This window comes from Papilio polytes, unplaced genomic scaffold (assembly GCF_000836215.1).
Source record: "Papilio polytes unplaced genomic scaffold, Ppol_1.0 DF824169.1, whole genome shotgun sequence".
Classification (NCBI taxonomy): domain Eukaryota; kingdom Metazoa; phylum Arthropoda; class Insecta; order Lepidoptera; family Papilionidae; genus Papilio; species Papilio polytes.
This window is the reverse complement of record NW_013525035.1, coordinates 2,374,550-2,518,728: the sequence shown is the minus strand read 5'-3', so window position 1 is coordinate 2,518,728 and position 144,179 is coordinate 2,374,550. Positions and strand designations below refer to the sequence as shown.

Genomic DNA, 144,179 nt, shown 5'->3' with positions numbered 1-144,179 from the left:
TGTTTCCTATAAATTAATTTATTATTTCTGTCTCGATTAATCTTGCTGGTTATAAATAAAATTATAATAATTTATTTTTAAAATATAAAGCACCGAAACATCAATCAAATTGAACCCGTTTTAACGAATGATTTTAAATCGTATTTAAATTGAATATTGCACTAAGTACATTTAAAGATAAATATATTTGTGTCTGCGTATATCGAACGAGTTTTCACATAAATCCATTTGTTTTGCAATTTTCTCTCCGGCATCTGAAACGTAAAATAATAAATTTAAAATTAATTGTACATTAACTTTGACTTTACGGCAAATTAAAAAAACAATCTCGTGTTTTTCTAACTGTTTTATTCATAAATGCTCTATTTACTAGCCCGTATCTAAAACATTTTTTATCTGTAACAGATCAATATTTTTAAAAACTTTTAAAGACTTCTTTATCCATTATTAAGAGCGTGCACAACCGAAACCAAACTATCGCCCAACTGTTTAGTTGCGCTTTGATTCCTATGAACTTATATGGAGGTGCCGACACTACTCGATTTTAGTTGTGCAACTAAACAGTTGACTTGACTGCGAAAAAATTGATAATCGCACGTCGGTTGTGCGATAGTTTAGTTAATGCGCTCTTAAGCTACCTAAATTTTTTGACCTACTTCTGATTTCCAAATTTAACAAGTCGCATTATCAATACGGATGTAATGATACTTATTTTGTAACCTTCTTTCCTTAAACAACGACTTTGTCTTAAGAACAAACCGACATTAACACGTAAATGTGTTTATAATGATAGCTTACAATATTATTTACGATAAATTACATCATGCACGTCCTCTGTGAGACATCTCAGATGTTTCCTGATCGCTAAGAGTTAGTACGACTGGTGGAGATTATTTTATTTATTTATCAAACACAGCATACAAGAAAAGCGGACCCCTTTACACACGGGCTAGAAAGATCAAAAGAGGGAGTACAATATACATAATTAAAAAAACGAGACGGATTTATAATCCATTGTTTTTTTTTCTTTATATCATAAGGTGGCAAACGAGCAAGCGGCCACATGAATCCGTAAACTGGCGAAGCCACCGCTGCCCATAGACTTTCGCAATAGCGGATGCGTTGCCTTAATCGACGGAGGAGGAGACGCACATGCAGAAGATGTTCCTCTTGTTATGTGCCTCCTCCACTGTCAAATCCATGTTCCCTTCCCATCCTTTTCTTATAAAAAAAAGGGTGAGAACTTATTAGAAAAAGATTAAGGATTAGATTTTTTTACAGTAACTTAGTGTGTTCTCTCATACCGTCATATACAGAATTTTAAAATAAATAATGCTTCAGTACTAAATGCATATTAAGAAAAATATCAATTGTATAATATTGATAAAAAGAATTGTAGTAGAGGCCTTTTCCACTTCGCTATCCGACGCGCGACTCTAACCGCGATCGTCTACTGTTAGCAGTGACGGTTACGTCAGTGAAATTGCTATTACCCGAATACGGCAGTCGTATACCACACTAGTGGAAAAAAGGTGTAACAAAGAATGAGAAATTGGAAAGAATTAAGGATACATTCTAGTTAAAATCAAGTTATTTAACGTGGAATTACTTAACTATAAAACAAGTTGATGTTATTTTAAACATTTATCATACAAACATCCCTTAGTTCATGTTAAAATAACTTGCAAACTAACTATATCGTTGAATTGCAAATCAAGGTACTAAGGCACCATAACCGGTGGCAATGTACATACCATAGTCATACATATCATACAGCTGGAGTTGAATGACCGGTAGACCACGCCCCAGAGACACGCCCACTGTAAGCTCCGCCTACACGGCATTTCAAAGTAAATTTTGGTATTAGACGACCAATAATTCTAGATACCTACATTTCTATATTGTTTTAGTTTTACAGTACCTGTTTATAGGGCGTTGTTTATTAAACGTATAACAAATACTCGTTAATTCCTTTTCACCGTTTTCTTATTTATTCATATGATTATTTAATAACTATATTTATTTATATCGTGTATTGTTTTCATTGGGTAATGATTTAAATGTATGTCGGAGTGACGAGTTTCTGTTTATTTTAGAATTCACTTTTATAATAAAATAACACTCGCGTATCACAAACACGGACTGTGTTCAATCTTTAGTGAAAACTGCACAACACAATATAACCGGATTGAAAAGATTTACAGAGATTCACCAATTAACTTTATGCAGACAAAACGCATTATTCGAACACCTATGACAACTGTCATGTCTGTGGTCGCCGTCATTCCATCTATGAGCCTGTTCAGGGTTGCCTCAAAAACTCAAATTGAAAATTACAATCCCATAAAATGTGTAATGTTGACAGCACTCAATATTATTATCTGATAGAAATTTTAAATTAACAATCATTTAACAATTTATTGGCTTATATTATAGCTATAGCTTTACGTATTTCGTGTGATTTAATTTTAATTTAATTTTGTACACAAGTAATAGACAAAAGAAAATTGTAGAGTACCCACAACCGTTTTCTTTGAATGACAAACGCAAGATTCCAATGCGTTTGAAAAAAGAACGTGCATGAATCCGCGTCATATTGTGACGTCATATCCAGTCGCAACAAAATGTAAACTGGCCATTCAAATAATGTTCCAAATTCAAAAACAAATGCAAGGATTGATCAATATTTTCGCATCGTCATCGAAAGGAATATTACAGATGGTAACTAACTGATATATCGAATATCTAACGAAGTTAAAATGCTTTCACACATATTCATCATAACTTTCTAATTTAAACGTAAGTATATTTGATTTAAGAGTTTTAAACGAAACAAAACGCTATCGTGCGTTATTTATTCGATCACAAACGTAAATGAATCATAAAAAAGTGAACAAAAGAAACGGTTTTTTTGCACAACCGTTTAGTATCGAATATTCATTAGGGATATCAGTTTGAGCACTCTTACAAACAAACGGTAGTTGTTGCCACATTGAGTGGTTTCTAACTCAATATAAATCATTTAACATTTGTCGTTGATTTACAGTTTCGTTGATAGCTATTAGCTATGTTTTTTTCTTTTCGTTTAGATCGTCTATAAAGAAAAGATATCGCGTGCGGCCACGCACGGTACTGTCATGTCAACTGGATACAATAAAATGGGTTAAAATAAAACTTTAAACACAATGTAACACAATTATTTACGTTAAGTAATTTAATAATGTAACAATGCAACATAAAACGAATGGCGTTGCAGCGCTGCAGCCTAATAGTTCCGACGAAAAACAATAGATGGCGTCATACGTATTTTGAAACTCGATGAAGAGGTACACGCGCCTTTAGATAAGTTGTCATGTACAAAAAAATAGTATGCTGATAAAACTAAGTGAAGAATTTGTTGTATGTCTTTATTTTTATACATTGAACCAATTTCAAACATTATTTTACCATCAGATTCATTAAAGAATATAGGTTAGACTGTGTCTTTTTTTAAGATTCCGCACGGACGAATTCGCGAGCAATGCTTATATGAAATAAAAATGTAAAATTATTTTTCATACTATTACAAATAAATTAACATTCTATTTAACATATTCTCTTAGATGTTTTTCTTATTGATTTGATAAATCTAAACTTGGATAGATTTCTTACTCTAACACCTGGCAGATGTAATTATCTAGCATTATAACTTAAGTTATACAGTTTAAGTAAAAAAACTTCATATTGAGACGTCACATTTGACACAGAAGTTAACTTGAACGTTGGCGATAACTGAATTAGGTAATTGCAATTTGAAAACCAGATTTACTGAATTATTAATGATTAGTTTCTCGCGACTTTGTCCGCGTTGAATTAAAAAATTGTAAGAAATATAGCTTATGTTACTCACAGCTAAATGACCTTTTTAATGGGGAAAGATTTTTTCAAATCGGCTCAATAGTTTTTATGTGAATCAAATACATACAAAAATCCAAATCTTTTATCTTTATAATATTGATATGGTAAGCGTATCTTTTTATATAAATTGTAAAGCCGTAATGAAAATACTTCAAGACATAAAGTACACAAACTCATCACACAAGCAAGTATAGAATTTAATGTTTGTTTTATTTTACAGAGAGTAATGTGCCTCGCCTGACAGATCCTGTCTCTTAAAAGTCAAAGAGAAAGAATACAGTTTAGAATTCGCTTGTAGATAATGGATGAATAAGTTTTTATAGTCAATGCCAATGCTAATCAGGTGTGTATTGACCATGCTAATTATGTTCCGCAGCCATTAATTGCGTCTACCCACCGCGCTCGACTGATCACTGACATTTTGCTACCGTTGCCTTTGCGAAGGGAATACTTCGAGAATTATCTACACTTTTTACGTTCCTTGCAAGACGTTATAAAATATGGTACAAAATTTAAGATTCATTTGAGTAGATGATTTTATTTGAAAGTTCTGAAAAAGCTGCAACATTAAATTGTTTATTAGCCATGACCAACTAGCTGGAAAATACAAAAAGATGAAATTCCAGTCCTATATTTAAAAATCACTAAACACATTAAACTTTCGAAATTTGAACATTTTTACAAGATAATTTTAAGGGACAGTAAAATGTATAAGATACTAGCTTTTGTCCGCGACTCCGTCCGCGTGGAATTAAAAAAAAAACAAAAGTAAGTAGCCCATCTGTTTTTCCAGAATATTCTCTACATCTACACCATAACATCAAAATCCGTTCAGCCGTTTAAGCTTGTTCTTTATAAATATTAGTATGATGTACTCCAAATATAATTTTAATTAAGTTACAACACACCTAATTCGAAGTGTTACTTGTTAATAACGATTATGCAGTTATAACATTTAAAAAGCAATAGAAAATGTAACAACCATCATACCGGGTGCTCTGCAAGGTGGCGCAAAACATGACGCGAAGAAAACAATGGCGGATTACGTTTAGAACGCGGCCATATTTTTTTATAGTATAAGGTGAAAACTGTAAAAGCGGTCAACAATCGCCAAAATAACGAAGCGACCGCTCCCCATAGGTATCCACATTTGCTGATGCGTTACCCACTTTTAATCAATATAGCAAAAATGATATATTTCTCCAACCTACATGTACTTTCCCCTTCCCTTCCCAATAGGGTAAGAGGACTAAAACTAGGCCCCCCACACGCACACTCATCAGACGAAGCGCTTGATTTGGGTATAAATGAAGCGGCATAAGGCTTTAGCGCTTAAAAACCGCATGAATCCTTTTTGCATTCTCCTTCTCTTGGCGGCTCGTGACTTTGCGAAAGAACAGAACAGAATTTTAGATGTTTCGAGGCGGGTTGTTGGGTGAAGGAACTTCATAATATTCAAATAGCCACGGGCCGTTAAGATATTTTTAAACAACTATAATATTTTTTACAATTAAAAAGTATTTATATAGAATCTAAGGCTAATGTTGAACGTTTATGCTTATAAATATGTTGATACAAATAATATTAACTACTAGATATTAATGGGGACTTCGTCCGTGTAAATAATAATAAAAAGTATATCCTATGTTACTCACAGATAAATTACCTTTCTAACAGTAAAATAATTTTAAAAATCGGTCTAAAACTAGTATAGATTAGATTTATTCCTGTAATACAATATTTACGTATGTTTTGACAATTCAATAGTAAATCAATATTAATCAAGTAACGTCTAAGTACAGCAAATAGTTAAAATTAATTGCGCTTCGGTTCAAATTAACCGTGAAAACTCTAGTCGTGTCCGTTAATTGATTAATGCTGTGGAATCTACATTTTGGATAGTTATTTTTTTAATAATTGAATTAATTTTCTACCATAATACAAACTGTTAGGCCTAAGTTCAAACTTTTGGTACGAACGTCGGGTAAATTTACATATGAAAATGGAAAAATCCAAAAAAAAAAATCAATAGACTTTCAAAACGTTATTTTGTATTTACTTTTTCAAGTACCTATTTGTAAGTGTAATAAGTGTATTTTTTTTTGTTTATAACATAAGGTGGCAAACGAGCAAGCGGCCACCTGAAACCGCCAAAATGGCGAAGCGACCGCTGCCCATAGACATCCGCAATTGCAGACGCATTGCCTACCCTTATACGACGGAGGAGGAGACGCACATAAAGAGGATATTTCCCCTTCCTATGCATCTCCTCCACCGTCGAATCCACTTCCTCTTCCCAACCTCTCCTTATAAGAAAATGGTGGTAAAGAGAAAGGGACTTAAATTAGGCCTCCGGCACCACACTTATCAGACGAAACACGGAATTGCTTCCATTTCACGCCTGTCTTTTGTGTGGTCGTGGCATTACACCGGGCGTACCGGCCTTTTCGTGCTAAGATGATAAAGCGGGCACTATGTTATTAAATTCACTTTTTTTTTATTAACTAGTTTTCTATGCAAGAAAAGGTGGCAAACGAACGGCGGGAACACAGAGGTGGTCAATGTTTTAAATTTGACCTATTTTTTTGTATAGAATTACATACTAGATGTACGTAATTTTTAATAGACCATATTCATCCGAAAGGTCACATTATCTTTAGTTCTATCGTTATTAAAAAACAAAAGAAGAAGAAGAAATACAACATTAGTAAAATATATGTACGCTTTGTGACAATTTTAATTGTACAGAAAAATTGTTTAAACTGTGCTTGTAAAGGTAAAGCCTAATTTTAGTACCTTTTCCTTTCCAACCTTTTCTTAAGAAGCAAGGATGGGAATTAAAAATTATTAGACGACGGAGGATATGCATAGGTTCGGAAAATAATTTGTGTCACCTCTTCCGTCGATTAAGGGTAGGCAACGCTTCTGAAACTTCGAATGTCTATGGACAGCAGTCGCTTCGCCATTTCGTCGGATTCAAGTGGCCGCTTGCTCGTTTGCCACCTTATAAGATAAAAAAGCTTGTCTGAACATTTAGTCGAGTAGATAAGCAATATAGATCAGTGTATTTCAGCTACTAAACTACTCGGTACTCGACTAAATAACTAGCATAGTGATAACCTGATAACCGTTTACTTCAACGTAAGTTAAACGATGAACGCAGTTAATTTATCTATATAATTATCTACGGAATTAACAGGGCGATCATTAAAAACATTTTCATATGCCATCACGTACGCCACATTAATTAAAAAAAAATTATAATCACTTTACAACATGCCTCGTAAGTTCGAGAAATTTGCAAAGGATTTTGAATATTTAGTTTTAACCAAAAATACTGCGAATGTTTTTTTTTGTTGTTAACTCGATGTAGCCCGCGACTCTATCGTGGAATTAAACAAAAAGTAAGTAGTCTATGAGTTCTTCCAGACTATCCTATAAATTTATACCAAATTTAATCGATATCCGTTCAGCAGTTTAGGCTACAAGGTTTAAGAAACAACCATTCAAACATTCGCATCTACAATTATAAGACTAAATTAAATTTCAAGTGTTATAAAGTTTAAAAGAGTCTGTAGAGTCGAGGCCTATGTCCAATCAATCGGTATTGATTGATTTACAAACTACAGACAGGTCTTTCAAGACTCAGGACTTACATTGCAAAATCGGACAACACATATTTTCTACATAAGAAAATGGATAAGACAATAAAATCTATCTTTACACTCTTTAATTACTACATAACACAAATAAAAAAACATACAGACGAATTGAGTACCTCCTTCTTTTGGGAAGTCAGTCAAAAATTAAGATGCATAGCTAACGACCCAATAGTGTAAAGACAGTTAATATGCGACGTACCCTTTAGGGTAAGGCCAAGCTTTAACTTCAAATTCCATTAATATTTTGACATGTCAGATTGCAAGTGATACTACGAAGCGAAGTGTCTTCGGCCATAAAACAATAAAAATCACTTTTCTTGTGTTGTGTACCACTTGTGTAGCCTAGAAGGTTTTAAATCCCCAACCGTCGCGTTGGTATCTTTTAGTAACCTCCCTATTCAGGAAAAAGAATGATATTCTCTTTAGATTATAACAACGTAAGATTTACTCGTTATCTATACTATTTATACTATTATAATAAAGCGTAAACACACACTTCTTTGTTGCCTAACATGTCAGCAATTACAGCATATTTTTGAATAATTCTTTCTTTAACAAAAAGCCTTACACTTACGTCACGCTTTATGCTATATATTTTCACGCTATTAAACTTAGGGGGTAAATATTTTAGATAAAAACCCTAATGTGGGAAAGAGACCATAAGTTGCTGCCAACATAAAGGAAGCAAGGTTGGCATGATGTCATGTCATTTTGACATTTGTAATTGATAATTTGACAAATCTAAGCAATAAAATAAAATTTTCATAATTTCATGCGGATGAAGCCGCACGGGAACAGCTATAAATAAAAAAAAAACCTAGTAAATCTATTCATTATTCTAGCCAGTAATTCTCCTAATATAAAAATCCATTAGAAAGATTAGTATTCCATTAAATCATCATAAAATATTTATAAACAGCATTTTCATATTTATTTTCTATTAAAGCTATCAAGACATAAAATAATTGTGTTTGCATTAAATAAAATGAAAGCCGTAATTTGAAGTCACTTTAAACATTAAAAAACATTTGTCTTATTATTTACCTGTAAGAATTCTAGAAATAATACTTTTTTAATAATAATTTCAAAGATTAAGGTTAACAAATAGCACAGAAACAAAGGAGATAGCAAGAAAGTTGTCGTTTATTTTTTTATATTTCAAACTAAGATTGATAATTCAAGGTGAGGCTAGAATTTATTTATTTTAAAATCCTATTTAATCAATTTAAATTCAAATTAATTTTATTCATATAAATTTGCCATTTTTCTTGTTAATATTTTCAGTTAGAAATAAGATATCTGTTCCGAGAATACATTTATCTATACTATTATTATAAAGAAGAAAGATTTTTATTTTTGTATGTATTGAAATAACTCAAAAACTACTGGGCCGATTTAAAAAAAATCCACCATTACAAAAGTAATTTATCTGTAACATAGGGTATATTTTTTTACAATTTATTATTTCATGTGCACGAAGTCGCGAGCAACAGCTAGTGTTTAAATTATTTGTGTTGATTTAATTAAATTGCTTTAGTTGACTGGCCATAAACAATTGTTACGGTCAAAGAGTTTAAACTTTTTAATAGACGCGTAGGAAGGTGAAAAATCCTATTTCTGCTAATTAAATGCAGTTCTGTGGATTAAATGTAGGCAACACATCTAAAAATTTAAATGTCTATGGTTAGCGGATACTTTGCCGACAAATTTAAGTGACCATTTCATACTATGAAAACAAGTCATTAAAATATTTAGATTTATCTTAAATATGAAGCCAATATTTTAAAGACAAGCTTTATTCTGGTTTCCTTTCTCTGTATACTTTATTAATAATTGCACAAACTTGTACATTATCATAAAACGTGTTGTAAATCATTAAAAAAAACTCCCGCGACAAATTGAGTGGAACAGAAAAAGATTATTATGAAAATAAATATAATTTTATACGAGAAACGCAATTTGTTCGATGTTAAATGATTTATCGTGACCGGCATGAAATATTCAATTTGATTATAATTAAGCTATTATATCTAAGAGGCTAACACTAGAGTGTTAAAACTATTAAATGTAATCTCTAGATTATTCTAATAGAATAAGAATCGGCCTGATTTTCATTTGTTTTATCAAAAATTCCGTTAGCTTGAAATTTTAAAACCGCACACAATTGTTTAGTCGCGTTTTTGATTCTTTGAGCTTATAAGGAGGTGCACACTACTCGATTGTTAGTTGTGCAACTAAACAGTTGAATTGGCTGCAAAACAATCGACAATCGCACAACAGTTGTGCGATAGTTTGTCAAAAGGATGCGCTCACTCTAATGGTAACAGGGACAAGAGGTTACTCATTCAAGATCTATATAAATTCTATTCTAATATTATTAAGAGTAATGATTAGATTGTTTATTTTCATTGAATGGGCTCCAAAACTATTGATCTGAAGTCAAAGATTAGATAGCTACATTATCACTGTCATAGACTAAAATATAATAAACAGGACATCAACGGAAAGGGTATGGATATGGCAGAAAAGATATAAGACGTATATTTGCCACCCAAGAGAAGTTACAACGGATCGCTATTATAAGACAAGCGATAATTTCCTTTTCCCATAAGAATCTAAAATAAGGTTTTTAAATAAACGGTTGTGTGAAATTCTTTGCGCGTTTTAATTAAATGTTTATTAATAAATCAATTTCCTTTATAGATAATTGTTAATTACCTTCACAGAACAAAACATATATGGTCACTGCACAAGCACATCACTAAAAGAAAAACTCATAATAAAAGGTTAACGTGCGAGCGAGAGGGGCATATCGATATTGTTACGTGTCATTAGCTTCACTGATAAGGTTATCAAGGACCGTTACCGAAAAAAACCGTCACCGACACTCATAGAAAACGTGAAAAAAATCCGGTACACTTTTTTTGTCGACACTTTTTTGCCGACGCTACGTATCCCGTCGGTGTCGTACCAACCGACGGCCGCGCACGATGTCTTTGCGGCGACTAAAAACTTGGGACTGACGGCTCGTAGGCGTTGTGCATCTGTGCGAGAGAGCCTTATGCTGGGCTGGTAGCTGAAAAGAGATAGTTGAACAATTTGTGGGCGTGTGGGGGTGGGTGTGGCTTAAGTTTAAGTTGGCTTAAGCGCGCCAACTTGGGTATAGCGTAGGCAACCTATACATTGAGTCGGAGTCATGTATTATGTGATCCTGCAGGTTTTTGCTGTGGGTGCATTGTCTCCGATGCGTTTTTTTTTACTTGCACCATGATGTATAGAACGACGTGCAGCTAAATTCGCCTTACTATCTCGTATCTTTGAGTTTGTTTAAGGATTTCTGTGATACAAGTTTTTTTGCATTTCATTACTCGGATGTTGTTATTATTTCTGTGAGCTTTTACTAAGCAATGCGGTCCTTTTATTAAATTAACGTTTGCTGGATTGCGCAATATTTAAATTTTTAACAAAACGTGATATTTGGACAGACTAGACTAGACTCTAAATAATGTCGTAAATGATTTAATATCGTTAATAATTCCTGTTAATAATAATTAATTAAGATTAACTTTTTGTTGGTACTTGAAATAAAGTCCCAAAACCGTCATCAGAAACATAAAGGCAAAATTTTTATGTAATAATTTCGTAGACAACGTAGCTTAGCTCCACTCTAGGGATCGTTTCGTAACATTTTGTGATTAATAATGTGGGTATTTTAATAAAATTATTTAAAAAAATGTAGACACATGCTAAAGGTTTAACAAAACATATAAAAAAATATTCATCGATCGTAAGATGCGTAGATCCAACATATTTAAGTTGCTTATTTTGTATTTTTATTAATTTATAGTTTCAAGTTAAAACACTCCACAGCTAATAAATACCAACACGCGTGGCAATCTAATCCATTTTAAGTAATTATAAACCCCATCATTTAAAAAATTAATTGTACCATAAAGCATGTCTTAAAATTGAATAACAAAAATGCTTTCACGTAATAAAATTTAAGATAACGTCTTATTTGAAAAACTTATTTCAAAGACTATTATATTATCGATCATATTGAAATTGTCGTCGAACGATTATTTTTTTGGCCAACATTCATTTTAACTCAATAATTAAATTAACAAACAATCAAAGCCTTGGATTCCCGAAGGCCATTTTATGCTAAATTTGAAATTTCAAATATCGAACGGCCGGAGTTCCAATTTTCAAATTTGAACTTGGGCTGTCCAGTTCGGATGACGCGCAAAAACTGACCGCGCGATGCCCGTCATCTGCCTCGAACAGATGATACCATAGAGTCGCTTATGATCAACATATTTTTTTTGTTTCTACGATTTTCAAATGCTAAGAAAATATTTTATTTAAGTTACTTTTAAGGTAAAAGTCATGTAATACGCTCTTATTGTTAAATAAAATTTTAAATCTGTTAATTCTAATTTCTAAAATTGCTAACTAACTCTTGAGTTAGACTTGATAATGATTATATGCAATATTTATGGTAAGGTTTAATATTAAAGAGTATAAAAAAGTTTACAGTTTTCAAATATACTACAATTTGATTTTTGCCTTTGTATTTATTTCATTAAACTTGATTAATAAGACATTTTTTCTCATACATTTTTAATGTTTTTAATTATAAAGCAATGTTTTAATTTGCAATATCCAGTTATTCGCCAATTAATTAGCTACTTAAATAGTAATTTACATTACAGCACCTCTATGTATTTCTTCGTTCTACTGAAATATGCCGCCTAGCTGCGCAGACTATCAGCAAAAAGGGCCTCCTCACAAACGCTCATTTTATCACATACGTTCCGAGATAGAGAGAGACAAAACACGATCGACCAACTCAGAAAGATCTACATTATCCAATATACATCTTTAAAGGTTTGAATGCATTGCCTTCTTTAGGGCTCTTTACAAGCTGGTTATTATTGTAAGGAGGATCGAAGAAAGCTTTTTGTCTTTGTTTATTATTGTGATGCGAGAAAAGGATGCACTGATGTCAGAAGGGCTAATGGTAGTCCTCAATATTTATGCACAGAACCTGTGCTGAATAATTTCAGTATGTACGTGATTGTGGGAACATGTTATATTACTAAAGATTCCTGCTTACTATAAATACTTATATAATAAAATTAAAACTAAATATTCCTAAAAATAAAAAAACACTCAATTCTAAAATGGATTTATTAGCAATAGAACAGACATAATATTTTTAACTAGTATTTGCCCGCGTGGTATTGGAAAAAAACAAAAGTGACTAGCCTACGTGTTCTTCCAGACTATCCTCTACATCTGTACCAAATTTCATTGAAATCCGTTCAGCCGTTTAGGCTGCAAACTCTAACAAACATCCATCCATCCATCTAAACTTTCGCATTTATAATATTACTAGCTTTCACCCGCGACTCCGTCCGCGCGGAATTAAAAAAAAAAGTATGTAGCATACATGTTCTTCCAGACTATCCTCTACATCCATACATACCAAGTTTCATCGAAATCCGTTCATCCGTTTAGGCTACAAACTCTAACAAACATCCATCCATCCATCTAAACTTTCGCATTTATAATATTAGTATGAAATTGGAATCCGACTCGGTAATTTCTATTAACAGTTATGGATATTAATAAATGAAAAACTAAAAAACAAAAGAAAAAAACTAATAATTTCCATCGTCTAGTTAGGTTATATAAACGGTACATAAGATCGTTGTCAGAGCGAAAGTTTGCAGTTTTGTGGGAATCGATGCTTTTTCTGATCACCATTGTGTCTACACCGTGTGGGAACGGAGTCGTAACACTCTTCAGAGTTAACACTTGTTAGTTATTGCGATAGTCTGATTGCTTTATGAGGTTAAAATGGTATCAATTAGATCGACGTATTAAATAACAGCTAGGTTAACTAACGAGTTAGGATCTACCTTCTTAACTACTCTCTTCCACTTCCTTCTATCCTCAACGTTATCTGAGACTTGGTAGTTGATGATAAAACACTACGTCTTTCCACATTGTTTACTATTGACTTGCTTTCGCCCGCGAATCCGTCCACGTGGTTGAAAAAAAAATAAGTAGACTTATGTGTTCAGACTATCCTCTACAACTTTGCAAAATTTCATCAAGATACGTTCAGCAGTTTAGGCTACAAACTCTAACAATCATCCTTCCATCTAATCTTTCGCATATAGTCCGAGTACAAAATTAATATTAGTTTCGATAGTTTTCAAGTTGGAAAAATCAACAACGACTATTTTGAATATGATACAAAGTAAAATCTTATGTTTATGCAGAAATAATTTAATAAAATACAAATGGAAATGAACAAAACGTGTCAAAAACGTAAGTATTTATCAATTCTTAATCATTTCTTGTTAGTGATGATTTTCATCGGTTTTTATTAACAAGGATTTAATATTTTTTTTTAATAACGACGTCATAAGATTACATGCCTGAATGGATAAAAGGTTTCCATTACATGTATTAGAATTTATAGGAATATTCATACGATCTTTGTGATTCCGGAAAATACGAAATAAACAATTATTGATCATATTTTTATATCACAAGCATTGAGAATTAACGCTGATGTCACGAAAAGCGTTGCACATAACCAAACGTGAACAGTACAATAACAATTGCTATCTCTATTTATTTAAAACAAATGAGAGGGATGACAATACATTTCATATGTTAGGGAGGGAAAAACAAATGAATCCATTCCTGATATCTGTTTACGTACAAGACGAAGTTTACGAAGAAATAATTGCAGTGGTAAATAACTCACAGAAGACGGCAGTAAAGGGCCTGTCCCACCAAATAGTAAATTTTCTGATAACAATCCAACGTGTAAATTGTGTGATGGAAATATCGAATTTTGTTACCTTATCTGACAGTGCCGTCATTTTGAGCTATCTGTGTCTCTATCAGCAAGTAGGACAAGCCCTTAATTTCTAATTCCAACGCAACGATTACACTCAACGAATTACCAGAAATAAAATAAAAAACTCTAGAAATAACGACTAAAAATTAAATAATTGAATATTTAAAAGCGGGTCTGATAGGTCCGGCCATTGTCTTACAAGCTGTGGACAAAAGACTACTAATGAATTTTTAATTAATTCCATGAGCCTTTAGTTTTTGTCTTCACATAATTCTATCATCCGTCATCTCAGTCATCACTCCCTTCTTGATCATGTCACCTTCCACGCAATCCATCCAACTCTTTCTACGTCTACCTCTACCTGTGTACCACACTCATAGAATCCTGAATTAATGTCGATATATCTTGGGTTCGTATTATTACATTAAAAACAAATGAATGGAAACGTTATTAACAATGAATAACAAGGCTTTAAATCATACATATCGTTTAATTAAACCAACTGACCATGTGAAAGCGATCACACGAAGCGCAACAAACTTGTTAGATGTTCGTAGACGTTACAGAGTATAGTACGGTTCAAACTTTATGGCGGCTCGGTAATTACACTTGAAACTAGACTGATCACAGATTTAGTTATAAGTAGGACATAAAGGAATTCAGCGGAATAAAAGAACGCATCTCTAATCTCCATTTCCTCCAACAGAAAAATCCTTAGAGCAACTTCACATTGTGCAAAACTCGAATAATACATAATGTTTCTTATGGAATACTTTTTCTCGCATAACTATTACATATATTATTTATAGCTCTAGCTATATATATATATAACTCGTAGGTATCCACGAGCTATTGTAAAGTTTGAACATTTTAATACAAGGTGTCGGTCGACCACATCTGACCTTTATATGCTCGTACACCTGTGTTTTTGCTCACGTTCAACGGAATTAAAACTGCATAACTTTTATAACAAATGTCACCGTTTCCGCTTGCAGTTTCGTGATAACGTATCAGAATAGACATTGCATGGAGTTTCACGCTATTTTATTTTTAATAAGATTACTAGGAAACCTTAAGAGCGTGAGTCACCGCTTAAATTAATATTTTCCGCACTTTCTTCGTGTTTAGGAACGTTATGGTTCGAAATTCAAATTTGGAACACAGCGCCGCCACGCGCGAGCGGAGCGTCCGAAGTGTAGTTTGGTCGCCAAAATTCGAAGTAATCATACCATGAGAGTTGATATTCGGTTGTTAAAGTAAAATAACTAAGTGAACTGTTGATCAAAGTGTTAATATTCGAATGTTAGTGAAAGCAACACGCAGCGCATGACAACCCTTCTGCCAAAACGCAAGGTAAGTGCCGCATATCCCTTCCGAGAAATTATTTCGAATTATATCCTATAAACAATTCTTTTCCAAGACGCGGAGTTACTTCCTAGCAAATCTCATAACCATTATTCTACATATTTTTGGTGCCAAACCATGTTTCCATCCTTATCCTTTCAAAGTTACATCAAATCATAGCGCCCTATTCGTACATTACGTAATGTTCCTATGCCGCCATCTTTGACATCTTGATTTAAATTACGTAAACTAATTTCTAAAATTATTTTCACTTTTTCATTGTATACGAGCATTAAACGCATCGGGGAGTATTTTATAATTATCGGAAACGTTTTTGTAATTAGCAAAACCGTTTATCATTGTTTAAATAATTAATTTTGAAAATAATTTAGTTTAAATAACAACGTTTGCGTTTTAATCGACATTATAATCCGTCCTTTGCTGAAGAGTATCTATGCGCACACAACTCTCTCATTGCAAATGACCATCACAATTTTGTCGCGTTATCCGGGTGCGCGGCAGTGCAGCCGCCGAGGCGAGCCCGCCAAATATTTTTCTCTAAGCGGTTCGGGACACTTCTGACACCCCTGTAACTTGTGGATAAAAATAGAAGGTTAAAATTTGAAACATCAATAGATATACTATATGTCGTTATATTGCCAGTATTATTTAATTAAACTTAGTAGTTTACAAATTGTAATTGGTTGAATTCTTTACTTTTTTACACAAATGCGTGTTTTATCATAATTTTAAGTCACTTCAAATGGTGCTACAAACTTGAAATTTAGAATTTAATTAGCGGTCGGTCTATAAATGTAGGAGTAAATAAAAAATCTTGTAATTTGATGGTTTTAAAACTTTGACGTTTTGTATCAAAACCCGTGTACTTCGTGGTAAAAAAAAAAGTTAATGGCCAATGTTTTCTTCCAGATTTTCCTTTACACTCAAATTTTATTAACATCCGTTCACTCTCTTAGGCTACTCTAACAAACATCCATCTATCTTAACTTCGCAATTATAGTATTAGTAAGATATAATTTAATTTCCATAATTATACAAAGTTCTATACTACGACGAATACAAACGATCTTTATGAAACGCTTTACAATGTTATACGTAATTTTGAAATGACTTCACTTCACGGGCTCTAACTACCATTCGTGTTATTAAGATCAAAACATAGAGTTAGTAACGCACAGAGAAAACAAGGAATTATAATGTTTTTTGAATGAATATTTTACATTAAATAAATAAACATAAAATAAACATTAAAGTTACTTAAATAGCATAGAAATATTTAAATAGAATAGAGGTATTTTCAAGTTGAAATGAGCATGTACACGCAACTTCTTACAATAGGGAACAAGAGACCTAAGATTCATATTGTGTATAACTAGCTTTCGCCCGCGACTCCGTCCGCGCGGAATTAAAAAAGAACAAATACAAGTAGCCTATGTGTCCTTCCAGACTATCCTCTACATCTGTGCCAATTTTGTCAAAATCCGTTTAACCGTTTAGGCTACAAGCAATTGAAATTCAAGAATAATTACTAAGAAGTCTCTGTTACTTATGTGATCTATGCGCTTTAACCACGTTAGTGATAAACAATAGACTGAGTACTAGAAACCTAGGCTTGTATGAGAAAATCTGCTTTCTAAGAATTATAATTATGTAATGAACATGCGCCCCCAATAATCGATGCATTGATTCACAGACCTCATAATTTCTCAGTACGTTCGTTTAGTTTTAACTGAAATTTTACGAATTCAGATATTCGAAATTATCTTATCTATGTATTATGTTTTTAATTCCGTGTTCCGTGCGATAAATAAGACGTGTAAGAAATCTAGTCTCTTCAATCCTTTTTTTACTGAAAGAAGGGAAAGGGTTTTGTTCTGGCAGGGTATTTATTATGTAAGTGGGATAGATGGGAAATATACCCTTTTGTAAACCCACACTTCTGTCCATTAAAAGTAAACCAAGAATAACGCGCTAACGTGTAGTTCTCACAAGGTTAATAATTTAGTCGAATACCGAGTAGTAGGTAAAATAACTTTTATAGGATTCCATTGGACTAAATTTTCCTATTCACACGTTTAGTTACTAAATTACTCGCAATTTGAATGAATTGTTAGCGTAGTGAAAACTAAGAGAGGGCGTAAACCTTAGCCTAAAGTATCGTTCCACTGTTGTCCGATTGTCGATTGTTTCACAGCCAATTCCACTGTTTAGTTGCACAACTAACAATCGACTGTGAGCACCTCCAATGTTCCCGTCAAGTTATAACGTGGGTGCGTTTAAGAGCAGGGTGAATCGGTACTTACTAAACTAGCGCGAACCATCCTTCGACCCCTTCACCTTGGTCTAGGTGGGATAGTGGTGAAGCGCTGGTTTTTGCTATTTAAAAAAAAATAAACTTATAGGAATCAAAGCGAGACTAAACAGTTATAACGATAGTTTAATCAAAAGTGTGCGCGTGCTCTAAAAAAACATGCTTTATTATCCAGATAAATCTAGTTCAAGATTAATTTGACTAATAGTGACAAATACGGACTTATAAATTTATTATCTCGTTAAACACAGAGCAATTTGTTAACTAAAGATATTTATGCAAGAGTAAGTGGTTATTAAAATGCTCGACCAGTAATTACAAGTGATAATTACTAGTAGTCGGTTCCCCTGTTATTAGAAAAAAGACTTTGCCATAAATTTAAATGTATAAAGCTTAGCATTAAGATTTTTTATTATATCACTTAGTTGAGACGGTTAAGGACATTAACCTGATACCTTCGTACATCTGTACTTCTATACTAATATAATGAAGCGTAAACACACACTTCTTAATTATGTAGGATGTCATCACAGTATATTTTTGAATAATACTTATATTTACGAATAGCCGTACACTTACGACACTCTTTAGTCTGTACTAACTGTTCCCGTGCCGACTTCATCCATTTGTCAAATCATCAATTGCAAATGTCAAAATGAGATACATGATGACAAACCGTGGCAATCTTGCTTCCTTAATGTTGGTTGCTTGTAGTTTATGGTCCCTTTTCCACATTGTTTTTTTTTTTTCAATTTATGTTTCCCCAAGTTTAATAGCTTAAAAATATATAGCCCAAAGCGTGTCGTAAGTGTAGGGCTTTTTATTAAAGAAAGAGTTATTCAAAAATATGCTTTGATTGCTGACATTTTACGCCACAAAGTATTGTGTTTACGCTTTATTATATTAGTATAGATAGTTTCACGTCACTAAACTTATGGGGTAAATGAATTGAAAAAACCTTCATGTGGGAAAGGGAACATAAACTACAAGCTGCCAACATTATAGAAGCAAGGTTATTATAGTAACGGTAATTGCTATCAAATGTCAAAGGCCTTCGTTGTTATTTGCGCGTTTGAATTTTGACATTTGCAATTGAGAATTTGACAAATGTAAACAATAAAATAAAGTTTTATAATTTCACGCGGATGAAGTCGCACGGAAACAGTATATAGCATTTTAATAACCAAATTCTTAAAAATATCCCGGGCGCTAAGTTAAGGTATAAAAGGGTTGACAAATTTAAAAGCTAAAGATGTATTTGAAACGTTAAGTTTTAGTCTTATAGACTTCTGTACTACACACAGACACACAGTTAAGACACACATTTACATTGGTAGTGCCCGCTTTAACATCTTAGCACGAATGGGCCGCCACGCCCGGTGAAATACCACGACCACACATAAGGCAATCGTGAAATGGAAGCAATTCCGTGTTTCGTCTGATGAGTGTGGTGCCGGAGGCCTAATTTAAGTCCCTTTCTCTTTACCACCCTCTTCTCTTAAGGAGAGGATGGGAGGGGGAAGTGGATTTGACGGAGGAGGAGATGCATAGGAAGGGCAAACATCCTCTTTATGTGCGTCTCCTGCTCTGTAGAATAAGGGTGGGCAACGCATCTGTAATTGCGGATGTCTATGGGCAGCGGTTGTTTTGCCATTTTGGCGGATTCAAGTGGCCGCTTGCTCGTTTGCCACTTTATGTTAAAAAAAAAACTATACTTAAACAATTTTTGAAACGATATGTAATTTTTAAAAATAACTGTATTCAAATGATAACTGGTCGCCTTCCTAACAATTCAAAATGTAGTTATTAAAAAGATTCCAATTGATAAAGAACCGTCCGCTTTGGTGAGAGAGATTAAAATGCAAATTTACGATTACAGAGGCTGGAATTGCGTGTGTTTGGTACAAAATATACGCTAAACAAAAGGACATCAATAGTCGTTTTATATTTGTACTATTTCCTTTTTAAGGTTTCTGTAAAAAAGGGCCGTAAGAAAAATTCTTGATTGAACATTATGCCTAGAATGTAACTTCAAGTTCAAAAAGGATAGGTTCTTACGAAATTTACGTAAACTTTGACATTTTTTATTTGCTTTTTTCAACGAAATGACAATTTGAAACTTACTTATTGCTTACTACCTGTTAAATTATAAGAACTTTATTTTTTTTTACATTTGTCAAATGACAACAAAAACCTTTTACATAATGACATAACCTTGTTTCCTTAATGTTGGCAACTTGTAGTTTATGGTCCCTTTCCCACATGTAGGTTTTCTCCAATTTATTTACCTTTACATTATCACGCTCTTTAATTTTTAATTTAGAGAATTTTAATTTTTTTAATTCAAAGAGCGTGATAATGTAAAGTCTAAAGCGTGTCGTAAGAGAAGTGTCTTTTTATTATAGAAAGAACTATTTACAAATATGCTGCGGACATCTTACGCCACAATGTAGTGTGAGTTTACGCTTTAGTATATCCTCGATAATAATAACTTACCAAAATTGCATATTAATATATTAATTTAGTTAATGGTTAGTTTAAAGTTTAAAAAGCTCATATCGAAAACAAACGGAGCATGGAAGTGACCTTTTGATTTTTTCCCTTAGTTCGCGGAGCATGAGCCGATACGGTTGGTCGAGGCACAATGTAGTTTCTTATATTAATAAATTATTGTTTATTGCCAGATGTATTAGATTCTTGCATACAAATTATCGTTACTATTGTCTTCTATGAACAGTTATTTTCTTTTTATTTCATACTTGTATTGTAATGTTGAGTTCATTCAATCTATTTACATTTTATTCAAATCCCATACATATCTTCTTAACACCGTAACAGTATGTCTTCATTGTTTAAAAATACATCCACGTTTGTCTTTATATTTGAAAAACAAAGAAAAGAATAATTGATAATTCATGTGTTACGAAAGTTAAAATTCACGGTTACCTCGTTAGTAATCCTTAAGTAAAGCTTTGCGTGTTTTTTTTAGTTTGCACCTGCATTGGTCGTATATATTATAAAAACTTAGTACTGTTGAGGGCGTGAGTACAGTTAGGTGCAATAATAAAAATGCATATTACGTTACACATTGCGATAGATAATTTAATGTGTATGTGACCATCAGATTGTACACTTCGTCAATTTTTAATCTAACTACTTACATACAGACAAATTGTGATTTTAATGTGATTTTACAGTTTATTTTATGTTAAAGGTAACATACAAGTTTATACAATTTTTTTTATTCTTAATAACTTTTTAGTTAAATCAACATACTTTCTGTACTGCAATAATAGCTACTTAAATTTGCACAGTTAACAGAATGTAATATTAGTCATATTGTAAATCGACAAAGTTCGCAATCGGTCGGTGACATGCATTGTTGCAATTTGATAACAATTTTGTATTTATTACTTACACGGCTTGTGGGTTCCTATCTGCAGACTACTTAATAAGTGTCAAGCAAATTATACAATAACAGACAAATAGTCTTCTATTATATAATTATAATTTATTAAGTTATTACGGTCGAATCTTTTCTCGGAAATTTTCGTCAAAAACACAAACTTTTTTTTTACATATATCATAAGGTGGCAAACGAGCCAAGAGAGTCACCTGAATCCGCCAAAATGGCGAAGCTACCGCTGCCCATAGACATTTACAATAGCGGATGCGTTGCTTACCCTTAATCGACGGAGGAAACGCAAATAAAGAGGAGATCCACATTCCCTTCTCATATAAGAAAAAGGGTGGGATGAAAAAGGGACTACAGTTGGGCCTCCGGCACCACACTCAAACGAAACGCGGAATTACCCCCACTTCACGCCTGTCTTCTGAGTGGTCGTGGTATTACACGGGCGAGCCGACCCATTCGTGCGAAGATGTTAAAGCGGGCTCTACCACTGTGAAAAACTCAACATTTAAATGACGATATTTTGACTTACAGGGAAAGTATTTTTAGGTTACGTTTTAGGGTACGAATATAGAAATATTCCTTTTCTATCTACATTTAAAAATACACATATGTATCAGAAATCAAAACTCAAGGACTATTTAAGCAATAACTAACAACTCTGAGTGAGAGAATAACAGCATAAGTATAACAAGTTTTTAAATATTGTAATTGATCCATTTACACAAAGTAACCAACGTGATGTTAATATTATAAAGATATCTGATAAACGCACGCGAACTCTTTAAGACTGTTTTACATTTTAATTAAAAAATACGTTATTTTTTTAATAACTTACACTGATAAAATGCTAATAGCAGTGCTTAACGATAAAAAAACATCTTTAGTAATATCACGAGATCTTTTGTTAATTTAACAATTATCAATATTTCGAATTGCAAACTTTTTCTTGCACCGTTTATTAGCTTATCTATCATATTATAAAAGTAAGCTTGAAATTTGACTCGTTTAATAAATTTCCAGCAAATTGCAAACTGAAGCACTTGCGTTTTAAGTTCTAACAGTGGTAGAGCCCGCTTTAACATCTTCGCACGAATAGGTCGGCTCGCCCGGTGTAATACCACGACCACACAGAAGACAGGCGTAAAGTGGAAGCAACTCCGCGTTTCGTCTGATGAGTGTGGTACCGGAGGCCAAACCTTAATCCCTTTTCCTTCCTACCCTTTTTCTTATAAAAAAGCATGGCAAGGTAACGTGGATTTGACGGAGACTCATGGGAAGGGGATATGTATGAGCAGTGGTCGCTTCACCAGTTTGGCGGATTCAGGCAGCCGCTTTTTCGTTTGCCACCTTATGGTATAAAAAAGTTAACAACAGTAACATTAAAGAATTTAGATATAAAAATCAATTAATAATTGAATATTAATATAAACAAAACACTGTATTATTTTTCACATTATTATCTACTAGCTTTCGCCCGCGACTCCGTTCGCGTGGAATTAAAAAAAAGGAAAAGTGAGTAGCCTATGTGTTCTTCCAGAACATCATCTACATTTATACGAAATTTCATCGAGATCCGTTGAGCCGTTTAGGCTACAAACTTTAACAAACATCCATCCATCCATCCATCCATCTATCTAAACTTTCGCATTTATAATATTAGTGTTAAGTGATTAGTAAGATTGACTTTCTTTAATTTTGAAACGATTGTATAAAGTGAATCGTTCGATTGTTTATTCTGACATCTGACGCGTTGCGTGTCTGTCAATCTGTCAGATTGTCAAACTGTAGCGTTATATTTACCTCTATCGATTGTTTTATCCACAAACATGTGAATTAGTAATCAAAAATTTCTTTATTGGCACGTAAAGTGCAAAATAGAAACTCTCTCTTTACCAGTTAGTTGGGAATTTTATTTTTCCAATCGAAACGTGAGTTACTATTTGCGACACATGTTATCTGTATTAAACAAACACAGATCAAAAGTGTCTAAGGATCAAGTATTATAACTATGAAAATTACCAATTGAATGGTGTAAATATTGGTATTTAGAGTGGTTTCTTACTTCGTATTGTTAAAATTTTGAAAAATGCTTCAATTCTACAGTGCACAAAATCAATATAAGTTTGTCTTAAATTAAGTGGCAAGAAAGAAAAATGTTAAGGACTAAAATTTCATCGTAAATATAAAAAGTTATACTCTGTCAAATTGTGACTGTTTTATGCTTATAATCAGTTAAGTAATACATTTTAATTTATACAAATTTAATATTTAAACATTATTTTCTTAAGATAAAGCGGTAAAATAAAATCTTTATACATAAGAAAATAAAGTCAGCGCCCTTTTAAGACTTCCCGCCAATTACACATTAACCAAAGCACCGTTATTCTTGTTAATAGATTTTTAACCTTACTATGTATGAAATAAAGTAGATTATCGTATGTCGATCGTCAATGGGGTTGGGTTTTTTCTAGCGTTAATTAGCGTGGAGATTTTAATAGTCGATGGCAATACGCTTATTTGTTAGAAAACCATCGAGCGTGTATGTCTGGGCGTGGAAAAAACCCAGACATCGTCAAGCTTGGTTTATTAAAAAAAATAATTTTTAATTTCAAATTTTTACTCAAAAAATGAGGGTTAAAATAAAATTAAGGAAGATTAAAATTTATCTTAGGGTCCTCCTCCACCATCCTTTACATTATTTATGTTTTGTGCAAACTTTTAGTCATGGAAAAATAATACTGTCCACAAAAAAATATTTTCAATGAATTTATTTTGCGGTATTTGTCGTCTATTAAAAATATCTAAAACGTAATCAATCTCTTAACGTCATTTAACCGTGACTTTGTAAATAGCAAAATAAATCTTAACTCAAAAACAGTCGCGAGCTACAGAAAAAATATAAACACATCAACACACAAACAGCAAAAACCGCACGCATATTCGCTAAATTCGATTCAGTGCAAAATTGATTCGAATTTCAAAAAAACACCAAGAAAATAATAAAACAAAAAAACGACAATGTGTAGCGCCCCTGGTTGTGAAAAAGCGGTAACGTGGAATGAAAATTACATGCGGCCTATGTGAAAAAGCGCGGGAAAAAATTGTAGTTAACGTATTCTTAGTGATAAGAGCTACACGCGAACGTCGCATCTTACCCGGCAAGTGTAGAGACGGCTTTTAAAAAATGTGTTTTATTTTTCATTACGAAAATGCATGATAAAGCAAACTAGGTAATGTTGCTTTGATACTCATCACTATTAATTTAATAGTATTCTGAACTTAAGAAAAAATAATTAGCAAACTAGAAGTTTGTTTCAATTTAAGTGAAGGAATCCTTCGCATGTCCTCGCTCGTGGAGGCAAGAGCGGATTATATGCATAAAACTCGAACCGATTACATTAAAATTTACTCTCGAAGTTAAAGTTAGTAAAACTTACAGAGTTAAACTTCGGCTCCGTTATAAGTATTAAGGTCATTCCTATAATATGTATAGATGCGTTTCAACCCATATTCGTCACTTCCTGTAGTATAGTTGCACGGAAGATAGAATGAAACGCCCAATCACTGTAACAGCTGGTTTATTACTGGCATACAAAATCATTTTACCATTGGGCCTGTTAGATTCTTTCGGTTGTAAGCAGATCAGTCCAACGACATAGACCTAAGATTGATTGTAAATTTCCAATTAAAGAAAAAATTAAACGAAACTGAAATTATTTTTTGAATTTTAAATGTAATTGTTATATAAATAATGTAATTGTTATACAATTGTTATGGATTTATGACTCAGTTAGTTTAATATAAGTAAATAGTATGTTTTAAAATTGATGTACAATCCTATTCCATGTTTAATTAGCCCACGACGGCATCGGGCTTCTAAGCGCAACGCACGTATCGGCGTTTTAATTTTTTTATTTTATTCGCCAAGCTATTTATTTTAAATCATATTAATTATCGCGCTTAGCGTACGCTCCGCAACGAGTGTGCCGGCCTCTAATTGTTAAGTCTTTACCTTATAAAGCACGGGTATTGAACGGAAAACTATTTTGACCGCTCTATACATACCTACTTAGTTGATAACCTCTTGTAATTTTAGTTGTGTTACCACTAACATATTTTTAGATTAATTTTATAGACACTTTATTAATTATTTAACAATAGTAGTGCCCGCTTTAACATCATCGCTTGAATGGGCCAGCTCGCCCGGTGTAATACCACGACCACGCAGAAGACAGGCGTCAAGTGGAAGCAATTCCGCGTTTTGTCTGATGAGTGTGGTGCCGGAGGCCTTATTTCCTTTCTACACTTTTCTTTTAAGGAAATAATGGATAGGATAGAAAGTGGATTTAACGGTGGAGACGCACAGCAAGGGAAAATATCCTCTATTTGTGGGTCTCCACCTCCGTCAATTAAGGGTAGGCAACGCGTCTGCAATTGCGGATGCCTATGATGGGCATATCGCTTCTGACAGATTTAGGTGGCCGCTTGCTTGTTTGCCAACTTCTGGTATATAAAAAAAGTAAGTGAACTTTTATTTATATTCATATTTACTATTTTATTAATTAACAGAATAATTATTATTCCAGAAATGCGTTTTTAATTACTGTATTTTCTAGTGCACGGGCTAGGTACATAACTCTTGAGCGCCATCTATGATTTAGCTTTATAATCGCATGGCTCGTAAGTGTTTTTGTCACATCGTGGTAATCCATGAAATCTATTCTCGTCTGACTACATGATAACTGTCACTATAAAAATATGATAATCGGATAAATCAACACTTTTTTTTATACGGTTTCTTCTTTTTACAAAACATTGCCTTGGTTGTCAAAGCGCCATCTATTATTAGTATCCACGAATACAGATTTCCTCGTATTAGGTTAGTGTATAGTTTTATTACTAGATGGCTCTTTTTCTATCGAGTCCAACAAATAAGTGTGTTAAAATAAAATATGTTTAGATGGCGCTTTTTCTATATTACTCCATTATGTTTTACTTTTTTGTTGTACTTGGTGTTTCTGTAGCCTTTTTATAAAATCTGTAGCCTTTTTGTAGAATTTTTAAGCATATGAACATTACTTTATGCCCTGTAAAATATTTCAAAATAAATAAAATTTACTTCAAAGCAAGTTTTGTTAATATTGATTTCTGGTCATCATGTCTGGAAAAGTAATATTTTTATAGGATATTGTTAAAATTAATTATTCATAAATCTAAAATATATAAATTAATTTATGTGCATTTGTCATTCTATTCGCCGCTAGATGGCAGTAACAGAGGATTATTTGTTAAAAGAAAAAATTAAAACTTTTATTGCGTCTTCCGGCCAATTTTGTGTAGTGATTTTTAATAATGGGTTACGTTTTTTTCTTAAGTTTTTAGCCGAGCAGCACTTTATCAACACGTACACATAAATTTTTATTTATCAAATAAGTTGTGTTATAAATTTTGATACACTTTTACAATTTAAACTCCGGGTGGTAAAAAAACACGGTTTTTAAATCATCCTTTTTTATTTTTTAAAATAATTATAGCTAACCGTTTCGGCAATAATAGTTACTATTCTCATTTTAATGACACAATAAGCATTTCCCGTTGTTAAAAATAAAACCATAGTTTATAAAAAAAACTAAATGTTGTTAATCTTTTGTTCGATAAACAGTAGATATTAAAAAATATTGCTTAAAATAATTCAACGCTAAAACTTAACTATTAATTACATAGCATTTCATACGATTTGACTACGCATCGAGTACAAAAAAAAATAACTTTTATATAAAAAATATAATATTCAATAAACACAGTACAGCATAACACTGAAATAATTAGTAAAAATAAAACATGGCATCAATTTATTTCTAATTATTAATTAAATCAATTAAACTTATAATTGGGTAAATAACTCTATACAAAAATACATTCTAAAAAAACAAGAACATTGAACTGTCGTGTTTCTGTTATATCTAGTTATTTAATTCCAAAACATATTTACGTTCACCTTATAGCGAGGGCTGCCGGAATGTACGTTAGGATTTTCATAGTAATTTCTATGAATACAAGTGCAATTCAGAGATTTCTTTTGATTTTACTTGAATTTATTTTATTCTTTTTGTTTAGTTTGTACGAAGTTTCTTCAACAAACCCTGTCCAATTTTTTTGTAACTGAGAAATATAAATTTGATATTTTTAGTGTTTTTTACTAAACATATCGTAGCTTCCGAAAACCCTCGCACTTACATTGATTAGGTAGTAACAGATCACAGCTCAAGCTGTCCTCAACCTTATTGCATCGCCATAAAAGCTATTTTAGAACAAATATGACAGCTTGAGCCATCTCCCTGTGTATTATTAATATCACGTCACATCCCTAAAATTATTTACATTTTTTCTTTTATTTATTTTTTACATAATATTTGCCAAACATCAATTTTGACTTCTACCTAATCATATTTTATTCTAGTGTCTAAAACGAATTTTACAATTTCTTTACGCCGAAATATATTACTTAATTTTGAATTTATTTTACACTAAATCGTTTCCAATTTAATTTACATTTTCAAGTGTTCGTTATTACAAATTTTGGTTTTTTATTCAGAAAATAATTCACGACACTATCACAAGAATAAGAAAATTTACAAAAGTAAATAAAGACTAGAATACAATGATTCGAAAAGTTGAATTACATTGTGTACAAAATTGCGAAAATAATTACACAAAATTGATTATCTAAACAGTGTAAATTTGTGTAAAATCCAAAAAATGTACACAAGATTGAAGAAATTGATTTGGATAATGATTTTGAAAATAAATGAACATAATTTTTTGTTACAACGACAATTGCTCTATGTGACATTATAGAGGCTAGGCATACAATAACATAGACGAAAAATAAATGCACCGCTGGCCAATTTTAAAGTAACAATGTTACATTTTTTATTAATTTCTTCGCCGAGACAGTTTCATATGTCAATTTTGTTATTCAAAAAGTTTGTGGTTAGCATTTTCGAAATTACAAAAAAAGTGTTTTCATCTAAAAATGGTTGTGACACATCATCGGGACAGAAGTATCCCTACACAAAAACACCGATATAAACCCCACTATCTATGACATTTAAGTAAGTACACGGATTTTTTTTTGTATTTATGTTTTTTTATTTCGTTGTTCACTACTTACGTAACATAGACTAAGCAATCGTTCAGAGCATTATCTATACTTAGTCTATGTTATACGGACCTATTTATAAAAACAAACATTCAAAGTTTTTTGTTTGTTTTATAAAAGAGTCCCCGTATTACATTACATTAATTATGCTAACTTACAATATAAGATACATGTAATAACTACTATGTGAGATAAATTGAAAACCTGGCTATCCTGACTACCTTATAATTACGAATAAACTTGTATATTTGACTAATATTTAATAAAACAAGCCCAATATAAACAACAAAAACGACAAAGCTTTAAAAAGAAAACATTAACAGTCAATTAGGATGCTTAATTTAAATCAACAGCAAGTTATTTGATTAAAAACTTAACAATTTTACTGTAAAATTTTTACACAAAATTGTAAAATGTCAAATATGTGTAAAACATTGTTTACCCGTTGGTGTAATAATGTAATGTGTAAAAATTTTGCAGTAATTAATGAAATAAAGAATGTAATGTAATCGCAAATGTATTGCGAAAGTATTTATCTGAGAAACTTATAACTTTTTGAGGATAATGTATTTAAAGTGTAGTTATTTGATCTTTATTACACAAGTTATAAATTTCTCATTTGATTTTTTTCCCACTTTTTTGTTAGTAGGAGTAACAATACAAAACAATTTGTCGAAAAACACCATCTGTCAATTTCAAGTAAAGAAAAAATAGACAAAAAACTTTTAAAACTTCAATAATTTAGACAAGATATAACTTTGGGTTAACAAAAAATATTTTTTATTTTTTTTTAAATTTCAATGTCTAGTTAGTTCCTGTTTTTAGTATTACTAACTAAATGTTTGAGTCGTGAATTGTTTGAAAATGTTTTGGTTTTTTTGTTCAGTAATGATTGACATAGTTTGAATGTCATTTAAACAAATGTTTTCTTTGCGATAGGTGTTTTTCGATAACGTAACTAGTTAAAACAATGATCAATTATCAAATTTAAATTGTAAATTGCCAATCAAAGAATAATATTACAGTATGTGTCACAACCATTCGACAATGGAAACAAGCCAACAGCGCATTGTGGTGAAATGGGCGGAGTCGGTAACATCCGCCTGGGAAATTTTGTTCTCAACAAAATCCAGTACTATTGATACTAAAATGTGAACTCAAGGAAAACTTTTACTATTAAAAAACAGTAAAAAGTCTCCCCAAATTCACACATAAGCGATGCTGTTATCGCCCAATTATTATTAGTTAGGCTTTATCGTATTAAATGTACACAGCTTATCTAAGAAATTTTTGTTATCATAAAATAAATGTAGAAAAAATTTTTCGATTTTTCTTTAACGTTAAAAAATTTAACTGTCGAAAACTTAAACATAACCTCTGACAACTTTCAGACACGATCTGTTATTTTTTATTAACTATTCCTTTTCGATGATCACAGAAAAACAATTACGTCCACATATCCGCGCGACGGGCCTGTACATTCGGTTTCCTAAATAATTTTGTTTAAATTCAAAAAATCTTATAGCAAAATTTCCGTCCTGTCGAAAATAGTATTTAATTTTTTTTAATTTTTTTTACAAATATTTTTAAAACTAGATTTTTACGCCGCGAAAATATGTAGAAGTGATGTCATGAACACTTTCTTGGAAACGTAACTTTTGCTCTAAATATCTAATGTTAGGATTCATGATCCGTGCTTTTTTTTACTTTTGTACAACTCGAAATCAGACGAGTCTAGTTCCCTAACACGATGTTATATTAATTATAACTTTAAAAATACCAAACGTCCATAAAATTTTCCTTCTACTATGACCTAAAGTTAAAACAATACCATTTATACAATATTCATAGGAACTTCTTTTGTTGTTATATTAAATTTATTTATATATTAAATTTATCAGGAGATTTTTACATAAATAGCAATCATTTGTGTTTTATTGCGGGCGATAACAAAACATTATCTGTTTACTCGCCATTTCAATTTTTGTCAGTCGAATTTTTATTGGTTTTGCGTATAATAAATCTGATATATATATTCACGTTTCCTAGAAAAATGAATCTTCATCGGGTAATCCTTCGCGTCAACAACTGGCCGTTTCATTCCAAATCATAAGAAAAATTCGCCGAAAAGTTTTGTATTTCAAAAATAAATTACGATAACTTGAAAAAAAAATCATCAATTAAAACTCCCTTCCATAACCGAAAGACGTAAATAATAAAGATCTTTTTGGGCTATTGCATTGTGATTTTTTTCCTACTTACATTGATATCCCTTAACAAAGCTGCTCGATACCGGGAATGGGTTTCGATACATTACTGTGACAAGGATACCAATATTAATTCAAGAATGAAATAATTATATACGTTAAATCAGCTTACTTATTACCTTACCTATTTTACGATTATACGTATTACAAATAACGTGTATAAAATTGTATAAAAACGATATTATACACGCTAATTGTCACTTATTTATAATACATGATGATAATATTAAAAGAATTAATATTCGGCAACACTTGACATTCTTACTGGGAAAAATTGCAAAATTGTATACCGTTTTGCTAAATCGTACACCATTTTGCAAAATTGTACACCATTTTGGAAAATAGTACACCATTTTGGAAAATTGTACACCGCATTGCAATTTCGTTGTACACATTTTGCAATTCTTGTGAACTACGGAACTATTGTAAAGGCAACATTTAAAGTTTGCTTTAAATGTTTAAAAGCGAAATGCTTTAAATGATCATTTTATTGATCAATCGGGCTATTGTAGATTTTACTTTGATTTGTAAAGTGAAAAATAAATATTTGGGCTATTGTAACTTTCTGGTGATGGAAAGAATGTCCCGTGTTAACTGTACTCCATTCAAATGTTTGTCGAATTACCAAATTATTTTCGACTGACGTCATTGATTACGTCACGATTGTTGAATCGATAATCGATTCAAAAATCAATCATCATTGTTGTAGGTTTTTTTATCAATTAATAGTAAAGTTTTACACACAAATGTAACGGCAGTCTTCTGATAAAATAAAAACTTTAATATATTCATTTTACAACTGTAAATAATTGATTTCTTGAAAATATTGTTAAATTAATATATGTTAATAACAAAAGCTTTAATAATATGCCTAAGTTATGTACACATTTAGTACTAATATGGCATTTATTTTAAAATAATATAAATTAAAATGTAAAGGCGTATCCCGAAAAGTAGATAAAAATAATTTTGAATTTAATAAAAATAGAATATTTGTGCGTTCTAAATTTGACTAGCATAAGACGTGTTATTGCATGAAAAAATAATAGTAAAAACAATTTTAAATATAATAAAAATATCTATGGAAACTAAGTATTGCAAAGAATTCTCGAAATGCGAGAGAAATGTGCTAAATAAACAGTTTGGCACATCCAAAAGTTTGTACTAAGCTAAGAAATACATAGCTCTATTGTAAAGCTATTTAAAATAAATATATTTCAATAATAAACACTCAATAATAACCAAAACGAGTAAATCGAAGATTGCACTGAATTTGTTTGTCTCAGGTCTCTCTCTAATTCTAATTACTTGTTCGGGCGAGTTTCTTGTTCCGATATTGTTCATTCGACTATAATTTTAAACATTTTTTTTATATACATGTACACAATAATGTCCCTGACTATACGTTTCTCTATTTACAACAGTTATTCCTATCTAAAATACTAATAGACAAACATTGTATAATTTCCGAACGACTCATAAAACGAAATGCTGTACCTTTTGAATTTCCGTAACTGAACTGTTGTAAAAAAAACGTTAAGCGATTACCAATCTGAGGCGATTTCGCTTCGCACCGAAAAAAATTAAATTTGTCATCCGAAAATATAGCTTATTTACTTTTGGTTTGTATACTAAACTGGTTTATTTTAGTTTAACGCTGAAACGAAATTGCGTCGGATTAGTAATAGCTGAATTTTCATGGCTGAGGGTTTTGCTGGAGGTGGACCGCTTGTTGCGCGGCTTGCTGCGCCGCCTGCGCCTGCGCCATTTGCAGCGAGGAATGCTGCATGTGTTGGGCGGCTTGCACTTGTGCTTGTGCTTGTGCTTGCGCTTGCGCTTGCGCTTGTGCTTGTGCCTGCGCTTGGGCTTGTGCAGCATGTTGAGCGGCCACAGCTTGCTGAGCAGCTTGTTGTGCCGCTTGCTGGGCAGCCTGCTGAGCGACTTGCTGCGGGGATGGTATGTTAAACCCAAGCATTCTCGGATCGTGCAATCGCAGTGCTTGTTCCAATCTTTGTTCTTGAGCCATTCTAAACGCTTCCACCAGCTCTGGCGATAGCTGACCACTGGCGTCGTTAGTCGGCGTTGGAAAACCTCCGTTGTGTCTGAGTGGACTTGGGGGCTCGGTGTTGTGAGCTGCGGCGGCTTGGGACACTGCTAATCTGAGAGCTTCCGCTTGACTTCTGAGCAACGCTTCAGCCTGTTGCATGCGAAGTGTCGCCTCGCTGGGTGCCGGTGTCTCTGGTGGCGGTTCTCTTGCTAATTGCTGTCTCATCGCCGATACTAAGTTAGCAGCGGCCACTTGAACCGCATTCGCTCCTTCTCCAGGCTGCGCCATCATGTTGGCGGCGGCGGCCGCTATGGCCGCTACTCTTTCGTCACCGTACGCTTGCCCGTTGTTCGATCTGAGCAAGTCTGAGAGTTTGTTTACTGTGGCTCCGGCTTCTGAGCCGGCGGAGGAAGAAAGTCGTCCGTTAGACGAGGAGTCGGAGTGTGTGGGAGAGGGCGGGGCAAGGTTGAGCAGGCCGGAGCCGCCGGCGGAGGCGGACACGGCGGCCAGGATGTCCCGCTCCCTGCGCTCGGCCGCCGCTCGCGACAACACGTATTGGGCGGCGAATTGATGTTTAGGTTCCATTCTCATGTGTTCCATATGGGAAAGTAGTCCTGCAAAATATTGGAAATAATTTAATATCAAATTAAAATGGAAAGGCTTTGTAAATGCAATAGTGTCAACAAAACTAACATTTATAGTTGCTAAAAAATCGAAATGTCTTTCGTTCTTTATAGTGTATGTGCTGCTAAAACAAATCTTTATATTTACCATTTTCATGTGTAAAGACGGCCTGGCAGACAGAACACGGCCACATTCGTAGGCTGCTTGTGAGCTGGGTCTCGGGGTGACAGGCGAGGTGCTTTCTCAGGGAACCTTCGTTCACGTAATGCTTTCCGCAGACGGGGCATGGATGGTTCGCAGTCCGCCGCTTCGCTATATAAGGATCAATTGGTTTAGCTTGCGCTGGGTATGGTGAAGTGGCGGGTGGACCTACCATTTTCACCAGGAATGGGTAGGTTAGTGGGTTAAAGGGGGGAGGGAAAGAAAAAAAACCTCAGGTTAGTCATGTTAGCGAATGATCTAACGACTTAAGACTAACTAAAACTAACAAGTAAATTATTACTTTTATTGGAGGAGGACAATAAAATATAATGGGCGATATTTTAGCTGCTATCGAAACGATGACTAGTTCCGTAGGAAAATTTCTGTCAGCAAAAACTTGTTTTGATTGCTAATGGGGAAATCATAACGAAAACAAATCGATCGTAACAATTACGCCGACGATGCCATATAGTTCTAGAAACGTCGAAAACATTAACTTAAATATAAACAAAACATGTTATGATAATAAAGTTTGAACGCCATCCGAGGAATCTGTCGTTGGTTGCGAGAAATGTTTGCAAAACACTCTACCCCACTAATGCTGGAACAATACGACGCTCCCTCGAATGGTTTCTTAGCTTATTAGATAAACTTAAAACTATAAGGTTTGTGGAAACGATACTTTTGTTTTTACAGTTGATTTTGTAAAAACCAACACCCCTGATGGCTTTGCGCCAGCTGGAAGCTTTTATCTTTTACAATGTAAAATAATTCTTTGGAAGTACAACAAATGTTTCTGTCGCTACAACATTTTAAGTGCTAAAACTTCCAGTGACGCGGCTTACGGACTAATAAATCTCTCTTGTTTAGAATGCGATATAAAACGGACAATTCTATTTTATTTAAGTACTTTTTCATTTTAATTTGACGCCTTAAACAAAAGAGATTACCTTATAAATAATATTAAATCTAAGAAACATCAACGACCAAGACACGAAAAGAAACGTGATCTATTCGAAATAGATGAAGTTCCTGTTTGCAATTCGTTCCTTGCAATTGCCAACTATCCCAACGGGATTGTATAAATGTATCCGAACGTCTGGACACTTACTCGCAACGCCGGACGCGTTGGGGTCCTTGTGAGTGTTCTTCATATGTTCAACGAGTGCTTCGCCCCCGAATACGACTTTGTGACAAATCGGACAAGGGGTGGCGGTGGCGCCCCCTATCATCAGCGCCGCGTGTTGCTGCAAAACACCAAGGTGCAGCTGAAGCTCCTGTTCAGCACCCGGTGGCGATGCGGATAGGCGAAAGATTAGCATACATTCATAATAAACACAAAATATAGAAATAAACAACAATAAGATAATTTTGAAAACAAAATTTGCCAAAGGGGAAGAAAACATAATTGACGTTCGTGATTGGAAACTGATGTTAAATTTGGCTGTAGCGAAAAATCGTTATTTTGAAAAATTAATTTATGTAATCGATGTGTATATTTAAGCTTAAAAAATCAAAATTTAGATCAGTTAATATTAAATATAACATACATTAGATATAGCCGCCGTGGTTCCGGCTAGCATTGTCTTCGATTTTCGTATTTCGCTCAGCTCCTAATCATAGCATAATGAATTACAAACATTTAAAGAAATAATAATAATAATCGAATGCCAAACACGGAAATAATCAAAACTGATTCAATTAACGAGATCGAAATAAAAATTTTAATAAAATTTCATAATGCTATGGTAATTTTATGTTAATTTGTTTACACTAATGCAATACGAGTAGTTTCGTGTCACTTTCTCAAAGAAACTTGTCGCAATTTAGACCAGTCTTCGGACTTTTTATAAAATGTCAATATCAAAATATTATAAATATCTAAAGTGTTAGGTAGTTTTTATGTATCCAAACGAATTTCAAAGACACCTTATTGCTATGCCTCTTTATTTAAAAATATTGTCATATCTAATTGCTTTAAACATAACATATAATTTAAGATCTAGCGAAGTATGAAGAAACACATCATAGTTTTAATATTGTTATAATGTACAAAAATTTTCAAATGGATTCAAGATTCAACTGCACAATATTTTGATGAAATTTGATATTCAGCTTTTCTTGCTATATTTGTTCTCCAATGGTATGAATGTTGATGATTTTTTTCAATATATTTTGATACTAACCTTGGCTGTATGGGTGCGTAGACTGCTTTCTGTGGCAAATCCCTTGCCGCAAATATTACAATGGAAGGGTCGATTTTTCGCACGTTCTACTTGGGCGTCATGATTTCGTAAGTGCTGTTGTAGATTTGATAGTTGTATGAACGCACGCCCACAGTCCGGTAGATGGCATTTGTATGGTCGTTCTCCTGGAAATATTAATTGAGATGGTAAGGTCATTAGCATACATCGTTTTGGGTCTAGATTTTTGAGTTATATTTAACAGACAACTTGACTCAGTTTTCGTTTAACTTGTATTGGATTACATCCTTTTTAAAGTCACAAAGTATATAAAGTCATAGATTAAAGAGATTCTCAAATGACATGTTATAAATGCGAAAGTTTAGATGGATGGATGCTTGTTAGAGTATATAGTCTAAACGGTTGAACTGATTTGGATAAAATTTGGGACAGATGTAGAGCATTGTCTGGAAGAACACATAGGCTACTTGCTTATGTTTTTTTTTTTTTAATTCCGCGGAGTTGCGAGCGAAACCTAGTTTATAGTAATATTATAAAGAGGAAAGATTTGTATTTTTGTATGTATTGAAATATGGTCCGATTTCAAAATTTCTTTCACCATTAAAAAGCTACAATATCGTTGAGTAACATAGGCCACATTTTTAAATTTCACGTGGACGAATTCGCGAGCAACAACTAGTATAATACATAATTTCATCATATACGTGTATAACGTATAACGCGAGAAGTGTATTTAAGATGCCAAATTTTTAAACACACGCATATTCTTTAGTTGAAAGAACGTTCCAGAAACCTCATAACCGATATATGAGTGCCAAACCGAATTCCCGACCTATCACAACACGAAAGAAAGCGATGACCGGACTATAACATTTTAAAAATAAAACCATAATAAAGTGAACGCATACTTTTAGCCTGTACTGCAAGCAAATGCATAGGTCAATGCACCTACGCACACAAACGACACAAACCAACGTATAACAGATATGTGTATATCTGTTCTGCATAGTTTGCGCGTGTCTGTGTGTGTTTGTTTGTGTGAGAAGAATGCGTATATACGCGTGCGTTTGTAAGGAAAGATATTGTTGAATTATTTCCTAGATTAGGGTTACCATTTAGGAAGTATTTTCAAATGGATATCCTAATGTAACTTTGTAAATGTATTCAATATTCTACGGAAAAGTTTGTTTATTTAAAAGACATAATAATATATTTAGATTGTTTATTATAATTGTTAAAGTGTGATTTCGTTTTTTATCATTATTCATGATTTTAAATTTAGGTGTTCCGAGTAAATATTCATTTATTTGAATATAGTGAATAGTGATTGAATTAAATTAAAAATGCATGACCTGCTTGTTTATGGATTTTTGTTTTTAAATATTAAAAATAACTTTTATATAATTCGGGATCGTTTGCAATTTTAATGATTTTGCAAGACTATATGGTTCGTTTTGGCAACTTTTTTGCAATGATTTGCTTTTGTTTTTAAATTTTCGAATAACAATTTTACCAACTATTCTTAAACATTTACAATTAAATCCAATTATTAAGACATAAAACATGACTTTACTAAGAATCGTTAATTGGTGACTAAGCGTATCCTTTAGAGCTTAAATATAAGAAAGCGACACTTAGGGACTGTTTAAAGAGCTTTCAAATGTTTTACTATCATTACAACGATATTTCTTACTAATTTTAAATGCGAATTTTTAAATGGATGGATGTTTATTGAAAAGTATCTCCATAACAGTCCAATAGAACTTCGATGAAATTTCCTTTATACAGAAAATAACCTGAAATAACACAGACATTTATATATACTTTCTTAAATAAACGTGGGCGATAATTCTTAAGCAAATTTTCACATTTTTAATTGTAAATTTAAATGTTGAATTTAGTTTTAATTCAACAATTATAAATAATAAACTTATTAAAAAAAAACAATTTAATCGGAAGGTTTGAGACGGTTAACATTATTCAAATATTCAAGTAACCATCTAAAGAATGAAATGCAAATGGCGACCCTATCTGAATACGGGGATAGATATATTACGATCGCCATTGACATGGCGAATCGCATAGAAATATTGCCATCCACGTCGGGTATAGCTAATCGGCCACTAACGGTACACTCATATTTATTGATACTAAATATCGTATGGCTTTTATTGGGCCAGTTGGCTAAAAGTACGGGTGTACTATTTATTATGTGTACTATTATTAATAAACTGTTGGGGTTTTTATCGAAAAATTAAAAAGAATTGGTTTAACTGAAACACTTTCTCTTATTTGACAGTGTTTTTTTTTTCAAAATCGTATGAGATTTAAAAAAATGCGTAAGAAAAATTCTAATTGGAAAAGTTTTGACCAAGAAAAATAATATTTAAATTAAATAAATAAATAAACAGTTAGATCTATATTTTAAGTTAATTATTCTTGTTTTTCTTACTTTTGTTTTATTAGTTTATTTAATAATGTTTAAGTTAATAAAAAAAACTTACAAGATTATCATAGTTTTAATGTTCGATTAAATTATTAAAATTCTTAATTAAAATGTAATAAGTTTTTATAGGTTTAAAAAAATCGATAAGCACATTATCTGTAAGATCCAACTGGACACCAGATTAAATCTTACCCATAGAAAATATTTCTTCCGGGTTCACCGTTCCTTATACTATTGTGGCCAGACAACCATTTTTCAACCTATACAACCTACGCGCTAAGTCGACCATTATAAAACGAGCCGTTGCTTTTAGCGCAATACCTCTCTTGGCTCGAGAATTGAGTAACAAGAGGGGGACGGGGCGGCCCAAAGTGAATTGGACGCTGTTGTATGGCTATTTTTGTTATTTCTCTATGAATAAATGTAAGGAAGGGAAAGGCGTTTGCCTTAGCACAGTTCGAACGATGTTCAACGGCTAAAGGATGCTATCTGAGCGGATTCTGAGAACATTTATCGTGTGTTAATTTGCATGTTATTTTGTACTGAAATTATACATTTTAATTTGTAATTATTTTTTACTACACTAAATATTAATTATTATCCTACTATTGCTTGCTAGGAATCACATAAACAGCAATACAAAAAGCTATACACGGAATTTTATGAAAGTATAGATTTTAAAAAAATAATCGAACCTAGAAGTAGGTTTAGTTTAAAAAAATATATAAACTATTATTTTAATGTTGAAAAGTCAGTATCAATTTTTATATCTGTATCAAATCTGGGAAATAAAAAAATATTGACACTGGCACATTTCTCCCAACATTTAAAAACAAACAAGCTGTATCTATCGAAAACTAGGTTCAGTTACAAAAGCCCCGTGCTCGTTGCTTGGCCTACGCATTTGATTTACATACAAAAGTACTTCCCAGCTATCCCGGCTTTTGACTGCGCGTAGGTCTTGTGCATTCTTGAATCGTTCAAACCCGATTTCGCTTACAGATTAAAAAAATAATACACATTTTGCGAATTTTACGGCACTAGCATTTTTTTTTAATAAATAAGAAATAAAGACAATGATGACAATTTCTGGAATGTTTCTTAAACTTAATTTTCAATACATTTACAACACTAGAGTTACGTAAATTTATTAAATACGGAATATTTTTGTTTAATATAAAAACTGGCCAGTTACAAAGGAAACTCTAATAGAAAATAAAAAGTCGAAAGAAAGATAACGAAAGTACAGTTCAATTTAAACAAGTGCACAAAAAAAAGCGATAAAAAAATAAAAACGTATATCGAATATAAAAATGCAATATCTACGACGCAGTATTGCGATGTCGAATTTAAAACAACGATCCGACGGAGCGCGCATGTTGCGAATTTATTTTTGAATTTAGAACGCAGACTTACGCCATTTTGACTTGTTATACGGATATTTACCGCATGTTTTCTCAGTTAATGACGCGTTTGATTCATTTTAACTAACGAATTTAATAAAGTTAAAAAAGATAACATCATGTTACAATAAATACAATAGATATATTCTACGTTGTTAAAAGTTTAAAAATAAAATTATTTTACACTTGCATTGTCTGATACAATATTTTTAGTTTCTTTGCACAATGAATAAAGAGGTTTTAGTTTATTTTAAAAGTGTACTCGAAAAATGCAAAGATCTTTTTACTGGAATATTCTAAATCTAGTTTCGCGTGAATAGTGTTTTAAATGTTTTAAAAGAAGTCTGAGTAAAAGTAAATTAAGATTGTTGTTATTTTAGTCATTGTTGGATAGTCTGTATTCTCACGTATGCCAGCATAACCTTAAAATTGCAAACACATAACTTGTATAACATAATTATATGTATGCTTGTAGAAATGTTTTCACCGTAATGGTCGATTTATATTGAGGTTCACAAATACATAACATTAATTTTGAATTAATCATACCAATCGGAAATTTAAATTATTGGACATGAATTTGCGTGCACACATGGTAAGTGCATCTCCCCTCGCCCACCCATCCCCTGCTTCCCCACCGACCTCGCCGGGGGTGATGGGGTGGCATACAGGGGTGGGGTTGAGGTCACGCATTCCCTCCCAACTATTCCCCCTCGCCCCCAACTATTTTGGGGTGGTCAGTGGGCATGAAAAAAATATAATAGTATTCCACCTGCATCGGGGCGGGTGAAATTTGTCGGTATTGACGTTTTCGTAAATGTACGCATATTCTGGCGGCCATTTTGTTAAATTTAATAAATCGCCCGTTTAAAATGGCGTCCCGCGAAGTATTAAATTTCCAATGCATTTTGTATTTTCCTATCTGAGTTAAATAAAACAAAAAGTTGTAGGATCCAGTTAAAAGAGTAAAGAAATCTTCGTAAGAAATGTTACTTTAAATCTGCCCCCGCGTCCCGAACAAACTTTTACCCGGTGTTCTTTATTTCTTTCTCAAGTGCTTTTTTTTAATTTCCATTGCGGCGCTATCTCAGGAATGCTTCAGTGGTCAAATAAAAACTTAAGAGTTTTCAACGACTATGGAAGAAATGGAGTATTTCAGTTGTTATTGTTTGTATAAAAATTATAAAAAAATGTTGAATACCTAACCACACCTTATCTACGTTTATTTAAACAGTTACAATACGTACCGTAACATGAAAAAATCGATAGTTGATTGTTGTACTGTTTAAAAATCATAAAGATAGTGAGATAACATTAATGATACTTAGGGCCTGTCCCACCACTGGCTGATAGAGGCTCATATAGCATAAAATGACGTCACTGTCAGATAAGGGAACGAAATCACATATCTCCATCGTATATTTTATCGTTAGGACCGGCCCTTAATTGACCATTCTAAATTATAAGTATTTATAAGCGCATAAAACTCATTTGTTTTTTAAGTCCAAAATGTGTACAAGGTTTGTTTAGGTCAATAGACCAAAGTCAGAACTAAGGTATCAGTTAATTTAGATTTCATTAGATTTTACTAGTAAATAATAAAAAAATAGATGTTCCCTATTCACTATAGATGTCTTTATGTAAATTAATATAGGAAAGTACTTCGTTTCAACTCTTAACGTTATATAAAATCTGTGTTTATTAAAAGTTAAAATACAAGTCTACTCTATTGTATCTTTTGTTCTAAGAATTATAAAAGAAAGATAGGTAGACAACTCCTGAAAAGGGTACAAGATTTCGAGTGGAGAAGTAAAAATATTCAACGAGCGGGCGTAATGGTAGCAAGGAAAAGTAAAAAAAAAAACACTCGTTCTCTGCTCGAGAAAAATGCAAGAAGAACAAAACTATAGTTGGCAAGTTTTCCCGAAGTTCGTGGCAAGCGTCTGGGTGGTAGGGTTGCCGCTAACGACTTACCGCTTAGTTCTGCACTCTTATCTCAGTTGTTAAAGATTTTTTTTACAACGTCTCGTGTTTACGTAAAACGAGAAGCATTTTATTACAATACTAATTTCTTTTTAATAGATGCATTCGCTATAGTTTAAATAATTACAAACATGGAAATGTTAGCTTGCTTCATGTTGCAACGGTACATGTATTCTTACTTTACAGCTAAAACGTAATGATGCTTTCGAAATTTATTTGTAATTCCTTACTCTACCTATCCCGTTTAGATTAGGTGATTTAGTGTCAGTGAAATGCCTTCTACGTATTATTCTCCGAGATGCTGTGAATGAAAATAGGAAATCCATTTGTAATATATTAAGGTTTAAAGACTCAAAGTTTTTCCAATTGACAACCCTAAGTAGACTAAGATCGTGTGAACAGTAGGAGGTTGGCGAAGGCATCAGTCCCGGCCCGACGATTATTTTTATTCATTCCAACTTCGCTGCAGTTTTAAATTCGACAAAAAGAATAATCTCGAATCTATTTTAATGAAACATTCATAAACGCTTCGTTTTAAACTTTTCGTTTTCAGCATGATTTTTGATAGGATTTTAACATTTTAAAGATTCAAACGACCAGAATATTCGATTTCATTTTATGTTAACGATGAATTTTTATATAGTTAGTTCAATTAGATTGGAGTGAAGGCTAACTCAGCTCTAAGTGTAATACCGATCCTAAAGTAAATGTACATTTGAAAATTATGTAACGAAAACTTTCGCTAACTGAGTTAGCCTAAGTCTGTTTAGATATTTGAAACCGACATAGGAGTTACATCACAAAATATAATTTAGACTTGGGAAGAAATCATGAAGTTGTTTCTAAAAATACTAGGATAATTACCTTTTTTCCAACATTTTTTTATTAACTTTTTAAATGAAATAAAATACACTTATAATCTTCGTTATAATAATAGTGGACTAAAATATTAATTGTCACAATAGACCCTCCGTGTTATAAAAAAAACAACAGGTAATCAAAGGGTAGAAGCTTATGTCATTTTTAATACTTTATGAAAAGGCAAGAACAGAGGGGTCGATTTAAAATAGTACAAGTATAAATAAGTTTTAAATCGTTCTAGCTAAATGCATCAGACACGCACGGAAAAGTTTCTAATGATGAAACGGGTAAAAACAATATTCGAAGTTAACTCGATTGAATTAATTATACAAAATCATGACACCTCAGTGTGATGACGTCATTATACTTCTTCCAAAGATTTAAAAATATCCTAAGCGCTACAACAGTGAGGACAGTTGCAATTCAATCTCTCCGTTAAAGAGTTTATAGACGCGTTGAAAGATAGAATACAAATAAAATTCTACTTATCTAATAATACTGATATTTTATTAATAATAATTGTCGCTGTTAATAATAATTAAAAATGCTACAACGCAACATGATAGGGTTGTGACCTATGACGGTTTAAACAAAGCGATGCATTCCGTTGGACAATGACCCCCGAAAAAAAATGGCCTGCAGCTGCCCTTAGTCCATAATGGGCATTTGTTAGCCAATACGCAGAAAATAATAGTACCCATGTATTATTATGCTAATGACAACCCTACGGTTTTATTGTTTCGCAGGTATAAGGTGGGATATCTTCCGGGATTCTTTTTATGCCAACCCTATGTTTGTGAAGTCATTTTGACGTTACGGTTTTTATTTTTGACCGATGCATGTGATTAATGCTGATAGATGGAGCAACAATTTTTATTTTTATATTATTTGATTTGAACCCTGATCATGACCGAAGTTTCAACCACTAAGCTTGGACTCCTTATATAAATCTCAGATGTAATTATCGTCTAAAAATTCCGTCCAATTAAAATGCACCACCTTCTCATCCCGGCTAACGCGTCGATTGTTCGAAAATTGAATTTTAATCACCAATTCTTTACTCACAATGGCCGCTGCCTTATGGTGAATGCCAAAAAATTGGGGGGCTGAAAATGTAGAAAATTACTTTCGTTCGGAAATGGGTTCGATTCTTGAGATCTCGGAGTGAAAGGAGCGAACGCGGAGAGCAATTATCTCGAGTATCCTTTGAGTTTAAATTAAGTGAAAAAACTTTGGCGGGATTTTTTTTTTTGATATCCGATTTTTAAAAGAGCAAAGGTTAATTGACAATCGGTAATTACCATAGACAATCGACCGTTCATCAACAAATAAAAGTGTAAAAAAATTACCTAAGTTTTAAAATTTATTTTATCTGTAATATGAATAGCGTGCTCAAGGTAATAATCTCACGTAACCGAACCCAAACGCATAGATACATAATAATATATATATATTTTTACTGAAACAACCAGTTTGTGCGGTACGGTACGGGACCGTTAGTCTGCATCTGGCACCCACTGATGCAACTTCTGATGTCTATAATAGTATAATAGAGCTAGTTATCTATGCATCTAGCGAGAAATCGCTTAACGCCGCATTGCGTTTTTTTTGTATGTTATATAGCAGAACGATGAATAGAATATGAATATTTACTTTATTGAATAATAAGTATATTATATTTAAAGTTTAGTTTGACAATAAATAAGCTAAGAATAGGATTGTTGTAGCCAATTTGCAGTTAAGTAGTTCAAAACTAACTGACCAATTACGTCAATAAATTATGTTTATAAATTATCTTTGTAAGTTATTTGAACTCTATCAAAATAATTGTGAAACTACAAAAAAAAAACAACGAAAAAAAGCTTTTGAAATGAGACAATGAAAAACACTTTTATGGACGTTTTTTATGAAACAAAAGAATTCCAAATCTTTCAAACAATTGATAATGGCTGAACACATTATGTCCTTTGTCTTTAAAAGAAAGACGTAATTAAATTAAAAAAAAAGTAAAAGCAACACGCAACGACGTTTTTGTTGCTAATAAAAGAAATGTCTTAGAATAAAGGAGAGCGGCTGATTAAGTAGCAAGTTGGAATTTGAATAAATTAAAGAAAGGGAGACAAAAACGTCATATTGGTAGCGGTTTCGTTTTTAAAGTTAATAACTAAGTGACATAGGGACAACAAAATCGACCAAATTAAGAAGTTCATTTTATTTTTACAGAATAAATGATTACAAAATTATGTCTGTGTTACTTTTTGTTTAGGATATAATAAAAATAAAAGGAATTTTTATATCACAGTCAAATATGGAATTGGTTTTGAATGCGAGATAATATTCAAGAAAAAAAAGATGATAGCTACAACACACAATGTAATAACTTTCTACGTTTTTAATTTCGATAAAGTTTGTTATTTTTTAAATGAAGAATAATGATTTATAAGTCGAACAAGAAGCATATTTCCGATTTAATGTTCAATAAAGATCTTACGCTCCACACCTGTTGCGTTCAGATGTTACCAAAAAACCGGTAAAAAATCACAACAACAATATTGATGGATCCGTTCCGGCTTTTCGGTGATTGCGTAAAAAAAAAGACATTTTTATTGAGCTCGACCCAAAAACACATCTGTTGTCGGTACTTAAGCAACTAAAAATTACGATAAAACAATTAAAGAGATCTTAGAAATACTGGTCATATAAAAATGTGACAAACGAAAAGAAAATTTGCCGTTCGAACATTAAGACGTAAAACAATAAAACATCTACATTTAAATGGCGCTACTTATTTCTTATTTAAAACAAACTCTTTGTAAGCAGGAAACTTGTTTTTCTCCTACCTTATTGTTTCGTTCGTGTCTTCTCGTCATACGATGCTAATTGTCATGTAAAAACTTCTTTGTCTTACAAATATCGCCCTCGATACGTTATGATGTACCCTACTGAATGGACATAGATTAAAAACGTATTAGACGTTGGCAACACTAGTCTTTTCATCTATGAACATTTAATTTTTAATCTGTATTATTTTTTTGACCGACGAAGAAGAACCATCGTCCGTTTTTTTCTATAATCTTTTGTTTATTTAATTGAAAATTGTATTTAAAAAAATTGTTGTTGATAAAGCAATAATTTATTACTCTACATTATTTTATTAAATAATGGAATATCTGTGAACGTTACGATACGTTTCTTTAAATTAAATTCTTTGTAAGATAAAAATAATCTCACTCAACCCTAAAATTAAGCATATGGTAGAACAATAGTTGCAAGGGGACGGTAGGCCTAAAAGAATAAAAACAAAGTGCCATATAATTAATATCACCAATTAATTATTTTCTTTGTAATATCGTAATAAAAGTGAATTCGAGACGCGGACTGCTTTCGTTTATTTCATTTCGTTTCTTTTCGACGCATCGCGAGCCCTTTTGTTTTGTTTTTTTGCTTTTCTTTGATTACATTGTTTCATTTTTTGTTCTCTCTCGCGGTTCGTTTAAGATTTTGTTTTTTGATCGAATTAACTTTTACGATTTTTGAATATTGTTAATGAATCTTAATTTTTGTAATTGTAATATTCGTTACGTTTGTTCCAAAGAATCGTTGAAATATTTTCTATTGTTTTAACATGTTTTGGTTGTCACGAAAAAAATGACTTACGGTAATTACTGAGGCCACTATGAATGAGAACTTATAGGACCTAATTTTCAGGTAGGAAGGGATAATAGTGTTTTTGAAAATTTTAAAGGCATCTTGCTCACTATACAGGAGACATTTTTCAAGATGCAATTAAAAAGATCGAAACTTATCATGGACGATTTAAAAATGACAAAAGTTTTGACACCTCGCGTAAATTGAAATTGTTGAAGAAGGAAAAAACCAGAGACAATTAAAGTGAGGGAGATGGTAAGTCCGATTTAATAACCGATCGCGCCCCAACGCGGACGCCTACAGAAAAAACGTACGAACGAAGAAATTTTGGTCCCCAATATAATTTCCTAATCGCCGAGCCGAACGTCCGGTTCCGGGGCAAAAAAGTAAGATGCAAACGAAGAATATCGTCTTGTTAGATTTTGATTTGTATGGATAAGACACCGATAGAACAACCGATACTACTGTTGTAAGTCTGTGAACATATGTTTGATTTAATTACTTAAATGATTAAAGTTTGTATTTAGAAATATTTTTCTCATTTTTAATACGGAGCTTCCATTAAGGTTTGCAAACCCTTCTGTGCTGCCCTATATGATAAGAATAAGGTTAAGAAGGTGATAAATAACGAACCTGGGAATTTTATATTTTGAAACAAACATTTCTAAAAATATACATAAGCACTTTTTAGAACAAATAAGTGGTATTTTAAAAAATGTGTCCATGGGTATATCCACATTTTGGTAACGAGACTTGTCAATATTTACTCGGGGAAAAGAAGGCGGCAAAAAATAAATTAGGCAAAAGCTCATTTTGTCTCAAAAATCGTCGCCGCGACATCTGTGGCCCGGGGGGCTGGCAGGAGGGTCGTGATTCCTTTTCCATTACTATTGGAGAAGTTGAGTGGTTCCCAACTGTAGGGTGCTTACATAAGCTATACATATATCTTAATTGACGATGAATTTGATGTGAACTTTATAACGATTCTTGACAAAAATATTTTTAAAGGTTGTTTAAAAATTTAAATGCAATTTACTTACATATTTATATAACTTAACATTGAAATAATTATGAAACCATTATAGTTACTTTTTTAGTAAATTATTGAATCTCGAACTTGAAAAAATTCGGGTCTTCTATGCAAGTAAAAGGAATTAACACATATATGTGGATAAATACTATGTGCGTTTGTAGGCATGGTTTTAAATACTTTTTGAATATTTAAAATTAAATTAAAAACATCAAGAAGGGCCACCCCTTAACGCTAATTGAAAGATAACTTAAAGCTTGGTGAAATCGTTTCTGAAAAAGCAAGGGTTAATGCAGTATCGTTTACGTTAACTTTATTGAAAAACAATCCAAGTAATTAACTTAAAAAAAATTGTAAGGTAAAAAAATAGAATTTCTTTTAAGACTGTACACAAAGTCATGTAAAGGTCACTTAGAAAGTTTAAAGTATTGATAGAGTGTGAGAAAGCAACATTAATGGACCTCTTAATTGAAGTGTTATGCTGAAAAAAATGTTCCTAAAACTAGAGAAGTACGTAATTTAAAACTCATCATATTGAAATTGAAGTAAATATTGTTCAGCGGCAATTTGCTTACTACCTAACCTTGTTGAGGAGGTAGCCACGCGGACTAATTTAGACGCAAACACGGCGCAAATCAAATAAAAACCGATCGCGCGAAACATCCTTTTTTCCATCTCGACTTCTGTAAACAGGCTTCTTTGTAACACGACTGAAATGTCTTGATGATTATTATTTATTAATTTTTGTTTGCTAACATCAATGTTTGCTTTTTTCAAGTGAATGTAAGAAATTAGTTTCAGAAAATTGTAAAGAAACCGTAAAATTCCACTACCTTTTCCATTACAATTTTTTTTTAATTAATGGTGTCTATATTTTTAAAGAGTTTAACTTTTAATTTAACTTATATTCAAATGAAATTTCTGATTTTTTAAAGTAACACTTTATTACTAAGTAATATAAAATTCTCGGCATTTAATTTGCTTTAAATCTATCTAAATGATCAAGAACGTCCAGTCGAGTTATACTTTGCCCTCTTTTCTGGAGGGCGGCACAAAGACGCAATGGAAAATGAAAAAAGGTCAGAAAAAGATAACTGAAAGGGACTGCGAGTTGAACCAATCATGGAAATTACGTCTGTTTTCATTGGACATCGCTTTTATTTGTTTTTCCGATAGAAATTCGTCTGTTTGCTAACTAAATATTAATGCTTTTTTTTACTTAAAATAAATGATTAGATTGGCAGTCGATAAGTGCTTATTGAAAATTTATATGGTGTTTTAATACGGTGAAATTACTTCTAAAATTATAACAATTAAACGAGCAACATTATAATTCAGGTAATTCTTGGTAGTAACGTTTATAGAGGTTACTTATTTATAAAAATATTTAACTTTTTGGAAGTGGATGTTAAATATCATAAGGAATAAAAAAGTGTAAAGATAATATTACCAAAGAAGACATTCCTCGACTTTTTGACTTCACCATTTAGCGATAGGTCAAGATAAAAAAGCGCAGGTGGACTTCGAACTTTTCTCGGATCTCTTCCACTCGAAGGCGTCTGAACTCAATATTAAACTGAGCAAAGTCGCTTGAAGGTGCAAAAATTCTGAACGAAATCTACGAACAAAGGCCACCCTGTCTAAAGGAAATATTTCACTAATTTACCTTCGCCTCGCCCTTTTGTAAAACTGTTGCCGAAGTTTGTTTTTTAATAAGAATCTTTTAACTGTCCCGTTATTGAAATATCTAAACTTTGTACATAATTGTTTTTTTTAAATGACTAAAATTTGTCACAATCTTATCTTTAGGGAATCTGATATAGAGTTTTAAAAAGGTTAACTATATGGTTATTCTAGCCTTTTTACTTTGTCAACAATATTATTCTAGAAATTTCCATTTACCGCAAACTAATAAAAACAGTAGAATGTTTGTGAAGGAAATTCGACAGTTAAGGTCGGGATGGCTCCTAGCTATAATTTAGTCGTGGCAGACAGATTTTATTATGCCTACTGTAGTTCTAACACTACTTCGGTATTTTCGTTCGTGATGAGTCTAGAGAAATACTGGCCAGTTTAAAATCTTTTTAAGAAAAAAATGCACAAACATTTTACGACATTTTACGATAAAAACATATTTATCGTAGACTTTGTGAAGGTTTATACCTACGTTCCTTTTTAATATTCCCAGCCAGCATTATAAAACGATTCGAATTACGTCATCGTTATGTATGTAGTGCGTTTGGTCGGCGAAGCACGTTTATCAAATAGTTGTGCACCGTTTCCCGCCATTTGGGGGCTGATACGCGGCAAGTATTTACAGTATCGCGCACTTATGTGGGTATATAGGGGGTTGGGGTCCATCTCGTGGGCACGTGGGATGAGGCCGGGTGGAGAGGAGGTACCCCCCTAGTGAAAATCAATAGAATCATTGCGACGCCGCGATGCAAGGCCGATGATGCTGACGGGTCGCGGGTAGGTTCATTTGCATGTTCAAGCCGGCTTGCGCTGGCGTAGGTAGAGAGGTGGAAGTTTAAATGAAGTTTATGCTGCTAATGGGAGTGAGTCAGCGGTTAATGTGGAATGACTTACGCGTCGCTGCTGTACCATTTCGTATGTCGTTACTGTCAGTTGCTATGTGCACTTTTAAATGTGTGCATGATGTTGCAATCATTTTTAATTTACCTATTCTTAACAATAGTAAAAGAAACACGCAAAGACTTGGTTAAACACACATGAGGAAGGACCTGCATATGGAGGTCAATGAACTTTTTGATAGTATAATAATAATTTGGATGATACTTTACTTTGAGAGAAAAATTAAACATCATCATTATGTCATCATATCATCATTGTTTTAAATCATTAATCACGGTTGTACGTCAAATGTTTTATTTAACATATTAAAAGGTTAGGTAAGATTAGTTACGTTCGGATATGCTCTGCGTATGTAACCGCAACGCGCCGCTAAAATGCATTTCCTTCAAATTAAACTAATGCAATATCCGAACGGATTAGTGATACTCGCCGAACGACGCCATGTTTGATTTTATATTTGCCAATAATTCTTAATCAAAGGTCGGTTTAAAAATGAATACATCTATTTCATTTAAGGTTATATTTTGTGGAAAATTAATTAAATACCTAAAACCTCATTATTGTATCATTTTGAATTTCAATATAGAGAATATAACTAAAGTAGTAGTAGTAGTAATATTACATTTCAATGTTTCCAATGGCAAGAAATATAAAAACAATACGCTTATTTTCTTCGCAAAAACAGAGAGAACGATATTATACACAGTTGTATAGTCTGGGGAAGTTAAAGACAATCGTAGTTATCCCTAATAATAACCTCAAAAATGAAAGGGGGACAATAAACCTCCTCTGGGAACATGTAATACGAGTACGTAATCCATCTTATCATTTTCGAAAAATTTTTAATGGAAAATTCTGTCTGAGCGAAAGAAATCCTAAATCCCTTTGGGAGACTGCGGTGGGGTGATTTACATATAAAATTTTTACATAACGATGGCTCCTGTGTAAACTGCCAGTGAAAAATCACACTTTACAAGAGAGCAGTTTTAAGGACTGCTTTTAATATCTTATCTGGTACGCTATTTTCTTATTCTTTACGAAAATTTGCTCATTCGACTTTTTACTTAGTTGTTTTTTTATGACGAAGTAATTATTTGAAAAAATTAATAAACTAATTTAAAGTTCATCATCATCCTCTATTTACTCTTAGGTATATAAAAATTATAAATATTTTTTAAGAATTAAAAAAAATATAATTATAAATAATTCATTAATATTATTTTTCGAATATAAAAGATGGCGGCCGCGGTGTTACTACAAATATTAGCATTTCCCCAAGCAATGTAAATAAAATAACGAAACAATGAAAGAAACATTTCGCTAGAAACACCGGCAGTGTAGAAAACGATTGCTCGCCTTTATCGCATTTCCTATTCTACCGTTAAACAAGTCGTGAACGGGCCGAGAAAAGGCCTTTACAATCGTAAGGTTTTTTGTCCCATTGTCATGCAAACTCGTCGAAAATAATTGGCGGGAAAAACAAAAACACCAATCGAAGTTTTTCTATTCGGCCAGTACGAAGTTGCGTGAATTGAAACGGAATAAGTTGCTTCTATATTCAAATTGGGTTTTTCGAACAGCACTCTCTTTTATTCCTTAATTAATAGAAAGTGACAACTTGTGTTTTTCTTAAGTCAATTAATTGTTTCTTATTTGTTTTAAACTTTAATCAACGCTGTGACAGATACTTAAAAGAGAAGGAAGGATGTTTTTATTTTTAAATGTCACAATAACACAACATTTTAATAAATTGTTTAATTAATTTCCTTGCCGTAACCAAAAATAATAGAGGAAAAATAATACTGGAATTCAAAATAGAAATTTATTCGTTTAACATAAATAATGCAGGTCTTCACTGTTTTATGATAGCATAGAAAGCCTGTGTTTGTAATTACAGTGCATGTGTGTAATTATTAGTTTACCTCCTCAAGTACATATGTACAATGTACTATTTAATGCATTTTCTCTAAAGAAAAGTATAATTATTAACTACTTAGTTTAGTATCTACATACATTTTTAACTTTTTTTTATTTATCTTCGCAGGACTTTTTTTTAAAAAAATGTACATTTAATTTTAACTAAATAAGTGTATTTTATTTCCTACATGTATAGTTTTAATATAGATTTATTAAAAACCATTTTAAGTCTGTCAAAATAAAAGTAGTCTTTGTTTAAAAAAGCTTATGTTTTCTTATTCGAATTCGTCTTCCAAATTCAAATATATTTTTATACTTTTTAAAATAAAAGAACAAATAGTAACAGTATAGCACTATTGATTAAAAAAATTCCGGCCTACCGCCTGACATGTTTAGTGTGGACACTGGCAGGTAACAATTACAATAATTAAAAAATTCATTATTCCGACAGCCGGTATTTAGCGAGCATAGATTATAAATATTTAATTAGTACTGGCAACACTTCGTTGGTTAACGTCGTGTTATTATGTATTTTGTTTGCAAAAAGTAATACTGTTTGTTTTTCACTTAGAGTAACTGATAATATAACATTGTTTTGTTTGAAATTAATGTAAATATGAAGTAAGATTTGTATCTAACCCTTATGAATTGTTACGACTTTCGGATTTTTTAATTAAATTCTTATAAGAAGCCTGTTCGGAACAGCTATGGGTTTGTCATATTCGATGGTGAATTATAGATTTAAATTTCGCAGTAATGTTATGCAGGGTTAAAGTAGGTAGCTGGATATTTTTATTCTTTACAAAACGATTTTTATTCTTTACACGAGAGGCATTTCGAACTACCCTCTAGTTCGAAATGCCTCTCGTGTTTAGTCGAGCGCGAGCCTGGAGTCTTGTGCGAGTATGGCAGTACGTTGGTTGCCAAAATCCTTGATCGAAATTCATCGGAACTATGGTTATCGCGAAAGACATGCGTGTCAGCTTGTTAGTTTGTTTTAACTTTGGTTTTGTGTTCCGACAGAGTGACCTGCAGACGGTGAACGGGGCGTCGAGTTGGTAAGTGCCATATCATTTTTACAATATTGTGCTCCAATGCATGCTTAGTTTCAGCATAGGTTGTGTCGCGGGACCTGAACCGGTGTGTGATTCTTTTTAAAACAACATTGTTTGTTGTGGAAAGATTGAAAATCATATTACTAAGTATAATTGTAATAATTTAGATATGTTTTGTAATGTTTTTAAAACTTCTTAATGTTATTCATTCTAAAATGAACGTGTAGTCAAATGCTAGAAGTATAAAGTCTCAAGTGACGGAAAAAAACAATCATCCATAATCAAGTAGGCGTGAATGATAGTTAAATAAGATAATCAGATAAATCTACAAGTACCTTTGAATAAAACATAAACTAGATTAAACATAAAACCTCGTTTAACGACCGGGAAGTACATAAAATATGTTGTGTTGTATTTAAAAAAATACTAGAAATCCGATAGAATTACGATGCGCATACGAATCAGGCGTTAGCGCCGCCCATTGGCTAGATAGAACGTGGAAAAAACACGTGAATTTTTTTTTCTAAGCCACGTATATTTACGTTCTCTGGTAAAGCGGGCGGGGCGATCGGTCGCTCGCAGCGCTCCAAGCGACCATTGGACGATTTTTTTTTCCCGCTTTTCACGTATACGGCATCGCGAGTTTTTTCCCGTGGAAACTCGCACCAATGGTGTTACGTAGTTTTTAATTATAAAAGTTGTTCCAGAGCGTTGCGCCGCTACTAATTCCAAACTATTTCTCGGCGCGAACACGTTTTAAAACGCTCCGACGATTTTAAATTTGGAATTCTGATGTCGCGATTCGCGCGCTTTTATTATGCACTTATTTGTTTTATAGTATAAAAATATAAATATTTGTATCGGTCTTATACGTTTACCTTATGTCATGTTTTATGTTTACTTATTCACTATGGAGTATATATTTAATTTAAAAATAAAACAGGAAAATAATTAAAATATTAAATTCATGTAAATTAAAACTTGTCATTAATTCATTTATTGGGACAATAACACGGGGTTTTATATATGGGTTATGTGAATCCAAAAAAAAAAATCTGGCCAGTTACATTATATGAATTAAAAAGAGAAAAACCAACCTGTATGCAGTCTGGTATGTTGCTGTACGTGGCTTAGCTGTTTGAAGCGTCTGTCACAATATGAGCATTTGTATGGTTTCTCTCCCGTATGGACTCTTATGTGCTGGACGAGCTGGTGGTTTGAGCTGAAGGATTTGAGGCATTGCTGGCACTGGTGGGGCTTCACCTCGCCCCCCAGCCCACGCTGCAGCTCTCGCGCGTGCATCTGCATTGCGTTCTTGTGCATGAAGATCTGTAACAACGGAATAGTTGATTGCCAGTTGGTTGAACGATGTGACGTCGTAAATGAACTACGATTTTTAAGATTTAGTCAACTTGATGTTTTTGTCGCATGTGCTTATTTTTTTGAATTTGCTTTGCATTCGAGTCCTAATTAATTACACTCTAGGTATAAAAGTTGCAACTGCAGTATAGTTATAGATTTCTTTAATCAATGTTTCTAAAATACTAATGCGTTGTTTGTTCCGTTCTTCTACTTTCAATTATTATTTAGAACACTTTTGGCCGATTACTGAAACGACATTGAAATATGTAACAGCGTTTGTATCCACGCTTGAACTTCAAATTCAGTAAAATTTTGACCTCTGTCTTGTAAACGGTGCATACAAAACGTAGTTTCAGTATTCGGCTGATAATAAGGTGAGAACACATTATAAAATATTATCAATAACAACAATTGTAAGATTCAAAGCATACGTTAGTTACGATCTCGAATAATAGTTTATTTATTTCGAAAAACAATAAATAACGTCTAATTTTTGTTGAATAAATTAGACTCGAATTATACTGATATAGCGTATGTGACAAGTAAATAAGGCGGTTGCACACCGTCGAGGCGCGATATCTCCGGTCGCTCGGTACGTGTGTAGCCCACATTATATGTGTTTGGTGTTAAGTTTCGCACTAGCCGTACTATAATTTCGCCATGGCAAAGAAATTGCTTTCGACCCGTAAGTCAGATAAGGCGGAATTATAGGAACTTAATATTATTTACAGCTCTACTTAGCTCACACGTTATGTTTTTTATAGACTATTAGCTGTTATGAATGCGATTTTAGTTATGTTTCATAAGTAGGAATTTGTCTTAAAAATATTAAAGTACATTATGGGGTAATTTTTTATAGATATTTATAAATACTGCTTTAATGTAAAAGACGTAGAAATGGGGAAGCTGTATTTGGTAATTTTCCTTGACACCTTTTAATACTCTATGTTAATTATAATAACTACTTATTTTTTATTGTGTACCATTGGTTCCTGACTAATGGATTTCAATTCGACCAAGAGAAGTTTTTTCTTTACAAAGAAAACGACACCATAGTTAATATAGGGTTGTCAAAACTTTTTAGGTATTTTTATCGATAGTTCCTCGATTATCGAAGCGACAACACTATTGGAACGCATTACTATCGGTAATTATCATATATTTGATTACACATATAGTTTTATAGCGCTTGTCATTTATGTAAAATGTAATCTTAGCACAATCTTGACTCCGCACAGTTTATACGCGCTGGTATATTTTATTGAAAACCCTTCGTTCTGTGCGATTGCAAAGAAACTGCTTTAGACACGCAATAGTATAATGATGGCCATAAAATATAACCACACTTTATTTTTAATAAAAATAAATTTTCAATCCATTAACTCCTGAGATGTATGATTATATTTAGCATTTAATGCTTAATTCTTTGTGATGAATAAATTTAGTACAAAAATATGGTTTTTGTAAATTTCATGACACAATTTAAAATGAATATAACCAAAATTGCAACTAATCAATAAATTCATGAAGGTAGTTGAAGAAAAATTCAACAAAATTTTGTCTACGAAAAATTTGTTATAAGATTGGTAACAAGATAAGGTTAAGTGCATAATAAGTTTACTTTAGTCACATTATTTTTTTTTATTTTAATTAAAAAGTTACCTCCGGCACAAATCTTGTATTTGGCATCAAGTTATATCCCCACATGTTGACCAACATTTTGTATAACTACCACTGTTAACTAAAAATGAAAATACGTCCTCACACATTTAAGTCCTCGGACATAATGATTGGTTTCGGGAAGGAAAATAGGGACAAAAACATCCGTTTACAATTAATGAAAAATATATATTTTTATCGCATATATGTTTAGAAATAATTAAATTTATTTTTCAGCAAGACAACAGGAAAATATACCGAGATTTATTTATACAAATGCACGTCTACAGTCGAATTTATGGTTTTAATTGCTATAAACAATTAATTTATCCTTCTGTGCCTTATATCGCTTCCTGTTGTTAAAATTACAATTAAATCTTGTTATTTTCTTAGTTTAATTTTACTTAGAAATCTGAACGAAAATATTACACAATGTAAGGTGCATTAAAACTGTTAAAATCGTGATAAATAAGAGAATAGGATCGTCCCAATTTTTCGTAGTCAAGATTTTTCTTATTAAGAATATTTCACACTCGTAAAATAAGTAAAAACAGCAAACAAAGCCCCAGTATATTCAACACTGTCTTGTATCTATTTATTAAAATATAGTTTTTATGTTTAAAAATTAAATGAAAACTATTTATAAAATAAACTGGGTAGTTAATATTGGCCAGAAGTGTAACCCTTTCACGCGTGTTAGAAAGTGGAACTAGACATTTCGATCACGCAACGAAGAAATTGCAAAGAATTTATGCTTTTGATACGGTAAGCCGGGGTCTAAGGTTCCGTACCCGGAAAGCATAAGTTATAACTATCGATGATTAAATATGGTCTTAGCTCTGCAATTTGTATTTAGAGAGGCTTGTACGCATAACATTACGTTTTGGAAGTAAAATGGTAATTTCTGCAGTATTGCTTTACATTGTAATAATTTTTACACAATACAAATATGTGTCTAGATTTATTAAAAAAATCTATTCAGAAAAAATTAATAGTTTGATACACAGTTAATGTAATGATTTATGTTTCTTATGTTAAAGGTAAATTAGAGTTAATTTACCTTTAACATCCGTACTCAGAGACATATAGACATTACTTAAAAACTTAATGAAGACTTCCAAATTTAAATTTACACATGGAGAAACTGCCCAATACACGATTCTAAGTGTGTTACTAAGGTTCAAATTAAGTGTCCCAGTTATTTCGAATTTGAATAAAAATAGCAAACTGGCACGTACAACCCACCCCTCTAGCGGTAATTAGCGACATAAAAAATGAAGCGCTTTACCGACTAAAAAAAGCAAATGAAATATGCAAAGTCCATAATTTTGGCCTAAATTATTCCAGCACCGGCCATTATCGCTCTATTAGGAAATATTACGTCAACCCCTTATAGACGATTTAGAAAACGCTTTGATTTTTTTCGTTAATATTTTTTTTTATGTTACACGAAATCTAAAAAGGTTGTTTATTCTGGGATTTTGAAATGATGAAAACGTGCTAGACAGTACACAGAAGTAAGGGTTTAATTTGATTTGGTCGTATTCGTTTTTAGGACTGGTAATTTTTAGATGCAATGCAGTCAAATAGTTTCTGTGAAAATTACCTCATGTTTACTAGAACATTACCGATATTATCTATGTATGGTTTAAATATATAATATATAAAAAGTAATGTGATGTGGATGCCTCTACAGATGCCCACTGACCCATGGGCGCACAGGAATATCTAACGCAATAATGTTTTAGGTTCAACTTTGTGAGACTTTTCTAGCGTAGGCTTTAGCGAATGACGTTGCACCAGGCAACGAGTTTTCCAGTTAACTAGTTTCGAAATAAATCATCCGTGGGAAATATAATAATGTTATAATAATAAAATGTTATATTTTAAGTCTTTAGTTATTTTGAAACTATAAAAAATGCGTTATGCGTTTTTTAAATTGAGAAGGAAAAGGTTAGCGTGGTATGGACATGTTATACAACGAGACGATTGAGACATGAACCAGAAAGTGTTGAGATTGAATGTGGATGGCTACAAAGGAAAAGGAAGACCGAAGAAAGTATGGATGGATTGTGTGAAAGGGGATATGCTTAAGAAAGGAGTGGATTCAGATATGACAGCTGATAGAGATGTATGGAAGTGCAGCACATACTGTGCCGACCCCCCATAAGGGATAAGGGCAAGTTGATGATGAGTTATTTTTAAACTCCCATAAGAAAAGTTGTTAATAAACTGAGAATATAAAGTTGGCATCTTTGTTATTTTATTTGTAGTGAAATTTCAGAACAAAGTAACTTCTGATACACAAATGATGTTTGAGATATTCAATAAATTTTAAACAATAACAGAAGCTTTTTTAAAAATTCAAAATAAATTAACGTCGCAAAAAAAGAGAGCAAGTTCACGTCCCACATTTTATCCGCGCGAGAATAAACATCCATAAAAAGGGCGGTAAAAAAATTCGAGCGCTGCCACAGGCTATAAATAAACTTGGCCCGAAAAAGAATTGAGTCAAGTTCGCGATACTTTCGCGTTCCTGTCCTCTAGAGAATATGCATTTAGAAACAAGAATTTTATTTCTTGTAATTGAATTCTTAGTTTATAAAACTAGACCAGACGTTCAACCAACAGGCGACATCTAAGAAAAAAATATTTGACTCAAAATGTTTAGTACAATTAAATTTTTAGCTTCTTTATTTCATTGTGATTTTAATATTTACATTAGCATAAAATTAATACCTTGTTATTCTTTTTTTAAATATAGCCATATTCTTAGTGGCCAGAACGGAATCTTTGGCAACTTGTCAACCAGAGAGGCTGAAAACTTTAAACATCAACTCAAATTACTAGCCATTGCAGTTCAATATTACTCCATAATTGAATACAAATACTATCAATTATTCGACACGTAGTTTATCATTAATCGGTGCAATTATTAAATTAAAAGTATGCAAATTGTCTATGATAAAAGTCAACATTGCAATGTTTCTCACGCGATCGCAAACGCCATCTATCGTGTATTGTTTTATTTAATAAACGTAACAGGTGTCAAAGTGACAATTAACAAGTTATCACTTCCTTTTTACACACTCATTTAGCGACGGAGTGTGTTATTAAAAAACGGGGTATACAATGTTAGCCGATTTTTAAAAAACTGGTGGCAATATAAGTCACTATTAAGCTGTTATTACGTTTTTAATATTGTACAATGTGTAGGTTTAATCGTATTTGATAAGGGATTTTACTAACTCGCTGACTGAGTCATTAGAATTGTAAAAAAACATTAAAACATTGACGTATTCTGAGCATTTTTACACAAAGCATTTATCGATTCAAGGCGAGCGTTACTCATCGCAAACCGTATCGCTTTCCTTTATTTAAAAGTCAACCTTGCTCTTTACAACTGTAAACAATAACACGCGCGCGACGATTGCATCTCGTACACTCTTTCACTCTTAATTATAAATTGGAGGATGATTACTACATATCGGTTATACATCGCCAGGGGACAGGCAGAGTACCTCCATCGTAGAGAATAGCAAAATGTAAAATAGACATAAAACTAGCTCCATATAACACAATCAGCTGTTGCTCGCAATTTCATCAAGGTGATATAGAAACATATAGCCCATGTAACTCATTGATAATATAGCTTTTTAATGGTGAAAGAATTTTTAAAATCGGCCCAGTAGTTTTTGAGTTATTTCAATACATAAAAGAATACGAATATTTCTTCTTTATAACATTGAAGAGGATAACAAGCCTTGTTCATCTGCTGGCGATGCTCCTAGGTGGTTAAGTCTTAATTTTTTTTATTTCTAAATTTTAGTCCCGGATTAAAAGACGTTGCATACCCGGATGTGCATGTCAAGGGGAATATTTGTGACGAAAATAAAGTAAGTTAAAATGTTAATATAAGAAGTCTAGAAGTTTGGCCAGTGACAATTGAGAAGCAAAACGCCTTCCTGTACAATTATAGAGGAAGACAGAAAGTCAAATGGAGTGTATAATAGGATATACGTAAGGAGTGAATTCAGATAAGAAGGCTGATGGAGACTTTGAACAGAAGAAGGAACAAACTATCCTCCGACTGCTGAGGTAAAAGCAGGAGGATGTATTAGCTATTACAAGAACATATCAAGAATTATACACGAATTGAAATACTACTGTCTAACATACTACAATCTATTCCATAATAGACTGTTATATCAACAAACAAATGTTTACGTGGTATTCTTATCTGGGGCCTTGCGTTAGCCTTGAAAAAAGAACAAGTTGATTCAAGCATTTATCACGACGTTATTTGATTTAAAGATTACTTGCAATAAAAGATGGCTGAATGAAAATGGCGAGAACTGACGTGATAACAAAATAGAAAAAAAATATTCTCTTTATAACTGTGTTATTAGTAATTGGGAATTCGTAGTTAAATATCAATAGAGACTAAGGGCCTGTTCCATCAATGGCTGTTAGAGGCTCAGATAGCTTAAATTACCTCACTGTTAGATAAGGTAATAACATCCGATATTACCATCACATATTTTACACTTTGGATTCTTATTAGACAATTTACAATGTGATGTAAAGACCTAAGTCTCCGTTTTGGCATGAAATTTATAAGCACTAATTTAACTTTCTATATCTCCTTTAATTTGTACACCAATTATTTAGGCAACATGAACATGTAATATTCTTTCTCGAAAACTTTCGACTTTGGGCAGATTTATTATTTAAGCGTGGTTTTATACCGGCCGTGGAACTAAATTTCTCCAAGAAGCTAGGCCTCTGTCCTCAATTTCAAGTCTTCTTAAGAATATATGTCGATCAGAAAATAGTAAGTTGATTGGATGGTAAAATCGAACAGATTCAGTTTCTACCAGACAATAAGGTTGCAGTTATTAACAAGACGGTTAATACAATAGCAAGTCGGTGTCTATGGGCAAAATAGACGCAATTTAAGTACGCTAGGAATGTAGGCTAGATTGAGCATAATACGGAATGTGTGAGCGAGACAGCATGATCTAGTTCAGATATCGCTATCTTGATCTGCCGCCTACGGGGAGCCATGCTTAAGACTTCCTACTTTGAAAAAAGCCGTCGGTAAATGTTCAAAGTATTTTTATAACTTATGAAATGATACTAACACAATTTAAATTTTCGGTTTAAAACTATGGGATAGTAAACAATTAAAGACTTAAAAATGAAAGTAAATGTCTAGACCAAAGTTAGAAAACTAGTATGGTATCCGAGTTTCGGTTGTGAGTGGGTTACTACTCTTTTCAGGTATATCATTTACTCAAGATATAAAGACAAATATCTTAACAACGTAGAACAAACATTTTTGTCACAAAGACCTGAATTATATTGCTTCAAAAAGTCAAAAAAATATATCTATTAGTTGATTTTTGACCAAGGTAAATGAGCCAAAAAAAAATATTTAATTCGTAGTAAAAAATGATTAAGATTAAATTAATAACATCAAATCATTTGTATGATTTTTGGTAAACTTATAAAGTACATAGTTTGTAATATGTATTAAAAATAATGATTTATCGCTTCCACTCTGTATTGTAATACAAGGAAAATATTACATTTTTTTTTTCGCATTCTCTAGACTAATAGGAAAGGAATTCCTTTGCATATAATCTTGAATAAAACGTCCAGAGAGAGCTCGGGAGAGAATAAAAAGTGTAATAAACGCGGGCAAAGCGTTCCGACACTGACCTATGTCAACAAACTACACACACATGTTTGCGTGTGTGTGTTGTAGAGTTGCGACATGATGCACAGATAGACAGAAAAATAGAATAGAAAAACTGCCTGTTTCATTTAAAAAATATTGCGTATACCTAATACAAAAGTAATAATAAATATAAAATTTATGCCAAGAAGGTGATATTTTTAAATTAGGAAGTCACTTTTAAATTTTGGTATTTATTTTACTTCTTAAGTCTTTTCGCTTTGTAATGTTTAATTTAATAGTAAGAATACAGCGTAGAATGTTATAATACTAATTATCAATTAACGTAAAGTCACTTTTAAGTGCTATTTTAGTATATGTAAGAAATAGCAAAGCAGATACTCATAAAACAGTATTTTGTAATATGACACCCACATACGTTATTATAGGTCAGTAAGTTAATATTGCAATCTTTCTTACTTGAAAACTACAACCATAGACTACATACAGTAATTAAAAATTATAAATTCTGATTTACAAAACGGGAAGTCTAAAACATTCGAAGCTCCTAGTCAAATCGAGCTTGTAACAGCTATGACAACGCATTCAGATAACCTCATTTCTTTCCGCGATATCACACACACAAGCATACTTGAATACAAGACGACATAACTACGTACATGCTTTAAAAATATTACAAGAGACATTATGATGACTCAGGGATGTACTAAATACAGAGAGAACACTAGAATTATAAGAAAAGTGGAAACACAAAAATTTAAAATGGCGGATTATTTTACCGCCAAATACATGAGCCGTTTTTGACGTTTGCATTTTTTTTAATTGTGTTTAATTAAGGAATTGTAATAATTCGTGCCTCATTATGTTAATAAACAATTGAAATTAATATTATTATTTCAACATAAAAATTTACAAGTGTGTAGTCGACAACTTAGTTGTATTAACGACAGAACAATCAACATTAATACCACACTTAAGCCTAGTTACTAAAGTTGAAAATCGTGTAAATATATATCATGTTGACAAATTTATTTTGTTTGTTGTACGAATCAAAGATGATGCAATATCAGACAATGTTTTATCTGAGAAATGACGACGTGGCCTGCATTTTTATTGAATTATGCAATTGGTTTCTGGCTAAGCGTATTTTTGGATTAACAATTGTGCGATGAATGGATGAGTTTTACTATAAATATATTCCTGTAATTAGACTTTTATTGTCCTTTCATACTAATATTAAAAATGTGAAAGTTTGAATGAATCGCTGGATAATTGTTACGATGTAATTCCGAGATGGATTAAGAGATCTCAAAGTTAGCACAAATGTAGAAAAGCTTGGTAGAACGCATAGGCTATTTACTAAGTTTTATTAGATTCCGCGCAGACAATGTCGGTGCCAAAAGCTAGTATCATTTGAAAATAAATACTTTCTTACTACGTCTTCAATTTAATCCATACTACGCACCAGTAATTGTATAAAATATGATATTTTAATATGTTTACTGTAATAAATTTCTCTGATAATTCTCGTTCGACAGACAATTTTCAAAACAATCAAGACCTTGACCTCAAAAGTAATAAAATATGTCGTTAAATCATTGTAAACATGTTAGTCCTTAAAAATAAAGGGCGAACGCACCTTCAGGGCTACTTGATAAGAAAAACAAAGACGCAGTGATAGCGGATGGTAGGTATTGCGTCGACGCACAGGACAATGCCCTCACATCTGATACCGTATTTATTTTTACTCCAGTATACTTTCTTATAGATTTGTAACTTCGACAACTATGAACACAGAAAATTATTTCTTGGCGTTGAACAGGAACACTCAAAAAGTATTTCTTTTCTGAGTGTTAAACCGGAACACACAAAATATATTTATTCTGAGTATTCCGTTCTTGTTTGAGAACCGCGGATCTTACCTATCATAGTGCATAGCCGATCTCTATTTTTTCCTTCACGCGTCTCAGCGCATTGTAATTTAAAAACAAAGTTACGTTCATACAGTATTCATGCGCGGGCAGGTCACGATCACAAGCCGACGAACTTGCATTTTTACATCGATTGCGTTATGCCACAACGCAATACGCAATATCACAAAGGAACGAAAACGGACGAAAGAAAGCAAACTTGATTACATGCTCTACAATGTTATAATAAGACACATGTGACTTTGTTGAGTATATCCCAACAACAATATTGTATTTAAAATCTTATATATATAAATTATAAATACAAAAGTTTAGATGGATTGATGTTTGTTTGTAGCCTAAACTACTGATCGGATCTCGATGACATTTAACATAGATGTAGAGGATAGTCTGAAAGAACACATAGGCAACTTCTGATTTTTTTTTAATTCCACGCGGACGTTGTCGCGGGTAAATGCTTGTGTTTAATATATTTTTGTTATGTCTACTAAGGTTTGTATTCTATTGGTTTAAGGTAGCAATATCGAGATATTTTGCAATATAGAGTTTTACAGGGGTTATGTTGTTTTGACGTTCCGATTCACGGTAATTTTAGATTTTCTGTGTTATTTTTATTAAATGTTACTGTTCTGAATATTAATGCTGACTATTAGTCTACATATAGACAAACCGTCAACAAAGCGTTGACATATTTTACACTTTCATAGGTGTCATGTTACATTAATCATTTTAAATTGCATATTTTAGCAACTGTTTACAACTCTGATTTTAAAATGTATAACCTTTTTACATTGTGTGTTAATTAAATATATGCATTTTAGAATCAAAGGAAAAAGTTCATTTTAATCTTGATTGGAAAAGACATTCAAGTTGTGTTAAAAGTCACGGTATAATTACAGACGAAACTTTCAAATACAATTAGTTAAGTCACAAAAACGTATAAAAAAAGTTATAATTGCTGTCAAAATAGAAATATCTGTTATCTTCTCATGTCTCAAGTAACATGTCTAGATTCCTTTAATTCTCAAAAATTAGACTCAAGGCCCTAAAAGATATTTGCAATAGTACATGTTATTTGTTATCTATCTCTGTGTAAACCGGTTAGAACATTGAAATGTAATATTATAGAATATGAAATTTAAATGCTTATAATTAAAGTATTTCTATGTTAAAATATCCCATAAATTGATTTAAAGAGGAAGATAATACAAATGCTATCTGTCGATGGTCCACGTGTTTGGTTATAATAAAAATAAAATGGAGTCTGCGCGAAACGAGAGAGGTCGCTCACCTCCCTAACCTAAGTCAAGAGTTTGTCCGTACGCATCACGCACACACGCGCGTTAGTAGGTCGCTATGTATGGACACGCGAACGCACACACGCAAGCCAAACGCCTACACGCAACAGCGACGCGTGCGCAACGAGTTTAGACAAACGGAAGAAATATTATTGCTCTTTTTAGGTTGAGCTTTCGCGAATTCTATTCTAAGAACATTCTAACCAGAAACAAAAAGCCTGATATTTAAATACGTGTTTTCAATTATCAACATTAAAGTATCATAAGTAAGAATATTGGCTTAATTAGAAAGAGAAAGGAAAACAGTTTGTAGGTACTGTATATCGAAAAATTCGCTATATTCACGAAAACCGATACCGTAAGCGTGCGTTGCTCTCTTGTTTTAAAACTGTGCATGTGTGCGTGCGGAGTCTTGACCTACGACAACAGTGCGGTTGTGTGCGTGACTCCTTACATAATTCACTTTTTATGCCGCATTCGATATTTTATCACATTCATTGAATTACGTTTGGTTGTCATAGTTAATATGACGTATATGTAGGGTCTGGACGCTCATAGGATATTTAAAACATTTTAAGAATCAAAGATTTTACAGTTTTTAAAAAGAAACTAAAGTCAACAACTTCTATAGACTGAAAAGTTTAGAAAGTTCTCGATGACCTTTTGATATCAATAGAAAGGGACAGATTATATGAACCGCAAGCCAATGTCCTGTGTTGCTAATAAAGATTCAGGTCTTTTAACATGTACTTTTAATGACGTAAAAGAAAGGTTGTATTTAATATATATTTTTGTAATACAACAACCACAGAATTTTTTTAATCATATCTAAGTTAAATGACTATCTAAATGCAGATTATATTCGTTATAGTGACTAGTGACCACAAATTCTAGCATATACCGGAGTGATTTTCCGAAATGTTTAATAATAAAATATGGTTTTGCCAACTAGCAATTAACTCATAGTTTATCAAGAAGTATATGAACGGAATACTTCTTTTCTCGAAGTAATTTTATAATGCTGGTCCTTGAAACGCACAGACAAAAGAAGTTTATTTTTAAAATCCGAACAAAGCAACTTCAAGCGTCCACAGCAAAATATAAATAAAACCTTACTTTCCATTGTTAAAAATTATAATCTTGTTCTATTGGAATCATTCAACTTTTAAAATTATAAAAACCCATAGAATTTTATTGGCCGATAAAACATTGCAATTTTAAAAATAAAGCAATTAATTTTTGCGTTCCAAATTTAAATTTTAATGTGTTCATAATTAGATTTATCTATTCTTTTCTCGCATGCATTTGTTTTTATAAAAATGTTAAAATATTCCATTCATAGATTGTTTTTATTTCTTTAATTTGCATATTTAATTTTTTAATCTATTTATACTTCGATATTTTTAGTGCATCTATTAGAAAATGTTGTTCAAACATTGTGACATATCGTCGTGTCATGTTTTAGTGAAAATATTCAAATATGAAATAAAAATAGAAACACTTCCACTTATAAAAATAAATTGTTTGTCTATATTAAAATAATATATTCAATCTTATAAATGCAGGTCGTGCTTCCGACATCGTATAACATACATTTATTTTTAAAGTCATAAGACAGGGAAAGGCGTTTAAAATTGGAAATTAAAATGATTTATATTATTATCAATTTATACATATTAATTATTTGAGATTTGCATGATTTTTAAAAAACTTCGACTAGTAGGAAAAATGTAGTAAAACATGGACATTAAAAAAAATTAAAAACAAATCTTAAATAAAAATAATAATAAAAAAAACATGATCGTTGTACACCGTGTATAGTAATTCACAAAATGTAGTAAAACCAAATATAAATGGCTACAAAGGTATGACATAGACTTATTTTTAAGCTAGATTTTATAACACGAGTTTTAAACCCATCAGATACAAAAAAATTCATTCCTGTCCACCTAACAAAGTATAATTTACTTAAGGATAAAAAAACAGTATGTTTGAAGATATAATAATAACAAAACCCTTGGTAATTTTAATTTATCACGAGGAAAAAAACAGCGTTTTGTTTTTTGCATATTGTATTATCCAAATGTATCAATACATTTTTTAAATAAAACTCTGTTTAACATCAATAAAAAATGAAACCTAGTTTATTAAACGAGCGTTTAACATAATCCATTTATATAACATCTCTATTGCTAGATATAAAAGTAAGAAATTAACAATCATTAGACTAGATAGAGATAGCATTTTTTACATACAAATGTTATAAGCAACATAAAACGTTAAAATTACTTTGTTAAAACTAACTAGATCGTTATTTGTTTAAATAATATGTTCGCTATGATGACTATCTGGATCAGGATACCTAATACATAAAATCATTATAATTTTTTAATCATTACTGCTAGTAAAGATAATTTTTAACTTTGGTTAAAAACTTTAAAAATATCGTATTGTAATGTAATTAAAGAGGTATTTATTTCGAACCTAAGCACTTTATTTGTTAGAAGGGAAATGTTTAAAAGATATGATAGACTTGACACATTAAAAGTATCCCCCCCCCCTTGCTCTTCTTAAAAAGAGAAAGTACCTAGATCACCATAGCAACAGAGGGTCTATCATAAATAATTTCGATATTAATTGATTTATAAATAAAAATTTAAAATCTAACTAAACTTAAATCAAAAATGTAAGAATCTCTCTTAATAAAGAATGCTGATTATTTATTTTATTAGTAATAAGTAAATGTCTCTCTTAATGTGTAAAACATTATCAATTGATTGCACAAATATGCAAATGTACTCCTGTTTAGAGAAATGTGATTTAGCGATCACTTTCTCTACTACACTCTACATCTACAATTAATACAATAATTTCAAATACTTATATCGAAGATAAGATTATGATTACTTGCAGTAATTATTAAAAAAAATATCTTTTCATGTCAAATGCGTTAATTTTTGTCTGGATTTAAAACGCAATTAAAAACAAATAAGAATTTATAACCAGCCAGTAATGAGATAAAAATATAAAAAAAACTAATGTAATCCAACCTGCATCGATATCCCAATGTAATGATTTCCGAACGAACTTGATTAGTGTCACGCATCGCACTCGATGTTAGAAACTCCGAGGCACTTCACTTTAAAACTTCGCTCAAAAACGGTATCAAAATCCTTCGCACACGTTCAGAAACTTTCCCGTTACGTCACTAGAGTCGAAACTTTACACAACACGCGAAATTAGTACCAAGGACGTTTTTTAATCTGTACAAAAGTTCCCGCCAACGAGAAATGTGTCCGTTTTCGTCAAAATGTATTTTTCAAATGTCAGTGTGGTGCAAAAAATCGCTGTGCAGTCGGGCCGTGGCTCGTAGGCGTTGTGTTTATAAGTACTATAGTTGTAGAGACGTAAGTACCATCGTAATGCACTTATGTGTAGGTACTCGCTAACTTTTTTATTATAGCCGGCCGTATCCGCGAGGTTCCTTGCTTTGAGGCGCGTATTTTACGACAATTCTTGATATTTTCTTACGTAATCTTTTTAATTTATCATACTAATATTATAAATGCGAAAGTTTAGATGCAAGGATGGATGGATAGATGCGTGTTAGAGTTTATAGCCTAAACCGTTGAACGGATTTTAATGAAATTTGGTATAAACGTAGATGATAGCCTGGAAGAACACATGGGCTACTCTCTTTTTTTTTTAGTTCCACGCGGAAGGAGATGCGAGCTAAAACTAGTAGAATTATAAACCTAAATTTATTCATCTTAGTAAGCCTGCGTGTTTCGAATGTTTTGTTTTTATTAGAATAATTGTAATTATTCTTGTAAATGAAAGTATTTAAGATACTTGGTTTAAGGAATGTTTTATTAAAATATCCACTATTAAAATGAGGTCACTGGAAACAAAGTTGCATAGAAAAATTTAAAATAAAAAATGAAAATGGAGTTTTGGAACTCTGGTAAAATTGTAATATAATAAAACTTTTATAAAACTTCTAAAAAAAAATTAAGTATCAAGACGTATCACGCCAAAAAAGATGGCCAGCGTGCGAGCGGGACGGGAGATATAGAAGTTTTTCATCAGTGCTCTCGCTAACGTTTTTTTGAGTTCTTATGACTTGCCGTATTTGTCGAGGTTTTCTTATAGGAACAATTTTATTTCATTGCTGTTAGAACCACGGTGGTCTCTGTTTTACAATAATTCTGTACCAAGTTATGTTTTGTTCTTATTTGCGATGTTAGTATGTAAATTTTTAAAACATTTCTTTTTCCCTACATTATTATATTTACAAACAAATGAATTTTGTTTGACTAACCATTGAAGCTAATTCATGTCAAAATGTCTTGACACAATAACTATAATGTGCATTTCGATATCGAACACTGCACTCAGAGTCCTATATTTGTTACTTAAGTGTTCCCTTCGTGACCACATTGGATCGATAAGAATAAAGAGGATGCTTCGAATTAATAATTATTATCGTCTTAGTTTATCAAATCTCTAGATGAAATACATATGTTAGCTTTTTAACTACTTTGACGTATTCTGTATTTTTGAAGGTTATTAGTCTGTGCTATAAATCAATACCATTTGTCATAATTTGAAATAACGATATAAGCTTTGTAATTGTGATCCAAAACATTATTTAAAATATTTATGTCATGGTTTTAAAATGTCGTAATTGTGCTTGTTATGTTAATAATCGGATAGTAGTCGGATGTCAAAATAAGGGTGTTGCATTAGCTCGACGACACGACGGCCATATTGGTAAGGTATTCTGTGCAAATTGGAAGAAAACATAAGAGGTAATGAAGACTACATTTTATTAAAGCATAACATGGCTGTGACGCCCATACATATAACTTATATGACGACGCATAATCAACACAGCATGAAATTCTAATAACAGTAGCATTAAACTGTTATTATAAATAATCATGGCGTTCCGTTTTTTCTGCTCAGGTCTTAAATTCAGTATTTAGGAATCAACCGAGCGTCAAATGCACTAAATGAAGGGTTACTTTAACGATGAGTTGTTAAAGTTATTGCAAATGACACGACGGATGTTAACTGCTATTATAATAAAAGGAAGTTTGTTTAAAGGTATGTAACAGGAACCTTTGGGAGACCGGTTTTTGTGGTTTTAAATATTTTGCACCAACATAATTAACAAAAATCATGGGATACGAAAAGTTATTATTTGTTATTTTTTATAAAAAGATCCGATTATGATTAAAAAATAAATTAAAATGCTCATTTTAAAAATCTCCTGTAGAGCTGTTAAATGGATTAAAAAACGTTATTTTGTTTATAAATGCAAACGTTTTGTAAAAAATTAATGTAAAAGTAAAGATTTAAATTATTAATAAATGTGTTTGTAGAATGAATATTTCCTAAGAGCAAGAAAATAAGCGATGAATTACTTGGCCGGCAAGGAAAGGAGGTAAGGAACAGAATGGGCCTTCGTTAGACTGTTTTAATTTCAGCTAATTTTTATCTTCTACCGTCGACGACGCCTTTTTTACTGTGCAGCGCGGCCCATTAGCTCGGAATTGTGCGGGCTTAGTGATCTTGAGACTTGAAGAAAAAATATCGTACATTTTTTTTAATTGTGCCAACAAGTGTTGCAATCACGATATCCATGTTTAAGAGATGATGCATTTTGTAACAAGTGTTAATTACGTTTTATCTCATCCGAGTCTGCAAATCTAGACACTCGTGACATCTTGTGTGCATTTTATTACTAAATTATGAGATACCAAGACAGTGTGAAACGATATGACGACCCGATTTGTCGTCGTAGATTAGTAATTTGAGTACACGACACCATTGAGTGAATGGAAATTAAGTTTGTGCGTTACATATTTATATTCTACTTCTTGCTAAAAATCCAAGAATAACTTCTGAGATCGTAAGATAGCACTGTAATGTTCTTTAAACTAATGTTAAACTCATGTTAAAATAAACGGGACCTTAATCTAAAAAAAATCAATTGCTTTTAATCATCTATATTCACAAAATTGTATACGTAATTACTTATGTAACGTTTTTTTTAAATTACAAGTATAAAAATTTGTTTTGCACAATAACCGAGTATCAAAACCGTTGAAGCGTACTACAATGTAGAAATCTAATTTTTGTCGAGTTTTTCGCTCAGTCCGCCACTCCCGAGAGGGCGCTGTTTTCCCGCCAATTTGTAGTGTTTGTGAGAATTCAACCTCGGACCGTTGTCATGTCGACATCGTGCTTCGCTAATCAACCATTTTTCATACTTGAAACGTTTTTCCTTTTAAATTAGCCGAATTTTACATAAATTACAAATTGACAAATATAATATCTTATGAGGATTTTCAAATATCTCGTTATGAATTTTAACGTTCAAGGGACAGATAGAAACGTTTTTAGCATATAGATTTCAATAAGTTTTTACATGTCGATATTTCCGTGAAATAGACGCAGAGTTTGAGCTATAAAAATTAACAGATACTCAAGTTTAATTTCAGTTTATAGCATTTTACATCCCCGTAGGTAAATCTACATTGATAAAAAATTCACAGTCGAAATTCCGCCAGGTGTCCGAAAAAACGATATTTTTACGAGCAATATTAAAAAGTTTTCTAATAATGTTGCCGTGTTAAGTGTGGCCCGGGCGCTAATTGCAAAATAAATTTTCAAGTTTCGACCAAAAAACCCCCGTTTCCTTCGCGCAGTGAGTTATGGCCACGGAAAAAACAAGCAGAAGAAATGTGCGGACATCGCTTAAGCGGGCCCTATTCATAGTAACGACTAAAAGTAACTTTATCATAACATTTTATTTTTGTTTTCTTTAAGATAAGAATAGTCCAGACCACTAGTATAAAATACATAATCTAATTAAGCGTGTATATTGTGTGTACTTGTGATTCATGTGGTTTGTGACGCGCCCCCTACTCATAACACTCTTCGTTTACGATATGGTTTGTAACGAGAGCTAAATATTACTTAGCCACAATATTTTTGGTAGATTATACAACCGCCGTCATGATATATGACATCATAAGACTCATGTTTTGCTAGACGTAATATAAAATCCTTTTTAGGAATAAGTAGAAACGTTTTTCACCTTTTTGACCGACTTCCCAAAAGAAGGAGGTACTCAATTCGTCTGTATATTTTTTAAACATATGTCAGTAAAACACTTTTTAGTCTGAGCTTAATATGATTGCAAAAAAGCACTTTTAAAGTCTTAACAGTATCAGTTCAAAAGCTCGTTATGCCAGACTTCAAGGCACGGAGACAATCTTTCAAAACCTATTAAATTTAAAAGCTGTTCGGTCATTAGACCACTTTTTTCTAAACGTCCCCGCACAATTTTTCCTCCCTCCTTGGACACTTTTCATAATTACAGCATCCCCCTTTCTCACCCTTTACAACCCGTTTTGATACTTTTACAAGATGTTACTGTTAAAAAATTACATTCCTTTTTCGAATGCGAACTTTTGAGAACGTCCATTATTTTGGATTTTTTTTAAAGAAAGACTCATAACTCTATTTATAATAATTACTTTTACTTTTAAAATGTTTCAAATCATTTAATGCATACCAGTTAAAAAAAAAATTACTCGCGATTTCGCCCGCGCGCGGGTTTCAAATCTTATTTTGTAGCCTCTATATTCTTCTAATCTATGGTATATATCTGTGACAAATTTATCAAGTACATCTATCCATCTTAACTTTCCCGTTTGTAAAATTTGTAAGTACAGATACATTTTCGAAATCATAAAAGTAACTATATTTTTGTACAAGACTTTCTCTTATTTTGTACGATACTTTATCTTATACGATTGTTTCTTGATTTGATTTTTTTCTCAAGACGAATTAAAGAACATTTTAATCTGAGTACATTAAGAATGTACCGAATATTCTAATTTGGGTACGTCGTTAAATACGTCTGTAAAAAACAATATTTGCAGCAAAGAGACCGACAGACAGAAAGTAAGACAAGGCTCTTGATTTACTAGCAATGCCCCGAAGGAAAAAAATACCGAAAGAATAAGTCCTGATATACACTTACGCTAGTGATGTCTCTTGTATTCGTACCAAAATAAATTTAAAAAGAAACCAATGATTTGGTTGAGTACGCTGTTCTAAAGCTATCGATAAAAGTATAAAAATGTTTTTTTTAATTATTTTCGATACAAATGATTCCATATAACAAGAAAGTTACCTACTTTACACGAATAACAAAAGATGCATTTTTTTTTAAATGTTTGAAGGATATTTTTTTCTAAAAGTCTTTAAACTCATTGATCTTACTCAAAGGTTAAAATTTAAAAATCTACCATCCCTACTAACAACGAGGCGTACCGCGAAATCGAAATAAAAGAGAATGTATAAAAAAACCTAAAAACACATGTCCCGGTCGGGCGGCGGACGTCAAAATTGTTTCAATTTCGGAACGAAAAAACAATTGCGATTTGAATTTAAAATTCGAACGGCGGTCATTTTCCCGCGGATTTTTTTTTATTTTGCGGAAAGCGACGCCGGCAATAAATCCCGCGGCAATAACTATAAATTCATTGCGGATCGACATGCAAATGTTAAAGATTTTTTTCGACAAGCCGTATCAAGTACTTTTTGTCGGAACATAAAATCTATAGAGTAGATTTACGCAATATTTTATTGCGGTAACACTTTTTATTTAACGTAATAGGGTAATGATTCTAACAGTAAAAAGTTATCTTCTGAGGAGATTTTAACTTTTACAAACAGGCACCAAAACAATTTTTTCATCCTGATGATGGTCTTTAAAAATCAAATTTGCTATATGTTGTCAAACTAACTTAGGGTCTAATCTGTCAATCTGACTTATGACCCTGACGAACCAGCTATTATCCATTACTGCAATGCTAAACATATTTGAAATTTTTTAGTGTGAAACTACTCTAGCCATCTAACTTTTCTGTTCCGACGAAAGATCAAGTGCTACACCGTACGGAGCTCGGTTTTTATTTTACCCGAGTGCACTTTTCCGTTTAACGTCCGACGTACGCTGTCCCGTTTATTTTTTTTAACCACCTGTGCTTTCAAAATGCATGCTACATTACAACGAGGTTCTATTAAAACTTTTAGCTAATATACTTTTTGGTATGCGCGACATTGTTTCCAGGGAGTTAATTAAATAATTTTACTGTATTCATTTAGGAATACATGTGAAAATAAAACGTTTTTTACCTATGGTATATTGTTAAGTATTGTTTTTAACTAAAGTTTTAAATTTAAAAGCCTGTGCTAATACATCTATAGTAATGTTATTTGCATTTCAATGAAAAGACATTTATCGTGCGTGAAAAGAGTCCGAAGTATTTTATATTTTTAATCAAAAAATCATTGTGCAATAACAATGGATGTATTTATAGTCAAGAGTATAACCGAAGGCGTGTTGGTCTTGTACTCGAGTAATCTGTGATCGCACCTCCTTGCTTTTATTTTGGCGGCAAAACTTACATCTGCTTTCAAGGTGCCGTATGCGATCTCCAGGAAGTAACCTGACCGGAACATCTGCAGGTGCCCTACCTTTATTGCGCAAATTGTAATAAATATTTAACACTTAATAGATTTTGTGCTCTATATCCTGTGATATTCACACTGATTACAAAGTTTGAATGTGTCTTTTATTTCACCTTTTGTAACCGACGTATTTATATAAATTACTTTCGGTTAGTCGATACGGATCATTGTCATACTTTTTATTATCTTTAAAATAAAAGGAGATAATACGCATTAACACAGATATTTAAATTAGAAATCAATCATTTTAATTGAAATATCTTAATGTTTACTGACTTCTAATTTGTGGTCGTAGATATTAATCCTGTCATGCAATTGTCGTAAACCATGTGCTTAGATCGAGCGTATTCGTAACGATTATAAGAAAGTTTACTATCAATATCCTTCATTAAATAAAGTAAGGTTACACCTATTGTTATAGTATGTCGAAAAGACTATAATCTTTTAAATTGTTCAACACTAACTATTGAATATTTAACAGATCAAGCCTAGTTACCTACAAGTTCGCATTGCAATAAATAGCCCCCGACACTTTTACCACCCGTCGATATAACGATTCGATAAAAATCTTTAACGCGAAGAATTAACTACATTTAACATAATCGGAAGAGCATAATTTGAATCAAACCATTGTTGAAAGAATCTTAAACTAAACTTAAAACTAGCTATCGGTTTGTAACCAATACCCATTTTAGGGATATGCTTTACTTGATATATCGATAACATATATTTTAGGTAAAAAATATTTATTTAGATGAAAAAAACGTACACAACGTAATAGGATCATCATACGATCACTGGAATCAAATTATTAGTAATACCTTTGTCTTTTAAAAAATAAACTCATATCCGTATCGATATATAAGCGTCCACTATCCCTTGACCCTTGGAAGATAACAATACGCATTGAAACAGGTGCCAACTCACTCGCTGCAGCGTCGACCAGCACTCCTCCAGCGTTCTCTCGCTTATGCTCTGCCCCGGCCGCGCTTGTTGCTGTACAACAAACACAAAAATTAACATTGCTATTGCAAACCACCAATTCGCCTATCACCCCTTATCTCGGGTATAACTACCAACTAATCTCAGTTTTCACTCAAATTCACCCAGGTACAGTCGCCTTCGTTCGCAGTGCTAACAGTGGCAATTGTTAATATCTTAATGTAATAAAGGTTGGTATACGGAATAATAACGTACACCACAATATGATATCCGGATGTATGAGGTATCTCCAATTTTTTTTATTTTATTTCTATAAAACTCTAGTATTATTCTTCAGCTGAAAACTGGAAGAGCAATTATTAGTTGAGAGGTTAAAGGATCCTTAACTAGGCCATCGCGTCCGAAGGCGACTGTACATATCAACAAATAGTTCTATATTATGTTAGTCTGTAATTTAATTTCTATTTGTGAAATAAATATTTAAATAGCTTAATTAGTTTAGACTTAAGAGTTTAAAAATGTTACTAACTTAGTTTTTTAACATTCTAGTATCTATGCGTAACAAATTAATTAACGAAAAAAAATTATAATAATATTACTTAGTTTGACATTAGCGTAAATTAAAAAAGCATAAGTGATGAGCGTTATAAAGTATATTTAAACTTTATTTTAGATTCATACTTGTAACTTGGACGCCATATAGTTTGCACAGATTGTAAACATTTATAAATATTCATAATTAAAATAAATAATAGAATCTACGGAAACTCATTCGATAATAAAGTACAAGTAAGTTAATTTTATGTTTTATATGAAGATATAACATTACAAAAAAATATTGCAAACAGAAATTCTATCAAAAGACTACTTTCATATTTAACTGAACAGTTAGACTCTACAGTTAAAAACCTGTGTAAAGTAAATTTAAATTTTGAATTGTCTGGTATGGTTAGACTATGGAATTCTAAAATTTTTCCTACACACCAACAAAGTGTGTAGCAGTCCTAATACTTAGTTGCCTTGAAGCCATACGACTTAAAAATTTTAAAATTAAAAAGACAATTATTGGTAAATTATATAAAACTGTCATAGTTTTAAAGGTTGAATAAGTTTCCGTATTGAAAAGGAAGAGAAGGTGAAAGAAAGATTGAAAATAATTACATCAATATTGAGGCTATTCAGGAAATTTACCAATGCGAAGGGTAGCATGCTGCGGTCGGGCATCGGCGCCTCCCCCGTCGGCGACTGTTGTTGCGGCTGTATGGATAACAACAAAATTAACACCAAAAAATGTAACAAAAACTAGCAATAATTACGTAAAAAGTAACAACATTTTCAAGACTTATCCCTCTGTATCCTAAATAGGATACTATTCTATCCTAGGATATCTCTCTACTATCCTATCCTTGTGGCATTCCGGATACAGAACGCACAAGATTGTTTTCAAAAAATACGAATCGAACGATACTCATAGTTTTGGGTCTTTATTTCTATTGAGAGTAATAATGTCTTCAAATCTTCAAACAATAGGTATTTATAACAAAAAAGACATATTGATATCGATAGTTTATAAGCTGTTAGTTACATTTCGAAGTTAAATACCACTACATTAGAACAGCAACACTTGTAACATCTACAAAAAAATATCTGAATACCTAAACGTCATTGTTTAATATCGTTACGCTAAGGAAGTACATGCATTTCAGTTATCAAAGTATTGGTTAGCATCGCTTTGTTAAAACGTAACTAAAAACACTCATACATTCACCAACTTTTTATAACTACATACAATTGTTTGTGTTAACTTAGTCCCTTAGTGAAGATTATTATATCTAATCTAGACTAACGGACATTATTAATAGTCATTAAACGACTAAGCGTGCCAGTTAGTACACAATCAACTAAATAAAAAAATCTACGAAAGCAAAACTTAAAATGCATATCAATTATCAAGTCAAGCTAAGCTTAAATCAGCCAGTCATTTTATTAAAAAAAAAAGAAAATTTCAGTTTTAAATCATGACAAAAGAGTGCGGGCAAACCATACGCATAAAATACAGAACATGTAAGAAACAGAGCACACGTAGTAATTAAAAAATTATTTACATCGATATTATTGAGTGATGACAGTAAATTTACCAGTGCAAATGGTACGAGTGATCTCTCGCTCATTGTGGAGTCTGCGGATGGTGACTGTTGCTGTTCCAGGCGGGCGTGAAAGAAAAATACATTTAATTATTCACACATTACATACATATTCCGATCCTTTTCAGTATATACATTTTTGTAATTTCATATCGATTATAATTTTCAATATCTATGGAGAACGCTTTTTCTTTTATGCATAATATGTGACGCGGAAAAACTTTTTATACCCAAATTGAATATTATAGAAAATATAAAAAATAAACAAATATACGCTTATAAAGTGATCTAAAGTTTTTCGACTTAGAAGACATTGTTTATTTATGGTTTTAAATAATTTTCTTTAGTCTGACTACGAGATTTTATCATAAAAAAATATTAATAAATCATATTTTAATTAACCATCCTTTATAAAATAATATAACCACAATAGCGCTGCCACTTAAAACCGTCGAACCGTTAAAATTTAATTTATAACAAAAAAAGACAAAAACAAACCGATGAATGCAAAACAGGATATCAAAACCGGTTTACGTTTTAATAGAATTTTAAAACAAAAAAAAATTGAATGAGAACAGATTCGCAACAAATAACTGTCAACACCCCTTCCGTGAAACAAAGCGCGGCGAAAAAAGAAAAAAAAATTAAATCACAATGAAACCCCTAATCCTTTCCGTGGGAAAAAGACAAATGCAAGGTGAGCTGAGTCCAAAACTAATTTAAAAAGTAATATACTTTTCGTCTTCAATTTTTACGTTTGAAATTAAAAAATGTACATTTTGTATTTGAATTTCGAATAAATTTGAATATCGAACTCGATACATTGTTTTTAATTTTATTTTAAAGAATTATGCGACGGAACTCGGAAATTAAGGAATCATTCCTGTGTAAGTTTACAGATTGTTTTTTTACACAATTTCCTTACAATGCGTAATTTATTAACTATATTAGAAAATGTAAAACACCAGTATAACATATTTTTTTCTTTAACGAAATTTCAAAAACTACATTTTTTTTAATTTACACAACCAAATACTTGATAGATCTTAAATGTATTTTTAACATTTAAATTTGTATTCACCTAATGTTGACATGGACTTAACATTTTATCATTAAAAAAACAATAAAAACTCAACTTTATTTGTACTACGGATGGATAAAATGAATCAATGATAGGGTTTCTGTGACCGCAATCATAAGCCATATGGTCAAAACAAATACGAACGAACAAAAGAAATCGAAATATCGTCGACAAGTTGATCACAAGCTAATACCGAAATAATAGAATTATCATTGATTATCGTTAATTTACATATCCTTTGTAAAAACCGGATGCGATGTAAGGACAAAAACGATTTAATAATAAGTCGAACGCGAGGCCCTTAACCCTTTCTTCGCTTAACAAAAGGTACACACAATATGTTGTATTGCTTTCTTGTAACTGTTTTTTTTTTTAAAGAAGGGATCGTTCCGTATTTGAAACGAGTTTCGTAAGACCTCATAAGGGTCAGTCGATTTACATGATCAGGAGTAGACACACGTCTGATTGCCGAAGATACGTTCATTCTGAATTTTCTTAGTGTTAAATTATTATTTTTCGTCGATTTTCAGGTAAATGTTCTATATCTAGTTGATCGGTATGAACTCGAAATTTATCAGATTTTAATTTTTTTATATTTACCGGTGAAAAAAAAATAGCAAGTTTCAAAGTTCCGTCGGAAAGTCTTAAAAAATTAACTCTTTATAATTTTATTAGTTAAAAGTAAAGCGGAAATAATCTTGTTACGAACATTTAAATGTTTTGAGCGATTATGATTAAATTTCCCACTACACAATTCTATCACCTAAACTTTTAAAACTTATAGGTAATTAAAGGAACTCACCTGTATATCGGTAACCAGCTTGTCTGTCATGATCTTGTGGTCTGGTGTGGCGGGCGGCTGCGGTGTGGGCGGCGCGGGTCCCGGCTGCGGCATCGGCTCGTGCGGCTCGGGTGGTTCGTGTGGGCTGGCAGGTCGGCTGCGCCCCCAGAAGTCCTGCATCTTGAATTGACGTTGGTCGGGCTGCAGCGCTGGGATATGTAGCGAGAGAGGCGCCGCGCGGAGGTCGAGCGCGCTGCCAGCCGCCGCTGCCTCGCCACCCTCCGCCGCCGTCATCTTGAATGAGTTCTGCAGCCAGCTCGTCACAAAGTTGTCCTCTTCTTTGGGCGCCTCCAGGAGTCTCGGGTACGGCGGCGCGGCGCCCGCCTCGTAAGCGCCTTCGCCGCCGACCGCTTCGCCCTCCTCCGCTATTTTCGGTACTTTCGCCTCCCTCGGTGAGTCCTCCTCTACCGGTTCCGTCTTCCGGTAATCATGGAGGTCCCTGTACCTCTCCTGGAGCGCTAGGGATATGTTTTCATTGAAGTATTTCAACATTAATTCCAGTTTGGGGCGCACGGTCACGAGGAACACATGCGACGTCCCGCGCCTGAGGCTGGAGCCGCGCCGGACCTGCAACGATGATGGTCTTTAGCGCGCGGCGGCTTTCGGTTTATTTACGCGGGCGGAATGGGAAAGCGAAAAGCGGGACCACCTTGAGACGCGGGCGGGCGACGACTAACTTCTTGGTGGAAAACTTGCGCGTCGCGACGCTTTCTTGCGGGGTGGGGCGGACGCGCGCGCCACGCGAAGACGCCGCTCCAACTAGCAAGACGCGGCGCCGCCCCCGCCGCCTTAGACGTCGTCAAGAACATCCCCACCGGCGGCGGCGCCGGGCGCGTGCGCCCCGCGTTTTTTCCGCGGAAAAATGCGAGCGGTCAAGGAAAAGCCGCGGCGGCGAGCGCGCGACGGACAGCGGCCGGGCGCCTCGCGCCTTGCCCACAGCCGCCTTACGAAACGCTCGGCCCGCTCGGACCGCTCGGACCGAGGACCTAATAACAACTATTAAAAAGGGCGCGAAGGGTCGCCCCTCTCGCTCCGCCGCGCCCGCTCGCATCCCACCCCTATGCGTTAGAAAAGGACGAGTAGACCGAACGATTTTTTTCTAAGCCCCTATTAGTGAGGGAGGAAATGAAAAAGAATTGCCTTTCTTTACAATTTTTTTCTTAATGTCGACGCTCTCGCTCGCACTTGGGGAGTTTGTATAAAGCCCTTGCATGTCGAGTTTTTAAATACTTCCGTAACGCCTCTTTACTATTGAATTTTTTTCTTGTTCAGGCGGAGCTTAGCTCATGGGGTTTAGCCAACGGCCGATTTGACGTCAATTTTTTCGCATTTTTACCTAAACTCTGGTTTACAGAAATACCGAATTTTCTTAAGCTGTGCCCTTATTATTTTGAACTTCGAACAACTGAATTTTGAACAAATTACAAAAATAAAGACAGTTAAAATTTGTTCGTTAAATTAGCATATGAAATTTTAACATTATAGTAAGCCATTTGTGTCCTTACTTTTTTTCTTGTACTCTTATCTCTGAGGTCTTAGTTTTATATTATCGCCGCCGTACGCCCTCATTAGATTATTCAACCCTCTCGCTACCCCACGACAGATGGCGTAGCTTGCTACGAAGTCTACGACATTCTGTGACCTCTTCACATCTACGTAAAAGAATTTAACAAAAAAACTTCATGTCTCAAGTCCATTTTCTTAAGATAATTCAACAAGTTAATAATTATAAAAACTCAGTAACTAAATAAATTCAATTCAAATATTTTATTCAATAACTTATCGACTGCACCTACATGTCACGGAAAAATGATTCCGTTCCGCTTGCAATGGCACATATAATTAGGTCTGAAATTGCATGTACCGACATGCCCAAGACATTATCTAAAATCGCGACTTAAAGACAATTGCCAGGTATAATAATGAACAGGCGTGGTCTAACAACGTAGGAGTGGACTAGACTTTTTATACGGTCTGTGAATATGTGAGTACTTTACGTCGCTAGGGGGCGCTTGTAATGGCTTGGGAACGTGGAAAAATATTACATATAGAGAAAAAAATCTTTAGAGTTACGATAATTTGTTTTGTCGCAAAATTTATTATAAACAAACAAAAGGTTTACTAACATCGACCACTAAACTAAAAAATAAGTGTCAAACGATAAAATACATGACAATTTTGGAAAGAAATTTCGAGGAAATTTAGCTATGAAACTAATGTCAATACATGTTTATTTATTTTATTATTTTAATAAAAACACAATGAGATGTTTTACTCGTTTCGATATTAATTTATAGTTGAAGCGATTTTACAAGAACATTTAAGTAGCGGACAAGGGATGAAACTGAATTTTCTTTGCTATTTTGAAAACTAGATGGCTCCGGGGGTGCTTTTCCGTCACATTTTCTTCTAAACACTCTTAAAAGTAATAATAAATAACAGTATATTTAATTATGAAATATTTTAAAACCGTATTATATACGTTTAATGTTTCAGGTAACATTTAAAAAAAATACTTAGTAAAAGCAGTTAAAAAAAATTGGAAAAAAATTGAAATCAACAGTTATTATAAAAAACGTTGAAATTCTTTGTATATTCTAAAATTGAACTATTCGAAAATTAAAAAAGTTTTTAGGAATTATCAAATTACTGATTATAGTTATCTTGTTATATTCTACCTTAAGTAAGGGTTTACAATTAATTGACCAGAAGTCGGCTATAAAGTATAAAAAAGTAGACAGACAAACATTTTTGATGTTAATAATATCCGTTGTGAACAATGCGGTGAGCGCCCGATGACCCCAAGCTTTAGGGGCACCTTTATAATGTGCGTTAAATTCAACTTCCCATCACTTACAAAGTTCCGGACATGTAAAAAACGATATAATCTTTCATTTTATAAATACTAACTATTGCTCGAGACTTCGTTCGAGAGAAAGTAACAAAGTAGTAAATAACATAGCCTATGTTACTTACTGATAAGGTGGCTTTCTAACTATGAAAGAATTTTTGAAAATGGCCCAGCTGATTTTGAGTTATTTCAATACATGCTAAAATACAAATCATTCTTCTGTATAACATTAGTATAGACTAGAGAAGGACTCTGCTTTTTCTGGCAAAGAATAAACCTCTATATCTTTTCTGTCATATCGATATCCTTCCCGTTGTATAGTCTACCCTATTGCTCTTATGATATTATCATATAGCCTTGTAATATAATAATAAATTGAATATAGCCAACGAAAAAACTGAAATCGGTCCAATAGTTTCGGAGTCTTTACAATGCACACAAAACCAGTGTGTCATTTGTTATAATTATTGGCGGTTTTCTCAATAGTATACATTAATTTCTTTTAAGTTATTGCTATTGGAAGAAAAAAGGAACACCCTTAAGATGAATTAAATAGATTAATACAAAATAATTGGAAAGGTAGAATCTTTAGGAACAGAAACAAAAACAGACATTTATTGTTTAAATAAAATTTAGACAGGTCAAAAGTACTACCCAAGTAAGGTTCACTTTTACACATCACTAGCTTTCGCCCGCGACTCCGTCCGCGCGGAATCAAAATAAACAAATTCAAGTAGCCTATGTTTTCTTTCAGACTATCCTCTAGATCAATGCCGAATTTCATCAATCAAATCCGTTTAGCCGTGTAGGCTGCAAACTCTAACAAACATCCATCCATCTAAACTTTCGCATTTATAATATTAGTATGATTATAAAATAGCAGAGTTCAAAATAAAAAATGAATTAATGAAATGATGGAAGATATTCCATTAAGCATTATAGGTGTGGATGCTCAAACGGATATTATATGCAACAATGGCCGGCCGGCAGCTGTCGTCTCGGACGTTCCGACGCCATATTTCATTTTAATTTTTTTTATAGTAACAATATAATAACGTCGGCCAAAGGCGTCCTCCATTGTGCAGAACTATTAGAGCGTATACGAGCATTATTCTAAAGCCATTTTATATTGAAGATCATGTTATTAATAGAAAAATAAATGCTATCTATATATAACAATTTATTTTTATTTAAAAAAGTATATTAAAATTATAAAATAATATTAAAATTTGTGAAAATTTCCTTACTGTCGAACTAAGCGTAGTTTAATACAAGTGTTTAACACTTAAAGAATTCGTTAACGTCAATTTGCCTGGGAAATTATAGTTAGGGACTCTTTAACTCTGAGAGTGAGTGTAAGTTTAGATCAAGTGAAAGAAATGTACGTTAAACAATAAACAGAGATATTTCTTTTCTAGCGCAAAGAATAGATTCATCTCTACTATCAAAATAGGAGGCCCTAGCACGAAATATTAAAAGAACGTAGATAGATGCGTAGCAGATGTCATATAAATGTCAGTGACATTACGAACACTTTCTCGCAAATTTTCGTTCTATATCCCTGATGCTCTATGAAATTAAATTTCTCCATTAAACTATACATATCAAAACGTAATCCATGAAACGAACACAATAGAACAGGATAAAACTGGATGTAACTGAACACTTGACAGAAAAAAAAAGTTTATCAAAGAATCCGTTCCGCTTTGAGTATCGCAAAAACTGAACAAAAGGACCATTTGACCCTTTACAATATGCAAATGTTGAACACCTAGCGGATCATAAGGGCACTAATAACAGTGATTTTTTTAAGTTCTTGTCGCAACAAGACCGGTTTTAGTAAGTTTTTTCTAGTTATTGTTCTTGAAAATATTGTTTTCTATGGGAAGTTCTCAACTACAAGGTACACTTTTGTTCTGTTTAAGATATCATACATTAACAAGCGCTTTACAGTATAAGAACATCTGAAGAAACTTATAAATAGCAATGTAGGATATCAAACTTGCTTATAGAAATCGTACAAATAAATCTTGTTCTGTAATAAACTAGATGTAGACCGTTACTCTGTCCGCAGGGATTAAAAAAACAATTAGTCTATGTGTTCTTCCAGACTTCTACAATTATGCCAAATTTATTTAAACTCCGTTGAGCCGCCATACTTACTAACGAACATCCATCCATTAAAACATAGCAATTATAATTTTAGTAGGAAAGTAGTATTGAGTCTTGATTGAATATTTTATGTAAATTTTTACCAAATGGAGATCTTTTACTTAATACATTTCCAGTAAAACTAGCTGATGCTTGCGATTTAGTTCGTGCACAATAAAAAAAATAGTAAGTAGCTTATAAAATACTATACATTGTATTTCTGTACAAATTTTGTCCAAGATTTGTTTAGCCGTTATGAAATTACCTGCTAAAAACCATCCATCGAAACTTTCGCATATAGTTTGGTAAGAAGGAAGTTAATAAGACAATAATAAACATCATCTTACCCTGCTTATCCTATTCCCGTAGGGGCGTAATAGGTTTTGTCCTCCAGATCTATCTATCTATCTATCTATCTTCCATCATGGCAATTGTCACTCCCTTCTTGATAATGTCACCTTCCACGCAATCCATCTCTTTCTAAACCTACCTCTTTTAAATAAAAATAGTAAACATTTATGAAAATCATAAGTATACAGTTATATTAATAATACGAATTAAAATGAAGACAGAGAATTACGCACTGCGTTATTATTTAAATGATCGAGTATTAAAATATTCAACGATATGTAATTTATTAACCTACGACAATCATGTCGCCCTCAAATTAACTTAGTCTAAGAAATATATTTATTTTTAATGTTGCTATACCTCAAATTATCACCTTGATATGTTAATATGAAAACGCAACGTTTTTTAAGGAAATTGTGAGAGTAGTAAACGTGAAATTTGACAATTAATGTGGAGAAAAAGTGTTACTTGTCAAAAAAAAAAAGCTTTATGCTTATATTTCATTGACAATTGACAAGGGTTAATAAAAGCATTTTATTCTATATTTATTCAATGTATGAATCGTAAGTTTAAGAAAACTGCGTGGTAAACTACCTGAATAAATGTTTTTTTTTATGGTAACATCGAAGACAGAAATATGTTCATCGATGAAAAAGTTGTAACCGAGGGTCGTAATGACCGCGCGTTCACGAACCGCGACCTATTTTTAATGATTTTTGGAAGAATCGTAAAGGGTTACGCTAACTTAAGTGGAGTTGGCTTTTTGGATATCGTCTTATTATCAGAACATACTCCAAATTACAATCTGATATATTCTGTAAGTATTAAAACACGGATATAAAAGTTTAATTAATCTGTAGCTAAAATAAATATCACTTGGGAATTTTTGTTTGTGTACAATAAATAAATTACCACGGAGGTAGCATTGTCTCTTTCTTTCTCACTACATCGTGATATTCTTCTCTCTTTTTGTAACGAAACATGTCTATCGTGACGTGTGCTTGTAATTCCAATACTGATTTATTATCCAAAATGTAACCATTTTAGTAGTCCACTATAAAAAATCGAAGAATTTTGAACAGATTTGAATTCAGTTTTAAATATCTTACTCCATAGTTATTTAGCTAGTTAACGTGAAACATTATTGATGGTACTATTCCGTGACAAGTGAACGATACGGGGCCGCGAACAGAGCGCGCTTGTCCGTCCGTTTGCGTTTGTGTGATCGATAACAACTGCCTTCGTGTAATACGGCATACCAGCTCTTAACTTATACTAGATACACGCCACATAACCTAATTCATAAAAAATGCAAAGATAATACTTTCAGCCAGTTTCACAGCGGTACAGCCCGCTTTAACATCGCACGAATGAGCCGGCTCACTCGGTGAAAGACCATACAGAAGGCAGTCGAGAAGTGTGAGCCATTCCTCGGAAAGGACAAGTGTATTTCCAGTGGCCTAATTTTAGTCTCTTCTCCTTCTCACCATTGTCTTAGGAAAGTATGGGAAGGAAAAGTAAATTTGACAGTGAAGAAGAAGCATAGGAAGGGAAATATCCTCTTTACTTGCGTCTCCTTCTTCATTTATTAAGGGTTGGCAACGCATCTGCAGTTGCGGATATACATAGGCAATGATCGCTTCACGTTCTCTGCGAATTCAGGTTGCCGCTCGCTCTTTTGCCACCTTATTATATAAAAAGTCAGGAAATATCCTGGTATTCGTTTTGTTCAGGGATACTGTAGTTGTAAGTCAGGAAATTAAAACTCCTGCTTAAGGAACTTCTAAGTCAGTTATAGAAAAGTTTGTTAAGAGATGTTGGTGGCTGATGGTCTAGTCTTATAAGACCATAGAAAGATGTATAAAGTTAATATTATGGCTTATAATTTAAGTAATTTTATTATATATGTTGGACTTAAAATGGTTATACAATTTGTATTTGTAAACTTATATATAATTGAATTTAAAACAAAACCACATTTCAAATAAATTATAGGAACAAACGTTAATAAAATTCATGCAAATCGACCGTTTAACGGTAGCTGAATATCAATTCACACAAAACGTTTACCCCGATCAAGAAAACGAAACAAAAAATCAACAAAAAATACCCCTCACCAAACATCGCGTGTCAAATCCGACGATGGTAAAAAATACATGTTAATCTTTCCAATCTTTGTGTATGGCAAACATTTTACCAAACACGTTGGGCTATTGGGCCAACATATTTTGATTGAAATGTTTTCCTATATTTTAATTAAAGTTTCCCAAAAAGTTTGACCTGTCATCTCTTCTTAAATTTTTATTTTTAATTCCTGAGAACTTTTAAAAATAATACTGAAAAAAGATGTGTTAAAACAATACTTTTCGCTTTTCTTTGGTCTATTAAAAAATATCAATATAAAAGTGATATTCCAAAATATACCTTATTCGAAAAACCAATCAATATGAAACGCCCTAAACAAAATTTCTTTATAAAACTAGCCGTTAACTTATCGACAATCGTTGGCCAAACATGTTGGCGCATCGTTCTAAGGTAGCAACTCATTTGTTTACACGGGTTTAAAAAAGGATTGACACATAAAAAACCGCCCCTTCCGTTAGACTGAACCAATAAAAAAAGAAAAAAAAAACTTGCGCGTTTGAAAAAAGAACGAGTTAATTGGTGGTGCGCGTGCCGCCCTACTTTTTTTCAAGCTTTTTGTGAGAGCGACTTCTCATAGAGGGCTGGGTTTTTTTATACTCTATGGGGTGAGTTTTTTGCTCCAATTATGACGGCGACGGTGCGTACCACCGACAAATTATTTATGATTATAGAGTTTTAAGCTCTGTTAACACTGTATAATTTTGTAGTGAGGGTTTTTTTCATAATTTTGTTACACTATAAGTCTTGAGTTATTTTTTGTCACTAGTTTTACAGCCAGTATTTTTAATGTATTTTAATAACAGTTTTTGATATAGAAATTGGAATAGTAAAGATAATTAAATTTAAGAAAATCTTAATATTTCCTTACAACGAATAGAATTTTACTGAATCTCTAGTTTATTAAAATCTACAAAGTAAAAAGTCTAATTTTAATAATCGTATGTATTCATGTATTAAATAAAATTACTATCTCCGACCGTAATAACTATTGGGAGTCGCAAAATAAACAATGTTGATTTACATTGTCAGGAGAAACTAATAAATGATAAACAAGAAGCGACATCTGTCGCATATACGATAAACAACAAATATTTTTCTTATAAGACAATACTGTTCATTTAATTTAATAACCTAATTATGAAAATCAAACGTATTCCTAAAAAATTGTAATATAAAAATGTTGCAAGAAATCTTTTTTGAACTAAAAAATAGACACAAATATGTTGAAAACAAACTAAATAGTCTTTAAAGTATCTTAAACAATTAGTTCTTATTAATATCTCTTCCTCTTTTTTGTTTCTTATACTGTCTTTTATTTATAAAGTCAAAAATAAATACAATAAAAAATATGTTATGTAACAGTGGAAAATTTTTACCTCGATCAAGCGAAAAAACAACCGCCCCGCACAGCGACAACTTATAAAATTTCCGTTTAAAACACATCGCTCATTATCTTTTTTCTAACGAAAAAATACATTTTTGTACGCAAATTTATAGCTTTAGTAACACACATATATCAAAGCACAACAAACTTTATAGGTAATATGATAAAATGCAAATTAAAATGCAATTATTTCCTTTTTACGTCTATTTGGATTGACCAAAGAGTTCCTTGGTCTACTTTATTATGTACTAGGGTTGTACCCCTTCGGCTAACTAAACATCAAACCAAGAGACAAAAGTTAAACATTTCAAAATGTAAGAGTAATTAAACGTACTCCGTATTTATTAACGTATTATTAAAATAGAAATTAGGTATAATACATTCACAAAAATTACTGCGGTTGAAATTGTTTTTATAAATCAAATGTTTTATTAATTATCTATAGTTTCAGAAAACGGAAAAACGCTCGCCGATTTTCTATTTGAGTTGAAGATAATATTTGATAGAAACAATTATTAGAAATTCCAATAAGAATGTTGTTGATCATATTATAATAACTTAAATCTTATAAGACTATGTGATAAGCTTAAGTCTGTTACTAGAATTTAAAATAGCTTATATAATTTGAATTAAAGTAAATCAAAAAGACGTAAATGTTATTGCGTTGAATTATAAAAGTTTTTAACGTAAAGAAGTTATCACAAGATGTTTGTGTCCAACCAAGTTGAAGAAGGAAATTAAAATCAATTTGCGCGATTCCAGATCTAGCTATTCCAGAAATATCCTAATTTTATTCATATATGTTCATTCGTTAAAGAATTACGTAGTAACATACATACGTTCAAACTTCCGCATTTATAAAATCTGTAGGATAAGCAACAGTTCTCTGGGTATAAAAGACTCCGTTTAATGGCTATCATTATTTAATTTGTTCTGTAACTCATTTTCTCGGTTTAAGCGTATGCTTAACCGATAAATCGTTCAACAAGCCGATCATAGTCACATCACTAGCTACGCTTGTGAGCGCCTTATCAGCTCCACTGTGTACGTTGATAAAATTTTGAAAAATTCTCAACTTTTCCGCGATAACCCCGCCTTCTCGGTAAGGAAAAAAAGCTTGAGTGCCGTATTCATACACTGAGACTGCTTTTTTATTATTTGGAAAAAGCTTTCACTTACAATAAAGTTGTTGTAATATAGCCTAATTTTATTATTCTTTACACTTTAATGGTCAGTTAGGAAATAACTTAGCATTATGATTTAGTAACTAAGTGTTGATTATTTTTTTCAGTAAAGTAGTAATTAAAGAGCTGCTTCATCCTTATTTAATAGTCTAGAAATTAATAATTCAAAGCTTAATAACTTCAACTACCCTGACATTTCATGAAGTATGTTAACAATTGTGTTATTGTAAACATTTATAAATTACTCACTTGCTGCATTATATTCGGAAAACATCTATTAGTCATTACGAAGACAAGAGAAAATGTCAACATTAGTACGGATGTTTTGTGCTTAGTATTTTGAAAATATCTTCTGTTATATGTAAATTCGTTTTCATCTTGTATGGTGTTTACATTGATTGGGTAGCTATACTAAATAGTCAACTAACTAATTGTTAACTTAACTTTAATTGCTTAACTGATAGGTAAAAGCCATATTAGCGTAATTAATTTGATATCTTACTACTTGTTATATTTCAAGACATATAAGGAAAGATATGTAATTTTGTATGTATAGTAATAACTTAAAAACCACTGGACCGATTTCAAAATATTTTACACCATAAAAAGCTGGGTTATCAGTGAGTAGCATAGGCTAGATTTTTTAATTTCACGCGGACGAAGTCGCGAGCAACAGCTAGTTTGTAATATTTTATAAGTCGATGTGATATGAAACTTTTGCTTGCAAACACCTCCACACGTCTTAATGGAATCCAATTAGAATGTCGGTAAAAGTTGCACTGTAATATATTGCAAAAGATATGCAAGTTAAATTGTACAAGCTTCAACATTTGAAAGTACAATTTTATTATTAAGACCGCTACCTACCGCGACGTAATCCATTCGCAGTTACTACTACCAAACTACAAAAATAACCAAGTATTTATCTTCAATTTCCGACAAGATTTCCACTACACAAATTCTAATAATTGTGTCTTATAGGAATTAAAAATTATAATAATTAATAGTTATTTGACATTATTTTATGTCTGGACTATAAATACGGTGCATCTTATAAATAAACTTCATGACCGACAAGTATTTATTATTTGCAGTTGCGTTATCATTGCCTCTCCACTTAGTATGAGTTTTGTACGTGTATTAATCATAGCGTTTTCTTTGTGAGGGTCTAGATAAAGTGCATCGGCTAGACAACGCACCAGTGTGCATAATCTGTGCTATAAGGCTGCCGATTTCAAAAGGGGTGCGTGTTACTCTACATTGATTGCTTGAAGTGTATATTGAAATTAGTCGTGTAACCAAATTGTGATTTATAATGAAATGTATACTTTAAGTATCATGTCTATTTTTAATTATAATTTCAGCATAACTAGTGAGTATAGAAGACGAAGTTAAATATCCCTTTTCAATTTAAACTAAATTGATACTTGATATTTTGACAGATATGTTAGTCCTTTTACTCGGTAAGTACTTAGTTCAAATTTTGTTTTGTATATTTTTCTTCTAACAATACAAAAACAATTAAATGTAGTTTAATATAAAACAAAACGCTAAATAAACCTCAATGGTTTTTCACCAGTTTTAGTATGTTGTAAGTGTTTAAAAAAATGTTATTTATTTTGAATATTTTTTAGTAATTAATTAAATAATTATTTTAATATTATTCACTGATTTTTTTCAGGCTTTGGAATATCTCAAATTGTATTTTATAGATAATGAAACAAAAAGTATCAACAAGCTATGTAATTGATTCTAAAAATAAATTGCAAGAATCTTTCATAAATTAAGGTACTCTTTATTTACTTACTAGCTTTTAATAATTTAGTCCTCGTGAGATTAAAAAAAACATAGTAAGTGTTTTTCTTGACTATTTTTATCTGTGACAAAATTCATCAAGATCCGTTCCCGATAACCTCTAACAAACACCCATCAAAAGTTTCGTATTTATGTTAAGTAAATATTTAATTGTTTTATATAAAAATCGCCAATCTCTAAGCTGGAGTAATTAACTTCTATGTATATATCGATTATAAATCGATCAATAACTTTGTAATTAGCAACGGTTTAAAATGTTAACCGTTACGTTACATTTTATCTATACCTGGATATACCAATTACTGCCGGCAGAGGTCGCTAGTGCCCTAACGGGGCGCAGATAAATCTTTTTACAACATTCCCTGATTAGAAAATTCCTTTATTAATTGACTGCTTTAATTAAAACCATTCGGTCGTGCTAACGATAGTTGGTAAGGTTTGGCCTTTCATTCTTTAAAGTAATTGTTAAGGGAATATTTAATAATGAATTAATATGTTTTCTATGGTGTCAGTTGAAAGAGTAAAATTAGTCAGAAGTGTATTGTTTCATGAGTCATATAAGAGTAATTTCTTAAGAGTATGTATGTGAAACAATAAAAATGTCTCGGTAAGAAATCTTCGAGATGTGTCGTATATATTATTGATTCAAACGTAGGTAACAGTTTTCATGTAAAAATAAAATCTTTGAACGTAGGCAGTTAAAAATTCTATCATCATCTCCTCTACCTCACTCTTCTCTACTCACTTCCTTCTTGATTGTCACCTTTCACGCAATCCATCTCATCTCTTTCTACGTGTACCTCTACCGGTGTACCTCCACAATCATAACTAACGTCCTTCTTGTAATTGGAAATTCTATGTACATTTAATTTGTAACTTTAAAAAGTCGCGTTACAAATATATTACAATATATTAAATCACGAGCAAGACACAAAGATGGCCATAAAGTCAGCCGGTGCATTAGAAAATCAGTGTAGGGATCGCGGAGAGAAAAATAAATCAGCACCTACGCACGCGACCTAGACCAACGGACACACAAGAAGGCAAAACAACAAAAAGTTTCGAGTAAAAAGTCCGCTACGTACAGGGTTGTCAAACATTTATTCACCTGTTAGGTATTAATAGTCTAGTTATATCTAAAAATGACACAATTTTACATAATACTAGCGTAAACACACACTTCTTTGTTGCCTAAGATGTCAGTTTTCACAACATGTTTTCGAAGAACTCTTTTTTAATAAAAACACCTACCTTACGTCACGCTTTAGACTATATATTTTCACGCTGTTTAACTTAGGGGTAAATATTTTGGATAAAAACCCTAATGTGGGAAAGAGACCATAAGTTGCTGCCAACATCAAGGAAACAAGGTTGCCAATGTTTACCATGTCATGTCAATTTGACATTTGCAATTTTCATAATTTCATGCGGTTCATCCGCGGGAACAAGTAGTATACTAATATATGTAACAGTAGATTAATTTTTAAAACTTTTAATATAAGAAATCTATCTATACAAGATCACGTATCAAGCCAGCGTCAGCATTACTGATATTACGTGCTTGTAATCCAATTTTATTAAAAAACACATCTGCATGATATGTATGTATTGTATAATAACAAATCGTAACAATTGGTGAAGTTGTTCCTTTACATTTTAATTCAAATATAAATTACTAGTCTATACTTAAATTTATCAAAAGGAGAAAGATTTGTATTTTTATATGTATTGAAATAACTCAAAAACTACTGAGCCGATTTTAAAAATTCTTTCAGCGTTAGAAAGGTAATTTATCTGTGAGTAACATAGGCTATTTTTTCACGCGGGCGAAGTCGCGAGCAACAGCTAGTTTTCAATATTACTGCTCTTATATAGATGATTCACAGTGTTCAATCTTGTATCGGTGGTCAATGACTCAATGAAAATGTATTCTCATTTCAGGTCAGTGTCGGTTGAATCTACTGCGAAAAATGCGCATTATTACTGGCCACAGACGAATGTTAATAGCGGTGGAATACAAATTTTATACGGATAACTGTGGTATGGACCGATATTACAATTGTTTTCGAACCCTGGAAATACGGTTTGAACGATAAAAAAAAAATTTTGGTTGATTAAATTATACTTCGTATAGAGCATATTTGGCAGTAATTTTTACAATTTCTAACCAATTATTTCAAATGGTGAGGCAGACATTTAAAGCGTAGAAAAAAAAACATTTCCTGAATCGCGAATATCTGTCAGCCCTATTCGCACCGCGAATACACGAGGGTAACGAACTGCGAAAAATAAGACGAAAAAGAGCGCGCGAGCACATGTGCGTTCCGCCATTTTTTTCTCGCCATCCCTTTCTCGGGCTGCGCACGCGCGCGCCAGACAGAGACGGGGTGAAAAGAAAGCGCACGGAAAGAGTTGGCGGTCATTCGCGTCTAGTGCCGTGCGTCGCCGCTAGGGGCGCTGCGGTCATTGGGAAAATTTCTTCCTGTTTTAAAGCTTACATGTTTCCATTTATAATTTGGATGGTGCGTTTGGATTTGGAATAAACATTTTACGTTGAGGTTGCAAAATGACTTGCTTTTACAAACTATACAAAAATACGCGCTTGTTAAGCTATATTTATTTTACAAAAAATGCGACATTCTAGTTTAAAATATATTTAGTGAAATATAATTATTAAAAATGATAAACTTTGATGTTAATATTTACAATATCGAACTTCTTTACAATATATTTAAGCCTCATATATTATAAATATTAGAAAAAAATTAACATTGTTGTTTGTAAAAGACAGAACATGTCTGAAAAATATTGAAATATGCTCTACTTCTGCAAAAGCCAGGGTGTATCGCTAGTCTTATAAATATAGATATTTACTAGTAACAAGCTGTACACAGTGACACTATGAAGCATGACCGGTACCCAATTAGTTGTAGAGTTAGGAAGCAATATCTAGAAGTGGCATCGTAAAAATTGGCCGATAGCGAGACGCGGCAGGATCCCGCGCCGACTCTAAACGTGTTGAAACATTATTTAAGGAGAAGCGGTTTTGTAATTTATATTTTAAACTAGATAAACAATGTTGCTTAAGACAAGAGTGAAAAAAGTCATATAATGTTATAGTGTAAGCAGAAAATTCAATTGAAAAAATGTTTTCGTTTTTTACATTTAAAAAAAAACTTTCTCTGGCATCCTAAGAATAATTTGCAAAAAATTCGGAACAAAATGTCCAGTAGGTTATATACTAGAAGGCAAATAATATTAACTATAGTTAAAAAGTTGTAAAAATAATTGCAATAGCAATTGAAGAGATATATTATAAGTTAGTGGAAAATTCAATTAAAATTTTAATTGGTTGTATCCACCCTTAACTGCTTTGCTATAAACATGCCGAGAAAAAGCATCAATTAAAAAGTCTCCTATACGGTTCTAAATCACGACTTGACAGATTCATTAGAATATGAAACTGCATAGTTGACTCTCTAACTAGAAGTCATAAGATTCATTTTCCTCTAACCTAGTTGATTTAAAGTAAAGATGTTTGCAAGAGGCAATACTCGTTGTTAGTTGTAACGGTTTCTAGGCAAATTATTTTATTTATTTCTAAGTGAATTTATATTTAATTTATTCTTTAGTCATCATAAATAAGTAAATTAATATTAATAAATGAATATAAATCTCCAAAAACTTAACTTTATTTTTTATTATACTTATACATTTGAGAGCTTCCTAAAAATGTAAATCATTGTTCTATCATATTTACAACTACCAAAGAAACCAGTAAATATCAGTAACTTTATAAATGTTAAGTAATTCAAAGATATAAAATACTTATTAATATTTTATTAACATGATATTCATAATTTATCTGTTATGTTTATAAGAAAATGAACATAAACAATTATTTTATACTAGCTTTCGCTCGCGACTCCGTCCGCGCGGAATTAAAAAAAAACAAATGCAATTAGCCTATGTATTTTCCAGACTATGCTCTACATCTATGCCAAGTGTTATTGAAATCTTTTCAGCTGTTTAGGCTAAAAACTCTAACAAACATCCATCCATCTAAACTCTCGCATTTATAATATTAGTATGATATTATTGTATGGTTCGTGATTCCATAAATATTTTTTATTCTGTTATGTTTCTCAGAAAAGTAAGATAAATCTATTAGAGTCGCTATTATTTCTGTATCTCTTGTTTAACACGTATAATTGTAGTCTTAGATATACTATTATTTTATTGTAGTTTCTAAAAATAATGATTTAAAATATTTATTTGTACAAGCGTTTGTTTGTAAAATCACTTTGTATTAAGAACTATTTATAAGTACGCCCATTGATAAAGTTACCAGAAATGAATAAAAAGTATGTTTGTATTACTTTTGCTTGCGTATTCGTCCGCGTAGAATTTAAACAAAACTTATTAAATAATCTACATCTACGGGTTTCATTCGTTAAAACGTTTTGTAGGTACTTTGTAACAAACAGATCATTTCCACCAACTTTCGCATATATAAGTATGAAGTAAGATTAGAAATATTGCTAATGTTATCCAAATGTATATACTTATTTAAAAGTCTGGCATAGTTTTTTAATCTAAGTTGTCTAAAATGAGAAATAAAACTGTTGACGCATTTTCAAATGCGTATTGTGTTTTTTAATCTATAAGAATATTGTAGTAGTTAAATTGATGTTCGTAAGATACGGGTTTCTTACCACGATTGGTTTGTTTTAGCTCCCGATATTTCGGCACTGCCTGCGCCATGTTCACGAGCTGGCTGCTGGTAAAAATGACGGCAGTTTAAAGTTACATATAGTTAAATTGAATTTATTTATAAATCACATTATAGAGTAACATAGAGTATATTTAAATTCAAATACGAATTATTAGAATTAATCTTGCAAACACAGTTGCAAGTATAGAATACAATTTAAGCAAATAATTATCCTACGCTGTTAGTGAATTATCGAAAGCATTAGAGACCAAATGCAACGTAAGTAGGCAATTCAAAAGAAATATAATAATGTTGCGTCGACCTAGCCTCAGCGCCTAGCCTCGCCTAACCTGTTTTTTCTCTAACATATCACGTTACTCGACCTATGTTGCGTCTTTGAACGAATCTGTGTTACAATATTCAACTATTTCCTTTTTTATAATTACAATGTGTATACCACAGTAATGCTTGGATGTCAACGATGTGTCAATTAATGTTTGCGCAACTTTGTACCTCTTTTACTAACTGTTGCTTGCGACTTCGCCCCGTGTAATAAAAACTCAGCTATATCAGTTACTCTGATAACGTAGCTTTTTATTAGTCAAAGAATTTTTGAAATCAGCCGAGTAGTTTTTGAGTTATTTCAATATGTAGAAATGCCAATTTTTTCTTTTTATAATATTAGTATAAACGAATATCCATCTTCTATATATCGATACGAATTGAAATTGTGTTGCTAATGATAATATCCACATTCTGTGCTTTTTTGTGAATTAAAGGTAGTTAACGCATGTCCAAAGGCGAATGTCTACGAACAGCGGTCGCTTCACATATTTAGCGAGATCAGATGGCCGCTTGTTCCGAAGTTTGTCCGGAGTTTTTGTTTTTTTTTTGTAGTTGAATCAAATGTGCATAATTTTCAATGATATTATCTCTTGTAATAGAAAGTTCGAGTTCCGATTCTTATTAATACGTACAGATTTTTAACAGGGGAAAAAAAATGAAGCGTATAATCAGAACAAAACCTAAGTTAGCCTACATGTTTATAAAACCTAAAGTTCTAACAGGTTTTCTAAGCGAACCTAATCCTACCTACCTCCCCCCCACATCGAGTGACTCAGCTAGCGAAGGCGAATATTTTGCAACCGAAATTCTACTGGTTCTAGACAATGGCATTATTAGGCGTTGGAAGCCATTTTGTTGGTAGAAAATGCGTCAGTAAAGTTGTTTGAGATACTAGTTTTGTACTCATACAGAAAGAATTGGAACAATTTTGTTTTATACATATTATATTGTACTTTATACTAATACTAGCTTTTACCCGCGACTCCGTCCGCGTGGAATTAAAAATAACAATAGTTACTCACTATGTTCTTCCAGAATGTGCCCTACATCTATGTCACATTTCCTTGAAATCCGTTCAGCACTCTAGGCTACAAACTCTAACAAACATCCATCCATTCATTTAAACTTTCTCTTTTTTAATATTAGCAAGATTCAAAATGCGAAACTTTGGGTGAATGGATGTTTATTTTTAGATAACTATCTCCAAAGGCTTAAGGAATCTCAATTAAAAATTGTCACGAATGTAGAAGAACACATAGGCTACTTAGCTAGTTTTTTTTATACAGTTTGAGAGTTTACTAGTTTAATAGCTTTTGATTGCAATTTCGTCCGCGCAGAATTTAAAAAGTTCTAGTAATAGCTATAGCCTATGTTACTCAGTTTTAAATGGAAAAATATTTTTTTCAAATCGTTGTAGTAGTTACAAAGTTGTAGTAGTTACAGATCCTCTTTAATATTAAAAATAGGTATAGACGGAAATATAAGAGTGTGACCTAGCTCCATTTAATTAAATTTACCATTGCCTTTATCCCTTTCTTATTTCATTTATTCTCTTAAATTTTGTTACCATTATTTTATAGTAATTACAATGTTGTATAAAAACTATAATCGAACACATATTAACATATTCCACGTGCATTAGTTACGTAATATTATTTAATAAATTAAAATCAGCGCCATTTTAAAATAATAAAATCCACTTTGAATTCAGTATCGCTGCGCCTACGCAGGATAAATTAATGACGTTCGTGACCGGCATCTCCTGAGGGAATCACATAAATATTGTCTAGGTATTTAGGTCCTATCTGTCATGGTATACCACGTTATAAGTACTAGCTGTTGCTCGCGACATCGTCCCCGTAAAAAAAGTTACTCACTGATTTATTACTTTTCTAACGGTGGAATATTTTTTAAAATCGAAGCAGTAGTTTATGAGTTATTTCAATACATACAAAAATACAAAACTTTCCTCTTTATAATATTAGTATAGATTACTATTTTTATGCTTGGTATTTTCTACGCAAATTAACAAATGGACTGAAATGAATAATGCGCCGTTCACACTTAGCCAGTACTATGCTAAATAACTTGATTTTCAATAAACTGCCACAGTGTAACGCTAACGCAAGCCCTTACAATCTTCGACTGGCTGTCGCAATTGTCCAACTGTACTGTACTAGTGTGAACCGCGCTTTATTCAAAACATCGTTTTTAAAATAATCATATGTAATAGAACAAAGAAATTAAATTTCAGGTTCAAAACAACATTAATATACTAATAGTGTGTGCTGAACCTAATACTGAGATCAAACAGTTTCAAATCAGAGTTATGTACGTAAACATTTCTTTGCATTATACGACGCTGTACATTACTGCTTACATAGGGAGCTGTTTGCAGTTAGCAGGAACTATAGAAGCGATCGTTATGTATCTGATGTTACGCGTCTAGTTGTACAAACACTGTGCTTTCTTGTAGTACAGGAGAATTTTCACAAAATTATCGAACCAAAAACACTAACGAAGGGTTAAATGTAGCTGGGAAACCGGCAGTAAAGCTTTTTGAATTAAAAATCATGAAGCTTTTATTTCGTTGTTTGATGAATTAGGTTTTTTAGTATGATATAAAGTGTATAATTCATATCGTTATATAAATGCGATGCTATGAAATGTTTTGGCGGCCATGTTTTCGCTGTAATACTTTGACTATAAAACTATACTAGAGTGCAACTGACGTAAAACATAGGATGCATTCAAAAGAGCTGCGTATTATCGACTATGTTTATTTAAACTGGTCGAAAGAAGGCAATCTGGCGTCCTAAGGGTGCGTGCACACTAACCGATATACTATTATGTAACGATCATTTCTTTCTTAAGTAATCAAAAGTGTTGAGTTTGTATAAAAGTGTACAAAATGGAAATAGAAAATAAAGACGTTATTTCTATATACTTATTCTAGTAAGATTTTTTAATTAAACGTTTTCAAGCGTAGTTTTTGTTAGTTTTAAGTAACAAAAGTGACTATCGGTTTATGTTTTGTATTGACTAAAGAGAATGTACCAAGCAATCCTTCTAATGATTTAGAAATATCCGTTCTTTTTCTTAGCTGAGATAGAAGGCGATAATTCCTTGTGAAATCATAAATGATGAATCGATCTATCGCTCGTTCAACTGGTTTACAATTCGCTCCAGGTTGTGCTGCGGTCGCTCTTAGATCTAGGATCTAGATCTTTTCAACGTAATTATATTTTTCCATTTTAAAATTAATCATTTTTCGTTTTACTATTGATTGAGTTACGATAGAGGTTTATTAATAAACTAGCTAGCGACCTTGACTTCGTCTCCTTATAGTGTAGATTTTCATAAAACATTCAAGATAAATTATAGAAAGACTTTTCTTGGTGTTATTTAGTATAGAAAGACTTTTCTGACTGTTTTTGTTTACCACATGACCAAAAAAATTGATGAATTAAATTTTTCTCTTCATAATGTTGCAATGCAATATTTATATAGTTCCCACAAGCTATATTTAGCTTAGTTATTGCATAATACAATCAAGATATATTAAAATTCCATATTCGCTGTACGTTTCCTTCTTCGAGATTTGAAAGTTAACAGTACGTACTTCCTACTGTTAATATAATAAGTATTGGACATACATTATTTATGCAAATAGGAGCTTCGATTGATTACATGCGACACAGGTAACTTAGTTCGCATGAGTTACAGCGCCATGCGTTTGTGTTTAGAATTTGTAACTTTTTTCTTACATACTTTTCTATAAGCTATGTGAAAAAATCTGCAACCCTTTTTAACTATCAATTAAAATTGTATGAGTTTTTGGATGTCAGATTTTTTTTCAAACAAACACAAAGTTCTCTTGGTTGATTTTTAAATTGCTATGCTATGTTTTATTTTATTTTTAGCTTATCCGGGTAGTGTACGATCTACCTAACACTAGCGAATTCTATTTTTGATGTTTAGATCGGTTAATGTGCGCGATGCAGTTTTATGCACAAAATCGCCCGCCGCCTCAGCCGCCGCCGGATGGAACGCCCGCCATTTTTAAATTTAAATTTAGAATCCGAATCGCAGGAAGCTCGTTCTATTTTCGAATTTTATTTATTCCTAGGCGTGTCGGTTCGGCCACTCCTATTCGTTGGTCGAATACGAAAGCGCGTATATGCAAATACCTAGATCGAAAGATACGTGATCGCTAGGAAATATTTTTAACGTTGCCTGAATAAAATATTCAAATGCAACATTTTCTAATTAAACATACCGAACGACCTGTGTGCGTTGATTTAGAGATAGACAAAGCCAGTGTGCGCAGCGATGACCGTTGAATTAAAATTTGTTAATACTGCCTACCCTTCGTTGTAGGGAACAAGCGAATATGTTACATAACTTAGTTGTACTAGGTTTGATTTTTCAACTATGTTTAAGCTCTACAAAATATTATGTTAATTCTTTTAAGTTATCTCTTGGCTTTTGAGAAATACTGCCCTACTCTCAGTGGTCATTCTTAGTGTAGATTTATACATACAAAATCTATAGTAAGGTTCTCTCGTAGTGACCGTTAAATGATTCTGAGTGCGACAGTTAAAGTGACAAAGAGTTTAAGTGAATGAGTTATCTGGCTGACGTCTCCACACAGCCGTCGTATTTTTACAATCAAAAGATTTGATCTCGCGCCGCGGCCAAGTGCAGTGGGTGCAATACAAAAATATCCACTAAAATTCAAGGTTGATCTGGTAAAAATAACGCGAGTCAGATTGCCGATGCAAACGATGCAACTGCATCTCGATTCGAACTTTTGCTTTGCGTGTTTTAGTCATTTTTATGGTATTGCAAAGACGATATTATAGCCTCAAATACTCTGTGACCGTACTTAGTTTTGTCATATAATATAACAAAGATTTTGAGACACTTTTTTGATATTGACATGGTGGCGCTAGTGAGTCATAATTTAGTTGACTTATGTCCACCGGATCAGATATCCTTGTCGGTCTATAACTATAGATTCAAAACTAATTATCATCTTACCAACTAAAGCTTTCACGCATATCTATGTATTTGTCAGTTCCGTTCACAGATCTTCAACCTTTATCAACAGACGGAACAACACGTACCAAATCTAACATGTCATATGGGTCTACGAGTAGGTTGGTTTCCATCGGTAGAAAAATTGTTTGGAATGCTTGGTTTATTACTGCTTTGTTTGAATCTTTGATCTACAATTTATCATTTATCAGATTGCAATCCAAAATTAGTTACTCGTTATTAGGACAAATATTTACATAAATGGTCAAGAATATAACTTTTTTACTTATTGGTTTTGGCTTTGGATTCACTAGTGAAAGATATCAAAAATATTTGTTTTGTCTATGAATAATGAAATATTCTAAAACCATCCAGTTAATTTGGTATTTGCTTCCATAATTTGAATCGTATTGTAAGACGCGTAGATTCCATCTATTGGTGAGTATCGGAATTAAACCTTTCTTTACTTCAACGCTTATGGACCCAGAGACATAGTGCAGTGCCACACTAACAGCATTTTATATTGTACATAGTCATTTTAGGTGTATATATCCGTTCATTCTTTCGAGATTAAAAAAGTTTATGAAGTAATTTTCACGCCTGAGTCACTTAACAAAACAGATTGCGAATAGTGACAAACGCACACATGTTTAAATACGATGCGCACACGCACACATATGTCTAATGCTTTTGATTGGTCGCACAGACTTTAAAATACACGGTTATGTTCATTTTTCGCCGATCTATTTTTGCGGCAGTGAGTTTTTATCCCTTTTATAGCGCGACGGAAAAGTTTTGATACTTGATAAATTAATTTATCTAAATTTCAAAAAATGTTGTCCTAACTAGGGCAAAAAGTATCTTTTATTCATAATCGAGAACATAATCATGTTAAGCTTAACTTAAGTTATATAATGTTAATGACATAACCTTCAATATTTTGAAAACCGTACCTTGTCAATATTTTTCAGAATAAAATTCAACGCATACTGCAAAGTAAAAAAATCTGTACTAATATTTCGCAGATGCTAATTCAAGCATTTGTCTTAATGGGATGATGAAAGAAGGCTGAGGCATCGTAAAACGTATTTAACAATGTTTTTCAAGTGTCAAGATTGTTAGAGCCCGTCTGCTGCTCTGTGTTTTTTGGCACTGCGGCCAAACATTGGTTTATGCGATGCATCCAACACTGCACTGTGCATCTCACACACACACATCGTGTACACACAGGCTTGTCTTTGTGTACAGCGTTTAGGTAAAGAAAACAAACTTGCAATCTTTTAGTTTATCGCGTATGCGTCGAATTTATTTATAGCTAGGCCTCTGGCCGTGGCGTTGCTCCGTTTATCTTTCACGCCACTATCTATTTTAGAGCATCGAATATTTTTTTATTAGTGTTTAAAAAAATATATTCATTTTACAAATAAGAATCATCCTTAAATCCATGTTTTTTACTTTTTTTTTTCATTTTGCCAAATATTTATCAAAATATTAAACGATGTTAAGTGTCAAATTGCTGATATTTTTTACACTCAATGGATTGTGTCTGTTCTTTCATGCGTGTGTAAGATGATTGGACAAAAAATACAAAATAGATATTCTATTATTTATACTGAAAAGTGTTGAGAAAAAGCGTACATAATACGATATTATCTGTAGTTCAGTTCCTTTTATCTATAAAGATGTTACGTTAAAACAAACCTTGCAGAAATCGACAGAAATAAATCCTGGAAGCTTATCACCTTGATCCACACCTGCGCTATCTTTGAACAAGGTCTGAATCAATTCTGAAATAAATCTTTCGTATAATATTTTATTTGGACGTCAAGTAATATTTTGGCCTTCTTACGTTGTGTCATATACCTAATACCGTTGCAGCGCTTTTAGTTGGTTAAATAATATCGATTAACTTTATCGTGGGTTTCAAACCTATTTAGCGAGTCGATAGTCATTGCCCAAACCTAGAGCTTAGTTGAAGTCGTTACAAGAAGTAGTAGTAAATCTTACTAATGCAAAAGTTTAGTTGGATGGAAGTTTATTTGTCAGTGTTTGTAGCCTACGCTACTGAATGAATTTCATTGAAATTTTCCATAGATGTAGAGGATAGTCTGGAAGATGTGTTCTCTAGGGTACTTTTGATCCCGGAAATAGTTACGATTTCCGTGGGATACATTGATTTTGTTTTTATTTTAAATTGACACAGATATAAAACAAAGTCTGGAATAACAAATAGGATACGGTTCAACCCCGAAAATCGGGTTCCCAAGGAATACGCAGTTGTCTTCATAGTTCATATTTTTGTACCTATACTTCGCGGATGAATTCGGGAGCAGCAGCTAATTTTTAATCATCTTTAAAGCTATTTAATGAATAGCTAAATCTCTGTAATATAAAGTTATTCAGTATCTAGATAGATAGTATAAAGTTTAAACATACGACCACTCCTAGCAACGGGGTGTTGCAAAAACATGACAAGAACAATGGCTCGTGTTTAGATAATAGACAGTTAAAACACTCCAATTACAAGAAAAACGATACAATGGTCGAGCTTGAGTCGATTTACTAAACTATTACCTACTGACTTATCTATAAAGCTTTTAAACGTTTAATACTTTTTAATATAGACCTTTGATCGATACTTATTATGAGGCATTGGTGACGGCATAAGAATGTTTTTTTTTTAAATTTAACTGTCTTTTGTACACAGGTCATCATCCACTTGCCCTTATCCCTTACGGAGCCATCTCTATCAGCCGTCATATCTGAATCCACTCCTTTCTTAAGCATATCCTCTTTCACACAATCCATCCATACTTTCTTCGGTGTTCCTCTTCCTTTGTAGCCATCCACATTCAATCTTAACACTTTCTGGTTTATGTCCCCATCGTTTCATCGCTGTAACTGTTGTACTTAGGTAAGTGCCCTTAAGTATACTTTCGTTATGTCTCAAAGTTAGTCATCATCCACTTGCCCTTATCCCTTATGGAGGGTCGGCACAGTATGTGCTGCTCTTCCATACATCTCTATCAGCCGTCGTATCTGAATCCAATCCTTTCTTAAGCATATCTTCTTTCACACAATCCATCCATACTTTCTTCGGCCTTCCACTTCCTTTGTAGCCATCCACATTCAATCTCAACACTTTCTGATGTCCCCATCATTTCGTCGCATAATATGTCCATACCACGCTAACCTTTTGCTTCTCAATTTCTCCACCACTGGCGCTACTTTCAAACTTCCTCTAATGTACACATTCTTAACTTTATCCAATCTTATCACACCACACATCCATCTTAACATACGCATCTCAGCCACATGCAATCTCCTTTCATCCGCAACTTTGGTGGCCCAGCATTCAGATCCATACAATACCTAAGCCTAAGAGGCATTCTTGGATCACAAGTCAATGTTATGTCTCAAAGTTAGTATGCAAATATAAAATCGTTTTTCTATAAAACCTATTTTAATAGCGAAGTACAGTTAGAGTCCTTCAATCACATCTCACGTTACAGTTAGGTTAGAAAAATAACCGGTGCCCGAGCGCTAGGATGCACCGTGAAAACGCTAAATTATAATAAATTATAGTTTACCGCATGTGAACTTACTTTATAATAAGGAAATTAGTGATGTGCTATCAATATGTCGATAACATTTTAAAAAATTATCGACAAAAGAAATATGAAAAAAGCATGACTTCTAAGGATAATAAAGCGGCCAAATCGTAGGGAGAAGCTAAGCATCTTAGAATAAGACAATATGAAATAATCTTTTCTCCAATTAATTAAAATCAATAAATAAGAGTAATATATTTTACTGGTAGCATTTTTTTTTATTACTTTTTTAAGCAACCATGTTTTTTAATTAACTTATTAAAACTTTCGTGAGACATTATACTATATAAATTATAACACGGTGCCTACACCGAATGTTATCACGTGAGTTTAGCCGTGTTATAATTTATAAACCATGTTTTTTTTTTTCTTTTAAAGCTTCGAAGCATTTTAAGAAGCCGTGTATTAGTTCCCTATATTGTGGCAACATTTTTCCAACCAAGTGTTCTCGGCTGGTTTTTATTGAAATTTATGTAAATCCTCGCATAAGTTGCACTAGTCGATCGACGGTCTGCGTCTCCATTACACTGAGGTCGATTTAACTTGACGTCCAAATTTTTGATTAGAAATAAATTTAAACATAACTAAAACATCCTTATTGAGTTAGAGTAAAAGAAAATTTCGTGTGAAATTGTTCTAAATAGATTTTAACAGGTAAAAATTGTTTTTTGTAAAAAATTTCTTTAGTGACAGTAACAGTACTTGTATCTAAAAATTGTAAAAAGCAAACAGCATAAACATTTTTCGAATACCGCGACTTATTTAATAAGTCGGTTTCTGAAGTTCCCATTTATTTTGTCATTATAGTCATGCATTAGTGTTAATTTGAACAAAGTGTCAACGGAGTAAAACTGAAGTTGGAAACGCATTTCATGAAGTTATCGAATCAAAACACTAATGAAAAGTTAAACATACCTGGGAAACCGGGTATAAATAGTCCCGAATATCAGTCATACAAACCTATTATTACAAAACATATGAACCATTTTTTTAATATTAAGAGACAATGGACACAGAGAGCAAGGCGTTAGTAATATATGCCCGGTACGTACACAAAACATCTTATTGCCTTTAAATAGCATTACGTAAGGAGGACGCATACGCATGTGTGTGTATATTTGCATGCATTTTTCATTAGCCTTTTAGATTTTTCCACTTTAGTATTGTAAATATTACGTATTTCAATATTGTAATTTATTTCATTTATTAATAAAGTAACTAGAAAATTACAAAGTAATACTGTGCGATTCTTTTATGTAATCCTTAATCCTTAATTTAAAACAAATAAACAATAACTGAATTAGTTAAATGTTTTTAACTGTTAAAAAAGGTACTCAAAATATATCAATAGCTTCTATGGAAATTATCATATGTATAAAATCGTAATTTTTGCAACACTAAACTTTAAACATCAATACGATTAATTACGACGCATCCGGGAACATACGATTGACAGAACGAAAATCTACAGTAACTTTTAAAGTTCACTAGAAATAATATTTACCTGGTTAATTAAAAGAAACATGAAACAAAATGTAAATGGTAAAATTTTGGCTTCTAACAATCTACGTAGGATCATTTAAGTATGCATTCTTAAGTCTCAAAATCTTAGGAAATGTACACATGAAAAAATGTATACTTAAATAATAAAGGAACGTCAAATTGATGTTTGAATTTATTTTACTCTTAGTTTATTTTTCTCAATTTTTCCAATGAGAATAGAAGCAATGGCAACATGTTTTAACAAATGTTTCGATAGTGCAAACAGTTCAAGAAAATTGTAATAAAAAGTGAGCGAAATACCCCAGTTAAGTATAATAGTTAATTACATTCTTACAATTATTGAAATATTTACTTGTCAATAAAAGTTTAACGACTCGAATGTACGACCGAGTTTCTTCTACCGACTGTAATTGCTACAGACTTGCGGAAAGCCTATCGAAATAACTGTTACTTCTGAAATCTCTATACTACCCAAATGGTAAGATTAATAAAGATGAACACAATAATTCGTGGAGCGTCGGTGGCTCAGTGGTTTAAGCACTTGACTTGTAAATTACAGGTTTTGGGTACGAATCCCGCTGCGTACCAATGTGATTTTCGATTTTTCGAATTTTCATATGTACATTTACCCGACGTTCTTACGGTGAAGGAAAACATCGTGATGCAACCTGCACATATCAGCGAACAAACTCAAAGATATGTGTGAAGTCGACCAACCCGCACTGTGCCAGCGTGGTTGACTATGGCCTAATCACCCTAATTTAGGGTAGGCTCCGAGCCCCTCGGTGTGGGCATATAGTGAGCTGGTGATGATGATGATGATGACAATATTTGAGCATTTAATTTTCTTATGCTTGCTAATTATAAATGGAAAAGTTTGTATCTTTGAATGGATCTTACAATGGCTGAACGGATGCCATTAAATTTGGCTTAAATGTAGAGTTTATGGAAGAATACATAGACAATTTAAACTTTTTCTTAACTTAACCTATGTTTAATTTTTAAGTCCGCGCAGATAGACACGGACAAAGGGTAGAGTTGTCATCGCTGACATTAAAAAAACTGCGGCAGTTTCAGCTAATAATTGAAAGCTACTTTTTTTAAGTGTATTAGTATCGCTCTTTTATAAATTATTACAAATGTTTTCGAGTTATTTGTTTCCATTAGAAACATTTAAGAAAACAGAAAACGGGATATCGCGGAAGCTAAGACAATGGTTCCCTCATTACGCGAACGCACCTAATACCTCCCAGGATGTGGATAAGGCATTTATCATCATTCAAAACATTTTCTCATACCAAATCAACGAGTTTTACAATCTTAAACAAATTGTTAAATCCTTGGATATTTCTCAAGACTTGTGTCTCAAAACATTCTATTCTATTTTGTCTTAAGGAATGATCAATCGTTGGGCTACGGGATTTTTTTGTTTCCGACAGCTTTAATAAAATTATTCGGCTAGGTAGGAAAGAAATGCCATTGGACCGATTGGTAGGTAGGCCGTTCAGCGCACTGGGAAACAATGTTTTTAATTTATGGGTGTCAAGTTATTTGACTTAAATATTAGTTAAGTTAATCTGCTGGTGTTTGACGGCTATTAGAATCATAACAGTTTTCATAAAAAGTACTGTATAATGTATAGTAACTTTTTTTCATTAGATTAAGCTATCTCATCTTTATGGTTCTACTAATTTTTATACGCGACTTCGTTCATTCGGAAGAAAAAACTTAGTAAACAGCCTATTTGCTGATACAGACTGTGTTCTACATTTGTGCCAAATCTTATTGACATCCGTTAAGTCGCATTTACAATGTGTCTATGATAGATTTCGAAGCAAAAATATAGAGGTAGCTTAACGTTCTATTTGTGTGTGTTTATTTATTTTATATATGTAATAACATTTTGATACGGTTATTTTATTATTAAGCGCTTATTTTATCTAAATTGATTTTAATTTACAGTTTAAAAAATAACTTGCAATTGAATAAAAATAAAGTTATTATCAAGAGATCAAACGATAACTTAAAATAGTTGTTTCAAAGAATTACCACTTGTTAAAAGTTTTTCAGCATTTCAATTGAATATTTTAATGTTCTCTATTGTTATTACTTTAGAGATTATTCTTTTTTTTTTTGCATAAATTGTTCCAAAGTACTCTTTATTCAAATTGATAAGTGATATTATATTTATCATACTAATATTATAAATTCGAAAGTTTCGATGGATGTACGGATGGATGAATGTTTGTAAGAGTTTGTAGCCTAAACGGCTGAACCATTCCTATGAAATTTGGTATAGATGCAAAGGATAGTCTGGAAGAACACATAGGCTACTCACATTTGTTTTTTTTTAATTTCACGCGGACGGAGTCGAGGGCATAAGCTAGTTAGTAAATAAGAATTTTGAACTTAATAGAAACACTCAACAATCTTTTAGTAATCAAATATTTAATTTTTTTGTATTAAGTATTCACATGAGTTGATTTTTCTAAGGACTTTCTGTGAAGTTATCATAACATGAATTCAATATATCTAATTAAGATTACTAAATTAACACTTTTTGAAACAAAAAGTCTAGCATCTATTTTTTCGTTTCATGAAAAAACGAAAATCATATTTGCCTCCATCAAACATTCATTAGCGGTGTTTAAAACATATATTCTAAAAACGTACGCGTTTTGTTTAAACAATATTTTTTAAGTATCAAATAAATTTGAAACATTTTTAAAATTCTTTAAAAATCAACGGTTACTATATTTGTATTTAAAATACTTGTCTATATTCAAATAGTTTTCTTACTTGATTTTATATTATACAGCTGCACATAAACTAACCTGCCTTTGTTTGTCCTGCACTTAAAATGTCCAAAAACTATAGTCACATAGTCAAAAGTTTTTTTCTTTTTTAACGACCGATAACGTCGCGTCAACAAATTGCGCGCCAAAATGGTTTATTCACATTTTTTGTTATTTCTCTATTGTCGTAACTTACTTATTACATTTTTCCAATTTCACGGAACGACGAATTTTGATGGATTACAATTTTTATTATACATGCATTTAAAGTTTTATAGTCATAAAATTTTAAGTCACTCAATTAAAAACTTTTTGCACCGCGATATTTTAAATTAAAATAAAATACGACAGTCACATTTTTGAACTTTGAATGAGAATCGCGTTGCACTTTACGAAATTCGGGTACCGTTTGCGCGCCGCCATCGAAATATTTCGGTATTTCGGGCCACGGGACTCAGTCAGTTTGAGATTTTCGAAAATTGCCGATGCATTTTCATTGTTTAACGGATATAGTGTTGCGCGCACATGCAGTTTCAACACATAATGATCTAACACTGGCCGACTCTCGATTGCAGAACATACTTATTCTAAGTCAACTTACATTCGTTCATATTTGCCTGCGGGGCGTAGGGCTGCGCTAGGGCTTAGAAACTAACTCTAGACTGCGCCCGCGCACACCGCTCACCAAACTAAAACATTGTCGTCTCTTTTCTTCTCATAGCAACGGGATATAGTATTACCAACTATTACATTTTAATAATAAAAGATGCAAAAATTATCGTGAGTCATAGAATACGAGAAATCGTATTTTTGACATGCTCACTAAATGTTATTTTAATAAATTTAATTAACACTAAAATAAGTATTCAATGAAATAATTTTGAAATAACTTTTATTAGTAAGTTTGGGCTGGGTTTACATTTTTTTTACAATTAAAGTGAAAAAATAAAAAAAGACATGTGCATCCCTAGTTTTCGCGTAGTACAAGAAACGTCTTGCATATAATAATATGTTTTAGCCTATATTGAGCGCTTTATAGCAACTGCTATAAATAACGCGATCTAATATAGCTAATAACAGTTATCTGCTATTTTAAGTGAAAATAATGAAGACATTTATTATTCAAATAAATATTAAATTAAAAAAGTTTGAATTAAATATCAACGCTAACTTCGAAGTAACCGATTGATATATAATTCTAACCAACTTAATAAATTGTTTAAAAAAAAATACATTTTAGATGAAGTTAGTGGTATCTAATGGAATTGTTTACTTGATTATTTTCTATACGTGTTTTACTTAACCGTTTGCATGCTAAAAACGTGTTTCAGTATTAACTGTTATGGAACATCACTAAACGCTATTCTAACGCGAGACACAACACTAGTTGTATGCATCGTGCATTGGCCTGCACTGCCGAGAACTTGCGTATACATAAAACATCACAACAACCCAAAGAACATATTCAAAACTGTACTCTAAAACATAGGCATAGAGTATAAAATTCTATGCAAGACTACATAGAGTTATGTTAATAGAGTCGTTTACTTTTTTAGAAGCTAGTTCTTATACTTATTTCACTATGAATTTTAGTTAGGTATAGTATTAGGTATAGAAAGAAATGGTTGGTGTCTGTGGGCGTAGGTTCGTTTCTAGGACACTGCAAATGGTAGAAATCTTCGCCGTTAGTGCGATATATTGCGGTATAATTATTGAGATGGCGCGAAGCGTTTTGTGAAAGGGCTCAGTAGTTTTAGACCACGTTTAATTTGCAGTTTTGAAATCAGTTTTTATGTAGCCTCTGGCGTCTACATAACTATAACTACATTGTGGAATAACATTATATTATTATTCAAAGTTATTATTACTGTAGAATATTTCGAAAGGTTGATGACTAGATTTTTTATCTAATTAAAAAAAATACCAGATCTTGAAAAATAAAAGTTCTTATAACGCAATTGTTAAGGTAAGAATATTCCTTAGATGATCAAAGTAAAAAATGAGTTTGCCATAATTTGTTTCTCTTAAAAGAGAGAGTTATTCAGAAAATACATTACAATTAGATTAAGTATCGTAAGAAATTATTATTATTGATTATGTAATTAGTGTTTATTTATATGTTTGTTAAGATATCGTTCATTAATTTAGCTGATTGTTTCGCGTGGCAAATGCTGTAACTCCGAATTCCTATTAATTAATACAAGCGCGGTAAGAATGCGGGAATGTCCGAGCGTACCGGCGCAGGCCGTTACTCGGGTTCGCACTACGATCTATAGACGATGTGGTCGCTTCCTAGGGAAAAGGTCATAACTCTAAGAAAAAATTTCCCGTTTTTAAAAATACAGTGTATATTTATCATACAAACTTTCACCCTCGACTCCGTAAACGTGGAATTTAAAAAATATATGTAAATAACCTATGAGTTCTTGCAGACTCTACATGCCGTGTTTCATCGAGATCCGTTCTGTCTCTAACAAATATCCATCCATGTAAATTTTTCTTTTATTAAAATTTAACCGACCGATTAAATATTAAATAATATCTAAGCTCTGAGAAAAATCCTGTTTGCGTGAAGAAACAATAATTAACATTATTAAAAAGATTTTTTTCAAGTTATACAATTTACCAGTGGAGTGGGGTAACATGAATGACCTGTGAAACTATTTTAGACTCACTATACGGAAAGCATTGCTTGGTAACGCCTCATTTCTGCATCAGTTTAAAAGTTCAGCGCAAAGACTAGACTTTACACTCCCCTACGCTTTATTCTCGGATTCAACGGAAGTCTTTTGTTTTCTTACCTTTGTGGTTAGAGTTATTTTACTTGCTGAACCTATTAATAGACCCGAAGATTGTTTTAATTACTTTACAAGTGAGATACAAAAATAATTCACCTCTAAATCTTTTTAAAAAATAGATCAAGCTTGCAATCTTTGGTTAACTGTAAGCAATATTGATTCGAGTTCGAGAGTTCGAGATACATCTTCGAGTTTCAATCGTTTATCTCATTTACGATATACTGTATTAACGGATTTCAATAATTACAGGTTAAAGCTTGTAAAGTTTTTCTAAGCAACAAGAATAACAGTCGAACGAGTCCCGCAAGGACTGCCACTGACATTTAGTGTTTGTTTTTCCGTCAGTTGACCCTCGGGTATCGAACTGGCGTCCTTTCGCCGCATAGCTGTTAGCCAACGCTGGGAACGAGGCTCCCGTTTAAATAAATCTATTACACAATCGTTTTCAATTCAATTTTAAGTGATTCACGTCTAGTACTTGGTAGTTAGGTGTATTTATGATTAGCTTAGTGCCGTATTCAGAGTCATTAAGTGACCATTAAAATTGTAATTTTGTACAAATTTGGAGGTTAGTATGAAACACATAGGTTACTTTTATATTCGAAAATAGCTATGGTTACCCTAGATTACTTTATTTAGATTTACTCGATAACTCTACAGCGGTATATCTTAATGGCACAGATATCAATTACTTTTGTTAAAGTTTAAAAAGAATTTAAAGCTTCTGAGATTTTTTGGTCAGTTTCGTAAGCAACTTATGATAGTAAATTCAATAACGTTAGCAAATCCAATGATTTAAAAAAATGTGTTGCAATTTCTTAGAAGAATTTTATCCTAATGTTTATTTTATTACAATTAACTAATCAAATGAATAAAAAGTAATCATATAACAGTATTGTTACGACACCGGAAGCTCGGTCGTTGCGTGAAAACCAAATGTCACGAGCGTTGTTGTTTAGCCTATCGATACAGCAAATGCGTACAAAACACCTCAGTGCAATGCATCACGACACATGAGCGGCGTAATGTAATAAGACGCATTTTTCTCTGACAAAAACATGCGCTGGCGCACTTAATGGTGTTAGAAAATTGACGCGATGCGTTCTATGGATAGTGCGGTATGAAGGTTGCTCTACTCAAAAATATTATTAAATTATTCATAAAATGTTAGGTTTAAGCAATTTTATTTATGAGATATTTTATTGTTTAGGGATTTTAAAGAGATCGATCATCAAACGAATATTAAAAATGTTAAAGTTTACATTGATAGATGGATGGGTGTTTGTTAAAACATAATTATATCTAAAACGGCACAACGAATCTCGATAATATTTCCCAGAGTTATAAAAAATTGTCTAGAAGAACACATAGGCTACTAATTAATTTTTCCTTAAATCTGCGCGGACAATGGTGCGGGCAAAAGCTAGTACAACATAAAAATTAACTACAGATCTTCATTGTTGTGTTCATCTTTCTTCTCATCTAAACGTTAGTTCTAAAACGTTCTATTGTGAGCAATGTGATTGACGATAGGCTCCGTTGTTACTCTACAGTACGAATTTCCATTGTAGCGATGACAATGTGCTCCAGTCGGTGCGATTCAACGTTTACAAATCTGTATTTCCAATTGGAAATTTGATAAAGGTTTTTGTAAATTGCACAGTATACATTAGTTACGGGTTTTTTCTGGAACGCTCTGTTATGGACAGCATTTTATTCCCATTTAAGTAAGTATTTATTTAACCTAGACAACTTAATAGAAAATGTTAAAAACTTTAACACAAACGACCCCAAAAATTTACAATTGTATTGTGTCTTGAAAACTCCACAGTGCCTAAATCCTACTAACTATCTCTTTGCTTAAATTATCAAAAACAACAAGCAGAAAATTGCCTCCGAGAGTTGAAATAATTTTAATGTCTACAGAATTTAAACATTGGATTTTTAATATTTAATAAAATAGAGCATCTTTCCATTCCATCGAAGTACGTTGCTGACTCTAGGTTTTTACTTCGAATACATTCTTCATTGCTTGCAAACGTCACATTCCGAGCTCGCAAAACAAGCTGTGAATGCTACTCGTGCGGCCTTTCAACGCTCGCCCTACGTAAATATTTGCCTATGACTCCTTTTCATAGACGCTTTGCACATCCTTGTTAAATTTTCTTCCGCTCTCTTGAAGCACTTTTATGTCTTTAGATGTTAGACCGAATTGTAATTATCTGTCGTTAACTCTTTTGTTTTATCTGTTAGCGTCTATTAGATTATCATAGTTAGACTTAAGATGGATTTTCTTATTATTTTTATGTTTAAAGGTTAATTACCTTTGCAGTTTTTCTGTTTTATTTTTTGCATTCAAGTTTTATTGTTTTGTTAAACAATTAATATAATTGTTACCAGCGATATTAATTAAACACTGCACTAGAGAATTAGTCAGGGATGCGCGCGAATATACCAATCTTTCTAATGACATTGACAGCTGTCAGCTCGGGACGTGACGTTTATGCCGACAATCTAGTTTTGCATCAATTCTAGAGCACGGTAATTTTCTTCTTAACAGTAGTTTAAATTTTATTCCTATTCTTCTATCATCTTGAGTTACAATTTGTTTATTCTTATCGCAAGAAGTTTATTAAGTTTTCTATTCCTGCAGTAAAGGTTAGCTCGTTAAAATTAGTTCTTCTTGTAGCATAATAATATCAGTTTTTATTTATCCTAATGTTTTTGATGTTGCAGTAACTTTAATGGTATAATAAAGATCATCCTAACAGCACATCCTCCATTACACTTCGCATCGCAATGCGCGGCGCAAAAAGTAATTCCTCAGAGTTTTTCTTACCTTTCGTGCAATTCTATTAAGAAATCAATTACTAATTATGCACATATGAGATGAGTAGAAAGGATATTTTTAAAATAAACTTAATTGAAAATTAAGAATTTTAAGTTAGTAAAAGAAATAAGACCAATTAAAGAGCTGATTCTAAATAATGCAAGAAATACTCCCTTTTCATTTAAGATACTTGGAGTTTTCAGAAGAACCAAAATATTTATCAGTAATACAAATAGTAGAAATAAAAAATAGAAATCATAGAAACAAATAATAGAAATCTATAAATCTACACTTAAATGTTAAAGTTATAGAATAAATTCTTAAAATAAATGGCAGCACATTTTGTTTTAATTATTATCAAAATTCTTTTAGAAGTAAATAGAAATATCGCTGAAGCTCATGTAGTTAAATTAGCAGCCCGCGGTAAAGGACGGCGTTATGCGTAAGTGATGCAGCATGAAATTAAAATTTCATCAATATTATTAGCGACTATCAATAAATAACATCGATCATTAGCGATCAGCGATAGTCAAAGAACAAATAAACTTTAATTTCCAAAATGCGTAGCAAAAGCCCTTTTATTAAATCCAATCAAAATTCCATAAAAGCATACCGCCCATAAATTCCTGGCACGGCATTGCCGTCGATAGAATGTAATACAAAATCCGCCGAAATCCGCCATTTTGATGTACGGATTTTTTCGCCCACCACCCCACCTTCCTACATAATTGAGCGTTGTGAAAACTATCACATTGGTAAATGACGTCCCCCCCCCCGCGGACCCCGCGTCGACCCCCTGCCACCCGTAGTTTTCCGACATGGCCGCAATCAATAATTTGGCTGGGCAATGACTGCGATGATTCGGACATGCGCAGTTTCGCCCGCCCGCCGAATCATCGGCAAAACCTGAACTTGACTTGGCGAAAACGAAAGTTAGAGGCGAATGTTTCTACTCCATTCTTGGCATTGGCTACTACATACCACAATGTATCGGACACCATGTGACCACTAGTAGAAGTAAACATACTCTATGATTTTTTTTTGATGCGTCGTCATCGGTCACGCCTACGAAATGTTCTGAGCACGATTAAAATGCATTATCTTGAACTCCATCATAATCTTTAACATACTTTTGCACATAATTTTTGCAATATTTATGACTCTAAAAACGTCAAAATTGTTTAAGAATATGTTGCTGGAGTTACATCAGATGCAGAAAGATCCATAAGTGCGAGCGAGATAGCAGTATGTTGAAATGTATATCTATTGAGCGTAGTAGACATGACTGCATAAGTGACTTTAAAAATTATTAAATAAATTGCAAATGGGTCATAAAATCAACGTTTATTTCTTACCTGATTTATGTTTTTCGGGGAAGAACTCGTTTCTTCCGTGTGTTCTTGTAGTGTCGTTTCTTCTTTCTCTTGATCTCCAGTTCTAGTACTTTCTGCGTCTGAGTCGTGGTTTTCTTATTGTCTTTGTATTGTATATCTAGCCCTTTCGTTTTAAGCCCGTTCGATTTAATTATAATTAAATCGTTTCGAAGTATACGAATAACAAAAGAACATTTAACTAAGTCTTAACGTTAATTTATTTTTAATTTTGTACTATTAAATAAATCGAGAAGTCGTTTCAACAGGTAGGTAAAATCGATAATTTAGTTTTTTTTTTGTATCTTTTTTGAATAATTTTATCTTACCTTTTTAATATTAATTTAAGGCCAATTTAAGGCACGAGTTTTTGTTTATTTCTTTCGTTTTATTTTCTTCTACCATACAATCAGAATTGGTAGAGGAAATTGGTCGAAACTTTTCCAAACTTACTTGCCAAAAGTCTCAAATATCACTTAGCCTTAACGTTTAGTCCAGAGTCTTTCACTAAATTACTTTCACTAGATAAATATGGAGAGTCTGTATATAAAAATCAATATAAATCAATCGAAAAGTTCCAAAAATAACCAGTGTTGTTTAAATGTACTTAAAAAACTCAAATTCTTAAATTCTCTTTTCTATTGATTCCTGATAATAACGGTTGATATAAACATAAAACTTGTTCTATTGCGAAAAAACGTGTTTCTTTATCGTCAAATGGCGCTGGTCGTTATTTGTTTTTCGCTAGATTCCCTTTTGTTATGAAATCTTGGCTTTCTTTAACTTCTTGCGCATTTAATTTAACATCGTTGCTTGCGTCTATAGATCCATGGCCTTCGGCGTGGTCGTCCCATGGATTTTTTTCTTTTCCTTGGTCTTCTTATTTTTCGGCAGCTTCTCCCGGATGGTCGAAGATGTTGATTTAGCCCTGACACGACGGATCCGAGTCAAGCCGCCGTTGTTGCCTTACACTAGCTTATAGTTCAGAAAATTAAAACGGTGATGTTTGGTCTATTGAGAGTTCAAGTGTTGCTGAATACTATTGTTAATATAAATCGTCACTTAAATACTACAATGATTATGTGGAAAAACTGAATAAAGTCTATTGCATAAAACTATCTCTTGAGTGACAGCGGGCGGCAGTTGAAAATCCTAAACGCATGCGCGGTTTTTTTTATTTTCGAAATTTTGATAACCAAAAATGGTCTATGAATTTCTTTTTATTTTTTTGGAATTTTGAATTTTAGGCCGTTTTAAACTTTTTAGGATTTTTGTTGGAAGGATTTTTTGTTTTAAAAAAAACCCGCGTTCAGGTTTTTAACGCGATGCGTAGGTGTTAAACACGCGTCGGTTTCAGGCTCGCCGGCCACACTGATGGCGGAAGGTTGCATTGCTGCTGCATCGGGTTGATCTACCCGCAGGCTGCAGTGGTATGGGGTCCCCCTCGCCTCCCTTGCCACCCGCCCCATCCCAATGATTCGCGTGCACCTCGGAATCATCAAATAATGATTTTGTATGTTTATTATAAAACTTACTATACGCTTCGCTGTATACGTTCCGGGACGCATCGCCGGATAAATTCAATTTCGAAAATTACAAATATTCGTGTGTGCGTGTCGGTTAGAATAAACTATTTGGTTATTACAGAATTCATTTGGAGCGTTATAAATTAGAATGGATATAGAAATTTAGGCATAACATTATGCGCATACCCTATCTCTATGTGCTTCGGTTTCATTATATAAATGCACGCCTGATTAGCTAAGGCTTTCTAGATATTATTAAATATTTGTATTAGGATTGGGTTGTTTATTTGTAATTAGTGTTGATGAAATGAGCTAGTTCCGATTCACTGGCTTATGGCTAATGAACGAAATTTACCTGACTTATTCACCTATCCGGATTCTCCAGACTTAGTAGTGGATTTAGACTCGATATATAGACTCTAGTCACTTTCGAGACTTGTAAGCTAACCAATGTTAAATATAAGAACTACTGAAGACATTGGAATTTTATGTTATTTTTATTTCAAATATATGTATTATTTTGTCGTTGTCTTGTAAAAGATTCAATCACTAGAAAAGACTAAAAAACATACTTTATAGAAAGTCACAGAGACGACGCATTTTCCAATGGATTGGCACCCGCGAGGTACAATCGCGCACAAAGTGTTGGCTATCATAAATACATTTAAAAATAACAATTCCCCACCCGACGCACTAAGTCCAGCTTGCATTAAAATATGATACACCATGCAGCGGCGCGCGATGCCCGTCCATTTCTATATTATCGAGTAATCCACGCGATTAAGGGAGCGTTCGCAAATTCTATGTGTCATTATGAGCACTCGGCTCAAGCGGTACAGTCGTGCACACAGGACCTTAACCATAGACAAGACATAAGGATCTGATGCATGTTGGCGCTTATTGTTGTCTCTTTATTTTTTAAGAAGATAAAAAGGATAACAATATACATTTATACACAGTCAAAACATGTACTAAAAATGCTATATGTGATAGTTGGGACAATTGAGAGTTTCTTAAAGCTCAAACGGATGGATACTTCAATAGAAGTATAAACGGAAGTATGGCTTTAGTAAACGGTACATGTTTAGGAAGGGATTGTATGGTGGAATGAAAAATTTTCAATGTAGCATCGTAATTATTAGAAAGGCAATGAACGTTAAAGTTTTATTTATATTGCATGATCTTTTCAAAAGCTTAGTTATAAAAATAAAGATCTTGTAAATGTTGGATTATATTATGCATTAATTCCACAGACAGTTTAAAAATTAAAACTCAATAAATATTAAACGTACCCAAAAATATAGCTATGAAAATAAAATGCAAATTATATTTCGTCATTAATTTAAGTAGTCATCGGTCGGATGAATTTTTAACACGTCTGTACCGAGCTGCGCTGTTAAACCCGTTCGAAATATAACACGGTGCGTAAAAATATACTGCGTATGCGATCGCCATGGAAATGCTTTCCAATTTATTTCCGTCATTTTCGTTACGTACATAGGTACCTTTTGTCTGCGAATATGTAGTTTGAAATCGAGTTACATAGCCTCCCTTCACGAATGACTCGATTTTCTTTTGTTTATTGTACCTATTCTGTGAGAAGTTAACAAAAACAAACTCAGAACGGTCACTAATGTTAAGGGAGATCTTCAGTATACTTACGAGTAGTAGAGTACGAGAGAGTTTTAGTATAAGAAATTCTATCTATCCAGAATCTTTAGTCTAGTAACAATGTAGTGTTTATGCCAGTGCCAGTAAAGTTCCTTTTAGTTTTCTTCATGTTTTGTTATCAAAAAGGTCATATAATTCATTCGATTAATTATTAAAATAACAAATTCTCGTTTAACTTAGCAGTTACTTAATTAAAAATTAAATTGATATTGATTAATAAAACTGGCCTCTGGTTTATAGTCAGAGCTCGATTCTCTTGCGTACACTGAAGAACTACGGCTCTTGTCAATATGGTGGCTGAAGGTATCGTCAAAGAAAATTTTAAAGGTTTGAGACATTTTTTTTAACATTAGAATAGTGCATGTAAAGTTCGACGTAATTTGAAATTAAGGTTACTTTTAAATAGTTGAGAATGTCTTTGATTTTTTTTTAATGAAGGTAAAAATTCACTAACAAGTCATTGTAAAAACATATCCACTATAAAACTCGAATTTTACAAGTCCTTTACGATTTTTTTAAAAGCTGTATGCGTAACATTTTGCCTTTGAAAAATTTTCAAAAATATTCTACATTGAATCTTATTTTGCTTACTATAAAGTACATTTTAACTATAAGCTTTGTACGAATGATTGAAATTTTTCTTGAGCAGTTTTTGATATTGTTTTTCTTCTACCACATCACCCTACCAGACTTGCGTGCGGTCGTAGATCAATAGCGTCGTAATAGCGGGCAATTCGTGGTAAAATCACTTGTATTAATCATCTCTATAGTCATTCCGGTGGGGTGGAATAGTCAAGCACTATTTAGTTGCATCGCCATCTCCCTCTTACAACTGCGCAGACTCGTCATCGTCATCAGCCACCCCCTCCTCCTTTGGGGAGACGAAGGTGTTAGGGTAACCCCCCTACGTCAATATACGGCAAACACTGTAGATAAAATAAACGCATACATGCATGCGCATCGTGTATACACACGCATTGCACCCACACATGTAAAACCCGCGGGCTCACACACGCGGTTTTATACAAAATTGAAGCCAGATAATTACATTAACAAGGCGTATACATAGGCTTGTTTTATGTATATTAAATACTCTATAACGGTAGGGCAGTGTACTTTCGTATATCGGAGAGGGAGTTGAAAGGGGGGGCTTTGGTAAAATGGGAAATATTTTCCAGGGATTTTTCCATTCGGATATTTCATGGTGGATACCGATACGCAGTTCTGTCTGTCGCCCATTCGGCTGGAGCGCACTCTTTTATATTACGTTAGTGTTTTCACATTGTATCCCCAATATGCGAAAACTTATCTGCACTCTATCCGTTTTATTAAATGAAGAGGATGAATCTCGTATAGTAATGGCTTTTTTGGAATACAGATTAATTGAACCCTTTGATTGTTGATGTCCTGGTCTTAATTGATCACTTCGCATTCGTAATTATAAGAAAAGATACAAATTCTTTGTGTGCCAGTAACTTTATACTTAAAATAAGATAACGAGAAAAGTTTAAGGTCGTTATGAAAAAAGTACCTTGACTGTATTCGCTCTACGTTTTCCTAGATACGAGTGTAGATTAGGCTTGGCTGACATTAGGTATCAATTTGACCAAACTCCAGCACTATTTCGTACTATATTGCTATTAAAGTTGCCCAATTAGTGCAATTTAAACACAAATAGAACCAAATTAACAAACATTTTTATATCGCTTAAGCAGTTCCAATCTTTTTTCCAAGGATCCATCTAAATACAAAATTATATTGGTATATATCGCTGTATCCAAGACATGATTTGAGCATTCGATACGTTGGTATACACTCCTGGTACTTTCCGACCACAGCCATAACCGAAGGACGACAAACCGATGAGCTTGCCGAACGACACCGCTGCACCGCCGCTGTCACCCTGGTACAAATAAATACGTATCAATTATTTAGTATTCAAGTTTAGTATCCAAAGGGGTAAGCAGAGGTTTGGCATTCATTATGCTTCTTCTGCCACCGTTCAACACAATTTTAATTTTATGCACATCTTCTAACATGATCATTTTCGTAACAAAGATTTATTTGTCATTTTGTTTTTTTTTTAAATCATCAGTTCCATTTGTCGTTGTTTGGGACAAATATCAACGCTACTCAATTTGTTTCTTTCTACGTGAAATGTCTACTGGCATGGACATGTATCGTTTATTTAATAGTGAACTCTATGTCTATCATAACAAGATACATCAATTTAACTGACTCAGAGTAACCAGTCTTACTTGACACGCGTCACCATCTTCCCCGCCCGCACAGAACATTCTGGTCGTAAGCGTGTGATTGTACCAGAATTCTTTGATCTGTTGACACTCATTGATTGGTACAATCGGTATTCTAACTTGTTGAAGTATGTCTTTGTAGTCACCCTAAAAATAAATAAAAAAAAAATTGTATGTATCCTCTCAAATTTTGATTTTCGAAAATTCACTTAATTTTTTATCGTAGGAAGGATGGCTTTTAAAATAAATATTAACTACATAAATATAATAGGTGTATAATATAGCTTCTAGCTTCTAGCGGAAACATCATATCCCATAATTTTGTCCTTCTTACTTTTGAAAATTAAAACTTCTGTTGTAGCCTAATCATCTTTAACCTTCTATCCTGATTTTGCAGTTGAAATATAAAATTTTGAATCAAACTATAAAATCTCAAATTCCATAAAGATTACTTACTCTTTCTATAGGGTATCCCCATCCAGTCACAGCGATGTTGTCTCCACATTCTTTACTGATCTGAATGTTTGATATTCTTCCACTAAAGTGCAGTTTTCTTTGTAACAGTAATAACTGTACGTCAAAATCGAAAGCATGCTCAAAACCATACTTTGGATGTATTAAATGACGTTTGATGACAACCTTTGGGCCCATAAGTCTGTGCTTACTGCCGACTCTAATGTAAGATTTGTCTGTTCTAAAAGTAAAATGTATTTAAGAACTAGCTGTAGCTCGCCACTTCGTCCGTATGAAACTTAAAAATAATATAAAATACTGCCTGTATTATTCACAGATAAATAACCTTTTTAATGGTGAAAGAATTTTTAAAATCGGCCTAGTTGTTTTTGAGTTATTGCAATACATACAAAAATAAGAATCTTTCCTCTTTACAATATTAGTACAGATAATCCTGTTAGTAACTAAATATGTTTTATATTCTATAAGATTTTGTCGGAAATCTCTTTTGTTTTTTGAACCCTTTACAAAAACTGTAAGATGTTAACGTTATCCAACGTTATTCAAATTTTCTTATTTGTATTATTTTTCTTAAGAAAATAATAAACATCTTGAATTTTCCATCTTTTACTTAGTAATAGAATTCAATGAATAAACATTAATATTATAAAAACATGTATTTCGTCGATATTATAAACTACGTTTGAAAGATATCGTATCAGAATCAACAGAACAAGTGTTGTGTTCGCATAATTCTGCCAAACGTTGCAATACCACTAAAAGTTTCTAGCCTGAAGATAAAATGTTCTGGACTTTCTCTAACAAACTAGGACGCAATTAAAATTGCAAAATTTTGTGCACGTTGTAAAGATAAAATAAGTAAATTTACTTGTATAATTAGATAAACTCCAAATTATCTTGTTTAATGAATCGCTAAATTACTATAATTTATGTTTTAACTAACCCTTAGAGATTAATTATTTCTTTAATGAAGTTTTACTAAACTTACACTAAGAAACTCCCTTAGAGACATGACTCTGAGTACTATACTTGAACATGGCTTTTATTTGTTAAATGACTAGAACTGTCCGGTGAATTAAAAACATGAATTATCTACCTTGGTTATAGATAAATGTGTTGCGAATTTAAATTTATAAAACACTAGCTTTCGTCCTCGACTCCGTCTGCGTAGAATTAATAATATAAAAGTAAGTAGCCTATCTGTTCTTCCAGACTGTTCTACATTTGTGGCAAATTTCACAGAGTTCTGTTTAGCAGTTTAAATTAGACTAACAAAAATCCCTGCAATTTTTCGCATTTATAGTAAGCATGATTAGTATGTAAGGCCATAATTTTAAAATTACCCGCAATGCGCAGTAGTCAGAGCCCACAGTTGATGTAGGAGCACACCGCCACACACGTCTCCATAGTTCACTTGATATGGTGCAGCTGCTATACTGATATCATGGCCTTGAAATATTCTAAAATCAATTTATTTATGTAATCTACTAATTAATAAATTACCTTAATATATACCTTAATAGATTTAAAATAATCAACCTCTATTGATGCTATTATTAATTCAAAAGTAATCTTAAGAAAATAATTTTAAAATGACACTTAGGCAATACTTATTTTTTTTTAATTTTTCTTAAAATGAAATCTTTATCTTTATCTCATATTTATGTTTAAGATAAATAAGCAACTTTTATAGTTAATATTAAATTAATGTTATTATTATTATATTTTTATAGTTAAAAATAACATACAAACATAAACTATGTCCTAATAACTTATTAATGTACAAGTTGAATAGACATTTGACTTATTACTTTAATACAAATGTCATAATCATAATTGAAAAATTACTAACCCTTGTGCAGAGTATAACTGGGTCCAAATCAAAATCTTGTGCAGAAAATAGTGTCGTAAAATCATATCTTGTTATCAGATATTTCATTAAATGTACATTTTCAATTATGTTTCATAATCTAATATTATTTCTAAGAAATAATTGACTCTATGTAGTAAGTAAGCGTTTATACAAGACTTGCAGTTATTCTAAATTAATCCAACCGAATGCTTTATATTTTGGTATATTTACTTATTTTTTTTAAATTCACCAAGATCAATTAAAATGTACAATAATGGTTATTTTCTTTAATTTCTTTAATTTCTTTCCTTTAAAAATATTTTTACTCTGTGCTCTATTTTTAATAGCTTTCTTACCTACCTAAAGAATTTGAACATTAGACTATAATGTTCTGTAAATTCCATTACTATTTTGAACTAGAAATTGCATATTACAGCCTCAAAATAACATGACAAATTGTCCAACGGTAATTAAAAAACATAAAAATGATTCAACATTGATTGACACATGATTCAACACTTTGACAGTCGCTGATGTTAAAAAGAGAAAAACTTTATTTGTTTGATTGTATGTATTGTATGTAATGAATGGCACAAAAACTACTGGGCCGATATAAAAAAAATCTTTCACCGTTAGAAAGGTAATTTATCTGTGATCAACATAGGCTATATTTTTACATTTATTTTTTTAATATTTCACTCGGACGGAGTTGCGGGTAAAAGTTAGTCAGTAAATAAAGTAATGATAAATCTCAAGCTTACAATTTATATCACGCTAGTCACGGTATAAAAAGGTTGATTTATGTTAAAACTAAAATGTTTAAAAAACTATTTAACTTTTTGCAATGTAGGTTATATTATAAAAATGAAACAATATTCCAAAAGTTTTCTTTATTACGCGTTAATCGAGCCTCAAGCCAGTCACGTCTTGGATCCAAGGTCTAACTTTAGCCACCTTACTGTACACCCCGTAAGAGCCTGGTGTCGCGCAACCGTAGCCGAAAGAGACCATACCGAGAAGTCTTTCATTTGAAACTGCTGGTCCTCCTGAATCACCCTGAAATGGAAGAGAAAAATATATGGTCTCAAATTCCGGCATGTGCAAATGTGCTTTTCGATTTTGGAATTTCATATGTACAATCGGGGAAACTGGCGGTGTTCCTTACAAGCTACAATCGTTGTATTATTATCCCGTTTGCACACTCTGCTATCTAGTTATTTACTTGTAGGAAGAGGCGGAGTTTTTTTGCGATGAAAAAGGCAATTTTTTCTGAAGTGCAACACGGCGGATTACCTCGACTGTACATTCTCGATGGACGTTTTTACTATGAAGGTAGAGATCAAGATGCAACCTGTATATATCGGGAGAGAAATTCAAAGATATATGCGAAGTTAATCCGCAGTACGCCAGCATGGTTGACTATGGCCTAGTTACCTAATGCGAATGACGAATTAAAGAATGTGTGTGGGTTTTTTTATTGATTACTATGATCTAAAACTGAATTAACCGGTGGTTGAAAACCGAGGTTATTAATACAATACTTTCGTTATCTATAAATAGAAGGTTTATTTACCTGACAAGCGTCCATCTTTCCTTCAGGGAAACCGGCACAGAACATCCTCGGTGTGAGACTGCCTCGGAAGTAAGGGAACGGTACATTCTGACATTGCTCTTTGGAAATTATCGGCACTCGCACTGCCTGCAAGGTTGGCGCATATGGCCCCTAAAAAAACAACTATATTCACGTTTTGTTTACTTTTCGGTAATTTAGCACTAGTACGCGACATCTTAAAAATTTTGCGTTTAAAATATAATAATTGAAAATAAAAAAAAACATTATAGTTATAAAATGATATTGTAACCTTCTCATTTACGTAAAAATAATGACTTATTTTGTAAACTTAATTCCCTATAATCAACGCTGCAGTAACGAGGGCCAGTGACGTCACAGGTCCGTCATAACTTAGAACGGGCTTAGTTTAAGATGCTTGTATCAACGTAAGTTAGTCGGAGCCTTGTCTGCTATTCTGGAAGATTTATTGCAGACAGTGAAGTATGGATACGTACATACTCGAAACTTGAGATAGATAAAAGGGTATACTATATACCCTATGTATATAAATCTGTTCATATTTTTGTCAGGTGGCCGCTTGCTCCTTTGCCACCTTATGTTATAATAAAAAAGTTCCCCTATATCACTAAATAGTTTGTGGTGAAGAGTTTTTTTTTATTTAATGCCGTTATCCGTGTGTCTATGGCGATTTGTAATATATACTTCGTATTTACAAAAACTATCGACTAAGAAAGTATAGATTGCATGAACCAGGTAACAGCTAAGAGAGTGAATAGACATGTGGCTGATAGAGATGTATGAAAGAGTATGTGTCGACCCTTTTTAAGAATAAGATAGGATGATAATAATAAAGGCTATATCTTTTTATTTTATTATATTATTTTATTATCTATATCTATTCATAAGTATAGATCGTTAATAACGAGTAAACACACACTTCTTTGTTACCTAAGATGTCAGCAATCACAGCTTATTTTTTAATAATTCTTTTTATAATAAAAAGCCCTACACTTACGACACGCTTTAGGCTATATATTTTCACGCTATTGTATTAAATTATTAAACTTAAGGGGTAATTAAATTGGAAAAAAACCTTTACGTAAAAATGGGTCGATAAAGTACAAACTGCCAACATTATAAAAGCGATGTTATTATGGTGTCGGTAATTTTGACATTTGCAATTGAGAATTTAACAAATGTCAACAGTAAAATGTCTTTCTTTCTTTCTTTAAAATGACGTTTTTATAATTTTATGCAGATGAAGCCGCACGGGAACAGCTAGTCATAAATACAGTGTAAAGTGTACACTTCATTTTCATTTCCAATGAAATTCGCAGCCGTCACATTTGTGAATGTGTCGCGGTGGAAAGCCGAACAACGATTGATATCTCTTTGTACTAAATCGAGATCGATAGAGATTGCGATCACCGTGTATTGGGATCGGTTATTCCAATCAGAATAACTGATGTGAGGCTTTTTAATGTACTGACTAACCGATAAGTGATTAAAATACTATATGACTAGATAGGTATGTTTTAGTGATTCATACTAAAATTGATAACAGAAATGCGATTAATTTGGCCATCATTGTGTATTGAATTGATTGATTATATGAGCTGAAATATTACAAGATTATGTACTGTGTATAAAGTCTTAAATTTAGTATCGCTTTTTCTCATTGTATTCAAGGCAAATAAAATGAAATTTAAAAGTCTCGTTACCTAAAAAATAAGCTGCATAGATAAAATTAAATTTATGTAGCCTTCAATCTACTTAGGAATTTAAAAATTTCTTCTAAACCATATGTTGTATACATATATGTCTTGAAGCTCTAAGATACGAGACGTTAGAAGTTAATAAAAAACAGCTATCCATTACATTTGTCGTGATAGATGCAAGTAAGAGGCTATTTTAACAATTTCACAGATAATTTCACACTCTCTATATCTGTATTCGTGTTACGTCGGTGGCTCAGTGGTTTGAACACTTGACTTGTAATCTACAGGTCTTGGGTTCGAATCCCGCCATGTACCAATGTGATTTTCGATTTTTCGAATTTTCATATGTACATAATTTACCCGACGTTCTTACGGTGAAGGAAAACATCGTGATGCAACCTGCACATATCAGCGAAAAAATTCAAAGATATGTGTGAAGTCAACCAACCCGCACTTGGCCAGCGTGGTTGACTATGGCCTAGTCACCCCATATTAGGGTAGGCTCCGAGCCCCTCGGTGGGGACGTATAGTGAGCTGGTGATGATGATGATATCTGTATTTGTGGATATTATAATTTATAATGTTTCTTGCTTCTCATTAAAGCGGTGTCAGATAACCTATAAACAAGTGCACGATACGCACTATGCGATTATCCAACTCTCGAATCGAAGCAAGTACTATTTTTTTACTTTAATGTTCGTAGATCTAAAAACTACTTTTTAAATATTAAATGATGGCGACGAAAAAGAACATCATGTCATGTTGGGTGATGGTTTATACACACAAGACATGAAGTTTAATAGATACGTCTTTAGATGGACAGGGGAGAAGATATACTAGAAAGAATATTTACTGTTTCCAATTCATCCTCTTCCCTATTAAGTCCATTTTTTCTTATATTATGGCAACTATTAATTAAACTTACATTCTCTTCAGTATTTCCCCAACCAGTTACAGCTACCAGTTTCCCGACCACCATATCCTCGATACGTCCAATTTTGATTGGTTGAATATTTTCATCATACTTCAAATGTTCATCCAATTCTAAGAGTTGGTAGTCGTAATCGAAAGGATGATCTTTGTTCTTAGCTGACCAAAGAGGATGTATGTAGTTGTGCTTCACTTGTATCTTTCTACCTTTATTCAGGTATTTGGATCCGACCCTTATGTACGTCTTGATTCTGTGGAATTAATTCTTATTAAGTCTACCAACCCTCACTTTGCCAACGTGGTTGACTATGGCCTAGTCACCCCTTATTAGGGTAGGCTCCGAGCTCCTCGGTGGGGACATGTAGTGAGCTGGTGATGATGAATAAAATCAACACAACGCATTACTTTCTATTTCAGAGAGATTTTTTTAAAATAGATACATGAAGAGAATTTGTTTTAGAATATAATGAAATTTAAAAATAACTGATATACGAAAGTGTGGTAGATTATAAAAATTAAGTTACCACTGCAGAAGTAGTTTATTAAAACATAGTCCCGTTTATCTAGATTTACGATAAATGTATATTTTAAATACTTTGAAATAACACAAAAACTACTGGGAATATTTCAAAAATTATTTCACTAATAAAAAGCTATACTATCACTGAGTAACATATTATAGTAGGAAGTCTTTAACAACAGCTTCTGTTAAATAAAATGTGAGGGTTAGAATTGTAAAATTATTGCAGTGAGTGGGGTCACCTTACCCGCAATGTCCAGCAGTGATTACCCATTTCTTGTCAATTATAGCCCCACCACAATTGGAACCATAAGCTGCGTGGTAAGGATACAAATCTATATCCACTTCTGCTCCACCGACAATCTTGTCATCACCATAACTCATGCCCATATCATAGTCAGGTTTAGCCCCATCTCTGTTTCCACTGAATTCAAAATTATCAATATCAGGTATGTCTGTCGGTTCATTGTAATCTTCTACGTCAAGCTTGAAGAAATCGTCTCCATTCCTGTAAAGTTCTTTTCTGTTCTTATTCCTTGGACGTCTTACTATATTGTAATCTGATGTCTTCTTTAATTTGCTTGTTACTTTTGGTATAGGTATTACTATTAAATCATATTCTGAAAGGAAATTTTAAATTTGTAGTATTTGGACGGATTATGATTAGAAAAAAATATTTCTGTTGTTTTTAATTAGTTTGACGTCAATTATATTCGTTGGTATTGTACTTAGCAATGAAATAAACCCTTATTTGCCACGCATCGATAGTAATTCTGGATATTTCTAAAACATAAGCATAGAAATACACGGTTTATTTACGGCCGGATACTAAAACGAAACATCAACCCTCCGCTTTTTAAACGCCGCTTAAAATCCGATAAATGTCGAAATTTTTTTGGAATTTGTCGTTCAAAGTCGTTTGAGTATTCGGTCGTTTTGAAGTTTTTAAAATAGATAATATTACGTCACAATTAACAAAAACACAGTCTTACGTACGACTTGTTTCGACGGGCACTAAAGTATAAATTATTGATAGAAATGCAAAATATAAATAATACATTATTAAAGTAACTATCTCACAGTACGCATGACGTAGCACTAGCAAATAAACAAACAGTAAGGGACTTTATAATTTTTTCAACGTAATTTAATGGTTTCATGTAAAAGTTAATTTGTCGTGAAATTGCTAATTTTTAATCTACGGAAATTACAGACTGAGTATTCGATTTCAAAGAAACTGTAATAGAAATATGTGATTTCTCGTGTCTCTGGACTTTATTCGTATCCAGATATTGTAGTTAACTGTAATTGAATTTCTTTTGATTTTAAATTACATCGTACTGAACGCCTGTGATATTAATAACGTTGATGAAGTTCATTTAGCCGTGTAATTTTACATGAGTGATTATTAAAAGTACAAATGTGTGAAAAAGATAATTATTCCAAGTAAAAAATTCTTAATTTTCTACTGAGTGCGTAGAACTGCAAGTTGGACAATTGACAGACGAGTTGGACTTTAACAGCAACTGCTTTTATTTCAATTCATTATATCCAAAAAGTAATAGAAAACTAACACAATCTTAGAGCACTGGCGTGGAGTTACAAAATATAATTCTGCGTGTCCTCTTTTTAATAGGGCAACTGCTGCCCTCTGTCCCATTATTTTAGCAACTTTGAAATTAAATGCGCGCCATCTATTGTCAGCTTGTAAATATGGACTATAAAAAAATTCTGTTAACTCCATTACCATAAATATTAATAAAATAATAATGCTGTGTTGCTAAATATATGTGGTTTAATCAGTATTCAAAAAAGGCCAGCAATATTGCATTACAAAAAGGTGACAAAGATCACAATTTATAGCGCCATCTGTTGTTGAGTAGCTGAAACTAAATGAAACTAAATTTGTAACGACAATTCTTATCCTAGATTCATATACGAAAAAATTCTATGTATATTGTCAATGGATAATTTTAGATAGTCAAACAAGTTGTGGGTACGTTCTCATTTTGATCAATAAACGAGATTCATAATTTAGACCAGTCATTAGAAAAACTGTTCACAAAAAAAATACTACAGTCGTATGCTCTAGTTCTTTGCATGTATTTTTTCTCTCATTCAGTTCCACAGTAATCAAGTTTTGATACAACCTAATTGTTGACAATTATTGTTTATTTTTGTTATTCAAATTGTATATTCAGGATCATTTGTTCTCTCCCTTTTATTTCATAATTCAAAATGTTGATGAAAAATGGATGTCTTGAGTTGTGGCAGCTTTTGTTCCACTCATGGATCGATGTAGCCAAATTTTAGCAAAGCAAGCTTTCAAAGAAGTTATGGGTTCAATAGCTTAGTATATCCTGCGCTTCTAATATAACGAGCTGTTGCTCGTGACTTCGTCCACGAGAAATAAAGAAATGACATGAAAATAGCCTATGTTACTCAGTCATAACGTAGTTTTTAAAGGCGAAAGAATTTTTGAAATTGACCCAGTAGTTTTTGGGTTATTTCTATAAATACAAAAATTCAAATCTTTCCTCTTTATAATATTACCATAAATAGAACACTATAGAAGTATAAATAAGTCATCCATCCCGTAGGTCAGCGTGGTTGAGTATGGCCTAGTCACTCCATATAGTAGAGTCCGAGTTCCCCAGTAGGGACTTATATTGAGCTGATTATAATAATACCCAATTCCTGTCTCTGCTAAGTGGTATACAACTTATCATCTTCCTTGCCTTACGCACATGGTATGGTGTACAAATGTTTATAAACCTTAATGTTTAATTTTTCGACCTTCCTTTATTTATAAGGCTGGTCGCCTTTGTACTGTTAACCCTACTTTGGAAAAAATAAATACTAAAGGAAAAATTTTTTTAACACCGTACCCGAAATTCGAACTCTCGTCGGACCAGTGAAATATGCTAGAGCCAATGTGCTACCAGGGACCTATAATATTTATTCTAGTCTATCAAATAAACATACTATTTTTGTATACTTATATTCAGCCACAACAATAACCACCCCGCCCGCAAGTAAATAAGCCTTCGGGGGGATGAATACATAATGAAATTTCGCCCCTTGCCGTCCGTTAATCAAAAACTGCTGCAGAGCGCGCGGCGATGGAAAGACGTAAGAAAATGGAAATTTTCCTACCCTCCTTTTTCCTGTTAGTCTCACCCCCCACTCGCCTCCGAGAGGTTGGACAACTCCCCCCCAAAGTGCTCTCTACAATGGAGAAGGCTTATGAGGACAAAATTATTAATTTTAGTATTTAATTATACAGGATATAAATAGAAGTAATTGAAAAATATGAAGACATAAAAATATATTTGTTATTTAACTACCGAATTAATATATGATTATAATTTTTTCTCAACATTTAGTCTTATCTTATTGAACGCATGTCAGTGTGACAATATGAGGCGGTTGCTCTTTTATATCACTTTTTTATCAATAACTAGCTGTTGTTCGCGACTTCGTACGCGTGAAATTTAAAAGTAATAAAAAGAATAGCCTATGTTACTCAGTGATAACATAGCTTTTTAATGTTGTAGGAATTTTTGAAATCGGCCCAGTGGTTTTTGAGTTATTTCAATACATACAAAAATACAAATCTTTCCTCTTTATAATATTAATATAGAGTATAGATTTAGCTTAAGTTAATTTGAAATGATTTTTTTTTATAACATAAGGTGGCAAACGAGCAAGCGGTCACCTGAATCCGCCAAAATGGCGAAGCGACCGCTGCCCATAGACATCCGCAATTGCAGATGCGTTGCCTACCCTTATACGACGGAAGAGGAGACGCACAAAAAGAGGATATTTCCCCTTCCTATGCATCTTCTCCACCGTCAAATCCACTTCCCCTTCCCATCGTCTCCTTATAAGAAAAGGGTGGTAAAGAGAAAGGGAATTAAATTAGTCCTCCGGCACCACACTCATCAGACGAAACACGGAATTGCTTCCATTTCACGCCTGTCTTCTGTATGGTCGTGGTATTACTTGGGGCGTGCCGGCCCTGCAGTGCTAACATGTTAAAGCGGGCACTACCACTGTTAGATAGATAGAATTAGGTTATAAATAAGGAAGAATAATACTTTACTACCTAAAGTTTCAAACCTTAATGTCAAAAGAATTCTTCTTAAAATTTAATGAAGTCGACTCCACAGTCGCGAGTCACCCCCGAGCCTGCATTACCCGCCGCCAGCCGAATGCAAATTTTATAACGCGACGCCCGTTTTCTTATAGGCATTGTCGTAAACTCCGGCTCCGTACTTACTTAGCTTCGGTCATTTGTTCTGATTGTGCTCGTTTCGACGCCGTATACTAGGCTCAACTATAACACCCACCCTCCAGTCTCACTATAAATTTATTTAACTAAAAGACAGATAATAAATAAAAAAATAAAGTTACATTTTAGACTCTAGAAGGATGTTTAAAGGTTGTGGAGAGTATAGCCGCGTTGTAGAATGGCCTATCCTCGGAGGTATTTCCATCCAACATAAATGTAGTTCCTGTGGCATTGAGGATATCAATGGACATCAATGAAGACCTCAATATTTTAATGCTATTTGTACATTCTCTTATAAAAAAAGTCATCTTAAACAAAGCCAAATCGAAATATGTAAATATATCAGTAATCTACGGTTTTTATATTTATTACTTACTATCTTTGGCTTGCGACACTGTCCACGTGCATTTTTTTAAAGTAAGTAGTCTTTGTTCTTCCAGAGTTTCCTGTACATCTATGCCAAATTTCATCGAGATCCGTTCAGCAGTTTAGGCTACAAAATCCAGCAAACATCCTTCCATCTAAACTTTCGCATTTATAGTATTAGTACTAATAATATTATCTGTTACTAAATATTTTCTGATCTTATTAGGCGCATAATTCCAATTAGATTAAAAAGAGTCGAATTACATATACATTTAATTTATTTTTAAATCGTGTGATCTACAGATAAAAGCGCTAGATGAACGTTACACAAAACACTGAAAGCCGTATACTGAAACGAATCTTAAACACTTCGTTTGGTATGCGCCGCATGCATTCTTAGAGACGTCTAAATGTTAATGGAAAATCGAGTTTAAACGTAACCTTATAATTTGTATGCAGTGGTTACATATTTAATTGTCGTTTCAATATTTGACCTTTATTATATTAACTTGTACGATATAAGTAAAAAACAAAAATTCTAATTGTGTTAGAACACAGTAAGCTCGTAGCATGAAACTTTTTTTTTTGTAATTTACTTGATTTAAGTTTTCTTATACTACAAGAAATAACAAAGTACAGTTTTGTAAGTTTACAAATTTTTGCTAAGGTAAAATACCTACCTTTCGCAAGATAAGTGTAATAAAAGTTGTGCTAATGCGAAAACTTAGTAATGTTATCGGGCTACGTGATCTCGTTGGCTTTTCGGTTCGCCGGAGAGACTACTAATGTTTTTCGATCCAAACTTCACTGCGATGTAACAAAAACTGTGATTATCTGTAGATGGGCGTGATACGGCAGAAACATCGCGACTGTGTGCGAAAGTCTTTCTTTTGTTTTGTATTTCTCAAATAAAATAATCGAAACAATTGCAATGCGGATTTTCGACTGTCGATTGCGTTTTGTTTTTTTTCTATTGTCTTTTGTTTTTTATAGCAATATAAGTGATAATTGAAATGGAATGTAAGTTCTTAGAGAATAGTTATTTCTCATGTATTTAAAGATGTTTATGAGAAAAGTAAATTGAAAGGATAGATTAGGAAGGGCATGAAGTGTACTATTATTTAATTTGTATAAGTATTTAATTACAATTATATTATACTCTGTAAGAAAAGAAAGAAATAAATAAATCAATTTATTCAGAAAAAGAAAAGGAATTCATTCGGCATGTGCTCGGTGTACACTGAAGCGCCAATTTTCAATGATACCTAAAGCCAGCACACGCAGTTTTACAAAATATTAGAAGAAAAAAACATGTAGAAGGCAATATACGTGTCATTATGTACCGATATTTTTAGTTAAGACTCGAAACAATATCGAGTTCGTTCGAGTTCCCTTAGTAGTAACTTTTCAAGCAATGAACATGGCTGGCGGATTCTTTCAGCTGTAATTTCGTCGAGTTATAATCGACTTTCGGGATATTTTCGTCTAACAGCATCCGAGATCCTAATCCTTTCCTTTCAAATTCTTCAGACTTTGCACCGCTTGTGGTAAATCTTTTTTAATATTATTATAATGTGCCAGTATTATTAACAATGTTGGAAACTCCTTCAAATTTTTATGACATTGTTTTGATTTAAGTTTTAATTCAATAGGTCTTCAGAAATATATTTTGCTACCAAACTCTGTAAAATAATTGAATATTACACATAATGATGATTAAAATAAAATAAAAAAATACTTTACTTCAATACATGTATTTTCATTGGCAGATAATTTAAATTTCGTTCTTTCAACCCAATAAGGATTTGGTTTCTTTTGATCTCGTTCTTTAAAGTGATATGCTTTTATTTCATTGCTGCAAATACCTGTAAAAAATAGTGATATTAAAATCAACTTAAAATACAAACAATAAAATCTACAAAAGGCTTTATTTCTTATTAATGGTAATTTTGAATTCTTCGATTAATCTGATAATCCAAAGTTCTACGTATTTTTACATCAAAGAATCGAGTTACCGTCGTATTTTCATTAAGTTTCGACGCCCGACACTTTAGAAGTACTAAAAGCTAAAATTTGCATGGAAATTAAAATTAACCTGGACCCGATAGTGGACCTGAGTGGAATGAATTGATATAAAAGAGGTTTTGGATTTTAAAGCTCTATTTTAAAAACTTTTAAAGTCTTTAAAATACTTTCCTATAATGTAGGATTATAAGGCAAGAAAAATAACAAGGAAATACACAATTTAAAAATAGAAAAACATAGAATTGAGGATTGGAAACTGGAATTTTTACATGTAAGTTTTTGTTAGGTTGAGGATAGCAAGATTTGTCCCGCGCGAAGCACTTTCGTCGTCAATTTACAGCACAAAACTCCGCCGTTTGCACCTCAAACGTATAAATATTACCCAAGAAAATTATATCAAAAGTTCTCCTGAGGTATTCACGAAAAGATATTTGGTAGAATTAAAACAACACTTCGCCGAGAGAAAAGTGGTTCCCCCCGAGTCTCCGAGCCCCCGCCCCCTAGGGGTGCTCCCTACCCAATCCCAAGATGGCTTCTTTTAAAAGGGGTGGACGGTGGCCCCTCAAGAATAAAAGTATACCGTGCCGTACCTTCCGTAGATAGATATTCGGGGTGGAGGGGCGCGGGAGGGGGTTTAAGATTTCAAGCTCTTTGTTCGCGAGTTCGATTGCGTTAAATTTAAATTGCTTTTTGAAATTCGAATACGCTAACGTTCTTTTGAAGTATGATTTTTGATGCAGATAATGAAACGTTTGACTGTCAAAGTTTAACGGTTTTCCGAATAATTCAGTTCCTTAAAGTTTACTTCGATAAAAGCGTTTCTAATACTTTAAGCTTAAGTATAGGTTTGCTAAAGTCCACCCAAGACTAATATCGGCCAAATTGGTAACATCACTATGTGTGTTAACGAGAAAGGTCAACAAATGTGCTAGACCTAACAAAAACCTGAAATTTGTATTTGTTTCTTAAAACTACAAATCATTGGGCTTACTCCTATATTTGAATTGACCTAAATTAGACTTAATATAGTGTTCGAATCCGATTTTAATTAAAAGAAATCTATTAAAATAGAAGATGGTTTAAAAATATCTTGTTAATATGAAATTACACTTCGAAAGTCTAAAGTTCATGATTGAAATTTCGATAGACTACATAAATAGAGCCGTGTCTCAACAGGTTATAGGATAATGGACTTTAATGGTAAGTGATAAAGGTTATATTGATGTAGAGTGTGTGGGAAAGGTCCTTAACCTTCACATATTCGCGAGTGGGTCAACGTATGCTCCATACGATGTTTTGATTTACGTACAAACATTTTCTATTTAGGTCAATGGTTTATTTGTTTGCTTCTGTAATTACGAATGTATTCTATTTATGAAATACTGGCTGTTGCTCGCGATTTCGACCACGTGGATTAAAAAAATAATAAAAACATGTTAACTCAGTGATGACGTAGATTTTATTGGTGAAAGAATTTTTGAGATCGGCTACTGAGTACTTTTGTGTTTTTTCAATATATACAATAATACAAATCTTTTCTCTTTAATATTAATATAAATTAGTTGTTATTGATCTTAAGTCTAATTGAAGCGGGTAAAGAACCTCTTCCTTTTTGCAGTTAAATATTCTTCATCGAGTTATATTAAAAGGACATACGGCTACAGTACTTCGAATGTATGAAATAATGGGATAAAATTTGAGTTTTCTGCCGCCCATATTTTTTAATTCCTAATTCTTGTTGCAGTCGACAAATTACAAAGGAAAATCTACAAGTCTATATTATTTTAATGAACAAAGTTTTCATTTTCCATGACTGTGCAAGGCAGCTGCACTTTTTCTCTCCGCCATTATTTTGCAAGCATAATTAATTGCCCCAGCACCGCCCGCCTAAATTGAATCTCTTAAACCCCCTGCCTCCCTCTTGTCCCCCAGGAAAAACAACCCTTTCTTATTTTTACGCTCCGGTCTTTTCCCCCTTGCAAGACGATAAATCCTTGCTAGAGACAGTAGGGAGATACCTTACCAAGATTTCATAGCTGTTATAGAATTCGGTGAGAATTAAATTACAACCTTATTACTTAGGAAATAAAGTTTAGATGGAACTGCAATAATAATTTAGCGATGGCAAGGAATGACTTGGTCGCTGAGAAGCAAGAAAAACCCTCCACAATTCGTCATTCAAATTCCGCTGGCGAATCTAATCGTAGTACGATTTTGAACTCGGCTCATTAAAACTTCTTTTTCTTTTGAACCCTCATGTAGTTTCAAATTAAATTTAAACAGTAAATTTACTACTGAGAATAAATAAATACTGTTCAATTATTTAATTACATCATTTTAACAATCACTTTACTGTGACAAAAGTTATGAAAAAAATATATTAAAAAATATCAATCTTTTGCCTCTGACTCCGTTCATATGGAATTTAAAAAAGTAAAAGTGAGTAGTCCTTTTCCAGACTTTACATCTATACCAAATTTCAAGATCCGTTCAGCTGTTAAGGCGGCAAACTCTAACAAACATCAATCCATCCAAACTTTCGCATTTGTAATATTATGTACGAGTATGTAGAAATCATTTAGATGATAGAATATTTATATTACCTATGTGTTATTCTTTATTTTAATAACTTGAAATATCAATTGAATATTAGACTCCAGAACCAATAATGTAAACTTTTTTATTTCATTCGTTTAAGGAGGTCGCAATACTATCAAATTCATATAACAGGAAACAAAAAAAATTGTCTATAGTTGAATGTATAAAGAAGGAAAGGCCAAATAAATATCAGAGGCCATTATTCCTTGACAAATATAGAAGCTATAATTGTTTCGAATCCTCCAAAAATCACCCTCGCTTTCACCCCTCCAATATACAACTTATGTAAAGGAGGGCCGTCGAAAAATGCACTTAGACATTACATTAAAAGATATAATTAAGGGGGGTGGGCACACCCTTAGGGAAATTCGCCTTCTTTTGACATTTTAAAGACCCCTTTTCTTAAACCCCCGAATAACATTGATTATTATTCTAGATGTGTCATGTATTGTTTATTTTGAAAATTAATTTAGCTCGATAAAATGGTAGACTACAGTATTTTAAGTAACCTTTTTTGCGTATATCAAAAAGGGAGTGATGACTGAGATTACGTATGATAGAGTTATATGGATGACAAAAACCTGCTGTGCCGACCCTGCGGGAGTAGGATACGGGGAAAGATTTTTGCGTATATCTATACTAATATTATGAAGACGAAAATGTTGTATTTTTGTATGTATTGAAATAACTCCAAAAGTACTGGTCCGATTTCAAAATTTCTTTCACTATTAAAAAGCTACGTTATCAGTGAGTAACATAGGCTACATTTTATATAGTTATTTTTAGTTTCATGCAGGCGAAATCGTTTTGAATAAAAATAAAGGTAATTGTTGAAGTAAATAGCAGTAGGAAATTGGAAAGCATAAACATTTTGGAATTTTTTTAACATCAATAGAAAGAAAAAAAACACAAAATAAAATTAGGATTCAAGTATTTTAGTGTAGATTTTACTTATATAAAAATTTTATTTAAAAGTTAAAAGGTTTGGAATGTAGATACAGACGTGTTATTCCATTTGTCATATATCTTTGTGACTGCTACCCTTCAGATCGTTTAAGACGAATAACGCTTATAATTACCGACTGAACATAACGAGAAATTTTATTCAACTTTCTCTCTGTTATTACGATATTTATCTTTATATTAAAGACTACCTTTTTCCTACGACTCCGTCCTCGTGAAATTTAAAAAATAAGAAAGAAGTTAAAAAATGTTGCCTATGTTACTCGCAGATGAATTACCTTTCTAACGGTAAGAGAATTTTTAAAATCGGCCCAGTAGTTTTTGACCCTATTCATTACAATTAAAAAACAAATTTTTCCTCTTTTTGATAGTAGGTATAGATATTACAGCATATTTTAAAATTGATTATTAATTGGAAGCTATGTTTGTTATAAAACCGCTTTTTTTACCCAAAAATAAAATTAAACACTAGTTAGGTAAAGGTGCATTTTAACTATTTCATTGCCTCTGATCGGTATTATAGAAATCAACATGGTCACATGTTTCAACATAACAATTGCCACACTGTTTTCTGAATAAGTAGCTAGGCATTTACTGACTTTTTTATGGATGTATTTTGGCTATATTAAAAAAAAAACAACTAACCTATGTATTCCTCTCTTCTACATTTACGCCAATTCAGCCGTTATGCTACAAACTCTTACAAACATCCATCCACCTAAACTCTCGCATTTATAATATAGGTAAGATTGGTCCTATTTTGCAACCTTTGCATAATCATTTTGCAATAAGGTTTGGTAATTCATCAAAAACCTGCACCGGACGCTATTATCACTAAAAGTTATTTGAAATATTACCCATGTTTTATGGTTAGGCCCTGTAAGTTTAAATACAATTCAAATAAACTTCATTGATAAGAACAGTTCTTAACAAATCTTACATTACAATCGATTTATTAACAATTGTTGATAAACGAATTTGTAGATACAAAACTATTAAAAAGAATTAAAAAAATTAAAATAAAATTAAAAGATGTTTAATCCTAGTCAACACTACAAATATGAATCAAAAAGTAATTAAACACAAGATAATGAAAAACGTAATTAATGAAATGAAAAAAAAAAAAAGAAATATTTAAAATTAGCGTTGCAATGCTGACTGGATTATAAAGGAAATAAAAGTGTTATTTAACAAACGTAACATTTGTCGTTGCAAATTGGCGGGTAAATTTCCCACGTCACCGAGGAGGGACGTGAGGGTGTGAAAAAATTGTCCGAAAAAGAGGTAAAAAATAAGGAAAAGTGCGGAGAACGGGGTATTATCCATGTTAATTCTGGGGCTAATTCAATTTACGCCTAATTCTATTTGCCGAGCAAAACGGGAGGTGATAATTGTAGGACACTTTTTTGTGATACGGATAAAGGAAATTAGGATAAAATGTTCTTTTCTTTTTGTTGCGTGGGAAATTGTACTTTGTAACAAAGAAATAAGACTTACCTTTTCGTATATTTCAACTAAATCTCTGATCTAGTAACTGATTTCACTACAATATGAAGTTTATTCTGAGAAGTAAGAAGTAAGTACATAACTGAAAACATTGCAAAGGATCTACTATATATGTTAATATTATCTAAGCACCTTAAAGTTCTATTAAAATTGTTATAGATCTTACACTAAGCCAAATTTTTACAGACGCATTTGACACTGTTGATCACACCTTATTTGTCTAATGCAATTTCTAAACTGACCAGCGTTTGAAATAAAATACGCACATTAATAATAACAATATTCAAATTTATAACCCTTTTTCATTTAATACCGGTTTAGGACAAAAAGCGAAAAAGTGACCGGTGTCCCCCAAGGGTCAGTTTTGGCGCCGTTATTGTCTATTTTTCGAATAGGACTGGTCAATCTGGTTTTACTGACCCTTCCTTATCCTTTTAAATGTTTTGTAAGTGTTGTGATTATAATGCAGCTGCTTTTTGGGACTGGTTTGATAACAAAGAACTGTTATAAAATACTTTTGCTGTAGCTCCGAAAATAGCAATTCGCTGTAATAGTTAAAGTAGGTTTATGAATTGTCTATTTCTATTGTTTACATTTAGAATCAAAATCTTGATTTAAACTTCAAACTTGTCTTTTATCTATTTTCAAATTGTGATTGAAATTTTAACTTCATTCACTATGATTAGTATTTTATAGATTTTCATTTTTAATTTTCTATTCTAAACATATACGGTAGTAGAAACTATCGGAGTTAGTTTATTTAAAGAAATTTCGCAATATCCTTTTGAATCAGCTTTGAAATGACCTTGTGTATTTTAAAACGAAGGAGCAGGTTCGGATTCATAGAATAATTTTATTTATACATTACTGTTATACGGTCCCTTGTGTAGTTTTTGTTTCATTTCTTTTTATAATTGTATACTCTTGTTAAAATAAAGAAAGACATAAGTTCTAAAAGACATTAGTATTTGTACTGAGGACATATTTTTACTGGGGATGGCTTCGCTGGTAGTAAAATATTTTTATTATTTGATATATCTTAAATACAGCTCTGTTTTCAGGAATAAGTAAAATTCTAGTGATGCCAGCCACGCGATATCTCGATAAAATTACAATAGACAGAAAGATGTCGGTTTTTATCGATTGTTTTATGAATTCGATATTTTGTCGACTGGTACGATCTGATTAGATAACTATGAAGTAATGTTTTAGACACAGTATTATATATTAATACCGCAGTGGGACACGACAGTTCTATTTAGAGTTGTAAAAAATATTTTAAAATTAAAAAGACAACATGGAAATTTTAACCTTATGGAAACAAAAACGAATCAACCAATGTTGATAATTTCTCGTTTATTTATCAAAAAGTTGTCATTTTTAAATCTTATTGATATTATAAATGCGAAAGTTTAGACGGATGGATGTTAATTAGAATTTGTAAACGGCTGAACGGATCTCGATGAAATTTAGCATAGACATAGAGGATAGTCTGGAAGAACATATATGCTACTTACTTTTGATTTTTTTATAATTCCACATGGACGGAGTCGCGGACGAAAGCTAGTATAACTATAAACAAATTGTTACTCAACTACTGGACTACGGAGAAGTCTTATAAAAAACACAATACAGTTTAATAGTCATAAAATCGTCACGTCCCATCTACTGTTTTTTAAACCGAATTAAAATCAACATGCGATCATCAATATCAACAAAAACCAATTGATGTGAAGCGGTAACAAGGTATTATATGAACCCTTTCATTACCGACGCATATGGCTACTGGCCGTTTAAAATTTTTCCCTAAAACGTGACTTCGAATTAAAAAAAAATATAATACGTGCTTTCGGACCGCTGTCCATATGTCCTGCGTCCATTGTGAGCTTTTTGTAAATATTATTAGTTAGAAGCTTTGAATGTAGTTGCAGAAGCGGTCAGTTTTGTAGAGTGACAATAATTTATTTAAATATTTTTTTGAAATAATAGATATTAAGTTCCTAGAAAGGAATTTATAGTAATAAATTATTTTCGTTTTAACTTACTACACTCGCTTACTGTTTTCTTATTTTAGTGACAACAGTAAAAATATTGTTATATATGTAACAATAATTTGCCTTTAAAATCTCTAATTAACATTTTAGTGTTTATGATATTAATTTTTAATAATGTTGTTTAACCGTAAGTTATTTTACAAATTATATTACCATTACATTGAAAATAAGCGATACATTAAATTTAAACAACACGCAATATAATGTATAATCTTAGATCCCGAACACTTGTCACACAAAAATATTTTATCCCTAGTTTTCAATCGAATATGTTCACCGTACCGGTTAAAACCGGTTGCATGCGGAACACACCGCTTAGATCCGGTTCCGGACAGCGAGTGACCCTTTCTTACGGTCCCATTGTCGCCGAGGTGAAAGGTCACCCGGCAGATGTTTGTATACGCGATAGCCCACGTCTCGTCGAAATTATTTGCATTTAATCCATACTCAATAAAACTCTTTAATAGTTTAACGGATTTTAAAAAGGATGATGACCATGGTCCTTTATCTTACTAACAATCTATTCCATTTCTTTGATTTTGTTTAGGATTATCTTTAGTATATCACCGAGACGATAGATTACAATATTATGAAGTAAGTTTTTAAAAGTTCTAAAGATGTTTTTGAAGTACTTATAGCTAATTATTTCCAAATTCCTTTTTAACTTTGTCCCAGATCTATTCAGCTTTGACCTAAAGATAAACACAAAGTTTCCACCTGTCGCGAATAGTTCTCACCCCAGGTAAGGTAGCGTTTACAGGAAGTGGTTCGCGGGCGGCGGCGGAAGAATTCGCGAAAACACCCGCGAATTATTGCCGCCTTCCCCAGATATGCGGCACTGGCACACGATATACGACAACAGCGACATTAATTTATAAAAAGTTTTTATTTCCTTCTTAATATTTTTAAAGGAATATATACATTGCGTTATCATCTGCCTATACTAATGTAAAGAGGTAAGATTTGTATATTTAAATGTATTGAAATAACTCAAACTACTGGGGCAATTTCAAAAATTCTTTCATCTTTAAAACGCTATGTTATCAATGAGTAATATAGGCCATATGTTTTATTTTATTTTTTAAATTTCACGCGGGTGAAGTCGCTAGCAACAGACAGTATTTTATAATTGGCAACTACGAAAAATTAACTAAACAAATATTCAATGGATTCAGATCCTCATTAGTTATAAAATACCTGAATATTAATAAATAAACATTTTGTATTAACAATGCACGAGTCCTATAGTCCTGTTATAGGCATAATTTAAAAATTCCTGTAAATTCTATCAACTGTCTCGAAGTTTAAAACGCATTCTTATAGAATTATATTAAAGGCTGTTCAGTATAAATAACTCATCCGGGTGTGCACGGCAATTCTAATGTAAGATTTACACCGGTTATCCGGCGAGAGAATAGTTGACTCAGCGAAGGAAATCCGGACGAAGTGACGTCACACTAAAAATTTGCCTAACAAA

The 144,179-nt window shown here is 32.6% G+C and overlaps 4 protein-coding genes across 7 annotated transcripts in view; all 4 read right to left on the bottom strand.

The window, feature by feature from the left end:
* Nucleotides 1-10,584, bottom strand: part of LOC106111359 (zinc finger protein rotund) — a 133,028-nt gene extending 122,444 nt beyond the window's left edge. Inside the window, exons 1-2 of one of the 2 annotated variants that reach the window (XM_013293403.1) lie at nucleotides 10,278-10,584; nucleotides 1-254 (exon numbers count right to left, since the gene is read on the bottom strand). The exon at nucleotides 1-254 is cut by the window's left edge and continues 358 nt beyond it. The gene's annotated coding sequence lies outside the window, so the exon portion shown is untranslated. The remainder of the gene's footprint in view (nucleotides 255-10,277) is intronic. The other variant, XM_013293404.1, reaches the window with a different exon arrangement.
* A 21,465-nt stretch (nucleotides 10,585-32,049) lies between these two features.
* On the bottom strand, nucleotides 32,050-116,427 carry LOC106111373 (zinc finger protein 710). Of its 3 annotated transcripts, XM_013293426.1 has the most exons (11): nucleotides 116,363-116,427; nucleotides 79,452-80,057; nucleotides 77,563-77,622; nucleotides 76,616-76,681; nucleotides 75,410-75,478; nucleotides 54,074-54,305; nucleotides 36,021-36,205; nucleotides 35,385-35,447; nucleotides 34,946-35,111; nucleotides 33,781-34,002; nucleotides 32,050-33,623 (listed from the first exon to the last, which is right to left on the bottom strand). In XM_013293426.1, the coding sequence occupies exons 2-11, from the start codon at nucleotides 79,980-79,982 to the stop codon at nucleotides 32,659-32,661; spliced, it is 2,559 nt and encodes an 852-aa protein (XP_013148880.1). In that variant the 5' UTR covers nucleotides 79,983-80,057; nucleotides 116,363-116,427; the 3' UTR covers nucleotides 32,050-32,658. The 3 variants fall into 3 exon arrangements, with proteins under 3 accessions (XP_013148880.1, XP_013148879.1, XP_013148881.1); XM_013293425.1 differs by lacking the exon at nucleotides 35,385-35,447 and having other exon boundaries at nucleotides 76,586-76,681; nucleotides 77,530-77,622; XM_013293427.1 differs by lacking the exon at nucleotides 35,385-35,447 and having other exon boundaries at nucleotides 34,946-35,081; nucleotides 76,586-76,681; nucleotides 77,530-77,622.
* A 4,900-nt stretch (nucleotides 116,428-121,327) lies between these two features.
* On the bottom strand, nucleotides 121,328-122,480 carry LOC106111276 (cationic trypsin-3-like). Its single transcript, XM_013293302.1, has 3 exons — nucleotides 122,286-122,480; nucleotides 121,833-121,976; nucleotides 121,328-121,477 (listed from the first exon to the last, which is right to left on the bottom strand). The coding sequence occupies exons 1-3, from the start codon at nucleotides 122,478-122,480 to the stop codon at nucleotides 121,328-121,330; spliced, it is 489 nt and encodes a 162-aa protein (XP_013148756.1).
* A 2,575-nt stretch (nucleotides 122,481-125,055) lies between these two features.
* LOC106111275 (trypsin-7-like) lies at nucleotides 125,056-129,985 on the bottom strand. The gene is made up of 5 exons (XM_013293301.1): nucleotides 129,982-129,985; nucleotides 129,144-129,516; nucleotides 128,372-128,627; nucleotides 125,729-125,878; nucleotides 125,056-125,211 (listed from the first exon to the last, which is right to left on the bottom strand). Exons 1-5 carry the CDS (start codon nucleotides 129,983-129,985, stop codon nucleotides 125,056-125,058), a joined length of 939 nt encoding a protein of 312 aa, XP_013148755.1.
* Nucleotides 129,986-144,179: the final 14,194 nt, after the last annotated feature.

What these genes read in the sequence shown, in the direction of transcription:
- LOC106111373 (XM_013293425.1), bottom strand. Translation starts at nt 79,982, where the DNA reads ATGTTGAAATACTTCAATGAAAACATATCCCTAGCGCTCCAGGAGAGG. An exon ending in CATCACTCAATAATATCGAT is followed by an intron (nt 76,682 to 77,529) that starts GTAAATAATTTT and finishes TTATCCATACAG; the next exon opens with CCGCAACAACAGTCGCCGAC. An exon ending in TGAATAGCCTCAATATTGAT is followed by an intron (nt 75,479 to 76,585) that starts GTAATTATTTTC and finishes TTTGTTGTACAG; the next exon opens with CAACAAGCGCGGCCGGGGCA.
- LOC106111276 (XM_013293302.1), bottom strand. Translation starts at nt 122,480, where the DNA reads ATGGGCCCAAAGGTTGTCATCAAACGTCATTTAATACATCCAAAGTAT. An exon ending in GGGGATACCCTATAGAAAGA is followed by an intron (nt 121,977 to 122,285) that starts GTAAGTAATCTT and finishes ATTTATTTTTAG; the next exon opens with GGTGACTACAAAGACATACT. An exon ending in AAGATGGTGACGCGTGTCAA is followed by an intron (nt 121,478 to 121,832) that starts GTAAGACTGGTT and finishes TATTTGTACCAG; the next exon opens with GGTGACAGCGGCGGTGCAGC.
- LOC106111275 (XM_013293301.1), bottom strand. An exon ending in ATCACTGCTGGACATTGCGG is followed by an intron (nt 128,628 to 129,143) that starts GTAAGGTGACCC and finishes TTAATTCCACAG; the next exon opens with AATCAAGACGTACATAAGGG. An exon ending in GGGGAAATACTGAAGAGAAT is followed by an intron (nt 125,879 to 128,371) that starts GTAAGTTTAATT and finishes TTGTTTTTTTAG; the next exon opens with GGGCCATATGCGCCAACCTT.